We start from the raw sequence: 123,869 nt of genomic DNA on the forward strand, positions 1-123,869 counted from the left end.
GCTGGCTGCTCATTGGCTGCAGCATCTTTTTTCTAAGTTCTAAAAAAATACCATAGACGGCAAGGCACAAATTTAGATATTCATTTATCTAATTAATCTATAGCCTATGCACAAAGACAATATGATCTTTTTGTCCCCTTTTTGTTTTAAAGCTTGATGAAGAGAGAGAGCGCAAGTTGTTGCAGCTGTGAGGAGGACAGTGAAGAACGCGTACAGGAGTGATTGACAGTTCGCGGCACTGTGTACAAAAAATACTCCGCTACACAATTATTTCGTTATTTTAATGTTGCTGTTTCTTGTGGCAGACTAAATGAAGAGTAATGTTTCTTGTGGCAGACTGAAGAGTAATCCGGCAGAGTTTTATACTGAAACTTTCCGTCTAAAAGTCCTTCCTTGGTCTTATCCATATTTCTTTGCACGTTGAACACACATAGGCCACAACTGGAAATAAAAAAAAACTGCAACCGCGTTAATTGCGTTATTTTTTTTTAACGCGTTAAATATTTCAAATTAATCGAATGCGTTAACGCGCTAATTTTGACAGCACTAATATATATATATATATATATATATATATATATATATATATATATATATATATATATATATATATATATATCTCAAGTGATTATTAGATTTAAACAGAACCCTTTCAAAAGAAAATAATAATGAAGATTATGCCAAACCACTCAATAAGAATTACTTCCCTTTAAAGAAGCTTTCCCCCCTTCATTATAAAACTAGGATTGTGGTTATCATAAAAGTGATGTATTATATTTTGTATGTATTTTTTATTGTATTTTTACATAATAGATTAGGAGTTGAGTGGGAAATGAAAGCATTTCAAGCCACAACTGAATAGAAATATTAGACAAATATCAGATATTTACTAATGTGTCAATATGGGCTATTGATTTAAATGCATGCAACCAAATCTTATTAAAGCACAATGTACAGTTTGTGTGCTCTCAGCAGAGGGCAGTACTGCTTAATAATCTGCATTGAGACCAGGTCTGCCTTACACAGAGCAAACACCACGACAGACACATCCATCTGTCATCAGTTACTGACCCACATGTCCAGTGTGGTTCTGGACCCCTTTGACTTTCAGTGTATGAAAAATAATCATAATCACATCATTTCCACAGAAGAAAGTCATACACATTTAAAATGAGATAACCAGACAGCAAATGTCTATCAAAAACATCTATTCTTTTATTGATTTGTTATTATTATCATTATTTTGATTTAGATTTGCACTGTGATTTAAAATAAAAAAAAATTGAAAAGAGTGAGCAGACATTTCAGCCCAGGCCCATAGCTTTCTTCAATGCTCTTCTTACAAACAGCAACTCATCTCTTTAATAGACACGTGATTACAAATCTCCAACTGAGATTAATCAAGAGAGACCATAGGAACTACAGTCCAATTTCAGAGTGTGAAATATTATGCAAAATATTACAGAAATACATAAAAAAAAAGAAAAAATGACAAAACTTTATTGAGTTAATGTTGACTAAATTTGAGTAAACAACAAATGTTATATGCAAAAGTGATTTCAGAGTTAAGTGAACAGTGTATTATATTTTTTAATATCTATTAATTTATATTTTTCTATGACCGTTCAAAGTCTCTTTGCATAACATTTAAGAAGATACTGAAATCAAGATGACTCGAGATGCAAATGAGTTCATCTGTCATGTTTTATGATTACTGAATGAAGTTAAAGCCATCGTTCAATATAGTGCTTGTCTTTGAAATGCACAACTTCAGTTTATTCAGTAAAGATCTAGTGATGCATTTTATGCACATTTTGATATCGCATAAAAATGTTGAATGGGAAGATAAAAACACTTTCTTAACATTTCTAAAATGTGTATTATAAATGTAGCTCACTTCAGATGGATAAATTTTATTATTCCATAAGTATAAACTGCACATGATAGAATACATTTCTAGATAAATTCATGTCACTAAATTCACTTAAAGAAAAATATATATATATAATTTAGCCAACAACGACAACAAATTTGATTTTGTTTTTCATGCACAGTTTTTCATGATAAATTAAAAAGATACATAATGACCAAAAAAGGTGTAGGCTGATCAGTTCTTGCCCTTTTTAAACACTTTTTGTACATTCTCTTTAGTTAATGCTTATTATTTATATTTTTTAAACAGCTGTTGGCAAAAACATCACGTTTGTCAGCACTCTACACCTCAAGTTTAGTAATGCATTTTAGTTAGTAAAAATATTACATTTAGCCAAACTATTTTATGTCAGTTTCCTAGAAGTCCTCTTGAATTATCATAAAACTCTGCATAATTTACAAATGATTTGCGATATTAAGAATATCGACAGATTCACACCATGAATGTAAACAAGGCTTTTCTCAGTGTGGACAAACATACACCTGTAAAATACACCAATGTTTAGGTCTGTTTTTTCAGAAAGGTATATATATATATATATATATATATATATATATATACATACACACACACACAATATGTATGTATAAAAATACAAGCATCTAGAGGACGTCAAGGTCAAGAAATCCATATTTAACCCCACAAATATCTCTTCACTATTGCTCTTCATACTTGCAACGGGAAAAAAAAAAACATGTTTCTTTTGTATGAATTTCCACACTATCTGAGAACAGTTTCAATTAAGATTAAAATAGATCCATGCCTTAAATAGTGGCTTGAATGTGTAAAACAGACTACTAGGCAACCATAGTTATTACTTAGGATATTAAAACTGATCAGGTAATTCAGTGATAGTGTTATCATTGCGCCGTCCTCTGCTGCAGCTGAACAAAACAGCCAAAATAGACCATAAAGTTGGCCAAAATATGCACTTACATCAAACGATTATGAAAACACAAGTAGCTTTAATAGTCAAAGCAATAGTGTTCTTCAAACACACACAGAGGGCTTAAATTAGAGAGTCATTTATGTCATCGTATCCACCGACACAATTACTTACTCGCTATAAAGTTAGGTCCTCTTGTAAACAAGAAAATTAAGAAGAGCTTAAAGACTGCTCCAGTGCCGTCAGAGACCCAGTGGAATAGAAGCGCTGCGGTGTGATTATTAAAATGAGAATCTAATGATTTGCCTCTGCCAAGGTCAGACGAGGCTTAATTAGGAAAAATGCAATCAGCGACACCGTGCCTTGTTCTAAATGCAGTTTGGGCCAGTGCCAGCTTCAGCTCGAGACACAGTCTTTAATAAAGGACGGTTGCCATCTTGTGCTGCTGGTTGAGATGAGGCCGTGATGGGACGCTCCTGGGGTGGAAGTGAACAGGAAGTTCAGCACGATACAAATCAAGAGAGGAAACATCATAAAACAATACACTAAACGCATCAACCTCTTCCTTGTTTTAAACCTCTATGACTGTCTATGGAACACAAAAGATGAAGAGTGAGGAGGAATCTTCACTGAAACATATATTACATGTTGGCTATCAAACTGCATATACAAAGCTACATTCCTGAAGCCTGTATCTTGATACACAAAGCTAGTTTCAGAGCAGCCAAACAAATCCAAAAATGTGTGGCATCTGCAGTGAACAGTCAATCGCACGAAACAGCGTCGGTTCACTTCACTTCTCACAAGAGAGTTGAAAAAGATCCTGAACTGAAACACACTCCCAAGGCAAGAGAGAACAGCGGCTGCCACCAAAGTCTTGAGAAGACTGAACAAAATAAGTTTGAGAAGCTGAACTAAAATATCAATCTGTATTTAATTTAGGGTTTGGGTTAGGGTTAGGGGGACAATGTGCAGATTTTGCGTGTAATGCATAATGCATAGTGTAATGCATTAAGTACATAATAGTCATACAGTCTACATAATCAATTAAAAATAAATATACTAGATGATTAGCAGCAAAATATGGGCAATTTCATCACTAAAATGTTTTCACAGTGAAGTGTTTTAATTTACTAACTCTGTGTCAGATATGTCATGGAAGCACATTAAGTTTGAGGAGTCGAAAAGGAGTCAAAAAGCCATCGCAGGACTTCACAACACACCATTGTACTAACTGAAATACTATTGCGTATGTGCTTTTTTGTCTTGTTTAGATTTGGAGTCATTATTCAGCTCGAGTCAGTTCAGCCTGTACATTTATTACAATTCCATTTAAGAAATATATTGTCATTTTAAGTAAAAACATATATGCAGCCAAACTGATAATATAACTGAAATTGAAGTCTTTTAAACCCCCCTTTTTAATTTAAGCTGCCTTGACAAGATCTCATTTTGAAAGCTGCCGTGTCTGTTTGCATACATAATCCACAACTGTATCATAAATAGCAATAGGAAAACTAATTGCCAAGGCATGGGCATCTCCAGTCCGTTCATCTCCATAATTCAGTCCATCGTTTGCTTGGCCTTGAAAGCGTAAGACTTTCTGACGTTTTCTAAAAGGTGTTGCTTTTTTATTGTGGAGAAAATGCTAGCAGTGTCACAGCATCACTCTGGAGCTAAGGCTGACTGCCTGAGTGGGGTTTTTTTTGTGCGTCTGACCCAGTTTCTGTGCTTGAGCTGCTGCCGCTGCTGCTGGGGGAGGTCCTTTCACATCCTGCTCATGCTGAACAGACCGAGCCATCCCCAGAGCAGGCCTACCTCTCCACCATACACATATCACCCCATTAGAAGGTGTCGTTTCAGAGATACAGCAGTTTAAGCAATATGCTAACAGTTTGTTGCTTGAGAGACAAGCCTCCGGTATGTATTATCGATGATGAGGCACAAAATCTGCATGGAACAGAATTGGTTACTGCATGAAATTAGATGCCGGTGCCATTTAAAATGCAATAAAATGTTGTAAACAACTGTTTAATATAGTGAAAGCACAATATAATATTTTAGTGTGTGTGTGTGTGTGTGAGCACTGAAGGATATATCCTGTGATTCAGTCCATATCTGTGTGATGTGTTGGGCTGCAGAGACATGGATTGAGACCACTGAGAAAATCCGGCATGGAATTGATGATATTAGAAGAGCAGGGTAGCAGATTGTTGATTTACTGTTGTAGAAATCTGCAAAATGCTACCTTTCTGAGTGTGTACAGATGTAGAAGGGCTGTCAGTGTTTGTGTAAGAGGTGTTGGTTTTGTATCCTGCATGTAACCCTATAATATCCTGTCCATATGGGTCAGCAATTGGGAGAAAGAATAGTAATGGCGTAAGATCAAAATAAAGCAATTAATGTCCATTTTCTTTTATCATAACACATTTTGGGAGTATTTTATTAAGTATAGTCATCACGTACTTTAACTCTGAAACGTACTTGTAGTTGTTCTACATCATAAGCCAAGAATGAAGTTCCTGCATGTATGTTCCTACAGCCCAGAATGCACTGGCAACCCCGAACTAATGAGTTCAATTCCTTAGGCAGTCGAATGCATAAATGCATACAAACATGCTGTTAAAACTCTGTGCAGCATTTACGTTTAAATTGTAATTATTACAACAGCACACTCTTAGAAAAAAGGTATAAAAGCTATCAATGGGGCAGTACCTTTTACCTTTTCAAAAGTTGCAAAAATTTACCATTTAGGTACTAATATACCTTTAAGTTATACATGCATCCTAAAGAGTTAATAAGGTAGAGCAACCTGTTAGAAAATCTATCACCCAGATGACATTTGTATATATATATTTTTTTGTGCATACTTTTTAAAATGTCATATTTTTTATATTTAATGTTTGCATTCATAATGTTTATGTATCCATATTTACAACATTAATTCCTTAACATTATTTCTGTATTTGTTAATGCATTAAAAACTAAATGCACCTCTTTGTGTAAAATAAACCAGGTCAGATGCAGCTTCACTAGATTGCAGGTCACTAGTTTAATCCATCAACTGTTCAAAATGAGATGAATAACAGATGTAAATACAGAAATCCCCAAATTCCGACACATCCGGTCCGGCTCTTCAAGCAGACTGAGCGCAGAGCAGAGATGCCTGATAATGCCATGCTGGAGCAAAGGGGCTCTGTAGGGGTCTCATGCACATTTCTACACGTTCACACTTGGCTCTGGGAATTGGAAGTTTGGTATTAAAACTAAACTTTTGAACATGTGAGAACAAATTAACGCTTCTGCTCCCCTCGAAACACCACCAGTTAAACGCATATTTTAGCTTTTTTTCTCTCTGTTTCAACGCCTCAGTAATTGTTTTCACAGCTCGTGCCCATGCAGCACACATCCATCCCCTGACAGGACAGCGGGGGCAAGGGCTCCATCCAAAATCTGATGGTGAGAATGAGGAGGAATCGCTGTGATGCGGGGCTGTGCAGGGGTACAGCGCTGCCTCGATGAATAATGTAGATGGGCATCAGCATGCGTCTGTAGTCTCCGCGAAACCACGGACGCTGACAATCAACGCACACAGCCTTTTCTGCTCATTTAACCGCGTCTTCGAGTATGGAGACGGGTCTGCTCGCGAATCATCAAGTGAAAAATGTTGTTAGCGGAGATCCCCCTCCTTCGCCTCATCATCGCACACCTCCACAGCAACAGTCGCAAGCATCACTCCATCAGCAGCACCAGCAGCGAGCCGTCTACCACCACCACAACAACAACATCAACCCGACGCCCGTGCGCGGGGACCCGGGGAATCGACAGCAGCATGGAGGGAAAGAAAACGCTCTGGAGACGCAGCTCGATCCGCGTTTGCTGAACACGAGCGACGAGGAGGATCGCTCGTCCAAAACCGGGGGGGATCGGATGGGCAGCAGGTACGAGCACTCACACTTTGGACCAACGAGCAACAACAACAACAACAACATCAGCGGCGGCGGCGGCGGCGGCGGCAGCGCGTCCCAAAGCGGGAACAGCTCCGTTTCTGAGTTTAATCATTATTACGGGAATGGAAGAGGAGGGCCTTGCTTTGATCAACATGGCGGACAACAAAGCCCTAGGACGGCTTTAATGCATCAAGCACAGGGCAGCATGGATCAAGTTCAAAACTCCCACGAAGGGTACCATAATAATCCGTACAACCACTATCCCAACTACCGGCCGGGGTACGGTGGCGCTGGATACGGAATGATGAGCCCGTCGCGGCAGGGGAACATGATGGGCCCAGGTACCAACTCGCCTACTGCCGCTGCTAGTCATGGAAAGGCTGCTATGGCCTCTACTACCCCTGCTCCCGGTGCCAATGTTGGGGGCTTCCAGAGGTTTTCTGGACAAAACCAACAGCACCCCTCTGGAGCTACACCCACCCTAAACCAGCTCCTGACCTCTCCGAGTCCGATGATGCGCGGGTATGGCAGCGGTTATCAGGACTACAGCACCCCGCAGCAGCAGCAACAGCAGACCGGTATGGGTCTGGGCAAAGACCTGGGCTCCCCGTACAGCCCCGCTGCAGGGCACGGCTGGGGAGCACAACAAAGAAACCACCCGGCCATGAGCCCCGGGAATAACGGGAACAGCAGAGCTCAGGTGAACGTTTAAACGTGTGTGTTAAGTTTCACATGCAGGTCTAGCTGTGGCCTGATGCTACTCGTAATACTAGCTAACAGCGTCCAGCTTTAATATATAACGTTATATTGAAAACAAATGATATATATGGATGGGCAGATAGCATGCTGAGTTTGTTTTCTTCTATCGTAGTTGAGGTTATTGCGGGGTTTGGTCTTGTGTGCGGATTGACAGGCAGAAGAACATGTCAAGTTCTGCCCAAGGTGACTGTGCTAACGGTGTTAGCATGAGAGTTAGCCTGCGCCCAGTGCGCTGAGACTTTCATTTCTGCTTTAAGATATGCCTGAGCTGATAGGTTGAGGTGCTCATATTCGTATAGCCCGTGTAATAATACAACATTATTACCAAGAAGCTATTGTCATGCTATTGAATAAATAATCGGCCGTCGTTTCGATAAAAGCGCTCGTTCGGTGGCAATCAAATTATGGAACATTCTAGCATTGCGCTGCTCCTAAATAAAATTAGCTGCTTGTAAAGTTCGTCCCCGAGATCAATTGAAACAAAGCGATTTTGCGCTTTAATTCTACTTCCTAAATAAAATGTCGGTTTCGTTTAGAGTGATCGGTCACCAGTGAGCACTGTCTGTCTGAAAGACGAGAGCTAGTCTGTTTCAGTAACGTTACCAGCGCTACTGATTAGCATTGCTAGCGCCATTGCGCCCGTCTGGCTTCATTGTGCAGTAATTAATGTTTTCACATTTACTAAGTATATCTTAAAATATTGTCCGTACTGGTTGTATTAAGCACAAAATAATAAAATATAAATAAATTGTAGGGTGAGATGGTGACGAAAGCTGGATCCCAAAACCTAGGAAGCTCACTAGGTTGAGAAATTGAGACTGTAATGACCCAAAATGCTGTCTAGGTAGGCTGTGCTTTAGGTTTTGCACTAAAACTGATTTCTAGGTTGGAAGCCCACTGGGTTTTAAGAATATAATACCAGAAAATAAATCCTCTCTTGCCTTGGCAGCTCTTGGTTGGTCAGTTTAAGACTATAATGTTGAAAAATATGGTCTAGATAGGCAACATACTTGGATTTAAAATACAATCTTGGATTTCATAGTTATAGTTTTTCAAGTATGATTTTAACGATAAATTGACTTTGCTGCTTAATATGTTTTTATGCAGGTCCAGGGGCGAAGCTGATGAATCTATTGGAATAGTTTAGCATATATTAATATTCATCCACCTAAATGCTGAAGGTTTTTTCTTTGTTAAACAATAAACGCTGATAACGTTACAATTTGGTGTAACATAATTTGACACAATTTGTTGTTTATAACCAGTATGTGCTCTGTTATCTATTTTGAGTTCTAAATCTGCATTTGTAGACAAAAACCAGTGGTAAAATATAACTTTTTTTCCCCCCTCATATAAGCTATAAGTATGAAGCAAAAGCTACCTGCTTTCAGTTTTCCAGTTCAGCATCTATGCAATCAGATGCTTTTTTTTTTGGTTCTGGCCCTTCTCTGTACAGATGAGCAGTTCTGACCTTTACACATGCAGATTAGCCATGCTTTCATAGTGGCACATGAAGAAGATTTGTGCTGGATTGCCCAGGGTGATCCCAAGGCCTGCCCACGGGCAACATGACTGGAAGAGATGCCAAGACACCTGATAGCCCCCACATCTTCCATTCAATCTTGACAAATATTGTACGATGCTTTGAGAGCATCTTGGATCTACCTTAGCAGATGAATGATTCATGAAGTCTGTTAATAATGTTAAAATACATTAGGCTGTCTGCCTACAATTAATTAGGAGAAAAAAAAGCTCAGTGTCCCAACCACATAAACTCAAGAAATACAGCCACATTCCTCCATGCTTACAACTGCACGCTTTTGGTTTTTATTAGATATTATTTAATTTTTTTGCTACTGATCTGAATTGTTAGATAATTTTTAAAGGAATTTGAATGAAATTGTTATAACCCCCTTATATCTGTGTTAAATTAATACAATATTATAACTATAATAATAATTATAAATATGTTGCTCCAGAAATTGTAAAAAAATGGAACCCCACATATTGACTAAACATTTAGAGATGCCTTCGCTGAAGAATTATTGTTGGAATAAAATTACAGACTGGTTTGAATTACGTCAATGAGTCTGTGGCAAATTTCAATTCTTTAGACACACATGAAGATGATGTTGACATTTATGCTCATTTGCATTTTTAGAGAAAGGGCATTAACTTGAGTTGTTAATGGCTTATCTTCAGCATGAAGCCCATTTCCCCAGGCCTCCGAGTGTGTGTTGTTCTGCCACTCTGGCTCCACGCAAAATGTGATTAATAAAAAATTCACCAAAATCACCTTTATGTTATTTTATTTTTATTTCATGTGTTCCCGTGTCTCAGTGGTATAGCATTGCATTAGCAGTGCAAAAGGTCGTGGGTTTAATTCCCAGAGAACACAATACTGGTTATTTTTTTTTTTTTTATCTTTAATGCACTGTAAGTCGCTTTGGATAAAAGTGTCTGCTAAATGCCCTAATGTAATGTAATGTAACTATTTCCAAAATCATATTTTGTCTATTTACTATCTTTGATTCATTTTACGTACGGCTACTTAATTTTTATTATTTACACTACCTTGTAAAGGTTTAAGGATGGTAGTATTTTTTATGTTTTTGAAAGAAGTATTTTATGCCCACTAGAGCTGCATTTATTTGATCAAAAATACAGTAACAACAGTAATACTGTGAAACACTATTTTGTGAATACAGTCACTCTGCTGCACAATATGCCCACAAAGTCATTTAGCTGTTACTATTTTCACAGCATAGCATGACCTCACGTACCTAATTGGTGATTTTAATGACGGACCTGACCATGGTGCATTAACGAGGAGTGTTAGGAATAAATTAGAGGTGGAAATGGCATCTGTATGATTATAAAACAGTGGACTCGTCATTGATGGCTTCAACTTCTCTGGAAACCTGGAAACTTCTAACAGTGTTCCACTACAGATTCTTCAGGGGTACCTTAATGGTGCACAAACTCTAAACTACAGCAACTCAGATTTGACAATATAGTTGTCTAGTCAGAGAAAGTGTGTGTGTGTGTGTGTGTGAGACTGCAGAGCACTCTGGCATGACTGCTGACGTTAAAATGTTCATTTATAGTGGCCTCCCAGGCTTTCTCAAATTGGTCACATTTTCTGTAAGTGCTGATTCAATTGGCCTGAATTTGGCAGTGACATGAGAAGATTAGCTTGGATGGTTCTCAGTCTTTCTGGCGAAGATGAGACACTTGAGAGAAAACCTGACCCCCCCTCCCCCCAATATCAGTCGATGGCACGTTGCCCTCAATCTCTCTATTTACTGAACCACTCGACCTTATGATTGCTATTTGTATTCCAGTCTGCTCAGGCCTAATAGTCATATAAATGTGTTCGCGCAGACTACCGTACGTTGGAAATCAGTGCTATTGCTGTTCTTTATTTTAATGAGCTGATACTCCTCTCTACAGGTGGCACCTATGGACCCTATGGCCATGAAGCGTTCTCAGATGTATGGGATGGGCAACAGTCCCTACTCTCAGGCAGGTGGGACTTATCCAGGACAGCCATACGGATCACCTGCTCCTCATCGATACCCAATGGGAATGCAGGGGCGTGGTCAAGTGGGCATGGGAGGGATGCAGTACCCTCAGCAACAGGTAGAACTAATGATTTTCGGTGTCTGTGTCACATGGAGCTTTGATTTCCATGTGAAAAGCTTTGCAGATACCATCATGGAAAAGTGATTTTTACATGCTTGCTAGGCTAGCTATCAGGAATGTGGCATATTTTTGGTTTTTGGCCAGGCACCACCCTCATAATGTCAATTGATTGACGCATTTCAGTCCGTAGAGCTCCATGCATTGGGAAATGTTGACGCAAATTATGTGAAAGAGTCTAATGCACAGTAAATTACTTCTAACCAGGGTGTGCCACAGATTTCACAGAGCTCAAAAACATCTACACTTATGATGTTTGGTTATAAAAGATCCCATGAATTTGCTCGATTTTTGCAATTTTTAGTCCTGTGTTGACAGATTTTCTATTGAAACAGGAAGTTGGGGGCGACATTATTTAACATCCCATTTGACTTCAGTTTACATCATAATCTTGAGACTATGATTTGTTATTCTAGTCGGAGGTAGTATTAGTAGGAGGGATGTTCTTATAGATGGCAACAGCTAGGTTAAGGGAGTATCAATTCCATATATTTTCTACAGAAGGGAACTTATAAACCTTTAAAGAAAGACATATGAGCTACAGGTGTTTAATTGATGGAATATGCTTTTGTTGAAGCCATCAATTTTCATTACTGCGACCCATTTTTTTGTAAACGTTTAACTGTTAATGTTAATTCCTGGTGAAAAACCCATCATTTTCAGAAATATCTTCACCAGTCAGAGATTCAGAGAACCAGAAAAAGCGAATCATGCCAAAATAACGGTTTAGGTCATGCCTTATAGCTCTTTAGCAAACACAAATCCCAATTAGAAATATTAAAGGGAAAATACTTTTGGATCAAGGGCTGTTAAAAAAAAGTGTACTCTATTCTATACAGCGTTTGATTGGACAAAAAAATTAGTTGTCAGCTTTCATAGTATGTTTTGATATCATGGGAGCTTTAAACAAATCTGAATTTGCTATCCGTTACCTAAAATTGTTATGCTCCAAGTTATACTCCATTTAACACATCTCAACATTAGGAATGTAACGATTCACTCAGCTCACGGTTCGATTCACAATTTTAATTTGATGATTTTAAATGTGTCCTTTTATTATTGCTTGGACGAAATGCTGAACATTTCTTCGTGAAATTGAAATATAACAATAATAATACGAATGTAGCATTTGCTTGTTATTGCTCTTTTGTTGGTTTTGATTGCTTCTATTGTCCTCATTTATAAGTTGCTTTGGACAAACACGTCTGCTAAGTAACACAATATAAATATAATATAATTGCAAATAACAAAACTAAACTGAAATTTAAAACAAGCCCCAAATCAAATGAATATGTAACAGAAATAAAACTAATCTCTTCATAAAAAATAAGGCTTTGTCTGGGGTCTTTCCATTTAAAATAAGAGGCAACCACTGTATTTTAATCATGATCCAAACAAAGATGCTGCATACATGCAAAACGAGCAGTTTTTCATCTCAATTAGGCTAGATCGAATAATAAATAAAAAAAACCCAGAATGTTTTGACTTCAGTTTTTGTGAAACTATACATAAAAAATATCTGCATGAAACAGAAACAGCAGACGAGCTAAATGAGACGCAGATTCACTCTCTGCCAGCAGGTGGCGCTTAAAGTGTTTACTTGGTTTCCGCTGTAATCAAAGCAGCACTGCACTTATGAACTTTAATATGCATTATACTAGGCAAGATGAAAATAAAAATACCATCTAAACTTTTCTAAAGTTCCCCTCAGACATATATTCATAAACTCCTTCCCCTAATTGAATCGCAATTTGTTTAGCATCTCAACTAATTTGAATATTTGCATATTTGAATCGATTTTCAACCGGCTTGCGGTTGATCCTTACATCCCTACTCCTCCACTTTTAAATCCATTTTGCAGAATTCCATGCATTTTCCTCACAATCGGCACAGAAGATGCTTGCGTGGACCTAGCTATGTTGCTCGTCTGATGGAAGTACGTACTTCTTACCATGCCAGAGTGTTTTTACCCACCCCAGCTGGCTGCCACATGGGGGACTATCCTGCTACGATATCTAGTTTTTAAGCACAGCTACATTAGACTATCAGAATTAGCGACACTGACTCATAGCTCTCAAACAGATATAGCAGCATGCTCTTCCTGCTGTTGAGTCCACAGGAAACTGAAGTGTCCCACAGGCCGGCGGTCTGAACAGTGACAGCCCGAGGGGAAACACAGAGTGTAGTGCAGAAGGAATGACTCTGTTGTGCCTGTCAGCGTGGAGCGACACTACTCCCAGTGCACCAGAGATGTTGACAGTCTAATGCGTCGCCTGTCTGTCAGAAGAGCGTGGCAGGCAGTCTGCTTGGGCTGGGCCGTCCTGTTCGGGGTACAGCCTGCCTATAACTTACACCATTATTGCATGATGTCCTAGAAGAAAACTACCTGTACATTTTCCTTCAGCCTTGAAACACAATTCAAACCAATACGTGATTCAAAAGAAAAAGGGTTATACTAGTCCAAAATCAATATGGAGAATCACTTTATATAAACACGGTATACTGAGTGTCGCTTCGTGGATGAATTGTGAAGGCTTTGGCTAGAAATGTACTTCACGTAATCTCAGGTGTGAAAGTTTGGATCTATAATGAGATGCCAAAAGAATTCATTTTTAAGATTGCAGTCTGATGCAAATGTACTGAGATAAAAAGGTTAGGAGCCTCAAAGTAAATCAAAGACAACGTATATTTATTGCGTTGTCTACTCTGGCTGCATTCATAAATGTATACCGCAACCAGCGTAGTCCGCTTCATGAACAAATGGCTCTTTAGAAGTGATTCTTTTAATAATTCGCTCGGAATGACTTGCAAAACAATTTGTGTGTGTGAGTTTGTGCCGTCATTTCAAAAGAATCCACACATCTGGAATTTTTGTAAGGACGCAGGGAGGATTTTCTACGCAGATTTCACAAGAAGTTGGTCACACATATTCTTGTTTATTTTATTGAAATGAAAACATGATCTACGTAGCTCGTTGTTAAAATGTCAGCAGTTTAAGTACTGCGCTAGCTGAGCAGCTGCCATTGAGAACAGAAAGACTTCTCCAGCTATTGTAGACCTCCTTGTTCTGACACATTTTGGAAAACAGCGACGCGTGAAATCGAGTCTGCGTGGCTGGAGGTGTTTGGGTTCACCAACTCAAGTGTGTTTTGGAGCTTAGAAACACAAACTGCTATTTCAGCTATCAGCCACTTTCTTTTCATTACCTCCAGATCCATTACACTGATCTTTGGTCAGCTACCCTGACACGAGTTCAGCAGGACAGCAGTCGTGTGCAGTTTCCTCCTGTGATTGCCCCTGGGTACGGACGTGACCTTTTTAGAACGAAAGATCAGAATCAGCAATCTCCTCCTGGCACGGGTGAATGTAGGAGAGGCACTAATCAAGAAAGACATCACCGAATGCGGCCAGCACATAATGAGATCATTACTGGAGAGAGTTTTGGGGTAATCTCTAACCTGAAGGGGTGTGCGCTGCATTTGTGCAGCTGTTAGATGTTACCGTTCTTGACCGAGAGGGACTATGTAATGACCTTAGACGACCAGAGGATTTCTTCCTTTTTTTTTTTACAAGCCTACCTGAAATTGGAGGTTTCATCTGGTCTGATACCAAGGGAATCCTGCTGTGTTATTTCTATTGATCTTCTGGCTACTTCTGTTTTGGTCACATAACATTTTTACACAAAAATAGAAAGAGACAAAGCTTGAAACCCAGAGGAAGATGAAGACACAATGTTAAATATAAAGAATAGTCTTATCGATTTCCAGGAAAATTCACCATTCTGCCATTGAAATCCAAAGAACTTAGTTCTGCGCTTTCCACTTATTGTCAGAGTGAATTAGCATTTTCAAGGTAAAAAAAAATATATATAATTTTTTTTTAGAACAATTAAAGCTTATATATAATATACTTTTTTATCATGATTCTTTGTCATTTTAGTTACTATTTTGCAAGTTGTCTGAGCAGCACAGCCAAACAAATTTCCCTATTTTAAAAACAAATCCTGAAAAGGTAACACAATATTAAATATAAAAGAATGGAAGACATTTAGGCCAAAGTGGGCGATGATATCTGATGATATCTTATCTTTTTAATAAAAAAATAAAATAAAAAAAAATGCAAATTACAATTCAAATAAAATACAAACAAAACAAACAGTAGCATACATGAAATTGAATGAACAAATATAAAAATGTAACACTATATACACCTTCAGTGTATAAGTAATACATTGATTCTAATTAAAGCAACTGTATTAAAGTTCTTCAGTCGAGAGCAGTGAGTGATTGTTCTCTGTCTTGTTGTTTTATTAACATTAAAGGGATAGTTTGCATATCCCTACATGTATCATTTATTAAGCTAAAATGTGAGTTTTAGCAATTTATAAAACTTTTTCAACTTTGTCAAAAACTGTAGTATTTGAACTGTAAAGTTGTTTTAAACATTACCCATTTTACAGTTTAGTTTGTTACCATAGTGTTCCTGTAGCTCAATTGGTAGAGCATTGTGTTAGCAAGCGCAAGGTTGAGGGTTCGAATCCCAGGGAACACGTTAGGAGAAAATTGTTAGCTTGAATGCAATGTGAGTTGCTTTGGATAAAAGTGACTGCTAAATGCATAAATTTCCATGGACAGTGTTGTTTAAAAGGAACGTTGCTACATGTAGTTCTATTCTGATATTTGAATTTCACAAAACTTTTTAAACTGCTGATCGCAAGAAGTTTTTAAAGACTTTTTTGTTTTGTTTTTTTGTGAGTCCAGAGTTTGCAGTTATATTGTATTAAACGTGTCTTAAACGTGCATTCAGTAGTTCTGTAATAGCTAGCGTTAGCATCGCTGCTAGTGCGGATACCACAATGTTGATAAACCCTGCACTGCCAGCTAGGGACAATCATTAATTTCCTTACAATAATAGGCCACTTGGGCACCGCTAGTCAGGATTTTCTCCATCATCAGATTTTTTTACCATTCACCATTTTCCTTTTTTTGTCTGGCTTCAGACCTTTTCTTCATCTTCAGCCATAAAGGTACAGATTCTTTTGTTGTTTCCACTGATGAAGGACAACAGTAAGTCTGTATGTCCATTATCTAATGTTCGCTCTTCACATAAACATACAACACTACACTATTAGTGCATCTACAGAGCTGACAGCCAATAAACAAGAAGGCCAAATGCATTGGGGGGCGACCAGCACCATACATAATCAAAACTAATTTTATAAACTGTTATGAGTACTGTATTTATCTCATGTGAGTGTACACCAAAATAACTTTTTATTTCTTACATCGTAAAGCTTTTTAAAATGAGCACAAAACTACTGAATGCACTTTTAAATGTGAATTTCTTTTCCACTAGCGGCATCAAACAAACTTGCCCCTTCATTTTACCTCTGCGCTTGCTCTTTGATGGCGTCAGGTGTGTTTAATGAGCGTGTGCGAGCTCGGGTGGATGCGGATCAGGTGCGTAGCTGGGGGCTGCAGGTCCTCACAGGTGTTTTGAAGTTTCTGTAAGAGGACAGGTCCTATCAAAACACATTTAGCAGAAGACATCAACCCCCTCGAGGCATTGCTGCTGACCATCTGACTGCCACTCGACTGCCACTCACCTGCCCCGCTGTCCACGTTTCTGACAAGCACAGTACAAGGCAGAGAAATGGATTGAATGTGCTGTTTGTGATTGGACACGATCTGTTTGTGGGAGTTTGGAGCAATTGTGCACTGTCCTGTTAAATCCCTTTTTGTTATATCTATCTATTACATAGGTGATGTAAATCTATATAATATGTGTGTGTGTGTGTATATATATACATATATATATATTAGTGCTGTCAAAATTAGCGCGTTAACGCATTCGATTAATTTGAAATATTTAACGCGTTAAAATAAAATAACGCAATTAACGCGGTTGCAGTTTTTTTTATTTCCAGTTGTGGCCTATGTATGTTCATCGTGCAAAGAAATATGGATAAGACCAAGGAAGGACTTTTAGACGGAAAGTTTCAGTATAAAACTCTGCCGGATTACTCTTCAGTCTGCCACAAGAAACATTATGACTGTATGACTGTAACAGTGCGTAAATCAGACCTTTCTGTAACGCTAACGTTAATAAGCTTAAACGAAAATAAAGAAATAATTGTGTAGCGGAGTATTTTTTGTACACAGTGCCGCGAACTGTCAATCACTCCTGTGCGCGTGCATCACTCGCAGCTGCAGCAACTTGCGCTCTCTCTCTTCATCAAGCTTTAAAACAAAAAGGGGACAAAAAGATCATATTGTCTTTGTGCATAGGCTATAGATTAATTAGATAAATGAATATCTAAATTTGTGCCTTGCCGTCTACGGTATTTTTTTAGAACTTAGAAAAAAGATGCGGCAGCCAATGAGCAGCCAGCGGGGGCTGCAGGACGACTCAACCTCCGCAGACAGTTTTTAATGTTTATCAGACAATAAATACTCAAGATTTTGCTTTAGTATAACTCACAAGGAGTTTCACACACCTTCTCCGGCCACGTTGAGTTGTTGACACTTAACAGTGGGAAAAGCGAAGAATGCGCTATTCACTTGTATAACTTAAGGGTGAATGGGTAATGTAGTTTCTGCTCTGGGTGGGATGAATTAGGAAGCTTGCATTGTGAAGGGCGCTCTGAAAATCGGCAGTGCAGGTAAAAGATTAAAACCTCTATTAAAACAGATGTCCAAATGAGCGTACCGGTACGCTACAAGCACGTTCTGGGCGCACGGAGAGGTGGCGGTACGCTCAAGAGCTATATTTGGAAGTGGCGGTACCGGTGCGTACTGGCCCACTTAAAGCACTGGCAATGACTATACTTTGGAATTTTTTTGCAGTCCACTTAGAATTCAACATGGAAATCATTTTTGTTTTTTATTGGCATTGATTGTTTTGAAATTCAAATGGTACTTACATGCCTGTGTTTTTATTTCTGTAATAAATATGGCTTTCAAGCCAACAGTTAATTTGGAGGATATTGATGGTTTATTGCAGGTATGTTGTTTACATGAGAAAATCTGTGTTACAAGTTAAACTAAAATTCCAATAAACAATCATATTTTGAATTTAAATAGTTTCTTTGTCTTGAGTTTACATTAATTATTTACATTTTACATTTACATATCCAAAAAGTTTCAGTCTTTTAATTGCGATTAATCGCGATTAATCGCGATTAATTTTAAAAAATTGTGCGATTAATTAGTTAATTTTTTTTAATCGATTGACAGCACTAATATATATATATATATATATATATATATATATATATATATATATATATATATATATATATAAATATGTATACTGTATATATTCCTGTGATGGCAGTGGAATTTTCAGCAGCTCCTGTCTTCAGTGTCACATGATCAGAAAACATTCTTATATGCTGATATTCTGATTTGGTGAGAACATTTTTTATTATTTAATTGTAAATTTTTTTTAAATAGTAATATTTAGAAATATTATTACAATACAAAAAAAAAACTGTAATATGTTGTGAATGATTGTGGTCCTTTTATTCAGGATTCTTTGAATAAAATAAAGAGCTTTTATTTTACTTTCATAACATAAATGTTCAAGGGTCGATCAATATGTGTTTTTCAAGGCCCATGCTGATACCGATTATTACAGATCACGTAGAGCGATAACCGATATTTTGAACTGACTTATGTCTGGTGTAAAAATGAAAATTAATGTCAAAATTAAGAATTACAAGGGCTCTGACAAAAAAAAAAAAAAAAAAAAACATTTTAAGTGCTTTTAAATTGTTTTATCAGATAATTGGTTTTGAAAATGACAGACACAGAGAACCATAAAAAAAATATTTTATAAAAAAAAAAAAAAAAAAAAAATCTTATCACAAACTGTTTGAATGCATCTCAGTTTCCACAAAAATATTATACTCAACTGTTTTCAGCATATTTCAACTTTATATATTAGAATAGAAAACACTTCATTTTTAAAATGCTTAAAAATGTATGTCTTATACATGCATAGCCTATATATATATATATACATATACATATATATATATTTTTTGACAACTGACAGTGAAGAGAGAGAGAGGGAGCAATAGGAAAAGAGAAAGGGGAACAGGATCGGGAAAGGACCTCAAGCCGGGACTCATACTCAGGTCACACGAGGCATTGCTGCCCACAAGGTTATGGTTTCGACTTAATTTCTAATGGAAAACTGATTGAGGAAATTATTTTTGCAGTGTAGATTAGGGTTTGTCCTTGCTTGACTTTTGTTTCCTCATTAAAGAAGCTCAGAGAACACAGATCTCAATACAATTCCCATCTGAGCCTCGTGAGTGTATGTGCACGTACCGTCGCTGACATACTTCTGCATGTATTAGAGAGATGAGCGGGAAAAACACACCATCATGGCTCCTGGATTTGTTTTCTGTTTGGTATGAATGACAAATGAGAATTACAGCGGATGAAGGGAGTGGGTAACGGGGGGCTCAGATGGGAGGACAGCGTGCCAATGGCAGCTGTTGCCTTGAAAAGCTCTTACATAAGAGCGTCACAATAACAGCTTGTCGTGAATCAAAGGAGGGGCAACAGTTGTGGATTACTAAAGAACTAACACACCCACGGGGACCCTCGGTGTTCAGATGTCTCCCATCATCCCTCACTGGATACGTTCACACAGCAGCAGAGTACAGTTGTCAGTCCAGTTTGGAGAGCTAAATAAGACTGTGTTCAGAAGGGACGCTCAGCACATTTCCACTGTTTTTGACCAGTTCAGACTGACTATAAAATAATGGATTATTAAATAAAATGCAATAATACCATTATTGTGAAATTAAAAAGTGTAACCTATTTAATTTAATGGTTAAATTTTAATTTATAGTATGACTGTAAAATAAGAATACTAGTATTCACATGTTAATTTCTTAATTTTCAAGCATTAAATTATCCAGCTTTAATTTTGGGATTTATAAACAAATAAATATATGCACTGCTGGTCTTAAAGGAGTGGTTGATTATGATTTCACTTTTTGAACATTAGTTAGTGTTTAATGTTGCTGTTAGAGCATAAACAGCATCTGCAAAGCTACAACTCTCAGAGTTCAATGTAAAGGGAGATACAACGAGCCTCTTCCTGGGTTTGTGACATCACTAGCCCTGATGTTTACATAAACCCCGCCCTTGTGTATAATCAACTTCCCGTAATGGTAAGGGGGTGTGACGTTTCCCAACAATGTGTACTAGGCAGTTAGTCAATCACAAACAAACTGAGCCTGCTAACCAATCAGAGCCCATTGCATATTTCTAAGGGAGGGGCTTCATAGAACTAGGAACTCAAGGAACTGGAAACTGTGAAAATAATGCTCTTTTTTTACAAAACGAAGCATGAACACATTTTACACTGCACCCCATAAACACTAGCTGCCTTTGTCATTTACATGTGTGCAGATGATATTGTTTTTCAGTGTCTCAAATAATGAGTATTTAGATGTTTGTTAATAGCATCTCCTAAACTTGTGTGTTGATTGATTTCTGTGAATCAGTTCAAACTGTTATAGTCACATCAGTTCCTGCATCATCCCCGGTGTGATCATGAAAGTCCTTCAGATGCTTTCATTTATTTTAAACTATGATTATACTATATTTGATTTTTTTTAAGTGTTAAACACTTTAATTTTAACTGTCGACAATGGCTTTCTTGTCAAAAGATGGTTCAAAGGGGAAAATTGTATTTTTTTAGACATTCAGCACTATATTGAATATCATCAAAAGGCACAAAATATTGTAGGATTTTGAATCTAGTGTCCAGTCCTACTGTCCACACAGGTGTAATGCAACCCGCTCCTGTCTTGTATGTAGTACAGGGTAATTTTGGTGTCGCACCTGTTGATACATATGGTTGTCAGTCCCAAACACCGCCTGTTCCAGCACTGGGAGAAGCTTTTATTCCTGACTGGAGACGTCACGCCCCAGACAGAGAAGTTTGAGATGGGATTAGCATTGTAAAGTAGTCAGTTAATGTTCCAGGGCAGATCACCATTTAAAATAATCGTCCTCCCTGCCATGACATGCCACGTGAAGCTTTTGAGAATGTCTGTCTGTGAGTGTGTGCTAAGTCTCATGTTTTTGTCTCAGCAGATGCCGGCTCAGTACGGGCCACAGGGAATGGGCAGCTACTGTCAACAGGGTCAGCCCCCATATTTCAGTCCTCCACAACAGCAGTCTGCGGCCCCCTCTCAACCCCCCTACATCCAGCAGCGCGCTCCAACACAACAGGTAAGCGTTTAGCTGCTAAATGAATACTAAAGGCAACAACAACAAAAAAAAACTTCCACTTTTTTTTATGAATACTAACATAAGGGCAGTACAACTCAGCTAAACTCTTACTACTATATATAAATATATATGTAAATACGTTTTTGTAATGTAAAATGAGGATGCCATTTTTCAGCATTGCGGCGAGAATGAGTTTTTAAAAGTAGTAATAAAAAAATGAAGCGCATTTAAAATTTCCTCAAGTCTGCAAAATACAGCAACTAGCTCCGCCCCTTTTACTATCGCACATGGTTGAAGATCTAGAGAAACACAGCTTTTCTCTGGTCTTTTTTTCTGTTGCATACGGCTTGTTCTTAAAAGGCCGCTGCACACACTCAAATAGTTTTGAGAAAGCAGTAATAAGAAACAGGCCTTGAGCAGATGTCTCAGGGGTGTGTGTGTAATATCAGTGAGGACAGCACTGCCATGCGCCTCATATTGCTATCATACTCTCTGTTTATTCCCTGGACCTTAAAGGCATTATTTTCATTTTGTCTTATATGACACTGAGGCTGATTGAGAAAAACGGTTTCATTTTCTTCCTCTGTGCCGTTGCTTCCAGTGTCTCTGACAGGAGTGATAGTGGGGAGGAGAAACACTGCAGCAAGTGGGAGATACAGTGGGTTCTAAATGTCTGAGAGAACACTGAGAAACTTTTAGAATTTTCATTTTAAAGAAAAAAAAAAGTTACTTAACTTGAAGAAATAAATATTATCCTATGCTAATCAAATGAGAAGATTTGTGACACTGATCATGTGAACTGAGGATGTTCATGCTGATCTCATTGAAGCATAAAGGGAAAAACCCAAATACTAAGACACGCATATTTTGAATTTAACATTTTACTCAAATTGTTACGCTGAAAACATAATTTGTAACGGGGAAATTTGTATTCAATTGGAAAAGCATGCAATACAGAAGCTTTTCACTAGTGGTCCCAGACTTTTGGACTCGTTATATTTTTTCAGGGCTTTTTCTTCAGGCAGAACTTTGAATTTGCAATTTGCATACTAATTTCACAAGCTGTTATCCACTGATGATGGGAAAGCGCATTCTTTTTAAGCTGTGGACACATTTACCATTGCTCATTGAATTTTTTCATGCAAAAGAAAGCGGAACTGGGCTTGACAAAATCCGATGAATGGTATATGAGAGTAGAGACCATATAATGAATTCTAAACATCCAAAGCTATTCTGCCAGCTAGCAAATGAACCAACTCTATAACTGCTTTCCAAACAGATATTTGATTGATCATTTTATAATATCAAAGTGTAATTTAATAAAAAAAAAAAAAAAACTGGCAAATTCAGGCAAATACAATTTCTGTCTTCCATCACAAAATGGACCCAAACCAAGCTAAATTAATTTTATTTAAATTCTAAATTCATTTAAATTAATTGAATTTAAAATCACTTTTAGTTGCATACATTTAAAAACAGTGGGAGAGCACTGTCACAGTCGTCTTAGGTAATAGGGGGCAGTACTAGGATGCTTCCATACTGGAGTTAATGCCAGGGATTTCTGCCAGTCCATTGATTTTATTGGGGTGTTGCAAGGGCATGCAGGAAAAACGCAAAGGTTTGCAGAAGTAGCGCTCCATCTTGCAGCCAGAAGTTGAGCAAACTTTTTGCTGCAGTGCACTTGTTGACATCTGGGGCCGGTTGCACCAGCTGTGCGTACAACTTAGTTTTATTTTGACATAAAGGCACATTAAGTTGGAACTTACACACTACTAAGTATTTGCACCATTAAACTGTACATATAAACTAAATATTTACAGAAGCCTCTGACCAGGAGTAATGGTTGGAATGAAATATTGACAGAGTTGCATTAAAAAGCTCTAGTTTAACCTGATTAACTTCAATACTTCAGACATATGTGACAACGTTGATATTTAGACTTGTTGGCAATTTAGGAGAATGATGAATATTGTGTTTTATTATGTGAATAATGCTTTGTTGGCGGTCCTTCAACACAAACCTGATCTAAACACCACACCTCTATGTGCATTGGTCGAGTTGTGAATGTCAAAAAAAAATAATTTATTCTGCCAGTTCATTCAAGCTATCAATTTTTACCTATCGTGTTCCCGGGGAATCGAACCCCCAACCTTGCGCTTGATAACGCAATGCTCTACCAGTTGAGCTACAGGAACACATGTCATGGTTGCAGAAATGTGATTCGACGGATTCCCACTTGAATTCAAATTGGCCCAGGTTTTCTAATGGTTAAACACTTTCCTCGTATGTGTAAACGGCCTTAACTCAAAAGGCATGCACAATTCAGAAAACCTTCCAGGCAAGTTTGCAGACATTTTTTCAACTGTGACACATCTGACGTATTACTTAGGATGTAGTATGTGAATCAGGACTTGGCATTCTGTTCTGCAAATGATGGTTCATCGCTGAAACGGCTGTTTAATGTTAGCTGCCAAACAAGCTCTCTTCATCATCCCAGAGTCACCATCCTCAGTCTGGTTTAATCAAAGCGCTGGCTTTCATTAGAGCTTCACAGAGTGGTCTCTTAGTGACCCCCAGCCTGATGTTCTCCTCCGCTTGGCTTATATCGTCAATTAGTACCATGTGCTGGCCATAGGTTTCCAGGCGAGATTTTGTTTCGCATGTGAGGTTAAGACAACATGAAAACAGTGTTCACAATTACTGCTGGACCAGTTTGGGATTTGAATTGATCGCTGTTAGCTGGAATATGATATTACGGAGTAACTTTATTGTTCTCTTCCCACATGACCTTGGTGGCAATCAGCATAAAAAGAGTCATTTCTGGGCGAGAGAAAGCCATTACGTTTTAATGAAAGTTAATGAAAATTACCTTTTTTTTTCTTTACAGTAACATACACTGATGAATCAGACGCAATAAGACCAGGGAGCAGGGACGTTTCTTAACAAAGTAAATACTGTCAATTTTGGTTTCATGTCGTCTTTAAAGAGACGATATGTCCCTCATGCGACGGCTAAGCATCGAAACTGCGCAGAGATGATGCAATTTCAGACAAGCCATTACAATACAGCATTAATCACACTGAAGGGATGTTTTTCATTTTATCTGGAGCTTTTATCTGTAGCTCAAAGAACGATCCGTTAATCATTGTGCTGAAACCGTGGAGCCACAAGGGACTCCAAAAACCATGAAGAGATGGATTTGATGTTTTATGAGTCTCCGATGCATTTGTCGTCTTAAAGCGACGTTTTCATCTAGACACACCATTTGTAAACACGTCTCGTTCAACACAGACCCTCGGCTTAGAGAAAACTTCAATTATATGAAAAAATAAACGCAATAAGGCAGTCGGAGCTACTCCATTGATGTTTTTTATGTTTTTATCTTGTAAGCCTATCAAACATCCGCAAACAGAAATAGAGAGAAAGAGAAACACAAAAGAGAAAACACTAATAAACATTATTTTTTACTCTTCATCTTCTTATTTTTAATTACGAATATTGTCATAACTGAAAGGATATTTTTAGAAAGAGCACACAAGAGTGATTATTTTCACATTATAACACAACCTTGAGTTAACATTTTATTTTATTTATATGTTATTTTATTATATGCAAGTGAACCCTTCTTTCTAGAAATAAAATCTGCATGAAATAAAATGTCACTCTATATTTTAACGTGATAAAGGTCTTTTTATGAGGTGCTTTACAAGCCAGAATAATTTTCACATACGTATATAATTAAATAAATGAATAAATAAGTATTATCATCGTGAAAAGGTTACATGTGTGTGAGAGCGCCAGAATGAATTATGGCTTGTACGATACCCCTTGTATCTTATTTTTAACAATTTATGCATACGTGTTTTATTTAGTTATGTCATTTATTTGTGTTTAATCAAAACTTAGTTGTTTTTGTTGTTGTGATGGCACTATAACGGCCTAGTGAAAGTGAATTTGGAGTATTTATGAGGAAAGGCATGTGTCACACAGGAGATATCACATAGTTTTCCTGTGACGCTGTGAATCTCGGAGGTCTCGCTGTCTGTTATCGCGGCGGAGCAGCTGTTACGGTTCTGAATCAGCACATGCCTGAGCGCTGATGTAATGGCCCGACTGTAAACAGCCGTCTGTGTGTGTGGCCTGGCCGTGACCCAGAGTCAACACACACACACACACACACACATATGGCTCCGTCTGGCTCGGGAATGCCCTCCCTCCCTTTTTTTCTTTTTTCCCACTGTTGAATGAGCGGGGAGTGAATTGGGGGCAGGGCGACCTTAGTTGGCACACTTTCAACCCCTTTTTTCCCTAGCCCACTTTCTTTTGTGAAGTGTATTTGCTGGGGAAGTCAAGTATCCACTATTACAGAAAAGATTCTGTAATTAATTTTCTTTTGGCTTCATACCCACAATGTTATTGGGATATCGGGGCCAGACTGCTGTAGACTTTAAAAAGGTCAAAACCTGCCTTTGTTTTTTTTATTTTGGACTGTTCTCAGAGGTCCACTTATAATGCTATCAAGATCAAAATACATCATGAATTCGAAGTAATGGTCTTGTTTTGACCCTCCTCGTCAGAATGCTAACTAACTCCTAACGCTAATCAATTAGAAAGACCTTTCAGCACGCCGACTGCTCCAAGCCTGCAGTTATCCATACTTGTAGATGGATGCTCCTGTGATTTAGGTTAAAAACGCATAAATATTCATTGCATATCAAACGATCTGAAATAACAGACAAAGCTGCAGTGACCACATAATAAATACTCACACTTGTGTGGTGCGACATTACTGTCAGATCCAGAATATTCCACACAGCTTTGTCTTTTAGTTTCTGTGGAGGCGGGGTTTAGCCACATTAATACATCATGGAGTGAGACATTCCACAAACTGACGTTTTTGGCAGATTGGCTTCAGTATAAGATGTTTTTAGACTAACGTGAAAGTTTTGAGTTCTGAAACGTACAGGATGGTTTTATAGTATGATCAATTGTCGCAAGATCAAGGGATTGTGATTTCTCAGTTCATGACTCCTTTAAAAGGGAACACAGATCTTAGAAGTGGCTGGAAAGTACCAACCTATCAGTAATGTCTACCATTTAAGAAATCATTTTACAGCGAAAGTGTTTTTGAATTTATGGTTTAAATACCTCTACCACTGACCAAAAGTTTAAAATAATTAAAAAGTTTTAAAATAAGTATTTTATTGCTGCCCACTAATGTGGCCAAGTAGCGTGACTTGGAATTTGTGCTATTGACAGATTATTACAATTTAAAATATTTGATATGTGAATATATTTTAAAATGTAATGTATTCCTGTGATAGCAAAGCTAAATTTCCAGCTCAGTGTCATACGGTCCTTCAGAAATCATTCTAATATGCTGCTCAAGAAACATTTCTTCTTATTATCAATATTAACAACAGTTTTGTACAAACGTGATACACTACCATTCAAAAGTACAATAAAAAAAAATACACTTTTATTCAACAAGAATGCAATAAATTGATCTAAATTAACAGTGAAACACAGTAAAGTACTTATCGGTGGAAGAAAAGTTCAAATAGACAGAGATGTCCGTGTAGCCTGAACTTTTTTAAATAAAAAACATCTAGTGGAAAACCCTCAGAAAACATTTATAATGTTACCAAAAAATGTCAGGTTCAAATAAATGCCATTCATTGAACTTTATATTAATCAAGAAAATAAAATGTAAAATCGTTTCCGCAATGCAGCATATTAAGTGAATAGTTTTTAACATTGATAATGTTTCTTAAGCAAGTCAGTTTACTAGAATAATTTCTGAAGGATCATGTGACACTGACAACTGGAGTAATGGCTGTTTGAAGTTAAAACATTTCTTAAAATAAAAATAGTTTTTTTTAAGTGTAATAATGTTTTTCAATATTACTGTTTTTACTATATATTTTCAAATTGCTTAATTTTATATCAGTGCACAGTCTGCGTTTCATTCATGAGACTTGCCTCAGCATTTCTGCGTGAACAGCCATTCTTCTTGTGTGAATCACAGTTTGTTGATGAAACTAAATTATGGGCTGGTGTCATCATGCTGTCTGCGACTGTCTAATTACCTTATTCTGTGTGGATCAAGGACTGCTAATGTACAGTACCATGACACAACTATCTGGGCAGTGTGAGCCCTTCAGTGGCTGCATGAATTTTTTCATTTTCTCATCAGTTTTTCTCTCTTTTCTCCAAAGGAGACTCTGCAGGAGGGATATGTCAGCAGGGGCCAGTCTGGAAAATCAAACCACGATGACATGGGTCTTACTCAGCAGGAGCGCCCGTCCAGCCTTCCGGTGAGACATTACAGTCCAAAATTGGTCTGAGATTTTAGAAACCGAATGGTAATCGATATGACAGTGTATTGGTCTTGGCGGAATAGATCTGCTAAGCTGCTGAATTACTGCTGCTGTTGGTTATTGAGGTTGTTGTCCTTTATTGCTGCTGCAAAGAAAGTACAGGAACTTGCTACTGCCACCACATACGCCGATACAGTGCTGTGATAATTTAAGCCATACTGCTGCTGCACAAGTAACATACATAATAATAACCCATAGCAGATCAATACAGGTGGCACTGGGGAAGAGGAGGGTTTTACAGGAACTCTAATCAGCCATTTAAATGTAAAGCAGCAAGCTCATTGGCTGCGAATGCAATATGGTGACATATAACAGTGATACATAATGGATATTTAATATAACAGTGATGTGGAGAGACATTGTTGAATAAAGTCGTTATTTTTGTTTTCATTGCATACAAAAAGTATTCTCGTCGCTTCATAACGTTTGATGTTAACAGATATATACATGTTGCACATTTCTTAAACCGTAATAGCCGTCACAAAATATGTTAGAAAGTGGAAACGGGTCGTTTTTGCACTTTTTGGGACCATTTCGTTCATCCGGTTAAAAAAGTTACGTTCAAGGCATGTGATGTAAACCCGAGTCATTTGAGTGCTCATTGGCTGTGTGGTTGAGCTCCCATTATTCATGAGCAATGTAACATTATACATGACAAAGGACTCGTCTAATCCAATAACTGCGCCGTGATTTTTATGAGCTATCCCAGTATTTATGTATTGGAAAACCGCAGTCGTGTCACTTGTTGTTGTGTTTAAGAAACATGTATCGTGTTTGTGCCTTTGTTTAGTGCAACAACACAAAAGTGTGGTTTTCGTTTCGGTGTCCTACAAAACACACGGAAAAAATGTTTGCAAGTAACATTTCTTACCGTACAGTTTTGTGTATTGGGGACTAGTGCAAAACCGGTTTTGCAGATCATCTTTTTTTGAAGAAAAATGCCGTGCCAGTTCCTGTCCTCTCTGTCGTCTGCACAAATAAGGTATGCACATCGTCGTCAAAATTATTCCGATATTATCGCTAATATTCGATATATCGCCCAGCCCTAATCGTGACACGTATCGCATCGCCTGTTTCTTGGCAATACGCAGCCCTAATGTCAAAACCCCTGCCTTACAGTGTGATGTTGTCTTTCTTCACTGATCCATCAAAATATTCCCAAGGATCAAATGATTTATGAGGATTTCCAGATTGCTGAAGGAATTCCAGTTACCATCCATTTCCTAAAACTAGTCTTTCAGCCCTGCTGCCCTCATAAAGCTCTAATGTTTCCAGTGAGCAGAGAGTCAGATGATGCTGCATGGGTATTTAAACAAGAGGAACTGCAGTCTCTGGTGCTGTCATGATGGGTTTCCCGCAGGGGTTTGACGACTGAGGTAATGTTGTTTAAAAGCCCCAGGCGGCTGCTGGTATCATGCCAGCAGACCTATTTTTAGATGTGTCTGACACAATGGCCCAGTGAACTCTCAGCCAAGGACAAAGAGAATAACAGCAGAATGAACGGCCAGTCTGCACTGTGTGTGCGGTTGGATAATTATCTCACAGTGTTTCTCACACGGTAAATTACTACACCAGATCAATGGAAGAAAAGGACAAAGAAACACAGATGTTCAAGTAGCCTGAACTACACAAATGAAAAAAAAAAAAAGAAAGAAAATCTAGTGGAAAAAGCTTCAGAAAACATGAGACCCAAGACCACAGAGAACATATTTTTCAGTTTAGGCTGTACTTGTATCCTTCACAACCTCAATTTACAAAAAAAAGTCCACTTCTGCTTTGTTTGACCTAACAATGGAAGATGGCAAACCGCTAAACAAATGTGTGTGTGTATATATATAAATTTGTCTATGAAGTCCTGGGTCTGGTGATGGTGTTACTGTGGCAATATAATGACTAACAGCCAGCCCATAAAAATGAACTGATGTTTCACTGAATCATTCCTACAATGAAATTGAAAATAGAAGCAGGATCAGTGTGATGGCAATAAGAAAAAAAATCACATGCATGTGTTTTGGAGAACCTTTTGGAGCTCCATGTGTCAGATGCTGGAGGAAATTTGCCCTTTGGTCTTCTACACCTGGTCGTGCTCCTAATTGTGGAATCCCCATGAAATCTGACGTGTTTTTAAGCACATTTGGCAATTTGTCTCTTTATTTATGTAAGCATAAAGTAATCCACCTTGCTGGCACCAAAAACAGTGCACGACATAATCCGTTGTCATGCTTCCTGACTGCATAAGGTCTTTGAAATTTTAGTAAACATTTTTAAAGGTATGATATTGTATGTTGATGTGGCCTTCAATGTGACTACATTTGCCTTTGGAGATCTGGAGCTTTTAACCTCTCTTATAAAGTACCATTTGAAATGGGGAAACAGCCTTGAAAATGTGTGCCATATCCAGAAATGTAAAAACATCTCACATGTCATAGTACGGTGTAGTTTGTGCAGCATGCACATTAAAGAGCCCATCAAATTAAACAACGCATTTTTTTTTTTTTTTTTTGTGATATGAACTGGTTGAGTGAAAGATTCAATGACTCACTTAAATATCAATATTGCATGCACTAACAACTAACTTGAGGCTGAAAGCCTGCCTCGAATACTGCAAACACAGACAGGTGGAGCAATACAGACAGTGAAAAGTCTGTTGTACTAAATGACGTTTTTATTAACAAGATTCGGGAGGAGCGAGTAAGATACTTAGCCTAATCGACACATGTTGACCATAATCAAGTAATCAATCCCATAGTATAAATATCGCTGATTTACCTCTATCCATTGACGGTTTATCAGCATCCATCCTCCACCCCATCTTCTCAATTTGAGTTCACTTTATGAATAGAAGGGGAAGGGAGGGCTACTCTAGGTTCGGGCCATTCCCGAGCTCGGAGCCCTTCCCTGGACAGCACGCCAAATACGCATACCATACCTCAGCTAATTATATGTAAGCGTGAACTAGTGAAATATGAGAACTCATAAGAACAGCTCAAATCGAGAAACAGAACTAACTGTTAAACGATGCAGGAGATCGTGCAGAACTTATACAGTCTTCTGTCAATCTTTACCCTTCCACTCATTGTGCAACGTCACACGAGTCGTGAATGGCTGTGAGAGTCGTGTCTTTGATGATATTAATTGTGATGGCTCTATCGCATTGCGGCACTGCTGCTGGGGTAAACATGTCCAGATACTCCTGAACCATTTGTACATGATGTAGCTGCGGTTTCCTCCTTTGTTTTCTATTTTCATGCATTTGTGGTTTATATATCATATAACTTTGAGAGCAGAGGGCCGGTGGGCTGCATTTGCTCTGTCACCCTATGACTTTCAATATGGTTTACAAATCTAATATGTATCTGATATCTGCTAGGCGGTCCTACATCTTAACAAGTGTGTGGAAATATGCATTAAACCTTGAAGTGTAAATGCAGCAATTAACTTCCTCCAGGAAAGATAACCCAGTCTCGCTGTCTGAATGTGTTTGTCCTTCAAAGTGTTAACGGCCCTCCAGTCTGAAGACCCTGCAAAAGATCCTCCTGATGGTGAACTTTGTTGATTTGTATTGTTTTCTTCTCAGTGGGGTTTTGGATTTATGGCAACTTCTCAGTCTTCTTCACACTTTCGGTCACCAAAGGTGTCTTTTTAACGGTTTACTTCACATCCTGTCCTGTCAGATTGATTTATGTTGTTACTATGTTATGATTAGATAATGGCATTAATGAGAAATTGAACAGGTGTTCCTACTAATCCTTTAGGTGAGTGTATATTCATAATTTATAATATAATTCAAAATTATTTATAATTTGCTAATGTTAAATTTGTCATTTATAGCATTATACTAATGCAAGTTTTTTTTCAGTCTTTGTTTTGGGTAATAAGACTAGATTTCATGATGGATTTTACAGACAAATACACCATACATACACGTAATTTTATTGTCATTTAAGATGTTATTGCGGCATTATTCTTCTGCGAAGTTGCTTTGAAACTGCCCATTGTGAAAGGAATGTAAATGTGAATAATTAGACTGGAATGGTACTTAAAACAACCAGTTGCTTTTGATCTTCACTTCTTCGGATAAAACCATCTGCTAAATTAAAAAAAGGTCAAGTAATTATGCAAACAATGCATAAAATAAGTTACCTAGCCTATGAAAATTGTTGTTATATGAATATTGGTTAAAAAAGGATTACCAGCCTGTTTTTATTTGAAAGGATTGGAAACACTGATATAGCCTCACTGTTAGCATGATGACGTGTGTCACATCTGTAAGAGCTCATCACAGCTGGCTTATCTTTTGTGTTGGAGAGGGGGGGGGGTTATAGGAACAACCTCAGTGCTGTTTTTCTGCGTATCAAAGCTTCTGTCACCTGCGGTTTGCTCAATGCTCACCTCTGTGAAGGGTAAAACGCTGTTTCTTTGGCAGCCTTTGTGTTGCTGTAATCGTAAATGGCTTTGTCTCACACACTCACACATACATTTTATTCATGTCTCCCCCCGTGTCATCTTTCTGAACAAATATTGCTTTGGTGTTCTGCTTTATTTTTTTAACCCTCTTCTACGTGCCTTGGGTATTATGGGCTGGCAGGGAATCTCTGTACAGTTTATCCCTTTTTTACCTGACGCTTTCAGAGTTTCTCTCCGCTTGCGTTCAGATCTTCAGTGCACTGCAGTTGGGGAAAACATTAAGAGGTGAAATGCGTATGAGCGAGAGCGAGATTGATGGCCTGCGTTTCTCTCGTGGTGGGTTTTGCGCACTCTGCCTCGAGCCGTGGGCTTTTTCATCATCTTCCATTAAAGAGAATTTGAAATGCGCTTCCTGGCCTCTATTTATTTAATCAAGCACTTCCTTTAAAAGACGAATCAAATAAACATGTGCTGGACCTTGCAGACGTAATTAGACTCCTTTTGGTCTCTCCTAGTCAACTCTTCCTTCTTTTTTGCCTTTTCTGTTGGAGGAGTTGGGTTTAGAAAAAGCTCTCAAGGATGATAGATGATGCTCTTCTCTATCTTATAGAATCGAGGGATCACAGCTTTGCTCCTGTGTTCATCATGACAGCTGGTGTACTGAAGGTCACGGACCAGTCGGGTGGCTTTTGACTTTTGAATCGAAAATCTGTTAGATTAAAGGCTAAGTTCACTCACAAACCTCTACACACACCTCGTAATATAATCGCCATTGGCTAGGAAATGTTTTAGTTTACTATTACTATTTTACATACACTATTTTACCCTAAACCTAGGACTGGTGTTTTGTTGGTCATTCAGGTTTCTGGGGGAAAAGGTTAGTAATAAATAATAGTAATTATTCTTAAAAGATAGTAGTACTACTAATTCTGCTACTATACTAACAATATACATTGCATTAGCATTGATGAGCTGCTGGGCTCATGAATATTAATCACGTTGTCAGCACCCGCTCTAACTGATTTGCTGAAATGGATGATAATAGATATGCTCCAGCCAATGAGATTACTCTTTGCGCATTAGTGTCTTAGCGCATATCTATGCTAAACTTGCAATTAGCCTCTCTCACACACACTGGCGTTGCAGAGAGTGAAGATTTAGTCACATATGTGAGGGATTTACTTGCAATGTAGAGGGTTGACCAGGTGCATTACTGATGTTAACTCCGTAACGTTTGCCCCTTTGGTCCAGATCTTTTTCTATGATGCTAAGGTCACATGTGCAGACGTAATTAGAGTATTGTGAATGGATGACCTTAGCACGTGTGTAGTTTTGTTTTCAATATTTGGTTCACTTGCAAAAAAGAAGTGTGAAAGCAAACCGCGCCAAACAAAAAAAAAAAATCTACATTGTATTTGGTCCGGACCAAAGCAAGTGAACTAGCAGACTTTCCTATTTTTATTTTTATTTGTACTGATACCATTGGACATCTAAATTAACAAAAATGATTATAGCTTACAATATATTGTTATTGCAAAATAAAATGACTACTCTTTACTTTCACCTTCGATTATTACAACGAATGTTGTAAAATATAAATGAGTACTACATTTAGTACTACATTACTATAATATTAAAGCTTAAAATTGACAGATTTTTAAGCTATAGCATAATACTGTTCAAACTACACGATGACGTTTTTAAAATAATAATGTTACAATTGCATAATAATATTTTTACTTCAATTCGTTTTTTATATATAAAAAATTAAATGGTGGCTCTCATAATTTTTTTTTAATGGATTTATTCAAATATAAATTAAACGTAAGAACTAGGGATGTCAAATTTCGATTATTTCCATGATCGATCGTCGTTTAAATTAACGATCAATTAATCGATTAATCGTTAACCATAATACTGCAAAATGCGTCTATTGCAGGCACGCAGTCAGCGGTATGACAGGATGTGCAAAAGCCACACACAAAACGCTTTCTCACTTGAATTAAAGAGGTTTTAGTCTGAATAAAATGCTAGTAGCAGGATTATAAAATGAATAGATGCGATTATGATCATTTGATAAAATGAAGAGAGCGCGCCATACTTTTGAGGTCATTTTACTTTGTTGACAGTTTCCAATCCCGCACGGAGAACGCTGAACGCACCTCTTTAAATGGTTTTGTGGTGCTCGTTGTTGTATTTTAAAGCACAATTGCAATGTTTTCAACTGACATTATTGTATTTAAAATAAAATTATCCGAAATGTGGAGCGCGTGTGACTGCGCTGCACATTAAGTGAACTACATCGGCGCTGCTGCACCAAAACACAGTTACTCACATTAATTTGATCCTGCTGGATTCTGTCCTAGAAAATGCAGATTTTTAAAAATCCAGCATACAGCGCATTAGATCGTGACAGTGCATGCGTGCAGACGAGGATGAGCGAGCGCGGCTTTGGCTAGATTTATTTGGAGGTTATTGCTCATGTCTCATTCGGCACAAATCGAAATGTTTCCATATTCGCAATGTATTTGAATGTTAAACTATTATTTATAATGTAAACTAGGCTTGTACTTAACACGCATTCGCATATAGACGGAAAAGATGATCCTCTTCATATGAGCAAAAACGTCCTTGGCATAACAGCAGAGTGGACCGGTATACTACGGTCTATTTAAACTGACCAGTGTAACCTTTTAAATGTTTATTTGACTATTTTATTTTGATAATGAACAGACTGCGATGTAAGTTTGAATCGCTAGAATATACGTGTGCAGCAGGCTCCAGCGCGATCGAAACAGCTGAGACATTAAAAAAATATATATTTTCTGCAAAAGTGTTTACTTTCATTTGTGCACACTCACAATACAAACAGAAGATTTGTGCTCTTGTAAAATAAAGCAAACAAACAGAATGCGTTGTCATCCTTTTTTTTTTTTTTTGTGAACTTATGGAGCGCCCACACTTCTGTTTTAAATCCGTTAATCTTAATTATTTAAGTCGGATATATTTCGCATAGCCTATTTAAAAAAAAAAAAAAAACAAACAAACAAACAAAAAAAAAAAACATGAAAACAAATTGTTATTTTTATGTTGGGCCTATTACTTAGTAGGCTATAAATTTTCCTTAAAGCATCCCATTTTGTCCCAGGGCTTAGAACCTGTGCCCTAGTCAGGTCCATGCAGAAACTTGTGAACGATGCTCGGCGTCACCGGTTAGTGACAGCAGTGAATGCTCCAGGAATGTGTCGGTCACAGCGCCTATTAATCGCTGTTTTGAATCCAGCAATTATTTATTTAGAAATTATAAGATCTGATTATGACAAGTGTGGTATAAAAGCTTTGTTTATTAGAGGAATAATAGGTTAACTGGAAAATGTTACATCGCGACCATGCTTTTGGACCCCATAGTCTTCATTTACGCGGCTTTGTTCTGGTTTGCCGGTTGGTCACGAATTTGCACAAATTCAGTATATTTAGGCATTGTTTCTTTTCCTAAATCTTCATAGTCTAACCCTCTAATTTCCCAGGTTTATTTTATTATCTTTCGCTTTTAATAACTGTTTTCGCATCTCTTACTGTGGTAAACATGGGAAGGGAAATTAAAGATTTCATGAATTAAGAATTCGTTCGATTTATTAATTTGTTCCCTTATTTCACTTAAATCATGGGTTATTTAGGGAACAAAATTAATGAAACATGGACAATTGCCACATTAATAATTCGTAGGAATGAATTAACAAGTTGTAGGAATGAATAGACTATACCTGTCCTGTCACTGTGTCCCGCAGCCCTGTAAAGCGCACGATATAAAACAGTTATCTGATGAAATGATTAGTAACTACGTTTCTATTGCATTTAATGTTGAAGAACTTTTATGTTGTTTCTATTTTAATGTACTTTAAAGTTTAAATCACATTAAAAGCTTAATTTGTACATTGTGAATGAATGATGATGCTTTTATATATCGTCACCGTCACTCACAGCCGCTCGCACATGTTGAGTGCGCATGAGCCGCACGCAGCCCAACATTGAATCGGTTAACCGACCATCGATAGCCTTAATCGATTGCATCTCTTATCGACAATTAATCGATCATCGATTAATCGTTGACATCCCTAGTAAGAACAATAAAAATTATAATGAATATGTTATATGGTGCATATATTTAGCAAAATACCCCTCTCTACAGTTTATTTTTCTATATAACTAATGAGTTTATGGTCACCGAATATGTTTGTTTCTGAGATAAATGTGACATTACATTTACAAAACTTTATATTGACATATTTGCACGACTGAAACACTGATTGAGGGATTAAATGGTAAAGGATTCAGATTATAAAGTTATATTCTTTCTTTTGACTTACCTTTGGTTGTTTAGTCATGATTATTTTGTCCTGAAACTGGTTTTAATGTGGAGGAGATGATCAGTTCATGTGCGCCTCGCGCTGCAGCGTCTGTTGAACTGAGCGCTACAGCAATCTATCACTCCACATTAAACAGCGCCAAAATGGCATTTATTATTTGAATACTGCAATACAATGGACATAAATTAAAACCAGAGACTTTGTTTCATATTAAAAGCACCAAAGCACAATGCTTATTGCAATTTATTGGATGGGAAGTGTCTTTCATTGTTCCGTCCATTAACTCAAAAAAGGCTACACTTATTGATTTAAGAATTGAGATCGTTCCATAAAAATAATAATCTATTAATATTGAGATATTGAATATTTTCTCATCCTATAAAATGCTTACGGGCTTCTTTTTATTTCTACCACAGAAATACTGTATTTTGTCTCAAGTAATGGCTCCAGTGGACGTTTTGCGTAGTAAACTCACCTCCTTAACATTTAAGTATCCGCATAGTCCTTTTTACGGCTGGTGCTAACATCTGTCTTGGATGGCTTGATCACAAGAGGTCAGGGTCAGCAATGAAATAATGTGACTCCTATGTGTTTATGGAGTACTTAATTGGTGTGCAAGTCTAGAAAATTAACACCTTAGAATGTATGTCAGCCAATCAGAATCACAGATTATAGACAAGTCCCAGAAAGCAAAAAAGATTCCAGGTTGGAAGACCTAATTCTTGGCCTCAATCCACCTTTTCTCCTCATTCCTTTGAATCTAAGCACAATAAACAGAAACAGCGTACACTCTGTGTGTGTTTTCATCTCTCTTTTCGTTTATTCGTGAGCTTTTTTAAGACTAGAGATGTGCCTCCTTGAATTGCAACCAGTCTAGCCAACTAATGTTTATATGAGAGTCGGAGTGGAGACCTTAGAGCGGTTAATGAGAAAAAGCTGGGAAGACAGATGAGAGCTCAGCACAGCTTTCTGAAGCTGAATATTCAGAACCATAAATAAGAGGGAGGCAGAGCACGACTGAATCTGGGTTGGAAGAAAAAAAAGGAAAAGGTTTGTTCTAAAACCTGGTGAGCTGTCTTCTATGGCAGCATCCAATCTAAGCTCATAGGTGACAGTTATGGTACATTTTACTTGGACAGGAACTTGTGTCATTCAGATTGTGTTTGTCACACGAATGGCACGGTATAAGATGGGTTAAGTCTTCTAAACTCACCAGCTGACGTGTCTGAAAAAAAAAAAGATTGTTTTGTAATCTATAATCAAAATCTGATCATTTGCTTCCACTCTTGAATGGCATTCCTTTTCTGATGATGTCAGTTTGATGGTTTGGACAGAATATGCTTAACCACACCCCTGCGACCTCTAGTTTTCTGCGAGTGAGGGATGAGACGAGGAGCTTAAATATAACCCCCCCCCCCTCTTTTCAGTATGCAGTTTCGGTTGGTAATATGTCACCATAGGGGTGAGTGCTATATCGGTATGAAAGTGATAAATGGTTTTATGTTGTTCCACCATATGGATTTTTCTATACCGTGGATACTGTTATATATTCATGAATTCAAATTGTGTATTTATATAGTTTTGTTCAGTTTGGTACGCTTTGCAAATCTTAACGCAAATTACGATAAAGAGTCAAGGCTGAACATTTTTGTCCTCTGTGTGCAACACCTTACTACACAGGCATTAGTAATCAAACACTTAAGAGCATCCTAACAGACCAAATGAATAGAGCACAAATCGCCTACTCCCGTAGTTCCCAAACTGGGGGGCGCTAGTGTAGGCTGAGGTATAGTGTAGAGTTAGCATATTATTTTGCAAAATAAACCTCAGCAGGGTGATAAAGACTACACTGCGTAATTTTCCCGCTTTTCATGCAGCCACTTGCTTGATAAGTAAATAATTGAACACAAAATATTCATCTTGATAGAACCCAGCGATGTTCTCTGCTGTGGATGCGGTGCAACGTGACATGACAAATCCATGACGGTAAACCGATGACCCGTTCTATTTCTGACGGACTGCAGCGCCCTGACACGAAAAACAATTTTAAATATTCATAACTAAGAGAATCATGAAAAAATAGTTTACTCAAAAATATTAAGCAGCACAAATGTTTACAACATTGATGACATCAGGTCTTATCGCAATATAATATCGATATAGCCTGGACAGTTTAAAATATTGTGATATGAATTTTAATTCATATCACCCATCCCTACGTCACCATATTGAAATAAAGTCGGTAGTAACTTCAGGTTCACGTTTTTTTTTTCCAACAGGGTTTGATTAAGCATATTGCTAAGCTAAAAAAACACATTATGTATGATAAACCTTTTTCGCGCTTTGTCTGCCATCCTGGACAGTTTGTTGTTTCAAACTGAGCTTGACGCAGTACATTCTTTGATTGCGTTCTTCACAAAGGATACACGTGAAGCTGTCTTTGATTTTTTCCAAAAGGACTATCCACTTTTTGGAACAGACTTTGTATTAGGGGCCTGACTGATGCCTTAAAATTCTGCCTACGTAGGCAGCTAGGCTTTGGGGATTCACAAAGGCTTCTGCTGTATCACTGATCTCTGCTTGGTTTGATCATTTCCACTCAAAAAAGCAGCTCTCTTTCTATCCCCTCTTGCTTTACCCCCTCTCATTTTAGTCTTGCTGTCTACCCTTCATTCGTTTTTGCCTGTCCTCTTGTCATAGACTGCCTGTAAGGGGAGGATTGTGTCTTTCCCGCAATAACACAGCTGCAGTGAGACAGACTCGGCCGACTCACTCTCACCGCCGTTCTGCAGCGCTCTAATTTACGGAGAGCTTGAAAGAATCGTTGTTTATCCCCGAGCCCTGCAGGCTGATCTGTATCCTGTCAATGCGGCCCTCTCCCCCACCATTTCGACGTTCCTCTCGTTCGCTCCACTCCGTCTTCCCGTGCTCCTTTGATTCCACTCCCTCTCTCCGTGCTCCACAACTTGTTCTCCATAATTAGAACGAGCACGTAGGGGATGGAAACTGAGGGAGGGGAGAGAGGCGCCAGGGCCGTGCTGATGAGGCAGACGAGAGAGCGCTCTGATTGGTTGAGGCGTTGGCAGGGGATGTAAGGGGGGATGGGAATCTGCGACGCCATTGGCTGAAGTTGGTCTTCGGGGAGGAAGTGAAGGATAGATCGAGGCCTAACTCGGCTGTGTGTGTGCGTCTCGTGCTCGTTTTCTCTCTGAAGCCTCTACAGGGATCCAGGCTGCTCTCATCAACAGCTCATCAAATCAAGCACAGCCTTGCCGTTGTCTACTGTGTCTCACTCGCTCCATGGACGCATACATTAGTCACTGCTTGCCAAACACCAAGTCCTTTTATGTTGTCGTCGAAATCTTTTATCAGTCCTTTCATTTTCATTCGTTAGAGAAGTGCAAAACAAGGTAGTTACGAAATCAACTAGTCAGTGGATTGTTTGAACCGATTCGTCCTAAGTAATTCTCACCCCATGATATAAGGCTGGGTTCAACCCTAATTGCACACGTTTATTAGCAAGCTTTGCGTTTAAGGCTAGCTAGGTGGAGAGGAATAGAATGCAGAATTTGAACACGTCTGGTGTCAAATAAACAACATGAGATGTGTGTCAATTGCCAAATATGAACATGTATGGCTGTAGCGCTCTCGCACTACCACTTAAATATCAAGCTTAAAATGTAAGACAAAAACTAGTAAGCTTTACTAATAGACTATTCGTTGACCAATCCCTATGTTTCCACATAAATGACGAGCTGTCCTATTACAGCTTGTCAATAAGGACAGATAATCTGAAAGCTGTTTCGTGCCTTCAGGTGCTCTCATTGCCCATATTAAATTGCTAATTGGTTCAGTGGATCCAATTCTTTTTTTAATTTGGGATTCAAACAGTCTTGTTTTGTTAATTGATGATAAGGGAATTGTGGTCCGCCGTTGATGGATGACTCTCTGTCAAAGAAAACCCTACTGAAGCTAAAATGCCAGTGGAAACATGCTCCAGCTGTGACCTTCTGCAGACTGTCTGGGGAGATATAAAACCAACGGGCCATCGTTCCTCGTACGGTCGCTTGAACCCCAAACTCTCAAGTCAAGACCTTGACTAGGAAGTCGTTCAGCCAGCTTTACTCTCCGGACCTCTTGACTTTTGACAGGAAATTAAAGATGAATGTCTGCTTTTAACAAAGATCGGATTTGAGGATCACAAGAGGGGACGCTCTTGAATGTTAGTGTGCTGCACACAGAAGCCCCCTTTCGTTGCAGTATTGAGTCTCAAAGCAGCCGAGCTGGAGTGCGTCATGCAGTTGAGGTGAAGTGTGCTCGCCTCCATCTCGGTTTTCTTTCATCCGCTTATGTCTGTGTTGCTCCGGGGCAGAATAAAATGTAGCCTCTCAGGAATATGCATGTGCTTCAGATGACTATGATATAGTACTGTCGCTAAAATTCGCGAATCCCAAAATTGGTTTGCGTTTGCCCCTTCTCCCCTGAGCCCGATGAGTAGGGTCTCCCATAGAGCAGTGGTTCCCAAACCTGTTCCTGAAGCGCCCCCAACAGTGTGCATGTTGTATGGTTTTTTAATCAGACGATTCTTATTCAGGTCATCAGCTCGTTAGTAGAAATTCCAAGACCTGAAATGGGTGTGTCAGCTAAAGGAGAAACTGTAAATGTGCATTGAGGGTTTCAGGGACAGAGTTAGGAAACACTGCCTTCTAGCTCCTTAGTGTGTAACCATGTACGGATGTAACCATGTACGTATAAAACAATTGAAACAAAATGTAAAACATTCTAACTGATGTTTTATTGTATTTTTCATTCCGTATTAAAGCAGCAATTATACTTTCCATTCCACTCAGGCTCGAGAAGACCATCTGAATGTTGCAATATTCATCATCTGTCCAACTGTTTTTTGTGTGTGCATTTGTGAATGATTTGAGCGCTCAAAAACATCCACTATCGTCCATATGTCCTTATGATCTTTACAGTATACATTGAATGGCTTGTGTGCTCAACCATTTGAGAGGTACATTGAAAAATAAGTATACTCTGCCTAGTAGAGCTCTTGAGTCTTTGGAAAACAAACCTAGAAAAATGGTCGTAATGTGGCTTCAAGACAAAACATATTTGGAAGACAGATGGTACTTCCACCTTTGATTTGGGTGAAGAATGGAACATGTGCACCCCAGGATGTAGTTCATCAGCAGTGTCTTCCATCACTAGACTCCCGGCAATTGTTACCAGACAGCAGATGACGCCTGCAGCTGGCATGATGCCACCTCTGACTGTCGAGGGTGGGATTGATTAACAATTTTTTTTTTTTTTTTTAGGATGGAAATGCAGTTACCCTAAAAAAAAAACAACAACAAAAATTGGCGTATTCCAACTCAGCAGTATAGATAGATACCTTATAGTGTTGTTATTAGCTTTCACACTCACCATCCATCCAAAAAACATTATGACCATAAGCACATGAAAACATGCATGAATTAACTCATCAACAGTGTATTGCTCATCATCTTACATTGTCAGTTGCATTCATTAGTTTTGTGTGTCCTCAATCTGGCAACCCGCATGAGTGTTGAGTCTGAGGAGGTGGTGGCTAGAGAAACAACTCTCTCCAACATTTTACAGTATCCATTTCAGTTGAAAAAAATAAGAATGACATTCAGCCAAGTATGGTGACCCATACTCAGAATTTGTGCTCTGCATTTAACCCATCCAAAGTGCACACACACACACAGAGCAGTGAAGACACACACACACTGGTAACACACACCCGGAGCAGTGGGCAGACATTTTTGCTGCGGCGCCCGGGGAGCAGTTTGGAGTGCTCAAGGGCACCTAAGTCGTGGTATTGAAGGTGGAGAGAGAACTGTACATGCACTCCCCCCACCCACAATTCCTGCCGGCCCGAGACTCGAACTCACAACCTTTCGATTGGGAGTCCAACCCTCTAACCATTAGGCCACGACTTCCCCTTAAACTGCACCCTAAAATGTGTGGATGGGCCTAATGGAAGTCTTCATTCATTTTAAATCTATATGGCTGATTTTCATAAACACTGGTGTCTAAACAACTAGTACAGATAGTCTTGACAGCCTGTTTTTGTGCCCTTCCCAGCAGGGCTGCTCAAACAAGTGCAATTGCAATTCCATTTTGTGCCACTAGTAGACGAAAAATAAAATTGCAATAAAATTCTGTTTAAAGCCCATTTCCTTAAGCACAGATCTCAGTGTGCAGGTTGAAGCCCTGCGTGTGAGAGTGGAGCTCTCAGATGTTCTGGGTGAGAAATGATGGCTGGGATGACTTTGACAGGCCACCTGCTGAGCGAGTCTGATCAGCCATAGACGTCTCCTATCACTGCTGTCAACTGAAGCACTGACATCAGCCACAACAGAAAGCCACTGTCACACTTCAGTGTTTAATGGGCTGTGAATGGGAGCTGCACACAGTGACGTGGGTGTATATGTGATGGAAGCAATTTTACATGCTCTGTCAGACAGCTCTTTGATTTTACCACTGACAAGATGAGATATGATGAGGTGACGGGAGACCTGACATCCTCTCTCACACAACTCTCGTACAGACACACAGAGCTTTTCTCATTATCACGCAGTGCGGATAAAGTCATCTTTTGTTGTCCGTCCTTTTTTGTTGTTTCATTTTTATCTGTGTGTCTTAGAAGAGAGGCAGCTTAATTCATTTCTCCCTCTAAAAACACACACGGATGCACACAAGCTTGCTGTAATGATCTGTCTCTTTCTCTACTGTTTTATGGATGTTTTCCATAGGGATGTGTCGCGATGACTAGTCATCCAACAACCAAATAGCTTAGCGAGTTTGACTAGTTTTTTTCTATATATAGTTTTTATGATTTTAGCAGTTGGGTTTTAATTAGCGTGCCACCAGCATGATCATGCTGTGTTTTAGATGTGAGACAATTTGCACAGTTAAACCCTCTTGGGAAAATTTGCATTTTTAAATTGCAAAGCCCCTTTCAAGATTTCAGAAATCTATGGCTATTGAATCCTGTCTTTTGTTTCTTGAGAATCCCACCATGATTTGGCCATTTTCAATTAAAAAGTAGTTCAACCGTATTATATATATATATATAAAACGTGTGTAATCTGGTCATCTGAGCCCAAATCCAGCATAATTACTCAGGGCTTCTTGAAGTCATTTAGGCAATTGGTCTATTTCTTTGTTGATAGATTATGTCGTATTGCATATCCCTATTATGTCATAAAGTAGATCTGGTCCAGAATGTTAATGGAGTCATGCAGTGTTTAGCCAGTGCTATTGTTATTGTGTCATTAAACATGTCAAATGTTTGATTATGCTGCAATGATTTGTTTAAAGAGGGTTTTTAAAGTAAACAGCAAATTAAGTTCAACAGTGACCGCACGCTTTTCCAAGGCCTCGGTTCTTGGAGTATTTTTCTCATTCATTTTCTCCAGAAGGATTTCAAAACAATCAATAAAGCATTCTAAGACTTGAACCCAACCAACCAGCTCCAATATTAATCACACCATTACAAAATTGCATTTGAAACAAAGGAAGACAGAGTGCACTTATGAGAGAATAAATGAAGTGCTTCTACCATAAGGCATAACTAATGATTTTCACTTTGCATGCTTTTTCGTTTCATCCAAAATCATGTCTTCCAGTATTGGTTACTTTATATCCATGACTGCAGACAATAAACCTGTTCCAGTGCTCGAAAATGACAAGCAATGCTACCGTTAGCTTATTATGAAGTCATCCCCAAGATCAATTGTATGGGCTGAAAGAACGGTTAATGGATACTATTTTCAGGGCTGATTATAAGTTCTACAAAATAGTTGGTTACACTTTATTTTAAAGTCCAGTTCTCACCATTAGCAAACCATTAACTATAACTAGGGCTGTGCAAAAAATCAAATGCGATTTTCATGCACATCTCATCAGTAAAGACGCTCCTGTAATTAGAAGTATATCTCCAGCACGTGCGTTCAGATCATGGTTGCCGGGTTTTCACAGCAAATCCTGCCCAGTTGCTTCTCAAAACTAGTCCAAAACTAGCCCAATGGCGTTTCCAGGAGGTTCCCCCTGCTTTCCAAAATTGAAGTTTTATGGCATGGTTTCCTTGGTAAAGTTCGCATTTTAGTGGCTAAATATCACGTTATTTGTATTGGGGTCGCTTCGACCCGCGGACATGAAAAACACCAAGGACTTGGCAACATTGGTGGGCATTTACTACACAGAGCCGTAATTCACTGACAATCTACACAAAATCGATGTTAAAATCGCAGGCGATTCATTGTCGATTTTGAAAACGATTTTGTGTTAGTTGTCGGTAGACTACAGCTCTTTGTAGTAACTGCCGCTCCACCTGAACCAGTGTTGCCAAGTCTGCGGTTGTTTTTCATGTCCACGGTTTGAAGCAACCCCAATACCAATAACGTGATATTTAGCCCATAAAATGCAAATTTTACAAACACAACCATGCCAAAAAACAAAACGCATATTTTAACCCCGGGAAGCATTTTTTTTAGAATCTGGGAACCTCCTGGAATCGCGATTAGTTTTGGACTAGTTTTGAGAAGCAACAAGGAAGGATCTGTTTTGAAAACCTGGCAACCCTGATTTGAACACACGTGCTGGAAATAATACTTCTAAATAAGGAGCATTTTTACTGATGAGATGTGCATGAAAATCGCATTCGATTTTTTGTTAGAAGTCCCGGTTGTTATAGAAACTGTCAGCGCTCTGAGATGTGCGCTCAGGACTGCACATGCGCAGCCTTAAAAATAAGCTTTTTATAATGCTATCTGAGCAAAAGTAACAACATTTATGACACAGTTGTTGTGAGATTTCTTTGGTGATTTCAAATGTGAAATTTAATCGTAAGCTAATTTGATGTTTCCCCATTCGAAGAGATGGGACTTGAACTTCCATGCCTGAGAGACGTTTCAAAGATGGCTGCCGAGTGACAGGACATGTCTTAAAAGGACTTTAATAATAGCCATGCTAATAAGTTACTAGGTAATAGTGAGAATTGGTCTCTAAACTAAAGTGTTACCAAATAGTTTTCTGTAGCTTTTATTTTGACTATAATATTTTTTTTAATTGTTACATATAAATTGTAAAATTAGAATTTGTTTCCTTGTTAGCTTTTGTTTTTTTGGGGGGCTAACTGTTCAGCCTATAGGCTAGTATAGTGTTAGCCAATTAGCAATTAGTACTAGCTTAGCATAAACTTAAGATATATAATTTAATGTTTTTATTCAGAATCCTACAATTCCTGTTTACGTGGTTCAAATATATGCTGTTCTTTTGGACTTTCTATTCTTCAAAGAATGTTTGACAGTTTGCAAAAATATTTAAGCAGCACAACTGTTTTCAGTACTGTTAATAATAATAATTATGATAATAAGACATGTTACTAGAACACAAAATCAGCATATTAGAATGATTCCTGAAGGATCTTGTGACATTGAAGTCTGGAGTAACAATGCTAACAACTCACAAGATTGAATTATATATATTCTTCAGAAAAATCCTCCAGCTCCTGCACATTCTTTGGTTTTCCAGCATCTTATAACAATTACAAAAGGTGAAAACATTTACTGATGGTCAAGAAGGAAACACGATGCATTAAGAGCTGGAGGGTGTAAACTTTTTTTTAATTGGATGATCAGGGTAAATTGTCCTTTTTTTTCCTCATTTTTATAAATTCAGTTATTATTTTGTCTTGTGGTAAACATCCATTACGTGAAATGGCTTATTCAAGACAGTACTATATAAAAAAATAACATGCAATACTCATGATCCCTCTTATTTTGTGAAAATTATGAACATTTTAAATATATATAGATAGATAGATAGATTGGTTGGTTGGTTGGTGAGCAGGTTGTTCAGAGATGTAAAAAACGTGAAAGGTTTTTGAAAGGTCTGTCTTGAAAGGTTTAAACTTTATCAGTAAAAATCAATTTCATTATGGAGATTTTGAATGACATTTGTATTACCCGAATCCCGCTGTTTTGCTCTGTTGGTGTGATCACACCCACTGTGGTTAAAGTCTTTGCCATTCACGCTTAGTTATGCGTCACTTAGTCGTTCTATTTTCCAAGCACAGAGTAACTACAGAGTTCATCTACCAGCTCACCAGGTGTGTGAAATATAGACCTTTATACACCATCAGAAGTAGAGCCTATCTGTGTCACACTGATTTTTAGTATGAAGACTTATTGTTGCCTTCCCCTGTCAGAAAGATACATATTTTTTCCTCCATCTCTCTTGCGGTTGCTTAATCCACCTCCACTCCCGGCTCCAGCACGCTCTCTGTGTCTGGGGAACGCTCTCGTCAAACCCAATATGTCAGCCTCTTTTCAGATTGTCAAGCATCACAACAGGGGAAGAGAATTCCTCCGTCAGCGCATTATGTGTGTGTGTGTGTGTGTGTGTGTGTTGTGTGCTCGTATTGCCTTGCAGCCCCTCTCCCTCGCTGATGTGCAACTATCTATTGTCTGTTCTTATGACTGGCTGGAGCACAAAAGCCCTAAAGTGCCCTAGCATCCATTTTTTGGATTTCTTCTTCTGGGGTTTCAGCATCATCAGAACACAAACATCATGATTTCTGTGGCTCTTTTTTTTCTTCCCTTATAAATCTTCCCCTTAATTGACACTGTGCCCTGCATAAAAGGTGTTACCAACCAATCATTTTCATGTTTCAGTCCACTATATGATCTGACAAGCTTTTGTTATGTCTAGATAAGTCTATAGAAGACCTGTGTGTTTGGATATTTTGATTCAGAAATTCCAGGTATTATCCTAATTATTTCTAAAATATGTAATATGGTATTTTTAAATGCAATTTCAAATTATTATAATTTATTTTTGGGACAGAGCCTTTAAATCCAGGTTTTGAATTCTCCAGGCTTCAGATGGCCAATTATCCTCTCATAATTCCTCCATGTTTTAATTGGCTCATGCGGGGGCTGTCGTGTGAAATGATGAAGGATGAGCTCTGGGTGGGCTGCATTACTCAATCTCACCAATCAGAAGAGAGAGACGCTGCATACAGTTTTTGTTCTCCGTCTTCTCTCCTCTGCTGAGATTTGGAGGGTGAGAGATGGAAAGAGAGGAACTTTGAATGGCCAATGAGCCTGAATAATTGCGTTCATCAATTAAAGAAGCCAGAGACTTAACGAATATAACTAATTATGGACATAAATCAAGCAAGCTCCAGCCTTGACTAATTTGTACAAGGTTGAAGTGGTTTGACTTCTACCACTAGGAGTTTTGCGAGAAAAGCTTGCGGATATGAATACATCATATCTCCAAAATTAAAACAACAGAAGATACTTATCCTACAATTTGAGATCACCCAGAAAATCTGGCATCATTTACTTGTCTTTCAAAACCCAAATTACTCCCTTTTTTCTTCTGTTTAAAGTTGTGCCAGCTCTTTTCCCACAAAGCTTAATAGATAAAAAATGCATAAAATAAAAGGGGTCACTACTCACTATGACTTCTGAAGCCATTTGTTAGCATTTGTTAGAGGGAAAGACAGAAGTTCAAGTCATTTTTCAAAAAACAAATCTCATTGACGCCAACTTACAATCAAATATGGCACATCAAAGCCACACCAGGTTTAACATCAGTGATGTCAGTGTCTTCTTTAGTGGTTTATAACCAGTCATGATGTTCATATTCAGATTTGAGAGTTGTGACAACTACTATTTTGGTCCATATTGATTGACATTAGTGATTTTTCATTGCCTATTCCGGATTTTATAAGCAAATTGGCTGATTCCGATGCCAGTAAGAAGATTTTTTTTTTTCTTTAAGCAAATTAGTTTGTTGTTTATTTGCTCTGTAACAGGCAAACTGGCCTTAAACAAAAAATATATGTAGCCATCAGGCACGGCTCCTCTGTAAGGGCAAAATATACACCCAAAACATAGAACTCTATGTAAACAAAAAATTAGTAATCAACTGTAAATGTGTTCAGCATTCTGCAACAAATATTTTTTTTCAGATTCTTTTGACAATTTTAAGTCATAAAGTGCACAGGATGTATTAAAATTAATCACAAGCAACAGCGCCCCAAAAATTTTACAATGTAAACCTATGGTGAACATCGGAACTGCAGCACGCTCTAATTGAGAGCCATTAGGACAGTTTTGAGACCGCTTATATTCACGTTACAGACCAATAAGATATCAGTCAGCATCAGCTATATGTGTCTGTATCAGGTCAGTAAGTAGCTGACATGTCTGTTTCCAATGTGGAGTAGTGTTTTAAATGAGTCAAAGTGTTAATCCTGTAGTTTAAATGTGCTTACGTAAAAAGCCTTAATGTAGTTCTGTTGTGTTTGTTTTATTTTTGTTTTAAGATGAGACATGATATTCGTTTAGTCTCTTAAATTAGTTTCTTACTTTGTACTTCTTTAATAGGCCTTATATGGCGATTAGTAAAAAAAATACTTTTGGGCTTTGTATTTTGATAGGATAGTAAGTTGACGGGAAGCAAACACAATCAAGGAAGGTCCACGGGCTGGGAGTCAAAGTTAGGATAACTGAAGCGCAACGGCACTACATGTCAATGTGCTGCCCACAAGGCTATCAGTGCCAACAGATAAGAAGAAAAGAAAATGCCATTGAAAATTTTCTGAAGACAGACAGTTCCATTCAGTGATTCATTCACTTAACCCTCTACCCCCAGTTCAGTATTTACATTTTGCTTCTCACTTGTATTTTACTCTACAGGTGAGTTGTTTTGATTCGTATCTTTACAGAAAACGTATGCTATTATAATGATCAACAAGATTAGTATTATGGGGCATACACGCCAAACGCGGGGCATCGTATCTCTAGACCCGTGAGATCACGCGTCTGATCCATAGTCTGAACGTGTCTTTGCATTGACTTTGTATGTAATCTACTTGCGCAAATCGTTGAACTCGCGTTTGCTATGTATGCCCAATCATTGTGTTAGAAGACAACAAATCCCATCATTCCATGCCCTTCCTAGCGTCATCAAACCACGCAATTGTTATTGTCTTGGTAGTGCGCCCTCTAGTGGCAGGTCCTAAATAAATAAACACAGAAAACTTTGAAAACACATTAGATATAATTTTAACAAAATAAATACAAAATGAAATAAATAAAATAAAACAGAATGCTTTAAAAAAAATCTCACAAATTTCACATTCACAATAGCTTGCTAACAGGCTATTGCAAAAAAGAAAATACATTATATATATATATATATATATATATATATATATATATATATATATATATATATATAATCTCGTAGAGTCTAGTCATTGAGTACTCAACAAACAGATGAACTTGATCACTGCGCCTTATTGCTTTGCTTACTCTATATGACTTATTATGAAGGAAAGCAAAGGTAAACCCTTCCGCTCCCGTGAGATTTACGTTGGGTCCCGCGGGTCCCGTGGGTCCCGTGGGAGCCCAAACCCAATGCAGCCCTCTAGTATGTACTAGTGATGATCTGTTGTTGAAGCTCAACAGCCCCTGGTCATGATGAACATCTCCTGGTGGTGGATGAGAAGTTTTGACATTTAAGTGAACTATCGTTTTAAAAGTATTGAAATTAAGTGCGATTGAAGATGTTGGCTCTGTCCCCATACCATTAACTTCTTATGAAATGTGAATTGTGACCATCGCCTTTTTTGAGTCATCTGGAAAAAGAATCCATGATAACATTAACAAGCTGTCTAGCGTAACTGGAAAAACAGAGGCTTTCCAGTGGAGAAAGTTACTGCTGGAAGTAGTTGACCCACAATCTTCACGACACTCCGTCATCGAGACCGATATGTGGTATTGCATAAAGCTGAGCATATGTTCCTCTTCATCCTCAACTAGGTCATCACCATTAAGCCTGCAATGTGAAATTCATCTCTTCTGAAGACCATCTGAGTTTCCATCACAATCCTCCATTGCGCTCGAGCTGGAACCACTGGCTCATGTGTTGTGGAATGTAAAACCTCATTGGAAAGTTTTTTCCATAGTTTTTCAGCATCACTTGGCTCGATGTACTACACGGCAAAGGAAATCCGTTTTATTTTTTCCTTATTTGGCATAGTGCTTATTATTAGTTACAGTAAATTTGGGGTACTTCTGATGGCTTGTATTCTCAGTGTTGTATTTGAGACCATGAGGAATGACAGTAAGCGATCATTGAGATTCGACACCCAGCAGCTCATCGAAAGCTTGCCAAACTACCACTCTACCACTCTAGATCCTTTTGCTGCAATCCAGTCCAGGAGTTGTTATCACCTCAGCAATCGGAAACTAATTTCAGTTGCACGGTTGATTACGATTATTTGCAGACATGAACTCAAGAGCCGTTGGCCTAACTTTGTTTTTGGCTGCATCCAAGATCAACAGTCGGGAAAAAAACTTAGACAGGCCCTCTAAGTGGTTTATTTAAAGGATTTAGATTCACACTGGTTGTAATTTTAGAAAGGATACAATTTAGTATTAGTGCACTATGTTCAGACTGACTGGCTTGCTGCTTCAAAACTTTTGTCATTTTGACATTTGTTTGCTTTCTCCCAAATTACACATTGCATCAAGTCCATTAACACGATTCACTTTATATCACCTAGAGTACTTCCAAAATACATTTTAATAAACAGCCTGCTGTGGTTTCTGGAATCTTGATATGATAATGGTACAATCATCAACTGCCGTTTCTTGTGTTTTGTGAACATCAGGATCTATCTGGCTCTATAGATGACCTCCCCACAGGAACAGAGGCGGGTCTCAGTTCGGCCGTCAGTGCTTCGGGTTCCACCAGTAGCCAGGGCGAGCAGAGTAACCCGGCCCAGTCACCCTTCTCACCCCACGCCTCGCCCCGAGTCCCCAGCATGCGCAGCGGGCCCTCGCCCTCACCTGTCGGATCACCTGTGGGCTCCAGCCAATCACGTTCTGGGCCCATATCACCTGCCAGTGGGCCAGGTAAAAGATTCTGTGTGAGATATCATTTCTTTTTTCATAAATAATTCAGGGGGAAATGAAATATGTATCTGCTGTTTCATGCTCTGTTTTAATTTATTTTAATAATTTGAAATACTATTTGTGATATAATGTTTGAATTGTATTGCCAATATGCTAGAAATACGCATCCTAATAAGCAACTAGTTAATACTGAGAACTGGTTACTGAAGTGTTACTGATTATTCTGAAATAGAAAATAGAATTTCCAGTAATATTAAAAATCAATTTTTATTCAAATGAATGAAAATTAATTTCCACGTGTCCACATAGAAGCATTTTTTTTTTCATTTGTATGACCAAGTAATTTTATAATTTATTAATCAAAATAAATGATTAATTATTATTTGTCATATTTTTTTTTATTTCTGCATTTTCTGCCTATGCCCACTGTGCGTGTTTGGGTTTGGTGACATTTCTTTGGTTAAATCTGCTGAAAATGAGCTGCTGGAATCGCTTTAGAAACAGACTGAATTTCTCTCCAACTAGACACATATTCTTGATCCTCTGTTGTGGATATTTTGGGAAAAAAATATTATTGTTGTGCTAACTCTGACGTACCCATTAGCTACAGCCTTCACATGTGTGTCATTTAATCGTGCCACCGTGGAGCAGTCGGAGGGCGAGACAGCAGTGGGTCAGCGGCAGGATTCAAGAAGACTTTAAAAAAAGTCACTCCATCATTAAAATAGTTTTGAAAGTCTGTTAGCAGTTTGGAGTCACTTTGACACAATTACTGTCCTGCTGTGTGCTCCATTGTTAGCCGGGCTTCTGTGATAGGCGGGCTGCAGAGGGCTTGGTGGAGCTGAAACTGCTGTTTTTTTCCTTTCCGTTTCGGAATGTCACTAACAAGGTCCACAGGAGAGCGTTTACCCTGCTGCACACAAAACTGCCTCATCCCTACTGGGAGCACCGGTGGCCATTAGCTGCATACAGTGACATGTGATCTGTGTGCCATTACTAGAGAACCAATGACAGCGCTTTTACAAAATATACACGTTCTGTACATACGAGCACACAAAGTTGCTCCAGGGAGAGAAACGATGAGCCTTAAACACCTCCCATGGGACGTGTGGTTAGATATTCTGCCCTCTAGACTCATTTATCTGATATTTATCATGAAAAGGAGCTCTCATATGAGACCATTAACTGCGTTTGTAGTTTTGTGCATGTGCACTGCAAACATATATTTTTCCTTATCAGTATTTTTGTCTTGCTTCCCAGTAAAATATCTAAACGTCTTTAAAACAAGATAAAGATGTTAAGAATATTTTTCAGAGAATATGAGTTGTGTTTAATTTTTTTTTTGACATGCAGTAATTTTCAATATTTAGATATTTTACTGGTAAACAAAAATACTGTGGGTTTGTGCACACATGTTGTTTTTTTCCCCCACACAGGTGCACAGATGGCCCCTCAGACCCCAGGGAACGTTCCAGACGTCGGCACCCATTCCACTCACAGTCAGTCGCCCATGTCTCAGGAGAGAGGTGAGCCATCAGGAAACAGAGAGTTTTAGTGAACACCCGACAGCTGTATTTTTCATCTGTCCCATGTAATGTGCATCAGCTTGTGTTCGTTTTCTAGCAGATGAATCGGTTCAGATGAATTAACTCAATTATATGACATGTACGATGTATGTTATGGATGTTTCTTCCTGCATGGATGATCCACTTAACAGTGTAATGCTGCAAAACCGTTTTCCATGAGTAAACAAAAACTTTTTAAACATTTGGCAGTTGTCTGTTATTTGACACACTGAATGTGTGCATTAAATGTTAGGGACCCACTTTATATTAAGTGGCCTTAACTACTATATACTTACATTTTAATTAATAATTTAGTACAATGTACTTATTGTGTACATACATGTTTTTACATTGTACTTATATTTATAAAAAAACTACATGCAATTACATCTGTATTTAATTTCTGTGATTACATTTATAATTACACTGTTGACCCATACTTTACACCTAAACCCACCCTTAAACTTACCCATACCTCCAACCCTCTCCCTAACCTTACCCCATCCCACCTCAATAGCAGCAAGTGTTTTGCAATACAATATGAACACGATAAGTACATTGTACTTATTTTCATGTAAGTACATAGTAGTTAAGACCACCTAATATAAAGTGGGACCAATGTTAGATTACAGCAATGATAACAAATAAAGATTTTAGCCTCCGGGTCCATAAAGAGCTGGCAGAGTTTCAGGTGGGCAGTAGTCCTTCACAATCCATTGCAAACTTATTTTCACGTCTGGCTTCAGTTTTGTGCAGAAAGCCCTCTTGTAATAACCCAGTTCTCTTTCAACATTTTTACTTGCTCATTATTCTGATTCACTTGGAAATATAACAAATAACAGAAATAAAATGGGTTATGAATACGCCGAAGATTTTTTGTTATTTTGTTATGTAGCTAGTGTAATGACTTGTAAGTAAAATTGCAAAAGATATTTCTTAGTTGTTTTAATAAAAATAAAATGTTTTCTGATTTTTAATGTTTGATATGTGAATCCTCCATTTCTTTTCCCTACATTTTTCCTTTTCTGACTAAATTAAGTAAATTAACATCAGCTGAGAAATTTCAGTGGTCAAACAAGTTTTGTGACAAAACATGTTATTTATTAAACATTCATAAAAAATGACTAATGCCTAATTCTCTTTAAAGTGACAGATGATTTAACCAGTGATTTTAACCATTACCTTCTGTTATTGGTAATGTCTTTTTTCTGTTTTACTTCTTAGGATTTGCACCTAACATGCAGCGCAATGCCCCTGGTCCCCAGTTTGGAGGCCAGCAGTCAGGACCTTCAATGTCTCCACACTCCTGTCCCACTGGCCCTATGCACCATAGTGTGGGCTCCTATCAGCTGGGCCCTTCTTATGGGCCCCAGAGTGGCCAGTATGGTCCTTCAGGTAACATGGAAGGATTTCCTTTTTTTATGCTCCAAATAGTTATAACAAAACACTGCAGAATTATAGACCCCTCACTCACTCTTGTTTTGTTCCAAACCATTCACCCTGCGGATGATAACTATAACGATAGCAATAAAGTTTTTTAAATCATTCTAATTCTATGAGATGTTGACGCAACTATAATAACACAGAGGAGCGATATTGTTGTAATCAGTTCCAACTGAAGAATGATTAAAAACAGCCAATGAGAATCCACCCAACTTTAAAAAGCTTGAGCGTTTAAAGCGACAGACAACTGAACTGCACGCACACTTATAATAAACAGAAAGTTATAGTCTGTTGATGTGGATGCTAATATTGTTGTAGTTTAATGATAATTATATAGTTATATTTAGCTCTTGGTGTGAATGGGCCTTTTCTGCTGTGAAACACAAAAAGACACTTTCTGCTCTTTAGTGACGAGGGGCTGTCATGCTCATAAAAAGCACAAAAAAGCACCGTTAAAGTAGTGGTCCATACGTCTTGAAGGTGTTAAACAATTCAGGGATTTGTTTACACTATATTGCAGGTCTTCTGAAGTCATACGATAGCTTTTGGTAAGAAACAGACAAAATATTTGCCTTGTGCTATACCTCTCAACTCATTTTTGTCATCACTTTAACATTCACGCATGGTGTGTTGCGACTGATTAAACATGCAAAAACCATTTCACGTAAGTAAAGTACATTTTTACAGAGTTTATATTTTTTGGTGAAGTAACACTTAGTGTCTGTTGCTGTTTCAGCTGTGTGCATCTGTGAAAGAGACCCCATTAACAGGGCTCAGCAGCAATTCATCATGAATGTTATGGCGTGCTGGTGTAATAAATGAATAGCTGCAAAGCGCGCCTTTCTAATGTCATGGCCTCCACTCTGCCTGATTGATAGTCCCTGTTGTCCTGTACTTTCATTCAGATGACTGACAGCTGGCTCAAGACAACAGGGGTGCAGTATGACACTGACTGAGCTACATTCTTTACTCAGATTGATAGGATCCATGAAGAGATGCCACAGTCAATTCATAGTTTGGAACAACATAAAATGTAGCATTTTTTGTTTCCTGAAGTCTACTTACAAAACAAACATTCATAATTAAGTTTTTTTTTTTTTTTTTTACAATTTTCCACTCTCACTGACTCATGCACTTGTCTCATAAATCTTGCTTTACATAGATTCATCTTGGTAACAGGTAACAGGGTTCACAATGCATTCGTCAGTACAGTGGTGCTGGATGCAAGTAGAGTTTCGGCACTGGGACTGCACATTAAGCCCAAAGTTAGGCTCAGCTTAAGACGTCACACCCACAGACCGTTGGCTGAACTTCTGATGCGCATGGCACACAAAATTGGAAACACTTCAGGAGTTTTGACGTCGTCATCGGATTGGTTGAATTATACAGGATTTCCAGATGACACATCTTTAACTTTCCTCCTGGAAACAAAGATGCCGTGATGCCAAACCCCCACATGGAAGAAGAAATGCGTTGTGTTTACAACTGTGATGATAAGTGCTTATCATGATCAAATAAACGCTGGATTTTCAAAAGTATGTGAAATATGTAAAGTTTGTGCATAGACTATTTTAAATACAACCAAGAGTTTTACACATCGGTCTGTTACTGTGGGGACATTTCCACCCCCCTAAACATGACACGGCACAAAACGAATCTTGATTGGTTGCTTTATATGTCAGTAATATGGCCTCTTGGGCAGGCATTGGCCATTCAAAGTGACCAATGTTCCCAGACCTTCTGCCGTCAGTCTGAAAGTCTGGCTGCGCGAGACTAGCTCAAAGTATACTTCACCCATTTGTCTTCCACAACGGTCCACACTGTCTGCACTGTCTGTCATTTCCGTCATCAGGTGTGTCCGCGGGTGCGGTGCGACATCAATATTGAGACAGAAAGAATCCACTACTACACATGTGTTGAACTCGTTTGTCTACGCTCATCCACAGTTGAGTATACGTTGACATGTAGACAATGTAAAAATGTCTCACTAGCTAACCCAAAACAACTATTTTGATCAGAAGGAGAGTTGTCTCAACTGCCGACTGTTTTTGATGAAATCTCACCCTCTTCTGCTGGAGGTCCGTCACATATGGCAGAGGTATGAAAGTTTTTAAGTTTTAAGCAGGACAATGGCTTGTTGCTTCTTCAGAAGCTCATTGGTCACTGCCACGGTCAAATGATCGTACCACCAAATGAACGTTCATTTTGAACGAGACGGAAGTCGATTTCAAGTCAGTAAGGCCATTAACGCAGCAGGGAGTTGAGTCATTGCGGCTGTTAAGGCTCCCCTGCTGAGATCTGATTCTCCATCAGCTATGTAAATGAGGATTATGATTGAAAATCTGCTGAAAAATCAGCTGGCATAAACATTGACCGTCGTGCAGTGCATTCAGAAAGTATTTATTTTACATTTCTTTCCACATCAATCTACAACTCCAAACCCCAAATGATGACAAAGAAATGCCTTTTTGTGATAACTTTGCAAAATTATTACAAAGAAAAAACTGAGAATATCACATTGCATACACAGTTCTTATTTGAAGTACTTTTTGGTTATGAGGCGACAAGCTTTGCCCACCTGGATATGGTTTTCTGTCATTCTTCACTGAAGATCCTCTCAAGCTCTTTCAGTTTGGATGGAGACTATCGATGAACAGCCTTTTTTCAGGTTGCTTGAGAGATGTTCGATTTGGTTAAAGTCTTGCTCTTGCTGGGCCTTCCTAAGCCTTCTAGTTTCGTCTGTGTGGTTAGTGTCAGTGTCCTGTTAGAAGGTGAACCTTCGACCCATCTGTGGTCATCAGGTCCACACAGGATCTCTGGAGCTTGGTCACCAAGACCCTTCTCCCCTTTGGTTGGATAACCAGCTCTAGGAAGAGTTCCAAAATTCTTCCATTTAACAATTATGGGAGTCAGTGCACGAGAATTCAAGCCAACTCAAGCCGGCACAGACAGAAGGCTGTTCTAATGTTACGATTTCTTACATGAGTATTCAAATGCACAAATATTTTCATAACAACGTGAGCCACTTAAAAGTAAGAATATTCAAAATGGTAAATAAACGCTTACATTTCGTATATCTGCGTATATTTAATATATCTTTGTCTCCTTTTGAAAAATATACCTGCTAATATAGGCAGTTAATGCTCAGAACGCAACATGCTAGTTTGCAGTTGGCTGTAGTCTGTGCGTTGTGTTCAAGCGCAGCTTTTTTTGGTTTAGACGCAGTTTACGTGAGTCTGCTTTTGTCATCACTAGTTCTTTGAAGTCGGGTGGGTGTGTACAAGCCTATAGAGATATATATATATATTAGTGCTGTCAATCGATTAAAAAAAATTAACTAATTAATCGCACAATTTTTTAAAATTAATCGCGATTAATCGCAATTAAAAGACTGAAACTTTTTGGATATGTAAATGTAAAATGTAAATAATTAATGTAAACTCAAGACAAAGAAACTATTTAAATTCAAAATATGATTGTTTATTGGAATTTTTGTTTAACTTGTAACACAGATTTTCTCATGTAAACAACATACCTGCAATAAACCATCAATATCCTCCAAATTAACTGTTGGCTTGAAAGCCATATTTATTACAGAAATAAAAACACAGGCATGTAAGTACCATTTGAATTTCAAAACAATCAATGCCAATAATAGACAAAAATGATTTCCATGTTGAATTCTAAGTGGACTGCAAAAAAATTCCAAAGTATAGTCATTGCCAGTGCTTTAAGTGGGCCAGTACGCACCGGTACCGCCACTTCCAAATATAGCTCTTGAGCGTACCGCCACCTCTCCGTGCGCCCAGAACGTGCTTGTAGCGTACCGGTACGCTCATTTGGACATCTGTTTTAATAGAGGTTTTAATCTTTCACCTGCACTGCCGATTTTCAGAGCGCCCTTCACAATGCAAGCTTCCTAATTCATCCCACCCAGAGCAGAAACTACATTACCCATTCACCCTTAAGTTATACAAGTGAATAGCGCATGTGTCGCTTTTCCCACTGTTAAGTGTCAACAACTCAACGTGGCCGGAGAAGGTGTGTGAAACTCGTTGTGAGTTATACTAAAGCAAAATCTTAAGTATTTATTGTCTGATAAACATTAAAAACTGTCTGCGGAGGTTGAGTCGTCCTGCAGCCCCCGCCGGCTGCTCATTGGCTGCAGCATCTTTTTTCTAAGTTCTAAAAAAATACCGTAGACGGCAAGGCACAAATTTAGATATTCATTTATCTAATTAATCTATAGCCTATGCACAAAAACAATATGATCTTTTTGTCCCCTTTTTGTTTTAAAGCTTGATGAAGAGAGAGAGCGCAAGTTGCTGCAGCTGAGGAGGACAGTGATGCACGCGTACAGGAGTGATTGACAGTTCGCGGCACTGTGTACAAAAAATACTCCGCTACACAATTATTTCGTTTATTTTCGTTTAAGCTTATTAACGTTAGCGTTACAGAAAGGTCTGATTTACGCACTGTTACAGTCATTGTTTTTTTTTGTTTTTTAAACAATGACATTTGAGTTCATGATTTTAATGTTGCTGTTTCTTGTGGCAGACTAAATGAAGAGTAATGTTTCTTGTGGCAGACTGAAGAGTAATCCGGCAGAGTTTTGTACTGAAACTTTCCGTTTAAAAGTCCTTCCTTGGTCTTATCCATATTTCTTTGCACGTTGAACACACATAGGCCACAACTGGAAATAAAAAAAACTGCAACCGCGTTAATTGCGTTATTTTTTTTTAACGCGTTAAATATTTCAAATTAATCGAATGCGTTAACGCGCTAATTTTGACAGCACTAATATATATATATATATATATATATATATATATATATATATATATATATATATATATATATATATATATACAGTCTTGTTCAAAATAATAGCAGTACAATGTGACTAACCAGAATAATCAAGGTTTTTAGTATATTTTTTATTGCTACGTGGCAAACAAGTTACCAGTAGGTTCAGTAGATTGTCAGAAAACAAACAAGACCCAGCATTCATGATATGCACGCTCTTAAGGCTGTGCAATTGGGCAATTAGTTGAAATGGGTGTGTTCAAAAAAATAGCAGTGTCTACCTTTGACTGTACAAACTCAAAACTATTTTGTACAAACATTTTTTTTTCTGGGATTTAGCAATCCTGTGAATCACTAAACTAATATTTAGTTGTATGACCACAGTTTTTTAAAACTGCTTGACATCTGTGTGGCATGGAGTCAACCAACTTGTGGCACCTCTCAGCTGTTATTCCACTCCATGATTCTTTAACAACATTCCACAATTCATTCACATTTCTTGGTTTTGCTTCAGAAACAGCATTTTTGATATCACCCCACAAGTTCTCAATTGGATTAAGGTCTGGAGATTGGGCTGGCCACTCCATAACATTAATTTTGTTGGTTTGGAACCAAGACTTTGCCCGTTTACTAGTGTGTTTTGGGTCATTGTCTTGTTGAAACAACCATTTCAAGGGCATGTCCTCTTCAGCATAGGGAAACATGACCTCTTCAAGTATTTTAACATATGCAAACTGATCCATGATCCCTGGTATGCGATAAATAGGCCCAACACCATAGTAGGAGAAACATGCCCATATCATGATGCTTGCACCTCCATGCTTCACTGTCTTCACTGTGTACTGTGGCTTGAATTCAGAGTTTGGGGGTCGTCTCACAAACTGCCTGTGGCCCTTGGACCCAAAAAGAACAATTTTACTCTCATCAGTCCACAAAATGTTCCTCCATTTCTCTTTAGGCCAGTTGATGTGTTCTTTGGCAAATTGTAACCTCTTCTGCACATGCCTTTTTTTTAACAGAGGGACTTTGCGGGGGATTCTTGAAAATAGATTAGCTTCACACAGACGTCTTCTAACTGTCACAGTACTTACAGGTAACTCCAGACTGTCTTTGATCATCCTGGAGGTGATCATTGGCTGAGCCTTTGCCATTCTGGTTATTCTTCTATCCATTTTGATGGTTGTCTTCCGTTTTCTTCCACGTCTCTCTGGTTTTGCTCTCCATTTTAAGGCATTGGAGATCATTTTAGCTGAACAGCCTATCATTTTTTGCACCTCTTTATAGGTTTTCCCCTCTCTAATCAACTTTTTAATCAAAGTACGCTGTTCTTCTGAACAATGTCTTGAACGACCCATTTTCCTCAGCTTTCAAATGCATGTTCAACAAGTGTTGGCTTCATCCTTAAATAGGGGCCACCTGATTCACACCTGTTTCTTCACAAAATTGATGACCTCAGTGATTGAATGCCACACTGCTATTTTTTTGAACACACCCCTTTCAACTAATTCAACTAATTGCCCAATTGCACAGCCTTAAGAGCGTGCATATCATGAATGCTGGGTCTCATTTGTTTTCTGAGAATCTACTGAACCTACTGGTAACTTGTTTGCCACGTAGCAATAAAAAAATATACGAAAAACCTTGATTATTCTGGTTAGTCACATTGTACTGCTATTATTTTGAACAAGACTGTATATATATATATATTGAATATTTCTTCAGGTGAAATCCAAAAGTGCAAAAACATCTCAACGATAATCCAGAGATATAGTATGTACTTAACCGAAAATTTTCTTAGCAAATGATCTGAATACTTTTGTCAGTGTGATATTTCAGTTTGATCTTTTTTATGAAATTTGCAAAGTTACTACAAATCCATTTATGTTAGCATAAGAATTTAAGGTTTAAGATGCATTTAACGTGTATTTGATCCGCAGAGTTTCAAACGAGCAAGGAAAATTCCCTTTTCCATGATATATTCCCTTTAAACAGACTCGAAGAATAGGCTAGATGTTGATATGAATTGAGTTGAAGGCAGGGAAAGTGGGAAACCTTCGAGTCCTGTTGTGTCAGAACAAGCTTTGACATTTTGTGTAGCTGAATTACAGAAACATGGGGGTCACTGAAACAAGGTGAGATACACATCTTTATAACTCACAGCAGGCATCACATTGTGTTCCCATGTCCCAACCCCTCTATGCATCGCTCACAGCGCCGGCTGCATCCTTCACATTCATGGCACCTTTCCCTATTTTTCACCTGAGGGAATGTCGGGATTAACAGGGCTGGAGGAAAAGTCACCACAGAGTGTCTGACAGCAGTATGGCATTTCTGTGTAATTGGCATTGCTCCAGGTCCATGTCTACATTCTTGCAGGCTGGAGTGCCTGTCCTCCCCACCGTGAAGGAGCTTGTTAAGGGTCTCGATTCAGTGTAACTACAGAACGGGGGCAAAAAAGCCAGCATCCTCCAACCTGCTTCATGTGATTTTGGAATACATTTTTAGTCCTTTTTTTACACTGGGAAAGAGGAAAACATGCCAAGACTCTCTGATTTCCACGGGGAACTCTTGAAAACCCGAATGAGCCAGAGAGTTCAACGTTTCGACAGCTTGAGGAGTGGAAATCCCAGTTCTAATTGTGACTGAAATGCTGCTTGGCAAAGTCTTCTTGCCAAGGAGCGATCTGGGCACGCTTAAATTTATGCCCATTATGCACATCAGCATATTAGACTGAACTTCACGTGGTGAACATGATGTCTCGTCCCCTGAGAAGCTTGACGAGAGAAACTTGGCGTCCAGTGGGTGTCAGGCTGAATGTCCTCAGACGGTTCCTCTTGAAACATGTCATGAGGAGACATACTTCATTAACAGTGAACTCTCTGATGGCTTGCTGGGGCTTTGTCCCACTAGTTTTGAAGAATGTCAATTTGGCGGAAATGTGTCCAGACTTCACTGCCTTCCAGTGCTCACCAACAAAGATCTGATCATTTGACTGTCTGAGAAGGAACGGTGAAAGAATAGAATGATGTACTGTATGCAGAATTTAGACTTGCCTTCAAAAGTAAACAATAGATCGAAATGGACCCTATTTATGCAACCTCATGTTGTTTCAAACGTGCATTATGTTCTTCTGTGGAATACAAAATTAGATAATTTTATGTGTAGCCATTATATTGTGACTTGCTTTATGAAGCTCCCAAGAGTGTCAACGTAAAACTCCATACGGCTCACTGATCATTTTCAAGCATTCAAGCATTTCAAGCATATTTAAGCAATTTTGACAGTAAAATTGTGACTGCCACCCATGTTCTCATTTTGCACCATCCAGTGCATTAAAAAACACAATCCAATACAATCATGGCCATTCATTAATGGATTCAAACTCTAAGGCCCCATCCACACGGAGAGGCGTTTACCTGTTTGTGCATAAATTTTGCATCGTATAGACTTTTCAGATATTTTTTTAAACTGGGTCCCAGAGTGGATAAATCTGCGAATCCGTAAATTTTCTGAAATGATGACGTCATCAGCCCATGTCTCGCCCCCTACATCACGCAACAGAAACAAAAACATGAACAAACACTGACAATTGTCTTTTTATTAAATAACATTAACACAGATTAATAAATGTATTGTTCCATGTTTGTGTGTATACCACGTGCAAGGTTTAAGTGCAAAAGATCGGATAGGGAAAGCTCTGGCTTTGTGTGGACATAGCTTAAATTGGCCAAAATCAAGATTTGGAAATTGAGAAACATTGCAACATAGATGACATTGTAAATGTGATTGTGATTTTACCTAGAGAAAAGCAAATATGATGGAATGGAGCCAAGTGCAGGGGTCTTGAGATATGTTTTGTTAGCAAGTTCAACTATTTGAACTCTTAAAGGTGTCATGCATTTTTGTATTTTGTAATGTTGCACTGTATTAGGGCTTTTACATTAGTCTCTTTTATTTTTAGGTAACTACCCACGCCCTCCTAACTATGGCGGAGCACCAGGTGCCAACTACAGTGGCCCTGGCCCAGGCATGGGGAACAGTCTTGGCATGAATGCCAGCAGTCCAATGCACGGGCAGGGTCCAGGGCAACCCTGTGGCTCTATGACCACGGCTCGAGGACCAGGGCATGCAGTTGGTGGCCGGCCGTACACAGCAGGCTCCAGCAGTGTGGCTCCAACATCTCCCAACATGCCTCAGTCTGCTGGCCCAGGAATGGGTCCACCTCCTCCCAACGTCAGTCGCAAGCCCCATGAGAGTGGCCCTACATCTGCCCAGCAGAACCCAGTCCCCTCTGGACAGCCCAGGTAAATCAGAGCCCTCCTGCTAAACTAGAACAAGATGGCATGTTTGGTCTAGGTTGCGTAAATAGTTAAAGGGATAGTTCAACCAAAAATTTACATTCTGTCATTATTTAATTGCCCTTAAGTTGTTCTACACTAATATGGTTTTCTTTCTCCTGTGAAACACAAATGAAGGTGTTTTGGTGACCAATGACCATTTTTTTGTGTGGACTATCCTAAAAAATTCAACTCGAGTCAATTAATTCCATTTGGGGAAATCTGGTCAGTAATGAAAAACAAACAAAAAAACTCTCTGTTTAAGTTGCACCAAATAAAGTTTTTTAAACCTGGACAAATACAATCAATATAATTTGGGGTTCCCCATTTAGATTGTTACAGCCAATACTGATTTCTTGTCACTTAATACCGATTCAGGTTCTGTTTTAGTTTTTATCAGGAGCTTTTTTTTTTTATAACCAATTATGTGAGCTCACGGTCACAGTTAATTGAATTAAAGGAATGCCAGCTGTTGTCTTGATCCTGTAGTTTGTTTTTTGACAAAAACACTGTAGCTTGGTTAAACTAATGAACAGATAAGCAAACAGAAATGATTCATTATTTATTCAAAAACAAATGTTTTAATAAAAACAAGCAAGCAATGGATAATCAAACGTAATATGTCAGTTTTGCGTTTGTATTCATTATTATTTATTTTTGATGGCATTCTCCTCCTTTTGATTGGAGGTTGGTAGTATTGATTCCTCTTTTTTGGTTTTTCTGGAGTTTCAATGAGGGGAACATGTTCTCATGTGAGGCAAGAGTGGAGAGAGAACAGCAAATGAGTATGGACTGATTTTGTATCACTAGTTCACCCCAAAATGGAAATAATGCAATTATTTGAAGTTGTTCCAAACCCGCATGAGTTGCTTTCTTCTGTTGAACATAAAAGAAGATATTTTGAAGAATGTGGGAAACCAAACAGTTGCTGGTCCCCACTGATTTCCATAGGATAGGAAAGAAAATAGACTATGGAGGTTAATGGTGATTCATACAAGAAATAATCTCTTACAGGTTTGAATTTTTTTTTGTTACACATTATTAATAAGTTGAAATGTTCACCATACCTTGCTGAAGCATCATGATTCAGAATGGTCCCCCTTTGTAACCTTTATGCATATTCAATACATCATTTTGCCTATGCCTCAGTTGTTGACTACTATTTAACAGTCTATTTGGCAATATGTCACCAAATACTGCGAAAGGCGGCGTTTTGGACAGGGCCAAAAATGGAATTACTCAGTACACCTTAGAGTTGTCATTTCTGTTGAAAGTGAACAGGCACCAAGGAGACTCTAATGCTCTTCCCCCTGCTCCAGGCCTCCCTTTGGCAGGTCCCCTGTATACCCTGGCCTGTCTGGGCCTGGGGGACGGCCAGCCTCCTTCCCTATCCCTCACCCCCATCACCCTCACTACAGTTCTGGGCAAGGCCAGGGGCAGCCTCACGCTGAGCTGTATGGGTAGGTTCAAGATGGTTCACCCCTGGCTGGATGGCTTTAGTCTGCTTGAGCCTGCTCGCATCCGCTAGAAACGACACAAGCCAAGCGCTCTGCATTCACCTCTCCTTTCTCCTCCACCATGGCTGTGTTGTACTCTGAGCATTTAAGAAAATCAATCCTAGTTTTTACACAGATAGGGGAAGCATCCTCTGGAGAGAACGGTCAGTAGGTTGGAGAACTGAAGCAGCAGCTTGTGTAGCTAAGACTTAAAGTGAAAGAGGAAGACTGCAAGTTTAAAGCAATAGTTAATCATAAAATAGAAGTTCACAGTTCATGGCTTTACAAACCTGTATGCTGTTTTTCTTCTTCTTCTATGGATAACAAAAGGGGAATTTTTGAAGAATTTTTACACAGCACTTTTCCATTAAAATAAACCCTGTCCCATTCCAAAATGGACAAAAAAAATAAAAGTACCATATGACTTGTGGACAAATTTCCATGTCAAAGCATTTTTAACCATGCATCTAAACTGAACAGCTGGCCTCTGTTGATCTGAAATCTAGAATTGGCACATTTACAATGTCAGAAGTTTGACATCTGCCAAAACGGCATTGGTTCTCACGTATGTAGAGAAAAAGAGAAAAGGATTTGAGAGCTGTTGCAGAAGGGAATATTTTCATTGAATAATGACTTACATTTTAGTCTGTTTTCACATGAAGTAATCGGATGAAAACGTCATAAGACGTAGATAGCAGAAAAGAGCTGCCTGAAGATGTTTAAAACAATTAGCTTGCATCTTCCATGAAAAATATATTAGCATATGAGTTTGGAGCAACATGGACTGATTTTTGTGTGTGCTTGTCCTTTAAGATATGATCAAACTGATTTTGAAACAGCAGCTCTCGTGTTTGACAGTGTGCAAAAACGTTAGTTTTTAGCTAGTTAGAGTTCATGTGTGATCCGCAGATAACCGTCAGAGAAAATGTCATATGTAAGTGAAACATGGCGTATAGAAAACACAGGAATTACTTCTTTTTCCTTTGTGTATTAATCGTGAATGTCTTAACCCCTATCTGCTGTCCTTGCATATTTGTTGCTTGCCAGCTGGAAGAAAATAAAGAAGAGAATGCGTGTACTAACAACTTACCAATGTACTCTTCACAAATAAAGCAGGCTCTTCAGCTTGGTTTGTGTCCTGATGTTTGTGTGCTGTTGTCTATAGGCCAGGAGGGTATCAGGGAGGGTCCCACATACTCGGGATGGGTCCTGGAGGCCCCTACAACCATCCACCGAGCAACAGCTCAGCCAGAATGACCCCTCAAGGACCGTCCTACAACACAATGCCCACAGGTGTGTGTTTAGCATATTCATGAATTCATTCATGGATGAAGAAATTGAAGATGTGTAATCATTTTAGAGCTCAATAGATTAGTGTCAGTAAGAATTTTTTAATGTTCTTGTTTCTTGATTCAGCTTTATTTGATAAAAAATATAGTAAGAACATTGATATTGTCAAAAATGATCACAATTTCAAATAACTATTTTAATATATTTTAGTGGTCGTCTGATATATATCGCCAAGGCCGATATTCTGCATTTTTGTAAATATCGGCATCTGCCGATATCTTTTTCTGCTTAGCCGATGTGTTTGAGGTGAGACTTTTATTTTGACGGCACTAAAAGCGGCAGCACTTGAGCGCACACAATGCTCACACCCTCTCTCTTGTTCGTCGTTAACAGTTCTTTCTAATACGGATAGAAGTCGGATTAGAACGGTTAAACAAAGGAATTAATGTATACAGAAAGTATTATAACGATTGCTTTTATATTAGGCCTATTAGTAATAGAAAGGCAAACATTATAATACTTTCTCATTTGCCATCAGAATTAAGCAAATACACATTTATATAATTTAAACAAATCTTTGATTGACTAATAGACATTTAATTTCACAAACCTTGCAAACTTAGTCGAATCCAGCTGTGAATTTTTATCCAGCATGTTCGTGTGTTCTCTGTGTGACGGTCCGCCCGTGTGAATTGAATGCTTTAAACTTTAAACTCGTGATTTCAAATTATGCTGCATTTTATGCATTTGCTCACTGTCTTATTCATGCCATTTTCACTGTGTGCTGTACGTAAAATGAGGGTTATGCTGGCTTTATTTGAAAAATATTATTCCCAGTGCACACAAACTTCCCAGAATACTGAGTGCCCCCTATTGATTAGTGTTTACTTCCTTTTTATTATATTTTTATTAAATATTCATTTATTTGAGAAAAATACCGTCATCTAAAGTATGTTTATTTTATACATTTATTTTTTAGTCCATTGTCAAAAGATTTCAGATTTCTTACATATTAATAATAATAATAATTTTTAAAAAAATCATATCGGCTATCGGCCTCCCTGCTTTCCAAGATATCGGCATTGGCTGTCAAAAAACACATATCGGTCGACCACTAATATATTTTAAACAGTAATATATTCCTGTAAAAGCAAAGCTAAATGTTTCTGCATATACCAATTTGCTGCTCAAAAAACATTTTTATTATTATCAATGTTGTGCTAGCTGCAATTTTGTGGAAAACAAATACATAATTTTTTTCAGGATTCTTTGGTGGTTAGAAAAATAAAATAAAACCGTTTCTTTGAAATATAAATATGATAAAGCATTATAAATGTCTTTGTCACTTTTTGTCAGTTTTATGCATTCTTGCTGAGTAACTTGATAACTATTAATCTCTTAAATAAAAAAAAAAACATACTCTAAAAGTTGAGCTGTAGTGTACATCAGTAATTCTGTTTCACAAAGTACTTTATTTTTAGACATTATTTGAAGCTGGGAATTAGCATTGCACCAAGTTAAGACGTGCTGTTACAGAATAGATGCACACATACAGTATACTTTTGTTTGGAGGGTGTTGATCAGATGTTGTGCAGATCTCTGGATGTTGCCGTCTCAGTGTCTGAATCTCCTGTAGGGCCCATGACAGGCTCAGGCGACAGCATGATGCCCACCGATCCCAAACTGAGAGCTGAGCACAAGGAGGAGGGCAGCACACCCACCACAGAGCCTCCTAAGCCAAAGGTACGAACAGAGCCTCACTGAACATGTTCAGAAGATGCTAACAGAGAACTCTCCTAAACCTTCTCTGTTGAGGACTACACGTGACCACTGGCCTTTGTTTTATCAATTACTTATAAAGGTGAATCACACTTTATAAGTTAATAACAACTCAGTAAAGGTGAAAAGATCTGCTTTGGTCTGACACTGTGCCCTAACAAGGAGTGGTGTGATTAAATGTAGTCTAGTTATTAGAGTATAACCATAATAATACGGATTACCAAAAATCCACCAAATTTAGATCTCCAATTTGCAAGCACATACATGTTTGGTGGAGAACTTGCAGAAAATGAAAACCATTGACTTTTTTTTCTAAATTGACATAGAATCAGATTGTGACCCAATTTCCGATTTCATGATCATTTTGTGAAGAATCTTAATCAAATTGTTGTGAGAGGAAAGATTTACACCCTACTGCTTGCAGTTCTTCTGTTTGATCATTTCGTTATTTATACTCCCCAAACTGAGTGCTGAAAGTACTCGAATAGTGTTCCATTTCAATGTGTTATTCAGTAAACAAAGGAATATAATTCTCTCATGTGTCCCAGTGAGAACTCTTGTAAGCTCTGGAAGACCTTATTTCACAATTTTCTTCTGTATAACTCGTTCTCTCCAAGCCATTGCCCTTACTTTCATCAGAACTTCATTGTGTCATTAAGTTCAGCTTTCATTTGATTGGTTGAAATATGGCGCACCAGCAGAGCGTTCTCTCTGAACTCATCTATCCATTCTCGCTTCTGGATGTCATTTTTTTAGGGTTTTTTATTTCAGCTGTAATTCATCGTGATGTTTTGGTTTGCCCCCTTACTGATTAGAGGGAAGTAGTTCTGTCACCTTAAATAATTCTTAAAGAATTCCCTCTCTTCTCATCCTGGTTCACAATAATCTCTATACTTTTTTTTTTTTTTACCTCATGGCATCATTCTGGAGCAGAGCAGATTTGTAATAAAGCATGTAGAATACATCAGAACAAACAGAAGTGCCTTCAAACATTGATCTTTACATCCTGTCCAGCAAGCTTCATATTTTTCCTATTTCTTCTGAATTTATTGTGTGTGTGTGCTCTCCTGTAACAAGTATAACAAGTCCTGACATTACTTTCCAGTAATTCCAGTACTTTTAGTAAAAAACATGAGCTTGGTTCTGCAAGAGAATTTCGGTAACACTTTATAATAACTGCATGCTATTAATCATTAGTTAAGCATTAGGAAACAGATAATTCATCATTTATAAAGCATTAATAGACATTTATAAGCAGCTTATAAATACAGATATAAATGCTTTATACCTGATTTAAAAGCATTTCTATAATGTATTTAATTATTGTTTTTTCATACTTTATTAATGATCAATTTATCATTTCTAAATTAAGTATAGCATTATTTACAAACCAGTTATTAAGGAGTTGTCAATGGTTCATAAGATCACTTAGAAATTGTAAGTAAATGATTAATAAACTATTTAAATGTGCATTCATACATCTTTTTATTCAGACATATAGTAATAGTTACTTATAGTGTTAATAAATGGTTTATTAACATGTATTTCTACTGTAATTCAGGGTTAATTCAGGTAGTTATAAAACATATGTAGTTGTTAGTTAACTATTTTTGTGAGCTCATCTAAAGTGAGGACTATTTATGCCTTGTAAAGCTTTTACAAATGAGATTTAAAGGCTGTTAATATTTCTATGTTCTGTATCACTGTGTGGTGTTTGTTTCCGTTTTTTGTTTAGAAGATAACTGAGCCTTTAAATATCCTTTATAAATGCTTTACAAGGCATAACTAGTCCTCACTTTAGATGAGCTTACATAAATAGTTAACTGACCACTACTAAATGCTTTATAACTACCTGAATTTACTACATTTCTTGTGATCTTATGAATCACAGGCAACTCCTAAATAACTGGTTTGTAAATAATGCTATACTTCATTGAGAAATGATAAATTGATCATGAATAATGTATGAAAATACAATTATTAAACACATTATAGATATGCTTTTAAAATCAAGAATAAAGCATTTATATCTGTATTTATAAACTGCTTATTACTGTCTATTAATGCTTTATAAATTATGAATTATCTGTTTACTAATGCTTAATTAATGATTAATAGTGTGCAGTTATTATAAAGTGTTACCAGAATTTCTTCTGCATCATTTCGGTGGACAAGGAGTGAAAGTGATCTGAAATCTGGCCCTCCATTAAAGGTGTGTGTGGGTTTCCCTATGTTTTCTCCATCACAGGACAACTACGGCTCTCAGTGTGTGTCCCAGCCTCCCACCCCGTCCCCTCTGTCCCCCAGCCCAGCTAGTCTGTCCTCTTATCAGGGGGACGACAGCGATAGCATTAGCAGCCCTGCCTGGCCAAAGAACCCCAGCAGCCCCGTAAGTGCCTCACGCACCTTTGCCATCTTCTCTTTATTTCCCTGCTTTATTTCTTCTTCTGTGGTTATTTAGGTCTCCTGTTTGATGGTGTAGACCTCAGATAGGATGTAATGAGACTTTCTCACTGTGAGTCTCAAGTGGCCACCAGAAGATTTGTTCTCCTCTCCCCAGTTTCTTTTCAGCAATATCTAGTGTCAGGGAAGCTATTTTAAAACTGCTCTTTGTAAGAACTTCAAGTACAGTGCAGCTAGTATTTTTAGTTCAAAGATAAAAGCTTTCTCTAGTGTATAGCCACTGTAAATCATTGCAATCATCTGCTTGTTTACTTGCACTCATACGCATCGACCAATAGCATACAGCATTCATGCAGTGTTCAAGCAAACATTGCAATGCATCAATACTAATGCCTGTTTAAAGAAAGTGTATCAGTTTCAGCGCATCACACTCTGCAGAGTGACTTTACTTGCTCGGTAGTGGGACATGTTGAGCAATGTGAATAACATAACACTCTTAGGACAAAGGATGATGTGCTCACTGTATGTGTGCGGGGTGTGTCGGTGGCCATTACTCTCTTCTGTACCCATCCGCTCTAGAAGCCCAGCTCGGGGAACATGACAAACGAGAAGATCACACGGCTGTACGACTTGGGCTGTGAGCCGGAGAGGAGGGCATGGGTGGATCGCTACATCGCCTTCATGGAGGAGAGGGGCACGCCTGTCCTAAACCTGCCTTCAGTGGGCAAGAAGCCGCTGGATCTGTGCCGCCTCTACCTCTGTGTCCGAGAAATCGGAGGCTTGGCTATGGTGAGTGAAGTCCGGAAAGGCTCTTTTGGGTTCTGTGAGAGTATTGCTGTGCAGTTTTGAAGGAGTAGAGATTTGAAATGCATGTTAAAGAACATCACATCTTCCTCAACCATCAATCACAGACATCAAAGAACCAGAGCGGGGGGATTCACCGAGAATGCATTGCACCTGCCGATTGTTTTTTTCCACGTGCTCTCTGCATCGTTTTAGCACCCTTTCGTTTACCACCAGCATTCTGTGGGTGGTAATAGCGCAATGCTAATTATGTCTGGCTAACATCGATGATGTTTGTGAATCCTGCGCGTTCTATAACGAGCCTCATTTACATAGGAAAGAGCTATGTTTAAGCAAAAAACAATTACGGGGAATTTATTTTAAGATGCAAATAGCGCCTAGTTGAGTCAAACTGCTGGTGGCACATGAATCACAGGGTTAGATGGTGGAACTGCTTATGAGTCGATTGCATCTCGAATGGTTTTGATTGAAAATCTCTCCTTGAACAGGTAAATAAGAACAAGAAGTGGAGAGAGCTGTCCACCCACCTGAATGTGGGGACATCCAGCAGCTCTGCCAGTTCCCTCAAGAAGCAGTACATCCAATACCTGTTCGCCTATGAGTGCAAGGTGGAGCGCGGAGAGGAGCCCCCACCCGATGTGTTCGCTGTAGCAGAGAGCAAGAAGCAGCCGCAGCAGGCCAAGATCCAGCCACCCTCACCTGGTGAACAACTTTACAGTATTGCTATGGAGCGAAAGAAATAACTGCTAAGGCCTGTTCACACCAAGGATGGTAACAATAAAGAGAACAACAAAGATATAGTTCTAAAAATCATTCTCAATATTAAAGAAAAGAGTCCAGACTATATCGTTGGAATCACTTTCAGAGCAAGTTTTTTTCCTGCTGATGAACGATACAAACATCAACACACAATCAGAATCAATCCTGCTGTAACGAGCTCGCTATATATATAGTTAGCTATAGTTTTCGTTCTTGGTGTGAACAGGCCTTTAGACTTTGGAAAGGAGGAGTATATCCATTAAATCGCCATTAACTAGGCTTCATGGATTCATGATTTACAGTAATTTTAAAGTAGCCAATTGGTGTTTTTAGACAGGACACAGAGCAGCGCTACAAGCCCCTTAAAAGTTTTAGTAGGTTAATTGCTTTAATAAAAATCTTTCTATATATCTGGCAAAGTTTGATAAAATAAACACAGAGCACCAAAAATGTATTAATGAATAACATGGAATTAGGTCACAGGTTTATAGAGTATTTTACAAATGGATCATAATCAAAAACTATTTATAATGAACAGTTTATTCTTCTAGCGCCCCGAAATCAACTTTATTTTATCTTTATTCTTGAACTTTGACAAACCTTTTTAACGTTATATATCAAATTGCATGGCTTTTGAGGATAATTGTTCGATTATTACTGTTACGGAGAACGAAACAAGGAAAACAGTCCCATAGACTTGAGCTGTTTTCTAGAGAACAGAAGTTCCCCCAGTCATAGAAAATGTGAACGCATCAGGAAATTTGACATTTTGAGTGGCTTGAAAGTAAGGTAAATAATTCAGAAGTTGTGGAAATTTGGAAGTTCTTGGTATTTTCAGAGCTAAAATGGTCATTTAGGTAATAATCGTGTTGAACTTGCATAGCCGGGCAGTATTTGTTCACAAATCGAATGCCACTATGGCATGCAAGCCTATTATAATCAAACAAAACTTTCTATGAAATGTAATAGTGATGTTCTAGAGTATAACGTTTTCATGCAATTCTTTTATTTAATCGCATCACTCGCATGTGGCTCTGGTTCGCGTTAGCTATAAATATCTGACGGGTGATTGAGTCGAGCCGAGACGGACGGGGGAAGGGGTGAGAAAGAGAGCTTTCAAGTTGCTGGCTTAAGGATTCCCGTCCCCCCTCTTCCTAAGGGTGATGACTGATGATGTCACGGGGAAAGGGAGAGAGAGCTGTCAAACAGCAGGGGAGGAAATCCCTCCGAGAAGATTAATGGGGGGGAAGTGTGGGATGAAAACAAAAGTGACCTCAGCCTGACCCCTCGCTCAATGCAGACCAGTGAGCCAGCACTTTTTTCCCCCCTTCTCTCCCTCTCCATCTCTCTCTCTCTCTACCGCCCTCTCCGACTCTCAGAATATGCGTAAGGTCATTTGCGGTCACACAGACTGGAAGTGTTACGGCACAGCACCGCGTATTGTTTACTTTCAGTGCTGAAAGACGATTTTGTGGCTGGAAGCAGATCAAGGCCATGTAAAGCAGACACTCTTTCATTCCCTCGTTTTTTAATTCAGCCCCGATTCTTTTTGTTCTCCACGCTGAAATCTTTTGAAGTACCTTTCACTGCTCTGAGCTGCGGAGGAAAATGCAAATTGGTTTCATTACTTTGCATCAACTGAGCCGTAGAAATTTCAGACGTTATTAGGATGGTGTCCTTTTATGCCATTGCATTTCTATGGAAATTAATAACTAGTTATTGGATTATGGAAATGCAATCTGGGGATTGTATGATTTTGGTTTCTTTCCCCTTGAGCTTGGAAGAAGTGATTAGGACATTGTCATCTGCTCGTAGATTTATAAAATACCATTTAACGGAATCCGAATATTATTTCTTTTTTTAAAAAAGGGGGTATTTTAAAATATCACAAAAGCTGTTTTATATGTTTTAATGAGGCTTTTATATTATTTAAATTGAGGCAATATGCAGTTCATTGTTTCACTGTGACAGGAATCAGTTTTGATTCAGGAATTGCAAAGCAGTTAAGAAATATTTCAATTTTATTATTCAATAAATTAAATTATTGCATTGCAAATTTAAGAAAGCATTGAAATGCTAAATGTTTTTTTTTTACTCACATTTTTATGCATATAACAATTCCTTCATATAATGTACTTTGTTTCTGCTCTGTCCAACAGCAAACTCAGGCTCTCTTCAAGGGCCGCAGACTCCTCAATCTACAGGCAGCAGCACTATGACAGAGATGCCAGGGGACCTAAAGCCGCCAACACCAGCTACCACACCCCACGGACAAGTGACCCCTCAGCCAACTGGCAGGTGGGCTAAATTGGTGCATTATATTTGAAAGTCTATTATTCATGTATGTGTGTCTATGTATTGATTTGTTGTCCTTGTTTTATACCACGTCTTTAGAAACAGTGGTATTAGTGTTCAAGATCCGTTCTCTGAAAGCAGTGACCCAGCCTTTCAAAAGCGCGGCCCCATGCATGCAGGAGGCAGTGGAGATGCCTCCTCTAGAATGCAGTTTGACACCAGTAAGGATCCCTATGGAGCTGCTAGGAAAGGTGTGTTGCGATTACAATTACCGCTTATGGGGCTGGTTTCACATTTCATCCGTCTGCTCACTGCTGCCTCCATGTGTCTTCCTTTTTTAAGAGATGCATATTCATTATTTTATTGGGCACTGCTGCCATCTACTGTTAAAACCAGCATGAAATAATGGCCTAGTTTACTTTTTAGTCTTAAAAATACTAATACATTATGTATTAGTGTATTACTTTCAGTCCATTTTCTTTTACCTTTTTTTTATAACAATATTAACACATCTACAAACTGGGATACTCCATTCTGAACCTCTTTTCACAATCTAAAAAATACCCAGTGGATAAAAGTTATGACCTACATTTTAATCTCATCTTCAAAGAATATTCTGTCACTGCAAATATATTATGGGTTGTGATTACTTTTTTTTATGGTTATCACATTTTTTTCTTGCAGTTTAAAGTGTTAACTTGTTTTCAGGTGGCTCTGAGCCCTTTATGCCAGGGCAGATGCCAGGCAGCGGCATGCAGGAGATGTATCCACGTGGACCGCCCTCAGGCATGGGTATGGGCCCACGACCCCAGTACTCCTACAACCATGGTTTTGAGAGGAGGTAAGCCAGAATATCTTAAAGTCGGTTTATTCACTGGATAAAAGCAGTGCAGAAATGAAAATCAGTATGTCAACCATTATTTTATGTTTATGTTCACAGGCAAGAGCATGTCATGGGTCCAGAGGGGGGAATTGGCCCCCCTGGAAATCAGAACAACATGGTGCTTACCAACAGCGATCCCAGCATGTTCTCAGGCAGTAGATACGCCTCTCATCAGAGGTAAGAAATGACTGCTGTTGACTATGAGAAAGTATTTAGTGTGTAGAGCTATAGTATAATATCTTCTGTTTTGCTGTAGACATGGACATGACGGTTATGGGCAGCAGTACCCTCACAGTATGCCATATGGTGCACATGGGATGTATGCCCAACAGCAGGTCAGACATCAAATGTGATCAAATCTCTTCCCCCTTTGTGTTTGTGATGACATTCCACCATTCCATTGTGGTAAATATTTGTGATTACTGCACTATTTTAACGTTATTTACTTTTGCAGGGTTATAAGCGGCCTGGGGAAGGGATGTACGGCCCTCCTGCCAAGCGCCATGAGAGTGAAGCCTATGGTATGCAGTACGGTGGCCAGCAGCCTGACATGTATAGCCAATATGGTTACCCAGAGCGTAGGCCCATGCAAAGCCCGTTCCCCTATCCATATGGACGTGATCGCATGCAGCCAGTTGGGCAGGGACCTCCTCAGCACAGCATGATGAGTGGTGGACCACCCCCATCCTCCAACTCCAGCGGTGGGCCTCAGGGGAACATGTGGCACACCAGACATGACATGAGTTACCATTATCCCGGCCGGCAGGGCCATGGGGTGCCCTACCCCTCCATGAGCCGTGGAGATGATCCAGAACTCAGGGCCAGCCAGGAGAGTCAGTGGCCTGGTCAACGTCAATCCCCGTACCCCCCACCACACTCTACGTCCTCCAGCTCCATGCCCCCCATGGCAAGCCGGCAACCACCTTCTTCCTATCAATCTCCTCCAGCGATGCCAAACCATATCTCTCGAGTCCCAAGCCCTGCACCGTTCCCTCGGTCTGTGGGTGGCGCTATGTCACCCAATAAGGCTCATATGATGGCGTCTATGAAGCAGATGCAAAAGCCAGGTGGCCCAAGCTCTCAAAGTGGTGGTCTTCCTGGGCAAGGCTTCCCAGCAATCCATCGGGAGGTCACTTACCCATTAGACTCCGTGGAGGGAACGCAGCCTCAGCTTAAACCCCGCCGAAGGTTAACATCCAAAGAAATTGGTAAGAAGTTCTCTTCCAGTGATAAACAACTTCTAAATGATATGGTTAAGACAAGTTTTTAAACCAAGCTCTTGAATCTTAAGGCACACCAGAGGCTTGGCGTGTAATGATGTCCCTGAAGTCGGGTTTGCTTGCTGAGAGCACATGGGCCCTAGACACAATAAACATCTTGCTATATGATGACAACACAGTGTCTTCCTTTGGCCTATCTCAGGTAAGTGTGTACCAGGCACAAATGGGTTGTAAAGCTTGGGTTCACAGGGCAGGAAATGATTGCAAATGTCTGACATGCTTTTGAAATTTTGTGGTCGTATTCTTATAGCAGTTTCTGAGAAATGATTGGTGTATATACTTTGATAATGAATGTATTGGGTTTTGTGTCTTTTCCTTGTCTAGATGCCCGGTTTCTTGGAGCTCATTGTTGAATATTTCAGAAGGTGCTTAATCGAGATCTTCGGGATCCTTGAGGAATATGAAGTCGGAACAGAGGGTCAGAAAACTCTTCTTGGTCCATGTTCGGAACCCACAGAAAAAGAGAAACCTTGCAATCAAGACCTAAAAAGCCAATCCAATACAGAACAGGTGGAGAGATTAGATGTGGAGCCTGAGAAACCTCAGCCCAGCAGCTCGGCAGCGGTACTTAATATGGAGAAAATGGAAGACTCTGCAGAAGGTAAGGCAGACGAAAAAAACACTGGGAAAGAACCATGTCCTCCAGTGGAGCCGAGACCCAAGCAAGCCAGTAAGTATGACAGACTCCCAGTGAAAGTTGAGGAGAGAGAGGCTGTGGCTGACTGTGTGGAGGATCGATCAGAACTGCTAGGCCTGGTGGGGGAGTTCACCAGCGGGCTTCTGCATTGGAAAGCAGGCGGAGGGGACTCTACTATCCACATCCAGACCCATTTCGAGAGACGTAGGGAAGAAGAACAGAAGCCTTCAGAGAATCAGGAAGGTGTACAGGCTCCTGGAAAAGAAACAGTTGAAGAGGAGAATGGGAAGGAAGAGGAACTGAAAAGAGAAATTCCAGGGCCCTCAGAGGTAAACTTGCCAGCCACTGTGGATGACATGCTAAGTTCTCGTCCAGGGTCCCTATCAGAGGGTGAAACCCAGACATTCTCCTTCCGCAACAGAGAGAAACAGAGCGGCATTACTTTGCTGGAAGATGAGCCCCGATGCTGGGATGAAGCACCTCTTTCGGTCGCCGAGGGCTGGCAGGATGAGTTGGCCAAGCGCTGTATCTGTGTGTCCAATATCATTCGTGGACTCTCTTTTGTCCCGGGCAATGACAGCGAATTGGCTCGGCACCCAGGCTTGGTGCTCATTCTTGGGAAACTTGTGCTTCTGCACCATGAGCACCCTAAAAGAAAAAGGATGCCACCTACCTACCAGCGAGAGGAAGAGCGAGGACTGGCTTGCAGCAAGGACGAATGGTGGTGGGACTGCCTTGGTGCCTTGCGTGAGAACACCTTGGTCACTCTTGCCAACATTTCAGGACAGCTAGACCTGTCCATCTATCCGGAAAGTATCTGCCTTCCAATTCTGGACGGGCTTCTCCACTGGATGGTGTGCCCTTCGGCTGAGGCCCAGGACCCCTTTTGCACGGCAAATGGCTTCTCCTCGCTCACGCCACAGAGGCTGGTGCTGGAGTGTCTGTGTAAACTGAGCATCCAAGACTCTAACGTTGACCTTCTGCTGGCCACGCCTCCTTTTAGCAGACAGGATTGCCTCTTCGCCACATTAGTGCGGCATGTTGGTGAACGAAAGAGTCAGGTGTGCCGCGAGATGGCCGTAGCCGTTCTCTCCAATCTTGCACAGGGTGACCCAACCGCTGCCCGAGCCATTGCCCTGCAGAAGGGCAGCGTGGGAGCCTTGATAAATTTCCTAGAGGATAGTGTTGCCATGGCACAGTATCAGCAGAGCCCTCACAGTCTCTTGCACATGGGACACTCCACCCATCCCGAGCCGCCTAGCATCAACATGATGTGCCGGGCCGCCAAAGCCCTGCTGGCCATGGCCCAAGTGGAGGAGAACAGGCCTGAGTTTGTGCTCTACGAGAGCAGGCTTCTTGATATCTCGCTGTCCTCCGTGCTGAACTCTGGCGTGGCGGCCATCTTGTGTGAGGTACTGTTTAAACTCGGCCGCTCGTGACAGCAACAAAAGAGCGGGAGCCTAGAGTGCCATCATGGGAACGTACAGAACGGCTGAGCTGAGCCACAGAGATCACACAGAACTTGTCGGTGTTATATTTTTATTTAAGGAACAGAACACAAACAAAAATCGTTTTTACATACAAATGAATATATAGAGAATATATATAGCTCCTCTGCCCCATTTCCCAGTTTTCATTTTGGATTTTTAAATGATTTTAATACAGATATTTAATACTTGGTCTTTGTTTTTGTTTTCTATTCTTTTTGTATTTCTTTCGTTTCGTTTCACGTGTACCTTCTTTCATTTGTTTTAACCAAAGTTGGCATCCGATACCGTTAGTTTTTAGAGTATTTTGCTCTCAGAATGTTCTTAGTTGATTTGATGCATTCGTTTTCCTGTGGGACTTTGTTTATTCGGGGAATGCAGATTTATTTAAATTGTGAGACATGTTGTAGATAGAATTTCTCTTGCAATGTGTTGCGATAAAAGAACAAAAACCAAAAAAAAGAAGAAAAAAAAAAGATTTTAAGACATACATGTATACAGCTCTGAAAAAAAGCATTGTGCAATAGATTTAGCTTGCTCAGAGGGGAGATGATGAAATGTGAATGATGTTCTGATCTGACCACCAGTGTTGCACTGTTTCACCACACCAGTATCCGAGGGTCAAGCGAGTGTTGGTTCTAAACTGACTTGCTTCCATATTAGTGCAGTCACAGAGGGTCCTCTCTCTGACGGCGAACTCAAGTGCTTCGGTTACCCCTTTTCTCTATTCTATATCCACGGGTCGATTTGTATATAGGAACTGTACATTAAATGGGCCCCTTTTCACTTTTTTTCCCCCCTCCAGGAAATGTGGTATTATACAAAGTGAGTAGTTTATGCTACATGCTATTGACATTTTGCAAATGAATATAAAGTCATTGTTTTCAGGCGAGGAGAGTCTTGAAACATGTAATGGGCTGTTCACACAGGACGGGTTCTTGCATTTGATCTTTGCTATTTTCATTTAACTGTTGGTCGTATGTGCACATGCCCAACAGACATCTTTGGTCGTTGTGATGCACCTTGCTGTTTCTGGTGTCTTTCAAGACGCCGTTGAAGTTGAAATGCATATTTTGAAACACTGCACAGCAGAAAAATTGTCGGTTTTACAACAATGGACCATTCAGATGAATTTGGGTGCTAAAAAAGCATCTTCAGTGGAGCATGTATATTAGCAACTGTAAACGGGAACGCATAAATGCACCTTTTCCGTTGCGTCCAGCTGTTTTTAGTGCAATAATTTGTCCTGTGTGAATGCCCCCCAAAGACCTTCCTATATGTGTGACAGAGATAGCAGTGGCTCCCTCTAATGGCCTTAGATTTTGGAAATTACAGGCTAACTGATGGAATAAATGTAATTCAATGTGAAAGTTACCCCAAAATGACAAAATATGTACTCTTTATGTAAGCTCTTTTTGCTCCATATGATTTGATGACATTGTTTATTCAGTATAAAGTCTTTATACATGTTCCACATGTTAAAAGTAAATGTACATGAAATTTGGTTGAGCACTGTGAACGTTGTTTTTCAGTGTTGTGTTCATTTTTTCCATGTCAAAGTGCCCAGAAAAAAAAAACCTAACCATGTATATCCTCAAAACTGTAATATTTAAAAAGCAAAAAACTGAGTTCCCCGGTCGTTCTGTAGCTTATCTTCTGTCCCTGCAGTCTTCTGTTTTTTTTTTTTTAGTTAACTGCTTTTCAGAGATGGCTTTAAAACAACTTGCGCAGAGCATTACAAGATGCTTTTATTAGACCTTGTCATCACATGATGCCACTTTTGTGACACAGTGGCTGCTTTAGTTTGATATTTAATGTATAAACACCACCAGCCAAAGGGCAGTAATATTATTTGCTAGGCCCACACAAATGTGCCACAATAATACAGTACATACAAACATAAAATTTCCACACTTGTGACTCAAGTTCAAGAGTCCAAGTCCTGTGGCACAAGAAATGGAGACAAAGAGCCACATTGAATTGTCCAGGCCTTCATCGAGGCATCTTCCAGACCTCAAACTTGATACTGGATCTAAAATGGGCTGATTGAACCGACTGGTTGCCTCACACCTGACCAGGCTGACCATCTGATTAATAATACTTCCAAGCAGTCAGTTTAGGCTGTGCCTTCTTGACAATAGACTGTAATTGTTTCTCATTTTGACTTAAAGATGGAATTCCAATCAAATGGAGCAGAATCCTCTTCATTTTTGGGCACGGCGGGGAAAATGGACTGCATTTTCTGACGAAATTCCTTCAGCTGCAATAAAGAAATGATTTATAAGTAGGTGAAAGTGGGCACATGGCATCTAATAGCATCACTTTAAGCAGGCACGCACGCTGTGGACGTCTAGAGCCTTCCAAACGGTGAAGCTCAGGAGACCAACTCCACACCAGGCGTAAAGGGAACCCCATCCCAACGCTCGCAACGCCAATGACGCACCGCTTTCTGGCACCGCAGCAGTTCCTATCACACCCTGAGCACATCAAGAGAGAGAAACGGTCATTTACTGCAAACATTGTGCTAAAATATTTGATTCAGTGTGCTTAGACTTATATAAGATACAAATGTATAACTAAATACTACTCTGGGTCGAGTGAGACACCGTTCAGAACCCATTTTACTTCTGTAGTCTGATCCACTGTACAGTGAAACAGGAAAACATAAGGAAGGACCTTGATTTGATCTTTCAGGCTTTAATTAGATCAAGGAAATTGAGAATTAATTGATTCATAACAACATCCGAACAGGAAGTCATTATAAAAGGAAGAACACGGCTTTGTTTTGGAAAAAGATTCCGTAAACATTTTGTTTTTCTGGTCCCACTTTATATTAGGTGGCCTTAACTACTATGAACTTACATAAAAAAATAAGTACAATGTACTTATTGTGTTCATATTGTATTGTAAAACTCTTTTGCTGCTACTGAGGTGGGATAGGGGTAAGGTTAGGGAGAGGGTTGGAGGTATGGGTAAGTTTAGGGGTGGGTTAAGGTGTAAAGTATGGGTCAACAGTGTAATTATAAATGTAATTACAGAAAATAAATACAGATATAATTACATGTAGTTTTTTTTAAATATAAGTACAATGTAAAAACATGTATGTACACAATAAGTACATTGTACTAAATTATTAATTAAAATGTAAGCACATAGTAATATAAAGTGGGTCTGATTTTCTTTCTTTGCAGTAACACACCGATTATATTTTCACAACCAAAGCAGCATTCACAAGTGTGTTAAAAAGTAAATGGGGTCAATTTTGATTTAATCTTGATTTAAAGGACTGAGCTTCATTGAACGCCATTTGTTCTCAGATTTCAATCATAATATTATTCCTCCAAAATATTCATTCAGTCATTGCTCATAGGGGAAAAAATACAGTTGCGTTGGTGTACAAGTGTCATATACAGGTATGCATTAAATTATTCAGAAATGATGTAAAATACAGGTTTACAAATACAAATACAAAAATTAAGCTTTACAACAAATAATTTAAATGCAACTGTATTCAGAACAGATAAAAAAACAAAAACATTATTAATAAATACCAGATAAAAACAAATTTAAAGAGAATCAAACTACTAAAAGTTTTTTTTTAAGTAATGTATTTATGAATTGCACAAAATAAGATCAGAAACATAGTTTAATAAGAAAGTAAACAGGGACCGTTTCGATTTCATGTTGACTTTAGCCACTAAGTAGTTTGTGTACAAGTCTCAAACAGATGCAGCCACCGCTAATGACATTAACTGGTTTGATCTGATTTATCTAATGCTCTACGTATTAGATTTGCTGTTATTAGAGCTTACACCATAGCAGCCATCGAGGAACATGCTCTAGAAACCGTAATAATGAAAACATGACCACCAAAGATACTGATATAATCATTTAAATTAATTATTTATACATTGTGTATTGCAATTATATAGGAGGCCTATATAGTGAATTTGCAAAAGCTTATGGGAGCTTTCTATCTGCCTGGCAAAGTCTGCAAGTCTGATCACTTAGGGAAAGAAAACTATAAAGTAATCTTCAACAAGCCACACATTTTGAGGTATCATCCATGTGCATTTTGGGACTGAAGTTGATACTGTGCCGAAGCGATTGTGCCCTGAGAGAACATAACAAGCCTAGTCAAGTGATTTGTCATTAAAGGAACTGGGCGAGACATATGATCTGCCGCGTCACTGACCTCAAATTGGATTTAGCCACTTAAAAAGCATTTCTGGCAAGACGCGTGTTTACTGATGTGGCCTAAAAATATCAGAACAAAAGAGGCCACTGTTCATCTCTGAGTTTATGATCAAAATAAGTTCGGTGTCAGCATTTAGGTGTCTACCTCTGTGAAGTGAGCAGACATGAGCCAGCCATGCTCTACTGATTCAATCAATACCAGAACAGAAAACAGCTTCCAAGATCAAGAAAGAGATTCATTTCTCTAAGAGGACGATGACTATCCTGCAATATGAACTGAGACCAGATAAACATCTCATATTTTGCTCACATTCTGAAATAAGATTCTTATTATAGCAGATAATAATAATTCAAATGTTTTATTGAATGCCACTTCATAATGACAGTTTCACTTTTAATTGATACTTTTAGAACAATGTCAAGTTGACCATTACTGTTAATAATAATCAGAATTTTTATTCTAATTAATTGCGAGTCAATGTCGAGATATATTTAACTGTTGACTTGAACATTCTAGTTGATAATAATAATAATAATAATAATAATGATTATAGGATTTTTTTTACTCCACCTAACTGTGACGGTCACTTTTTTTTTAGAATACTGTTAAGTGTAATATTTTTTGTTGATAAAAATAAAAAAATTCTTTATTGTTCTTAATTAAGATAGTTTATGATATGGTTCATTAGTTTACGACATTAGAAAAGATGGCCTAAGCATGAACGATTCAGCATTTATTAATCTTAGTTAATTTCAACATTTAGTAATGCATTATTAAAATCAAAAGTTATGCTATATAACATTAAAGCACTGTGAATTAATATGAGCGACTGTAATTTCATTAAAAAATGTTAATAAATACTGTTATAACTGTAGTTCATTGTTTATCAAGGTAGTTAATAAATTAACTACATTAACTAAAATCTTGATACCTTATTAAACCAGTCGGGACTCTTCTTCTTGGCCATGGCAAGGGTGGAACCGAACCCTGCGATCATACCCGCTGTGGCCACAGAAGTGAGGAAAACACCACCTGAATAAAAGGACAATAAACAACACACCGAGGTCAACATTTTAAAGAAACGTTCAAAGTATGAACATGCTGTCGATGACGTTACAACACTGTCTGCTTCAGTCTGGACATTAATATATCACTGACAAACGTTTAAAGCCACTGGATTAACAACAGAATGAATTATGTACTACAATTGAAGAGTTTGGTTCCAAAAGTGCATTACATAACATCCACACACAACGGCCTCTGAACTTGGTCAATACTAATCTTATATCCAGGCAATGGATTAAACATACATTCATCAGTCACCGCTCCCAAAATGAATTCAACAGGTCATCTTGTTAACGCTATAAATTAATTACAGCAATAAAATAAAACTGAATCATGAACAAGAACATGAACAACATCACATTAGAATATCTAAAATGACATTTCGCTTACATTCAACTTCCAAAAGTGCATTCATCTCTGCCATGTTACATTCATTTAGTTGACTAGTGCCATGTGCTGTATTAACAAAAACATAAATGGCTTTAATAAAAGCACTGACAAGCTACGCAATATCGCATTCATAATGGAATGAGATTCATCTAATGTGCACGATTACAGTTATGTATTAAATGCATCTGAATTATTTACATATGAAAGCAGGTGATGTAGATTTACTCGTACTATTAATCAGAACTGGCTTTACTGATGAGATGCACATGCGATTTATCATGCAGCTCTTATCTGTTGATCATAAAGTACAAAGTAGATGAGGAACACTAGGATGCCTGCTGTATTCAAAGTGCAGGCATTAACGTCTAGAATAGGGGGAATGGTGCGCTGTGATTGGTTGTTACTCGTTGGTTGAGCAGATATATCGCGTAAAAAAAAAAAAAAAGAGGAGACTGAGTTTGTCACGGTTTGGAAAATAAAGGGAGAAAACATGATCTAATAACTCTGCGAATATCACATTTTACATCAAATTAAAAATGGACTTTTCAATACCGACCAGATACAATACTCATTTTGGTGGAAACTCGATTTAAATGATGCTTTTTAAAAATAATAATAGAATATGTTGACATGCTTTAATGTTCAAAAAACACATTATTTGTCAAATACTGTACATTATTGTAGGTCCTCTATGCCCCGCCTCTCTCAAACGTGTCTTTTTCTACAAAAGTCCCTCCTTCTGACAAGCGCAGCCTACTCTGATTGGCCAGCTGACCCAGCGCATTGTGATTGGCCGAACACTGCAAGCACTCGTCGGAAATGTAACGCCTCTTTCCATAATTGCAAGCTTCATCTTTCAAAATAAATGAAGAGACAGTTAACAATGTCCTTAGTTTTACCATCAGTTCAAGCACGAAAGAGGAACAGAGTGATGAAGCTCGTATGTGTTTCAGTACACAAGCCACGGACGGATAACACAGCTGACTCCTGACTTACTGAAGCCACGCCTTCTTTCTTTGCGTGAACATTTGGGCGGCATTACACAAATATTTCCACATAGTGATGTAGAGATGTGGGGGTGTGTTTGAACAAGCCATTTTAGGGGGGTGTGGCAGAGTCTTTACTGTCTTCATTGCAATATTAAGTGAAATGCTTCGAAGCATCATTAATTAACACTGACTGCAGCACTTTTTTTTTTTTGGCAGAGCGTGCAGGTGTGGAGCCAGACTCATGCAGACCACATGAAGTAACAGCATCACAAACACATAGAGCCCAAACAGAGAGGAGAAACACTGTTTTTTAGTGATAATGTACTGTATAAAGATGCTTGAGGATGTTAATCGATATCGGTATGTGATTGATTATTTATTTTAAGAAAACCAAAATTAATTGCTGAATGATTAACTTCCTGCAAAGACAGAAAAAATAAAAAGAGCTCAGCGAGGCCCACTCCCATGAAGCATTGGGATTTATAGAATTCATTGTATCACTAAAGAGAAATGAATGGGGAAAAAACAAGACATCTGTTAAATCTGGTGGTAAATGTATTTGATACTAATAACATCAACAAATTAACTAAACAGTTGAGCAAAAAAAAAACAAGCACTGACATTTTACCTAAAATTTAACTCATGCCATAATATAACATTTTAATAACTTATTTATGAAATAAAAGCTGATAATGCACTTTTGTAGAATGAAGCGAATGTGGACTTTATTGTGAATGTCATACGCCATATGACGTTTAATATTTAGATCCATGTTTCTGCTTTAAAGTGAGATTAATAAGGTCAGTTAATCTAAGGAGTGATGTCGACGAATAATTCATAAAAGTCGTACAGATTCATACCCATGAACGCATATTCTATCGAAATACATCAAACCTTTAATCAGGTTAGATTTGTCCTCGGTGTCGCTCGCGCTCGCCTGCTCCACTGACATCTTGAGCGGGTCCGACTCACACAGACGTCCGCCGGAAACACCGGCAGGCGGAACCTTTCATATCACAGAAAGAAATAGTGGATTTGATGGACAGCGTTTCACTGGGAAACGATAAGTCGTTATAAACGCGCATAATTGCCAACTTGTCTCTATAACTGAGACTCGATTACAAAAATAAAATCCCCATTAAATTCAAATAATGTTAGAGTAAAAAGTTGTGCGGATGGTACAGTTCAGTTTCTATGTGTACTGTGTTTTTCGTCATGATAAAACGTCTTTAAACTCATAATAATGCGAAATGATATGGAACTAGGCATGTGTCGGTAAGTAAGAGGAGGACTGAGATTCCGTCGATCAGTCCGGCTGTGTTTTAAAGCGGAGTGAACACTATCTAGACAGCATCCAGGATATCATCATCATCACAGATTGAGAGTTTTGAATGTTCATGTTGTTAGATATTATTGTTATTTGTATATGTTACGTATTTTGTTAGATAGTTAATATGTGTTTTTATTGATGCTATAACATAAGCACAGAAAAGTGCTTATTGTTGTCTATTTAGTCGACTTATTTACCTATTTAGTCGAGAATGTTTTGAAATGCATGTCTCCAAAAAAGGGTGTCTTTTGAGATGCTGGAACATTCTGGGTTCTGATGCACAGGAAGCCCAAAACCTTGCCTAGATTTGTAGCTCACGTGGTTTTGAGGCACATACCCGAAATGCTTTCTATATAGATGACTAGGCTTTAAGAGAGCTGTGCAGGCGGCTCAGTTTGTTCTGTTTTGAGCACACCCATCAATGCTGTCTACATAGGGAGCTCGCTGTGGTTTGAGACGGAGCCGCTGTTGAGAGGGTCATCGTGTGCTGTGAGCTCATGCAGTTCACTCTGTGATCTACTCCATCCACATCCTGCACACAGCGATCCTCTCCTTCATCATCATCTTCATCGGTATAGATGATCACACATCTCCTCTCTCTCTGTTCGCTCGTGTAATACTCTGCGTGCGGCGTCAGAGCTACATTTTCAGCCGCCGATCGTGCTGTAAAGACCCTCTAGTGAACGGGTTTACGAGGACGTCGGAAGGACGTTTTTAACGTTATATTCCAGATGTTTGGAGTGGGTTTGGTTTCAACGCAGCGCTTCTGAACCGCGTTAACGGAGTTGCACGCTTTAAGACGCCCATGATGTCCACATGCGACTGTGTCCTGGTGTGTAGAGGATACATCTGCAATCGAGGAGTTATCCAAACAAACATGTAAACCAAACAGCGGATCTCATTCCTTTCCCCTCGTTTCGCACGCAACTATTAGCATTTTCAATGCAATTTGAAGATTTCAGTAAAACATGGAGATAAGAAAATGGCTCCTTGGCTACAGTTCCTCGCTTTTCTTTGACTGGGTTGTTGTAAAGCTTCTTCATCAGACCAGAGATGTTTCTCCAAGATCCAGCAACGTCTCGTGTGTTCCTTGAGGACATTTGAATTCTGATTCCCTTGGGTTGCTTTAAAGTTGTCTTTTCTTGCTGGCTGGTAGATGACAGGCAACATGCATCTCGGGGTCGAGGAGCCCATCCGAGAGTGCCAGTACAATCAGATCTGCACACACAACTCCTCAACCATGGACACGCCACACACCAAAAAGAAGAAGATCAAAAGGAAATGGCAGGTTTTTCCAGGCCGAAATAAGTTTTACTGCAACGGACGGATCATGATGGCAAAGCAGACCGGGGTCTTCTATCTCACAGTGGTTCTCATTTTGGTGACCAGCGGCCTCTTCTTTGCCTTTGAGTAAGTAGCCTACATTGACCTATTGGAGAACTAAGTATCTCCTCTGTACCCCAGACATACCAAAACCTTTTTCAGGTTTGTTTTTAATGTACACTCGCAAAAAGAAACGGTTCATTGGCATCAGAGGTTCCATAAAGAACCTTAAACATCCTTGGAGCATGGATTCCATTGGACAAAGGGTTCTAAGAAAGAGTTCTTTTATGAGGGTTCCATAAGAAAATACCAATTCTTTAAAGGACCTCAAGAGTAATTGGTTAATACCATGATATGTGAATACAGGAATCATTCAATACCAATATTACAAATTGATAGCATCACCGTAAACTACAGTTCTGTTTTGTGTTTGAGTTTGACGCGATTACTAATGAAAAGGTCCAGAAAAGTGTAGTCCCACATTCATAAAAGTACATGCAAGTTTGATCTCGGAGACTAGCTTTGACAGGTCCGTGTTGGTCCCTCGTCTTGTATGTTCCCCATTACTCTTGATCACGTTCTGTGCTGTATTTATACCTGGATTTAAGCAGCAGCTGAATGTGGTCTTTGATCCTGAAGCGCCAGTGCAGTGATTTAAACCCTCTCACTAACACCGAAGGACTTCGCCAAGAGCTAAATCTGCTGAAATTGAATGACTTGAGTCCACGTAACAGCCGTGAGGAACCCCTTGTGTTTGTAGGTCAGGTGAAGTTTAACTAACTCAATGTCTGAAGCTGCTGACGTATATCATTTGGATTCCTGACATTTCCGAAGATCTCCACACAAGAGAGTATTTTTGGGGGGGGGGGGGGGGTGGGTCACAGTTAAAAACACATATCAGGTGGTACACCGCCGAAATGCTCTGGACTACTCGAAGCATGTTTGGCTGTATGTTAAAGAATCTCTCCGTGTGATCCCGAGGATGTTTCCCAGTGTCCCATCCCCCATCACCGAGCCCCATACATTCCACACCACAACTTCCAAAACACAGACGTGGTGCGGCCCTGTTTCCATGGCGACGGTTTCCCTTTCCCGATCTCGGTGTGCTTTTGGAACAGCCCGTGTCTCCTGGAAACAGCACGAGGACCCGGCCCACAGTTGCGTGTTCTTGGCTGTAGGGTTAGTCTTGTCACGCTGTTGGAAGTGATTATAAAGTCATTACAGAGGTTTCGTGATCCATTAAACACAAACAGAAACACATTAGCCGTGCTGCTGAAAGGCAGTCGGTTTGTTGCGTAGTTCAGACCAGAATGTTTTCTCATACATCATTTGAAGCAAACAGTAACGGTTAGATCGAACGCATTCAGCTTGTGGATCAACGGCAGGAATAAAAACAGAAGGTGGAGTTTGCAGATACTTGCATCATGTCTCTTTCTGGCATCTTTGCATCATAAAATGATCATGTTTACCAGCTTAGCATGGTCACTAATTGGAAAATGTTATATATAACTAGAAAGCAATTTTATCTAGTAGCCTACTATGAAACCAAGCATGAACTACAGTTATTTTTATTTTTTGAAAGGATATTAATACTTTTATACAGCAACGATGCATTCAATTAATCAAAAGTGAGAGTTTTTAAGACATTTATAATGTTAGAACATTTTATCGTTCAAATAAATGCTGTTCTTTTAGCTTTCTATTCATCAAAGAATCCTTAAAAAAAGTGTCATGGGTTCCACAAAATATTAAGCAGCTTTTAACCTTAATAATCTTGGACATCAAATCAGTATCAGAATGATTTCTGAAGGATCCTGTGAAATTAAAGACTGTAGTAATGATGCTGGAAATGTAGCTCTGATCCCAGGAATGCATTACATTTTCAAATATAAAAGGGTTATTTTATATTACAATAATATGTCACAGTATTACTCCTTTGACTGAATTTTTAGCAAATAAATTAGTAAGCATAAAATACTTCTTTTCAGAAACATAAAAAAAGTCCTAACTTTTGAACAATATCTGCATAATATTTCAGTCTTATGGTTTTACTTCTGAAATAATGTCTTTTTTTTTTCTTTATCCCCTGCAGTGAAATGGTTTGTTCCATTGTAAATAGTAATTGACGTTGTAATCAATTTCACAAATACTGTCTGTTAAAAAACATATATATATATATATATATATATATATAAGAGAGAGAGAGCGCAAACAATAGAATGACAAACAATGGGTATAGAAAAGGATCACCCTCTTTAAAAGAATCAGATTTTGCAGCCTGAAGATGGACACAGATTTAGTTTTATCCAGCTGTATTTACTCTGTGCAACATGATTCTTGTCTATACTGACTAGATGAATCAGTTTTGAGTTTCTTGACAGCTCCACATTCAGCAGCACTGTTTCTGTAATCTTTAGATGTTTGTCCTTGTCTGTCAGGATGTAGTGACCCTGTAACCTCTCAGTCCGCCCTAACAACCTCAAAACTGTTCCTTGGAGACCACTTCACAAGGAGTCTAATGAGCTGACAGTGACCTTAGAAGCAGTGGTAAACACACTATAGCTTTCTTATAAAGTCCCTCGGGGGATTGCTATTTTAACATGTTGTAGACGATAGCATCTGACCATTCTGGCTAATTCAGTCGCTCTGCCTAGTTGTGCTTAGCCAATTTAGCAGCCATCAGATTGCAGTGCAGCCCATTTTTAAATGTTTATGTCTTGGAGTCTGAATGCCATTAGATATTATGGCAGGCAGATTTTGGGCCTTTTGTACCACAGACCATTTGCTCAAGCTTCAAACAGATGGTGATACATTTCATTAACCTCTAAGTGTACATTAAAGCCTACAAAAAAAACAAAAAAAACCATTAGATTTAGATCATATAGCTCATGATAATATCGCTCATGAGCCTTTGGGTAAAAGTGTCTGCCAAATGCATAAATTTAAATGGGCTGCATGAGTCACAATTGTTGATTATTCCCTTGAAATTGTAATTGCAATTATTAATTACCATTATTACAATTTACATGGAATAATGTTTTGAGACGCTATATAACATAGTTTGAAGCAACTTCATGCCATATAATTCTATGAAAATAAACAAGCTGAAAACACTCTTCCTGAAAAACATGTATTGCTTCTGAATAGCATCAAGTCTCAAATGTCTACATTGGTTTGGTTTCCTCTTTAAATAAAAAAAGTAAAAATATGCATGGTATTTTAATGTTATACTAAAACTAAAACAATGGAAAAAGCCCTTAAGATAACTTGTAGAAAAAAATACACACACATGCACAGAAACTTGGGGACCATATACAGGCTAGGGGAACTCATATTAATGTTAAAAATGTTTTTTTATTTTTATTTTTTTTGTGTAATTGCGCCTTTGACTGATTATGTAATTGTGGCATCCGTAATTGTAATCATGATTAGAAATTTGATTAATTGTGCACCCCTAATGTATTTTCTGTTGTTTATTATATAACAGATGGGTTGTTGTTACTTGTTACATGTACTTACTATAGAAATAATAGTAAATTATGCATTACGAGTAACTAACCTTAAACTTAACCCTATAGCAATTACACATGGTTAATGAATGACATTATCTTGAATATGGGGGGTATTTTTATTCATTTTTGTGGCATTTTGCCCCACCCAATTTCTGACCCTGTTACCCACTACTTTTTTTTGTAATTACTTAACCAGCAGATGTTCTTGTCCACAACATCTCACACAACTATTAAAATAATTGTACAGAGGACACATTTCTAGCTGAAGCATGCATTTGCTTAATAGAATAAGATTTTAAATAGTGCTAAACTGATTATAAAATGAATCAGCCCATATTTGGCCATTTTTTAGATTATCAGTATCGGCTTATAACGGTGTTTGCATTGGATTTCGTTTGGATCAGATCCAGAATCGACTAACAGCCTTATAAATTCATAATTCATAATTTATGCTTCAATTTTCTTTGTGAATTTTCAGAAAATTTTCTGTAAGACAAGATTACATTTGAGCAAATATGAGTCTCAGCTGTTTTAAAAAACTGCATAAGTGTATCACAACTTTAAGTATTTATTACATTGTAATAACAACACAGTTATAATCTTATTACATACCAGATTGACTGTAAATGCTTTTGCTTTTCACTAAAGCCAAAAGACGGGAGCATTAATAAGCAGTCTTGACATGGTTTTTCATGGTCATGTCATCATGTTTGCCGTGGTTCCTTCATGTATTTCCTGCTGGTGGTTTTTACTAGCAGCACATCATGACCTTCACAGCCAGTTTTTCCACTTCCTCTCTTCCAGCTGCCCGTTCCTGGCATCAAACCTGACCCCTGCCATTCCGGCCATCGGAGGAGTGCTGTTCATCTTTGTGATGGGAATGCTGCTCCGGGCGAGCTTCAGCGACCCGGGCGTCCTGCCCAGAGCCACACCAGAGGAAGCGGCCGACATCGAGAGGCAGATAGGTGGGAGGAAATGCCAAGATGATCGCACTTCCTGTCTGTCTTTCCACGTTCTGTTCTTTCACATTGAGCTGAGTTTTCCGGCTCCAGCTGCAGGTCTGTGCGGGTCACCACAGAGAACTAAAGGAGACGGAGAACATTTGGTCTCTCTTCTCATTTGACATGAATAATGCACGATCTCTCTCAGGTTTGCTGTCAGACCAGAGTAATATAAAATCTGCTGAAATATTCATCCCTAGCAAAGATTCACAGTCTCTCCGAGTATTTGTTCATGTTATTCAGTCTGATAGTTTAATCATCAGTCACGAGATAACGGATGTTCATAGGATGGTTTGGGTATTATTAAAGGGCCAGTATGACCGCACTGGAAGATTTAACAGCAATTTCTTACTACATAGTGAATTTAACGGTGAAATCACTGCAGGCCAAGCCATTTTATGTCATAACACAACAAATTAGTGGACATTTTCCACAGAGCGCAGGCTGATTTAATTCGCTTGCGTATGAATTTGCTGGTTATAATTGAATAGGGTCACTGCTGTAATGAGTTGCCGGTCTGTCATTGAGACAGAATTTAGTGGACTCCAGTGGTGAGAAATTGAAATGAGCCATGGAAGTGCACTTTAGCTCAGGTTTGTCAGTTTGGGATTTGGAGTTATGTGTCCCTTCTGTTCGTATGAATAATACAGTAACAAGTAAACACTCCTGTGCGGCTCGGCGGTGCTGTGTGCTGCTTAGAAGATGCATAGCATGGTGAGGGTCACATAGGATGTGAGCTCATTAAAGCAATAGTTTACTCAAAATGTAAAATTCTGTCATAATTTACACTCACCCTTAAAACCCATGTGACTTTTTTCTGCGGAACACAAGAGGGACGTTTTGAAGAATGTCTGGGAAGCTCCAGAACGATAATAAAAGCACCATAATCTTAGTCTTTCTGCCTGATCGAAGAAGTCTCTCCAGACTGGAGTGATGCTCAACTGGTGTTTCTAGTCAAATTAGGAAATGGTTTTAAAGGGCACATGGCACCATAGTTTAATTTACAGATTTGCTGGTGCGCAAAACAAGAACTTCATTGCTGTTACTGTGGATTACCAATCATGGAGACCAATTCTAATTGGCTGATTTGTGTAATATGTAAAAAAAAAAAAAAAAAAAAAATTCATAATATTTGTTTTTGTAATTTTTCCAGGTTCAGTATCTGTGCCGATTGTCACAGATAATAAATGTGATCTGTGCTTCTTTTCATAAAAACAGTAATTTACAGTAATGCATCTATAATGAATGTCTATAGGCAAAATGACCAATGGATAAACTTTAAAATACTTGCTGCTTTGAAAGTACAGCCACAGAACATCATGTACACAGGCTCTCGTAAGCAGTACACATTTTTACATTAACCCTAACTCATTTATCAATATTAATGGTGAGTTTTAGCGTTCCTGTAGCTCAAGTGGTAGAGCATTGAGTTAGCAAGCGCAAGGTTAGGGGTTCGAATCCCAGGGAACACATGTTAGGAGAAATTTTTTAGCCTGAATGCAATGTAAGTTGCTTTGGATAAAAGCGTCTGCTACATGCATAAATATTATTTAACGGAAGCTCAGTATTCTTCCATTATAATTGCTTTAATATAAATGTCACTTTGTTTTTACAAACTGAAGGATTTTTTTTTTTGTAGTAAACAACATCGTACTGACATACAAGTGGAAGAGATTTCCTCTTTTTTTATTTTCTGCAATCGGTCTGTTCTGGTTTCACAGATACAGCCAACGGTCCGAGCGGCCCAGGCTACAGACCACCCCCCCGAACCAGAGAGGTGCTCATTAATGGTCAAACAGTCAAGCTAAAATACTGTTTCACCTGCAAGATCTTCAGACCGCCGCGGGCCTCACACTGCAGCCTGTGTGACAACTGCGTGGGTAAGCATCTGTGTATACTGTATGTGTCTGCAAATATCTTTATATAATAGCCAGCATCATGCAAAGAAGAGCTAACACATGATTTTCCTGGCTGTGCGTGTGTCCTCAGAGAGATTTGATCATCACTGCCCGTGGGTGGGCAACTGCGTGGGGAGGAGGAACTATCGCTTCTTCTACCTGTTCATCCTCTCACTCTCCCTCCTCACCATCTTCATCTTCGCCTTCGTCATCACGCACGTAATACTGAGTAAGAGCGCTGACCGCCTACTTTCTTACATAACTTCCCCTTTCAGTCCCGAAACACATGACCGATCTTATCGCACCTTGTCTTATTTAACGGTGTTCAGCAAAACAACTCGAAACCAGGGCTTGCTAGTTCGGGGGTTTTCAGGATTGGAATAGAAATAGAGTTGTACAGTTCCTTTCTGATGCAATTCCTGAGGTCAAGTCCAATTTATTTGTATAGGTCTTTTCATGCACTTCGTTTCAAAGCAACTAAATCATGATTTTAGTGTTCATAATATCTTAATATCTTCATGCATTATAGTCACATGTAGATGATTTGGTAACACTTTAGAATAGGGAACACTTAACTATGACTTTTCACTCAAATTTCTAATTTGCTGCTTATTAATAGTTAGTAAGGTGGTTGTTAAGATACAGTATTCCTAAAAATGAATAAAAACAGTGAAATGCAACTCAAAATATGATGCAAAGCTGCAATAATTACATGTTAAATAACACTTTAAGTCTGTTTTATTAACCAATGTCTTTACTGTTGAACTTTGAGGAATCCAGTTGAACCAAACTAACCAGCAAAAATGATTTTAGATAAACATAACTTATTGCTGAAGAGAGTACATCTTCTATTCTTCATGCAATCTCAAATATGAGCTGCCTGTCTCTACTGTACAGACATGAATTTCCATCAGCCCGAAGTAATGCAAGTAACTTTCCCCAACACTGTTTCTTACCTCCAATCGTTTCTCTTATGAAACTTTCTGGTGAGTATTTGCTCCGAAATGCCCCCATCACTGTAATGTATGGGTTAGATCCCTCATCGATCAGCTCCTCCTCTGGGCTGATGACTGGCAGGAGGAAACCACGAGGCCGCTGACGAAGCAGTTTCCTCCCTGGGCAAAGGGATAGAGAGGCTGTACTGCACTGAACTGATCAATCAGGCCCTGAGGCCAGGGGCGCTCTGGGGTCGTGTAGTGACAAATGGCTCCTGTAAGATGTTTATTGGGCAGCGCACACTCAGTGCGGCTTTATTTACCCACGAACCTCTCCTCAGATGCCCTCTGGAATCCATTAGCATTAAACACAGTGGCTGACTTTTGAAGCAGTCCAGAAGGTGAATGTATTGAGAGTGTCAGGACAGTCGCTTAGGGTTTGGTGCATCATGGGACAGTGATGGTGTCACATTGTAATATCACGGTGCATGCTGAAAAATTGTCATGTGCTTTATACAGTTTATTTCATACAGTAGATTATTTCCATAATACATTTTAAAAAAAAGGAGATTTGGTATGCTTGTACGTTTTCTTTATTAAAGATAGCTGCTAATGTGGCATCTTGGTATTCCCTAAAACTGTAGTATTTTCTAGGAACTCGATGATCTGTAAGACAGTAGCTGGTTAATTTCTTATTCCAGGGACTCTTTGCTCAATATGCTGCCTGTGTTTCATGTCCCTGTGACCGCTTTCCTTTGTTACATAACCAGTTCTTTTCCTGCAGGATCCAACAGGACTGGCTTTCTCAGTGCTCTCAAAGACAGCCCTGCTAGATATCCTTTCACTAAAGTGTGTGTGGGAAGAGGCGGCGCAATAGGAGTCTATTTCTGGTTTTCACACCTCGGGAACACAAATGCAGAAAAGCAGCCCACACTTACTTTCTGTACATCTTCATTGCTATGCGTCTGTACCCCTCTCTTTTCAATTCAAAGAAATACGTTGTTAAATACGGTCTGTGGCAAGCCTTTGCATTTCTGAGTTTGGCTTGAGAAGGAAATCAGTGAGGAAAAGATCTTCTGTCTGACTGCACTAATATACAGAAGAGTGATTTGTATTAGCAAAGGGACGTCTCGTTGTCTTGTTCATTAGTGAGACCTGCATCCTTCTCACGGTCAATTATTAGCTTGTCATGCATCATTTATTGCTTCATGATAGACTTAATCACATAACTAAACAAGTCAATACATGCTAGTGCCAGCAAAAGCCAGCTTTGCCGGGTACAAACTGCTAATTGTTTTTAGTAATTTAGAATATATCTTAATACCCTTTAAACAAGCCTACTTTAATTGTGAGGCAGTATTACATAACATTAACATATTCAATATAATTCAGAAAATATATTTATACAAATATACACTTTTTTTCTTGTTTTAAGCATAAACATGAAATTGTATTCTTTAAGAATATATATTTTGCTAATCAATTCAATATTCATTTATTTTTTAAAACAAGTGCTGTTGTGTCATATAAAGCAATACTGTTCAAAAGTTTGTGGTCAATAAGTTGTTTTTTCTTGTTGTTGTTAAAATGAAGTTGATCAAAACTCACAGTAATTATATATATTATATAAGTTATATAATTTAATGCTACAAAATATTTCTGTTTTTAAATTAATGGAGGTTCTTTTGATCTTTATATTCATCAAAAATTCTGAAAAATAAAAAACGACCATCTGATCACAGTTGCCACAAAAATTAAGAGACACTGTCAGGATTGGACAGTCTTTGTTGTATTTTGCTCCCCATGTGCTCCCTGTGACCAAGTTTCTCCCTCATGTGCCCTTATTTGGTCGTTCCTGTTCTTTGTCCCTTAATTATTCCTGTTCCTGTCCTCTTTGTCATTCTTTTCACCTTTCTTCCTCCAATTGCCTTGTTAATACATGTATTTAGTTCCAGTCTGTGCGTTCCTTCTTTGTCGGGTCTACCAGTTGTGTACGTGTGTCTTCCTTCCCTTCTAAGTGTGGATTTACCCTGTGTGTTGGATTTTTATAAAAGACAGTTTAGTTTATCCACGGCTCCTTCGTTCCTTCCGGCAGCATAACGTGACAGAAGACCTGACTGAGAAAGTTCATTCGGCTTCTTTTCCCCTCCGTTTGTTTTCCATTTTCTATTCAGTGTTTTTTGTTTCCTTCCCCATGGATTCCCACACTGCAAAGTTCACCTCCCTTGCCCGCAAAGACCTTGCCGTATTGGAGTATGTGGTTGCGTTCAGCCAGCTCACCATTTTAAATGCGTTCTACAACACTGCGCTGAACTCAATATCTTGGATCGGGGCAAATTACTATCATTCCGTCGACCTCCCAGACACCTCTTGTCTGAGCTGGAGGGAAGCCATTATCTGTGTTCTGTAGAGCATCTATCTCTGATCCAGAGCACAGCCAGAACTAGAGCCCAGTCGACCATCTCCCCGCTGCACAGAGCGCAAGCTCGAGCCCACCGCTGACAGAGAGCCAGAGCCTGACGGGCCTTTGCCAAGGAGTATGATAGAGCTGAGGATCGCCAGGGAGCCAGAGCCTCTCAGACGGGGGAAAGCCGCGGACAGTGAGAGCACAGAGAGGAGCTCTGCCCCCTGCACTGTGGGTGAGGATGAGCAAACTACGGATCTGGGACTGTGCAACTCCAAAGAAGAGAGGGCTTCCACATTCAGCCCAGAGAGGGCTCCTGGTCCCTCTCCTGCCTCCTTCACCGCTGTCATCTGGCAGCCCCTCTGCTCTCCTTTAGTCCACCATCAATATGGTGCAAGCTCCGCAGGTCTGCCTTCCTCCATTGTCACAGTTGCTGCAGAATCCCCGGTCTCCGCCTCCAGCATTTGGGACCAAGACTCCGCCTTGGCTCCTAGCTCACTCCTCGACGCCATTGGCCCATCAGTCCACTGGCTCCACTCCTCCATGTCGCCCTGGCTCATCGGCTATCCGTCTCTGCCTGGGCTCCTCCAAAGAAGCCTGTTCTGTAGAGCATCTATCTCTGATCCAGAGCACAGCCAGAACTAGAGCCCAGTCGACCATCTCCCCGCTGCACAGAGCGCAAGCTCGAGCCCATGCTCCAGCATTCATCAGATCCACCCTGGACTCTATCACCTCCCGGGTGTCTGTCCTCTTCCTGAGCCTCCTCTTAGTTCCCACTCATCACTCCCTCTGTTGGTTCTATGGTGCCTTCCGGGAGGGGGGTGAAATGTCAGGATTGGACTGTCTTTGCGTTTTGCTCCCAATGTGCTCCCCGCGACCCAGTTTCTCCCTCATGTGCCCTTATTTGGTCGTTCCTGTTCCGTCCTCATTGTCTCTTAATTGGTCGTTCTGTTCACCTTTCTTCCTCCAATTGCCTTGTTAATACATGTATTTAGCACCAGTCTGTGCGTTCCTCCTTTTTCGGGTCTACCAGTTGTGTATGTGTGTCTTCCTTCCCTTCTAAGTGTGGATTTACCCTGTGTGTTGGATTTAATAAATGCGTTTCATTTATACACTGGTCCTTCATTGAAGAAATGTTTCTTAAGCACCAAATGACCATTGAAATGACTTTTGAAGACTGGAGAAATGATGCTGAAAATTCAGTTTTGCCATCATAGAAAAAACATTTAAACAATGTTTTAATTTGTAGTAATTCACAATATAACTGATCAAATAAATCCAGCATTGTTGAGCATAAGATACTTCTTTAAAATAAATAAATTTACAATTTTTACTGTATTATTAATTACCGTACTGTGAGCATAAGAGACTTCTTTCAAAAACGTTAATCGTATTGACCGCAAGCTTTTGAACGGCAGTGTAAATTAAGCTCTTCATAGATGCACCTTATTGAAAAAAATCAGTACTGTTTATTTTTGCTTGTAGAAAACTTAATGGGATTTTGTCTATAAAAGGTTTTGTGTGCATTTGCTATTGAACATGGCAGCAGTGATTCATCAAATGACAAAGAAAAGAGCTCCACCGGGCACATATCCAGAAGTGCGGTGTAGTCAAGCACCCTTTCAGCATTTTAAAGATGTGATTCAGGTGTCTGTATTGCAGCGGTGGAATGACGCTGTACAGACCCAGTATTTCTAGTGTGCCTGATCCATTTGCTGAAGCTGCCAGTCAGCTTTTATAATAAGTGGATGAAGTAATTCATGTATAGATTTCTATTTGCCTTGACGGTTGTACTGTTCTGGAAGTGGTGGTGTGCTTTTTCTCCATCTGGTCCATCGTGGGACTGTCAGGCTTCCATACCTACCTGATCAGCTCCAATCAGACCACCAATGAAGACGTGAGTACCTCTCTTTCACTTGTAATGCTTTATCTCAATATTCATGAACTAATCAGGATGCTGCTGTGATAATAGTCAGTGTTTTATAACAACACACCCAGGACTGTATGTTACGTTAATCATCATGATCCTACAGACAGGGTCCAGAATTAACACCCTTCAATCTGCAGGTCACTTATCTTTGGCGCAGTGTAAGTGATGCAAGCAGTTCACATCGCATGCTTTCAGAGAACATGAGAAGAACATGTTTCTTTATTTAGGTGTGGAGTTGTGTAGAATGGATGGTTTTAGATCTAACTTTATTTAAAGGACCAATTCTCATTATTAACTACAGTGGGGATCGAAAGTTTTGGCACCCCTTGCAGAATCTGTGAAAATATGAGTAATTTTCAAAAAATAAGAGAGATCATACTAAATGCATGTTATTTTTTATTTAGTACTGTCCTGAGTAAGATATTATAAATAAAATATTTTAACATTTATTCCACAAGACAAAAAAAAAATGCTGAAATTATTAAAATAACCCCACTCAAAAGTTTGGGAACCCTTGGTTCTTAGTACTGTGTTCTGTTACCTGATGATCCTCGGCTGTCTTTATGTTTTGTGATGGTTGTGCATGAGTCCCTTGTTTGTTCTGAACAGTTAAACTGAGCAGCGTTCTTCAGAAAAATCTTTAAGGTCCTGCAGATTGTTCAGTTTTCCAGCATCTTTGCATATTTGAACCCTTTCCAGCAGTGACTTTATGATTTTGAGATGCACCTTATCACACTGAGGACATTTGAGGGACTCAAACACAACTATTTAAAAAGATTCAAACATTCACTGATGCTCCAGAAGGAAACAAGATGCATTAAGAGCTGGGGGGTGAAAACTTTTGGAATTTGAAGATCAAGGTAAATTGTACTTAATTTGTGTACCGGGAAACATACAAGTATCTTCTGTTGCTTACGAAGGGCAGAACTAAATGGAAAACAATTATATTTCAACAAAATAAGACAAATTTGGCCATCTTCATTGGGTTCAAAAGTTTTCACTAGTTGAACTAGCAAAAGTTGGACTAAATGTTAATATCTTTTATGCACAATATCTTACTCAGGACAGTACTAAATAAAATATAACATGCATTTAGTATGATCTCTCTTATTTTTTGAAAATTACTCATATTTTCACAGATTCTGCAAGGGGTGCCCAAACTTTCGAGCCCCACTGTATATATTTTGCTTCAATAAACTTCTAATTTGCTGCTCATTAATAGTCAGTAAGGTAGTTGTTAAGTTTAGGTATATGGGGTAGGATTAAGGGATCTAGAATAAGGCATTAATATGTGCTTTGTAATTTTTAGTAAACCGCCAATATGCTAGTATAATGCAACTAGTTAACAGTGACAATTGGTCCCTAAACTAAAGTGTTATAAACTACAGAACTACATCTTGCACACTACTGTACAAAAGTGTGGGGTTGCTAAAATTTATTGAAGTATGTTTACCAAGGCTGCATTTATTGTTCTCAGTTTAAAATGGTCGTTCTATTGGAAATTGTCAGGATAATTAGTTTTGAAGTATTATTAATTCACAAGAACAGCATTTATTTGAAATACAATTTAGCCACTTTTGACCAATATAGTACTTTGTGTGAGATATGTTTATCATAGATATGCAAGCAATAAACAGATTTGTGAACAAAAATATATGTTCACGCCCATTAAGAAAAGAAAGACCATCACCCGACTGCAGGTTAAATTTGGACCCTGCATCCAAATGTTCCTACATTTTTTACATTTGTGAACCAAGATCAAAAGAGACACTTGGAAAGTCAGAAAGTCTCCAATAAAGAAGCGTTACAGGAACACAGTTAATGAGCACTTCAAAAGATCAATGTGTTTGGAGGTATTTCTCATCATAACGCCTAACAGGAAGAGAAATATGATCAAGCTAAAACTCTTTTCCATCTTCACCCTGGTTCATCGCTGGGTTTATTAAGGTGGCCTGTCGTCTCTGAGCATCTGATGTTGGCAGCTTGTCCCTCTCAGCTACTGTAGCTCTTAACGGTCACCTCACTGTTTCAGATCAAGGGTTCATGGTCATCCAAACGAGGCAAAGGCAACTACAACCCTTACAGCTACGGAAACCTGATCACCAACTGCTGCGCTGCACTGTGTGGACCGCTGCCACCCAGGTGAACGCAGAAACTACTGCTCGTTTTATTATACTGTATATACTGTAGATTGCTGACTACCTTAAAAAAAAGACACTTTTTTTTAAAAAGAGTGTTATATTTCTGTTACCTAATTACGTAGCATGTGTGATGCCCAAATAAAATCTTGGAAATAAATAACACCGCACAAGTAATTTATTTTAGGATGGGCAATATGTCACATTTTATATTAAATATATTAAGTTCATAAATGGTCACACCTTTATCAAGTGTTGTGATGTCTAAATTAATTTTATTTAATTTTAGGTTTAGGCTTAGATTTAAAATGTAATAATATTTATATAATTTTAACATCGGCCAAATATTAGTTATCGACTGTGGCATGAAAGTAATCATTGGCTAATCAGACAGAAATGTATGTTTTTAGTGGGAATATATTTTCAATGGAGAGAAATCTCTTAGGTTTCATAGAAAGATGAATTAAAATCTTACGGGATTATGATCGACATGAGGGTGAGTAAATAATGAAAGTTTTTAATTTTTTTGGTGAACTGTGCCTTTCTTGTCTCTAGCAGAAATATATAATATGTTAAACTTTATTACTTAAATTAAGCAAATCACTTCTGCTATTGTTGGTTCTAGTGAGTTATTATATGCATCGAGAAAAGTATTCTTAAGCTACAGCTAAAATTCCTTTAACAAAGCTCTGTCCTTTACGTCATTCATATCTCTGTCAGAGAACGTAATAGCAGTCCGCAGAAAAAGTCTATTTCAAATAAGATATTGATCAGCATTCTCAGAAAATCATTATCCAGGCACGTTATCGGCCAAGGGATCCATGCTGATCTCGTGAAAAGATTGGTGACCTCAGCAGGTTTCTCACTCATTCGTTTAAATATACGAGGCAAAAACCAATTAGCATTCTCACTCCGGGATTATCTCCGATAACAGAGGAATGTTCCTGAATTGCTTCAGATGGTGCGTGAGGAGGATGGCTGACGTCAAAACCTGCTTACACACCCACACAAGAGCTCTGCGCACCATTAATGAGTTTCTCATGGAGCCGGGAACACAAAACAGAAGTGGGCACAGCATCACTGGCTGCCATCTGCTCTTTGTGTGGGCATGTTGAGTTGGAGGAGGACTCACACACACACACACATGCTCAGATCCTCTTCTCTCCTCCTCCCTCACCCACGTTCCCTGACTCACAGTCAGAATCTATTATCCACTTCCTTTCTCTTTGCAGCTTGATTGACAGAAGAGGTTTTGTCCAACCAGACACCCCGCAGCCTGTGGCCCAGACAAACGGCACCGGTGCCTGTCCCTCCAATCAAGTCCAGAGTCACATGGTAAGACGCCCGACCTCTGACCTCTGTATGACTGTGTGTCCGGTCTGTTATGCCATTTATGTTCAAACCACTTCGAGGTTTCAGCAAAGCTGTGAACAGTGATTTGATACATATAGTGGAGTCCAGAAAACAGTGAAAATCTGGAGTTCAAAGTTTTGCACACAATTCCTAGACTGAGTGCGGTTGTTGACAAACAGTACATATTCATTTTTCAACTAATTAAAAAAGTACACTATCATTCAAATGTTTGGGGGTCGGTAAGATTTTTTGCAGTAAGTTTCCATTAGTTAATGCTAGTTAATGTATTAACTAAAATGAACAATGACAATGCTTGTAAACTCATGTTAGTTCAAAATGCATAGTAACAACTTTTTTTTTTAATAATGCATTAGTAAATGTTGAAATTAACTTTAACTAAGATTAATAAATTAATAAAGTATTGTTCATTCTTAGTTGATGTTAACTAATGTAGTTAACTTATGTTAACTAATGAACCTTATTTTAAAGTCTTACCGATTTTTGTTTGTTTGTTTGTTTGTTTTTGAAAGTCTCTTATTCTTCCCAATATGGAAGCCCATTTCCGCCACTTAATAAAAAATAATATAAGGTAATTGCGACTTTTTATCACACAATTCTGACTTTTTTATCACAATTGCGAGTTATAAAGAAAAAAGAAAAAAATTAAGAATTGTGACTGTTATATCTTTCGATTCTGACTTTATAACTTGCAACTGCGTGTGTATATTACACAATTTAGAGGGAAAAAAAGTCAGAATTTGTGAGATAAAAAGTCACAATTACTTTGTTTAATTTATTATTTAGTGACAGAAACAGGGTTCCATACCCCAAGGCTGCATTTATTTGAGCAAAAATACATTAAAGCTGTAATATTTTGATTTTTAGAAATTTTTCTATTTTAATATATTTTGAAATCTAATTTAAAACTTTACAAATTTTCAGCAGCCATTACTCCAGAAACCTATTCCAGTTTCAAATTATCCTTCAGAAATTATTCTGTTATGCTAATTTAATGCTTAAGATTATTTCTTCTTATTAATGTTGAAAACAGTTGTGCTGGTTATTTAGTTATTTTTTTTTAATTTTTATTTTGTTTATATAGTGTTTATATTATTTGATGTTTGTATTTCTTTATTTATTTTTTGTGTAAACTGTGAACCCAGGATTCTTTGGCACACCGAAAGTTCAAATGATCAGCATTTATTTGCATTATCATTTTTTTGCTTTTGATCAATTTAATGCATCCTTGCTGAAAAAAAAAAAATTAATAAAAATAAATAAAAAATTACTGCCCCCCACATTTTGAATGGTTTGAATTTGAATTTCTAATGGTTTTCGAACACTTTTTTCTAATTTCTAACGTTTTCAGCGCAAACATTTTCACTCAAATTGTCATGACATGTTGGCAAAATGCACTAATTGATGTAGATGACCTGTGTTTCTGGCACAGACGTGATCAGTGGTGTAATTCTCTCATCCGTCAGACATACATCGACGATGAGGACTGTGTGAACCCATCAGCTCTCATGAGTCTGGATTCAGTTTCATCAGCTAAAGCCAAACACATCAGCCGCTGATTCTGATGCCAATTATTCAATCCCTTAAGGGATCCAGATGCTTTTAAGAGACGATTGCATTATGTAAGCTATTAATTAGGTTTCAAAATGAATTTTTATAGTGTAAATCTTTGAGACAAGTAATATTTCTATGAATCAGATTAGATGGGTGAATCTAACACTAAAGAGCCCAGGTCACATTTCACCTTAAACAAATGAACAAATACATACATAAAGAATATCAAGAATAAAAATGATGTCTGTTTTATGGACCTGTGTTTGTTTGTGTTTCATAGTTTCATAAGAATTAATTGATATAATTATATTAATTTGTAATTTTATATTAATAAAAGTTATACATTTACTCAGCAAATATGTGTTGTTCTTAAATTACAATATATATTTTTTCCCTTCATCTTAATAGTCCAAAAAAAGGCTTTTTCCATTAAGAAAATGATCTTTTTGTATTTCTTCTTATTTCTATTTATTTTTTATTTAGAAGTGAAATATGTCCTCAACACGTTCTTCCCAGGTTTGGTGATATTCACCCGGATATGATTAACTTCTAACTCCTTTCTCTGTCTTTCCTTACTTTCTCTAAACTTTTTAATCTTCTAATAATAATCGTTTTGTCCTTCTAACCACCAGAGACTGGTCTTATCTGACCCAGGGCTCCAAAACAACAAATAAACGACACATTTGTGACAAAATTTCCAAATCTAGCTGCCATTTGTATATAGATGTCCATTCAAACAGTATGATATTTTTGCACAAAGACATCCGTCAGTTGGTAGAAGTTATTTAAATAACTCAGACATCACCATGAACAAAACCACACCAGCAACGTATGCTGGTGACCACATCAGTCACATCAGTCATTAGCAGTTTGGAGCCCTGTGACGTGTTTTTCTATAAACATTTTATTCTTTGTTTGGTCTGACTTCCTCTCGGCTTTCCCTTTTCTCTCTGTCCTTCATCTTTCCTCCCAGTGTGCTCAAGACCAGTGCATTCAGAGCACCAAATTCGTTTTGCAGGCTGCCACCAACCCGCTGCTCCACAGTCAGCCCATCATTCTGGGCGGAGGCGCACCCCTTCAGGCCAAGACCTCTCTGGGTGGGCCGTGCTCCACTCTGGGCCCCTCCCAGGCCTCGCTGCCCTCTTCTATCCCAGGCCTCAGCTGTGGAGGAGAGCTGATGGCCCTGCGAGACTCTGAGATCCACTGTCACCATCACCTACACCATCAACATTTCATCAGTCCGGAGGAGACGCCCTCACCGCCGACAGCCCTGCCCTGTGCTACCCACCTGGGTCACCATGTTCACCCGGCGCAGCTCTTTAACCCCGCCAGCCAAGACTCGCTCCATGAAGACTCTGTGCGGGGTTTGGTGAAGCTGAGTTCAGTGTGAGCTGTTTCTAATGCCGTCCTGCTGAACTGGACCACAAGCCATTCGGTACTTTACACACATATAACAGCCTCTGCTGGACGTTTCTAATATGTAATGGAGGCATCCACCCCAAACAATTTCCTAAGTGAGTACAAAGTGAGGACCAAAGCTAGTCTTTGAGCTCTATTATTACTCAGCCAAGCTATTTTTTTTATGGAAGCTTATTTCCACCACTGAATAAAATTACAAAAATGTTAACTGCATTTTTTTTTTCCTCACTATTCGGAATTTTTTTCATATGACACTGTGACATTATATCTCACAAACTGTACTTTTTATTTTTTTGAATTGCAAATTTATATTTCAAATTGGATCTTACAATTCTTACTTTTTTTTCTCAGCATGTGCATTTGGTCAGGTTAGGTTTTTAAAATGCGAGAAAAAAAATCAAATGCAAGATGTAAACTCAGAATTTTGAGGAAAGAAAAATCTTACTTGTGAGATACAAGCTCGCAACTGCAAGTTTACTATTCACAATTCTAGAAAAAGAGTCATAATTGTGAGATATAAACATGCAATTCTAAAAAAGTCATAATCGTGAGATATAATCTTGCAATTCTAATAGACAATAGAATTGTGAGATTGTAATCTCGCAATTCTAATAAAGACAATTGTAAGATTGTAATCTCGCAATTCTAAAAAAAGTAAAATTGTTAGATTGTAATCTCGCAATTCTAATAAAGACAGAATTGTTAGATTGTAATCTCGCAATTCTAATAAAGACATACTTGTTAGATTGTAATCTCGCAATTCTAATAAAGACAATTGTTAGATTGTAATCTCGCAATTCTAAAAAAAGTAAAATTGTTAGATTGTAATCTCGCAATTCTAATAAAGACATACTTGTTAGATTGTAATCTCGCAATTCTAATAAAGACATACTTGTTAGATTGTAATCTCGCAATTCTAATAAAGACATACTTGTTAGATTGTAATCTCGCAATTCTAATAAAGACAATTGTTAGATTGTAATCTCGCAATTCTAAAAAAAGTAAAATTGTTAGATTGTAATCTCGCAATTCTAATAAAGACATACTTGTTAGATTGTAATCTCGCAATTCTAATAAAGAAAATTGTTAGATTGTAATCTCGCAATTCTAAAAAAAGTTAAATTGTGATATTGTAATCTCGCAATTCTAAAAAAGACAGAATTGTTAGATTGTAATCTCGCAATTAAAAAAAAAGTAAAATTGTGAGATTGTAATCTCGCAATTCTAAAAAAATCAGAATTGTTAGATTGTAATCTCGCAATTCTAATAAAGTCGGAATCATGAGATATGAACTCACAATTGTGAAAAAAGTTGTCACAAGTGCTATGATAAAAAGTCACAATTACCTAATATTTATTTGTATTCCGTTGCAGAGATAAGCTTCCAGAGTTTTTCAAAAGCAGTCTCTCTCAAAGCAGCTCTACAGAGCGCTACAGTGGCCACACTGTTTTTTCCTTCAAGTATTCTTCCCATTTATTTCTCTATAATGATTTCATAAAGTTCTCCAATAAAGAAATCAATGCCTTAAACTTAACCAACCAGCTATGATATGAATCATTACGAACTCGGATTTGAAGAAAACATATTTGAAATCTGGTTACAAACGTTTTCTGAGGACATGAACTGCTCATCCCATGAAGCATTGTGAATAATGTAACCAAATGAGAAATTAAGGTTAAATATAAAACAATATATTTGAACTATATTACAAAGTCTTGTGACTGTCATTCACAGTGCTGCATTGCAGTAGTCGATAGTTGCTGAGCTCTTTTGCAGTGATTTTTGTTTCCATAGTAACAGTCCTCTGACTGGTTTCTTTCTAGTAAAGATTATGGAGTAGGAGAATTCGGCTATTAAAAAGATCTTAATAAAAGACCTTGAAATCATAGACGCATGGCTTTTAAATGGCACATACCGCCTCTTCAAGTTCAAAAGCCTCTTAAAAGGTTTGTGTGCTGTTGGGGTTAAACTCAATCAATCTATGGAGAAAATAAATGGGATTTTTGCTATTGGAAGCTGACTGTTCTGATTTTTTTGAGTTTGGACAGTGTTCCCGTGTGGTCCTCAAGTATTTCCTGAGCTGGCGAGATGACAGAGAATCACTTCAGTGTTCGTCTGTTTGTACAGCCTGTGATTCACAAACTCATCTGTCCCCAAGTCTGACATGTTTGGTCATATGGTGATAAGAGATGGACAACTTTAATGCGACGTCACTGCCTTTATCTCTCTCTGGGGTTATGTCGACAATATTAGTGGTATTATCTATGATAATTATGCCTTGGTTCTATATTTGGTTACATATTGCATCAAATTTAAACCAGGTGCCAACACATTATGGTCATGTGATTATGTGCCAAAAAACGGTTTACTGGTTTTCAGCTACAAAAGTGGAATATTGTGGATGTTAATAAATTCACAACTTTTTTTAAATAAAAAAAGAACCCTTTGTGATTGCCTTTATTTACATGCCTCATTAAAATTCATAAATGTTTTGGTTATTCTAATTCAGGCAACTGATAGAAATGAATGGTTTCTGAGGCCCAATGTCAATGTAATGTATGAATGGTAATAACTCACAAAACACAACCGTAACTGCTAAACATTGTTTTTATAATATTGCTAATCTTTAATGCATTGATCAACAGATATCAGAAGAAAACAAAAATAATATACATTAATAAAAATCACAAATTACCAGATGATTCTTAAAACTGGTAGTAGCAAAAAGCAATGGTTGGCTGTTGGAATGTTGCATAGTTCTGCTAGAAACTATTAATAAAAAAGCGCTTATCTTTAGATCTAGAACCTAAGGGTGAAGATTATTGGTTTAATATTCATATAGGGTCATCATGTCATGTCAAATTAATTAGTGAAGGCCTTGCATTAGCAAATCATCTGCTTCTCTGATGTAAAAATGTACACCTCCTGCAGAAAGGGAATTGAAATGTTTTAAGAAACAACTTCAGTGATTAAACTTATGAGTGAAATGGTTTGTATGTTTATCATATATAACCCTGTTTCTGGCCTAACAGTGTGAAATTTAAAGCTACAATCTGTAATTTTCCAAATGCCTGGAATTAGCTTGAAATGATTCTGAAAACAAATTAGATCCTGCTAGACAGTGTATTTTTCCCCCATGCATCTGTTATGTCCAGGGTCCTCAACCTTTTTTTTTTGACCCATGTTTAGTTTTTGTGGAGTCGTCTCCACCTCCTTCAGGCTCAACTTGAGATCATCTCCAGATCTCCTCAACTACTGTTCAGCAAATGGGGTTCATTAATCATGGGCAGTTAACAACTTCCTGCCTGTGCAGTGGAACTCAAAACACACGTCACACTTACTTTAAATCACACCTTATCAAAATTATAATTAGAGCTGAAATTCAACACTTGAACAAGCAAACAAAACAAAGAAAAAAAGTTCAAATGTGCTATTTGTTTGACAATGTGGTTGAGGAGTACAATGTTCAGCCAGATTGGACCTGTCAGTGACAATGCCATAAAAACGCAAACACACCAGGCCTAGCATTTGAGTCCAAATTCAAATTATCACTTGAATAAGTTAGTTAAAATGGTTTGGATTTGCTTCAGTCGCAGGAGTCTGAGGTTGATTAAATATACTTGATCTGAGAAAATACGGGGATGGTCTTCAGGCTGGAGCTGCTCACCAAATCTTAACATCCAAAATCTCTAGATCTCCCACAATCTCGATCACATCCACACAACTGAGATCCTGCACACGATGCTTGTAGCTCAGCTGGTGGAGCCCGTTTACTGCCACTTTATAATCCTGAGCTTCACACAGGATGATCATCTGCCGTGGAAAAGCGTAAGGTCAGTGGTCACAGAGCAGATACCACTCAAAAAACACAGAAAAAAAAAAATAAAAAAATTTCAGTAACATGCCTTTAATGGAAATCAATGGGGACCAGAAACCAAAAGTAAATACAGTTAATTTAGATTTCAGCAAATGTTCTCATTTAGTGACAAACAAAGACTGTTACCTCAAAGTATTGACCGGGTGAGAAGGGAAAGCTGGGCAGGGAAGTCTCCTCAACCCCCCAACAACCAGACAGGAAAGAGTTTCGAATGAAGGAACCAGTTTTGAAACGAGGGTTTAAGTGTAAAGCAATGTCCTCCGAGTTACTGATGCGCAGGTTTACAGCGAAACTGTGGGGATAACTGAAGAAAATGAAGACATCAGTACATAACTGAACGAGAAATCGGTTAATAATGACAAAAAGCATGTATTATATATCTAGAATATTCCAGTGTTATTCCTGCTGGTGGTTTTCTTCTCTTACCTCTCTGGGGAACCAGTGATGTGCCCCTTCACCATAACAGAATCTCCTGGACTCAATCCTTTCACAAGTTTGCTCTTAAATGGAAGACTCTAGAGAGAAAAAAGAAACTCAACTGACAATGGTTTCAAATTCAGCACAGCCACCACAATAATTCCCAGCTTTTACTCTCACGCTATTTCTATGCAGCCACTTAAGGCTGGAATACATGATAGAATTTTTTAACATCTGATAAGATCAAAACCTGGGCACAACTTTCGAGACATCAGTGAAGTGTGGGCTAAAATTTTATATTTTCAGTTTAAGGGTTTGTTAAAAGTTCAAAAGGGAAAGTTTACCCAAAAATGAAAATTTGATGTTTATCTTTTTACTCCCAGGGCATCCAAGATGAAGGAGACTTGTTTTTTCTTCAGTAGAACACAAAAACAATTTTTAACACAAACTATTGCAGTCTGTCAGTCATATAAAATGACGGATGGAAATCACGGCTTTGTGAGTAAAAAAAAAAAAAAAAAAATTATATATATATATTTATTTATTACCTCTAATTTTCACTGCAATGTCTGAACTGTCTGTCCTGAGTGCATTCACGTCGTCTTCTTCAGCCTGCACTGGATGCTTCTTCTTCTATTTGCTTTACGGCAGATCGCAGTGCATTCATTTACCGCCACCAAATGGACCACTGACACTCTAATTGAGATTGTAGATAGAGTGTCAATGGTCCACTTGAGAGATTGCTGTACTTGTAGGATGCACCGATAAGTCTGCGATCTGCCATAAAGCAAGAAGAAGAAGACGCATCACATATCTGCTGTTGAGAATTCGCTCAGGACAGTTCTAACAGTTTGGACATTGCTGTGAAAATCAGAGGTAAAAAAAAAACTATAAATACTGTTTAGTTTCTTGCACAGACTGATCGTTTCGTGTCTTTACAAATCAATGTATCGTCACGAGCCGTGTATGTGTATGGTTTTATGACTCAATGAAGCCATGATTCCCATTCACTTCCATTATATGACTGACAGACTGCAACAGTTTGAGTTAAAAATCTTGATGAGATGACATGCATTTAATAAAGTTTGAAAAATGGGATTGCAAATATAAAAAAAAAAAAAAAAAACTATAACTTGCAAATTCACACACATTATATCTTTAATTTGGCCAGGATTGCAGGGTTCCTGTCTTGATATCTAAGAAGGCTTAGAGAAAATATTAAATAAGTTCAACGTTATTATAGATTGAAAGGGTTTTATAATTAAATACTTATGAAAGGTGGTGTACAATTTCAACCACGGTCTATACCTTCACGTTTCTAATCAGTAAGGTGCTTGCTGTAAAGGTCTGATTTAAGGGTTAAAATGGCCAAATAATGCCAATGTCCTGGTTTCAGTCCAGACTGTGAGGCACCCACTTCAACTTGATTTCATTTATTCTGAAATTGAATTTAAAGTATTATCTGCAGTTAAAAATACTGCAGGCACATTAAAACTGGTGTCGCATGTGAAAAAACGCACGTGTTTGCCCTTTATGGAAATGTTCAGCCTTACATGTACTCACCGTGTCACCCGACTCCGACAAGACTGACTATTGGATGAAAGAGGAGGGAATGTTTTAATTAATCAGCTTCAGCTAAACTATCTATTTTAATGCAATACAAAGATACAGTTCAATAATTCAATAATCAATTAAATAATAATTATATATATATATATATATATATATATATATATATATATATATATATATATATATATATATATATATATATATATATATACACATACACACACATACACACACATACACACACATACACACACACACACTTAATTTTGAATGGTACTGTAATTTTCATACATTCACAGAGACAGAGAGTTATAGACAAATAGACTACTGCTCAAAAAATAAATAAATGAGAATACTGTTGTACCTTTCCATTTATAAAAGACTCCAGAAAAAAGTATTTATATATATATATATATATATATATATATATATATATATATATATATATATATATATATATATATATATATATATATATATATATACACACACATTACACAAATCTCACTGTCCCCAAACCTTTGACCAATAGTGTGCATATTCTGTAAATAGAAAACAGTAACATCAGCATAGTCACTTACATAAGGCTGTGTTCTTTTGCTTGCAACTGCATGTGAGGGTGTTATGGAGCTCTAAAAAATATCAAATCAACATTTTGTTTTGTTTTTAGTTTGTATCACAAAATGCAATCCCAATCAGATCATAACAAACAGTAAATATCTCTGATATACTGTACCTGTCCTATATTGAAAGTATTTGTGCACGCAAATTCAAAATAGTTCTTAAAATGTTTTAAGCATTGAATGTTTTAATAGAGACGCATGTTACCTTGCTTATTGAACTGGGAATGAACCCAATAGCTTGAATCTGAACCTTCCCTGATATGGCCAGCGTGTCCACCTTCCTGAGCTCTAACCTGTGCCTGTACTCCAGCAGGTGAGAGCCATTTACTGCCACCTGGAGGACGCAACACAAAGCACATCCTCATTTAAACAATACCTATTTGTAGTCACTGGCATTTGAAGTGTGTAATTTTTGCTATATCTGCATCACAACACAGATCTGTAATAGTAATAATTACGATTTCCAAACACACACACACACAAAAAAGAATGTAAATGCAATATCTGCTTTTGCTTGCATGGACTGCAGCAGGGTCTCTACAGATAAACAAGTTCAAATTAATACTTTTTTAGGACATTTGAGGCAAGGCATGTTGCCTATTGTTTTCATCTACAAAGTTTACACTTTGGGGGCAGCTTGCTTACTGCACGTTAAGGAGAAAGTATTCTAACATCCAAAAATGACACAAATCTTCACCTCAAGATTATAAAACCAGTTAAAATAAAGTCACTAATGTTGAATAAGAGAAGAAGTTGACATCATATGACACCAGAGATGCCGAACTGACAGAACTCTAGTTGTTTCTAACCTTGAACACATCTCTCTGCACCAGGATGACGATCTCGAAGGCAGCGCCGTGTCTGAAGGGCATCAGGTAGTGGATTTCCTCTTTTCCCCAGCTCTCCTTCTGCAGTGTGTTACAGACGATGTAGGGAGAGCGCTTGAAGCGAGGGTTAAAATGAAAAGCCACGTCTGCCCGAGGCTTCATGCTGCTCCCGCAGGTCAGATCAACCTGGAATCTACAACACATTTTACTGTATATATATATTATATTATATTGTTTCTTACCACCTTGGAATTTTTTACCGTGCCTTCGTTATTTATTTCGGCAAATTTTAAAATAACTTGAACGCATAGATTGTATTGTTTGTGACATGACTGATCTAAACAAAGAATGGAATAAACAATCAAATTTTTTTTTTTGTATGTTTGAAAAAATAAATCAGCTCAGTATGAAAAGAGGTTTCCTTGAGCATTTCAGTGATTCTTTCTTATACCCACTTTAGATAAATATTAACTGTCTATATTTAAGATACATAAAATGTAAGCAATGATTCATGCAAAGAAGACATTAGTTACAGTTTATGTACAGCTGAAATATAACCGGAATGATTTCTCCTAACGTTACATCCCATGATCACGCCCATGCTCTCTTCTTTAAACCAACAGAGCTGCCTTGAGCTAAATAAGGACACTTTTGTATTTTAAAGTAAAAGTGAACTGTCTGTGAACTCTTCTGGAGTTTCTATAACCAGCGTCCCTGTTTACCTCCGTAAATCTGCTTTGACTCAATCAGCACTGAATAAAGCTCTGTGACTTGACCTCATGTTACTGTACTGCCTCCTGTTGTGTCTAGGCACTGTCTAGGGACCTCTGTCTAGGGACCGCAGTGACATTTAACACGAATCCTTCCAACACGAGGCCGCTCACCTGTCACAATCCCCGGGTACACTGCCCTGGATGAGCACCATCTCTCCGGGCTCCAGTCCGCCCAGGATGGTACCAGCATAAGGTATCGTCTAGAGGCAGAAATTGAAATAATTAGACACACTGACTCAGTCTGACCTAACGTTACCTTATAAGTCTACAAGATGAAACCATACACGCTTTCATCACTGCAAAACAGGCAAAGCATTAACAGATAAACAAACTAGAAGCATCGAAACATAAGCAAAAACAAAAAGTCTAAGTAAGGTAAATCTTACTGGATTCATTATTGTTTGTTTCGGGTTTGCAACAGACATATTGGCGATGCTGTTCAGAAAGCCTCTTTATATGCTGTTACTGCGAGTTAATCACCATCCAAGGAAGAAAATAATAACGCTTTCTGTACTTTCACTTCCTCTTGTGAGAATGACGCACTCAGTATCCAATGAATGCGCTACATGAGCGCGACGCGTTCAGTGGCCAATCAGTTTTTATATGAGCGCGACGCGTTTGAGAGTGACGCGTTTATTGACCTATCAATTGCGATATGAGCACGATGCGTTCAGTCCGGGCAAAGTTTCATTTCTCTGTGGGCGGGCTCAACGTGAGACAAGGGCCACTCAGAGTGCAATATATTTAACGTTACTGACCAATCACGGCGCTGTTTGTATAGTGACGTTCTGTGACGTTTTTCATTCGAAGGGGCCCGGGGGGCACTAAATTCTTTACCAGGAATGAGAGAAATAATGTGAATAATACTAATACGAATTAAATAATTTCTTTGTTCTTAAAATAAATATTTTCACTTTTTACCCCCTGCATGAATGTATAAAGAACAATGATAAGAGAGGATGCGTTTCTCTTGACCTTAAATCGGAGCACATGACAAGAAAGTATATGCAAATACAAAATATCCTCATGACTAACTTCATCAGCAGTTCATACACACTCCAATCCAAACATGCGAACGCACAATCTGCTGTTCATAATCTTCTGCATTCTCTTATATTATAGATGATCGGATAGGATTAGGCAGAGAAATTTGATGGAATATATGGATTATGTTTTACTATTACTATTAATTTTACTATCGTGCATGCTCTCAAGAGTTGTGTCGGTGGTTGTGGATGACTGCATGTTGATGTTGTTCACAGGCCACGTCAAGACCTTGTGATCTAAGAAGAACCATATCGGAGTCAGATATTGGATTTCTTGTTCAAGGTATTCTCATGCGGTTAAGATGTGTGCCACTTACTGATGGACAAGTGCAGTATGGAGTACCCCAAGGCTCAGTACTAGAGCCGTTACTCTTCACGGTTTACATGTTACCCTTGGGAGATCTCATCAGGAAACATGGTGTTAGCTTTCACTGTTATGCTGATGATACTCAGCTCTATATTCTTTTGCGGCCTGGCGAAGCATACCAATTACAAAAACTATCGACTTTTATAAGTGTTAATTATAGGACCTATAAACTCTGCATGTAATAACCTAGAACGCTGTCTAAGACTTGATGGCTGCTCTGTCAATTCTTCATCATCAGTTAGGAACCTATGTGTGCTATTTGATGCCAATCTTTCCTTAGAAAGTCACGTTTCTAGCATTTGTAAAACTGCATTTTTCCATCTCAAAAATATATCTAAATTACGGCCTATGCTCTCAATGTCAAATGCAGAAATGTTAATTCATGCATTTATGAACTCAAGGTTAGATTATTGTAATGCTTTATTGGGTGGTTGTTCTGCACGCTTAGTAAACAAACTACAGCTAGTCCAAAATGCAGCAGCAAGAGTTCTTACTAGAACCAGGAAGTATGACCACATTAGCCTGCTCCTGTCATCGCTGCACTGGCTCCCTATCAAACATCGTATAGATTTTAAAATATTGCTTATTACTTGTAAAGCCCTGAATGGTTTAGCACCTCAGTATTTGAATGAGCTCCTTTTACATTATAATCCTTTACATCCTCTACATTCTCAAAACTCAGGCAATTTGATAATACCTAGAATATCAAAATCAACTGTGGGCGGCAGGTCCTTTTCCTATTTGGCGCCTAAACTCTGGAATAACCTACCTAACATTGTTCGGGAAGCAGACACACTCTTGCAGTTAAAATCAAGATTAAAGACCCATTTCTTTAACCTGGCTTACACATAACACACTAATGTGCTTCTAATATCCAAATCCGTTAATGGATTTTGAGGCTGCATTTATTAGGTAAACCGGAACCGGGAACACTTTCATAACACCATATGTGCTTGCTACATCATTAGAAGAATGGCATCTACGCTAATATTAGTCTGTTCCTCTCTTATTCCGCAAGAATAGCCACCAGATTCCGTCTGTATCCAGATCAGAGGGTCACTGCAGTCACCCGGATCCAGTACGTATCCAGACCAGATGGTGGATAAGCACCTAGAAAGGACCTCTACTGCCCTGAAAGACAGCGGAGACCAGGACAACTAGAGCCCAGATACAGATCCCCTGTAAAGACCTTGTCTCAGAGGAGCACCAGGACAAGACCACAGGAAACAGATGATTCTTCTGCACAATCTGACTTTGCTGCAACCTGGAATTGAACTACTGGTTTCGTCTGGTCAGAGGAGAACTGGCCCCCCAACTGAGCCTGGTTTCTCCAAAGGTTTTTTCTCCATTCTGTCACCGATGGAGTTTCGGTTCCTTGCCGCCGTCGCCTCTGGCTTGCTTAGTTGCTTACTTCATCTACAGCGATATCGTTGACTTGATTGCAAATAAATGCACAGACACTATTTAACTGAACAGAGATGATATCACTGAATTCAATGATGAACTGCCTTTAACTTGCATTATTGACACACTGTTTTCTTAATTAATGTTGTTCAGTTGCTTTGACGCAATAATTTTTGTTTAAAGCGCTATATAAATAAAGGTAACTTGACTTGACAAGCACTGAATAACTGGGTGTGTTGTTATGTTGCCGGTTTGGTTTTATTTAGCCCAACTTTGGAGCTTCATTGCACATTTAGAAGTAGAAATAGGAGGCGATGCTCAAACCACACAGGTAATATAAAGTGCCTATGTTTGTCTGTCTTAATATTCTCTGTCTGTCTTGTCCACATCTATTCATTTAATTAATAATACATAAAAATGCAATTCATACATGGCATCAATACACTAAGTTACCCCTTCTATGATGAGCATGTTTTTGAATTAAAGGGATTGTTCGCCCAAAAATCTAAATGATGTCATTAATAACTTACCCTAATGTCGTTCCAAACCCGTAAAACCTCCGTTCATCTTCGGAACACAGTTTAAAATATTTTAGATTTAGTCCGAGAGCTGTCAGTTCCTCTACTGAAACTGTGTGTACGGTATACTGTCCATGTCCAGAAAGTTAAGAAAAACATCATCAAAGTAGTCCATGTGACATCAGAGGGTCCGTTAGAATTTTTTGAAGCATTGAAAATACATTTTGGTCCAAAAATAACAAAAACTACGACTTTATTCAGCATGGTCTTCTCTTCCGGGTCTGTTGTCAGTGCGTTCACTGAATAAATACATATAAACAATAAAGTCATAGTTTTTGCTATTTTTGGACCAAAATTTATTTTCGATGCTTCAAAAAAAAAAAATTCTAACTGACCCTCTGATGTTGTCACAGCCACACCTTCTACACTCCCGGAATCGGACACTTACGCCACACCCACTCGTCCCCAATCACCCGAATTCTGAACTCCTGTGCATCATCACCAGAACCACATATAAAGCCATCAGTCACCATCACTCATCGTCTGGTCTTGCACCGATCTCCTCACTTGCCTGAACGCCATTATTAAACCTACCTGAACTCTTGAACCCTCTTCATCCTCGTCAGTCTTCCTGTCCCCATCGTCTTCATCTGAGCACCATCTGGATCACCGTTCACCATAAGGGAAGTTGTGTTGTCACCGTTCTATCCACGTGTCAAGATTCACCTGTGTCTGAAACCTCTGATTCACATTAAACTACCTAATCACTGAATCCTCTGTGTCCTCTGTGTCTAACAGAAGACCAGACCGCATGCAGAGCTCTTCGGACACGGGCGAGGACCGCACCGCGGATCCCTTCACGCAACTGGTTCACGCTGTACGGTCCTCACTGATGCAACAAACTCCTCCTTCTTCACCGGCTGTCAACAACTCAAGCACCGCTACAACTCCGGTCACTTCTTCAGTTGCCCCTGCGAGTCCCATGGCCAAACCAGCGACATACAGCGGCACGGCGGAGGATTGCAGCGGGTTCCTGCTACAGTGTTCCCTCTATATGGAATCCAACTCTCATTTATTCACCTCCGAACGCAGTCGAGTAGCCTTCATCATCAACCTACTCTCAGGTAAGGCCCTCCAATGGGCTGAATCTCTCTGGGACTCGAACTCACCTGCCCTTGGATCCGTCACCAACTTCTGTTCCCAGTTAAAATCCGTCTTTGGCCATCAAACTTCTGCATTGTCTGTCCATGACCAATTATTTACCATTCACCAACAGAGAGATGAATCTGTGAGTGATTATGCCATACGCTTCCGTACTCTCGCTTACATAAGCGGCTGGAATGAAACTGCCTTAATTACAGCATATTGCCACGGATTGAATGACAAGATACAAAGTTTGATAGTTGTGTACGAAGACTCACTAGGACTAGAGAATCTCATTCAGAAATCCATTCGAGTTGCCCAGAGACTCACTGCCTGTCATCCGCTCACTCCCGCTGTACTTCCTCCGCCCGCTATACCATCTGTCGCTCCTCCAGCACCTGAACCCATGCAAGTGGACTCTCACCATCTGTCCGCATCGGAACGTCAGCGGAGGATCAACGCCGGGCTATGTCTCTATTGTGGGGGAGATGGACACCTCTTACCATCCTGTCCCGTTCGACCTCCACGCCCAGCGGTGAGTACCATCCATATACCTCCTCAAACTGCTCATCTAACTAAGACCTGGGTTAATCTAAGACACCTTTGCTCTTCTGTTTCAGTACAAGCCCTCATCGACTCCGGTTCGGCGGGGAACTTCATCAACCGGCAAACCTTAACTCGTCTCAACGCCAAACATCACCGAAGCCCGGTCGAACTCAAAGTTACCACCATACAGGGAAAGCCGCTGGGCAAGGGTCGTGTCCACTATTTCTCCCCCACAATCATCCTCCGCATGGGACTCCTGCACGAAGAAGACATCACGTTCATGGTGCTGGAGGAATCCACCGCAGACATCATCCTGGGGCGCCCCTGGCTTAACCTCCACCAACCTCACATCCATTGGCCCACTGGCGAGATCCTGAAATGGGGAATGTCCTGCCATCATACCTGCATCACTCCTCCAGCTAAAATCCCCAAGGTCAGTCCTCCCTTAAGGAAGTCTTCCCTACCGGTCCAGTCCACATCAGTGGAGAGCCCCGACACGAAGATGGATCATATCATCCCTCCTGAATATCGGGCGTTCCAGGATGTGTTCAGTAAGCGGTTGGCAACGAAGCTACCACCTCATAGGCCATGGGACTGCGCCATTGACCTCCTGCCTGGAGCAACCCTTCCTAAAGGACGAATCTATCCCCTGTCCATCCCGGAGCAGAAGGCCATGGAGGAGTATATACAGGAAGCCCTCGCTCAGGAGTTCATCCGACCATCTACTTCCCCTGCCGCTTCCAGCTTCTTCTTCGTGGCCAAGAAGGACGGAGGCTTGAGGCAGTGCATCGATTATCGCCACATCAATTCACAAACCGTCAAATTCAGTTATCCTCTTCCCCTGGTCCCAGCAGTGTTGGAACAACTACGCGGAGCCAGGATCTTCACGAAACTGGACTTGAGGAGCGCCTACAACCTAATCCGCATCCGGAAGGGGGACGAATGGAAGACCGCTTTCATCACTCCTTCCTGGCACTATGAATACCGGGTCATGCCGTATGGGTTATCCAACAGTCCATCCGTCTTCCAAAACTACATGAATGAAGTCTTCAGAGATTACCTTAACAAGTTCGTCATTGTCTACATCGACGACATCCTCATCTACTCCACATCCAAGCAAGAACATATCCATCATGTCACCCTCGTACTCCGAAAACTCCGGGAACACCACCTTTACCTCAAATCCGAAAAATGTGAGTTCCATACGCCCTCAGTCCAGTTCCTAGGTTACATCATCGACCCATGTGGCGTGAAGATGGACCAGGGGAAGGTGGACGCCATCACACACTGGCCTCAACCCGGCTCCATAAAAGAACTTCAACGCTTGGCTTTGCCAACTTTTATCGAAGATTCATCAAGGACTACAGTTTACTCAGCTCCCCTCTAACTTCTCTCCTCCGGAACCGGCCCAAGTCTCTGTCCTGGAACCCCGAGGCCACTGAAGCTTTCCACCTGCTCAAACAAGCCTTCAAGACCGCTCCAATCCTCGTCCACCCTGATCCCGGCCACCAGTTCATCGTGGAAGTGGACGCCTCATCCACCGGGGTCGGAGCATTCCTCTCCCAGCGGCAGGGGAATCCACCACGACTCCATCCATGTGCCTTCTTCTCGAAGAAGCTATCCCCGGCGGAGCAAAATTATGACATCGGTAACCGTGAACTACTGGCCATTAAGCTGGCTCTGGAAGAATGGCATAACTGGCTGGAGGGAGCCCAGTTCCCTTTAGAGGTGGTACCTGGAATACCTCCGTGAAGCCAAAAGACTGAATCATCGCCAAGCTAGATGGGCCTTGTTCTTCACGAGATTCAACTTCAAGGTCACCTATCGCCCTGGCTCCCAGAACAATAGAGCCAACGCCCTCTCCCGTCTTCATCAAGCAGATCCCGAACCCGAATCTCCAGAACCAATCCTCCCTCCAGCCATGATAGTTAGTCCTATCCAGTGGAGTATTGATCATCTGATTGCACAGGAAAACCTTCAACACCCTGCTCCGCCGGGAGGTCCAGAAGGGAAACTCTTCGTCCCCCCTCAACATCGGATTACCCACCTGGACTTAGCTCACACCTCTCCGGGCTCTGGACATCCAGGCAGGAGGCGGACCCTCTCGCTCCTACAACAGCGTTACTGGTGGCAATCGATGGCTCTGGATACGGTCCACTACCTCAAAGGATGCTCCGTCTGCGCCATAGCAGACACCCCTAGAAGACTCCCGGAAGGTAAACTGGTGCCTCTGCCCATTCCTGAACGTCCATGGACCCATATCGGCATTGATTTCATGACTGACCTCCCTCTCTCTCAAAGCTACACCTGTGTACTGGTAGTGGTCGACAGGTTTTCAAAATCATGTAAACTCATCCCTCTCAAAGGACTCCCCACTGCGTTCGAAGCAGCAGAGGCACTATTCCACAACGTCTTCCATCACTTTGGCATCCCAGAAGATATCGTCTCCGACAGAGGGCCCCAATTCATCTCTAGAGTCTGGTCAGCTGTCTTCTGTCTTCTAGGGGTGTCCGTCAGTCTCTCCTCAGGGTACCATCCTCAGACCAACGGCCAGACGGAGCGTAAGATTCAGGAGCTGGGGAGGTTCCTGAGGATTTACTGCCACCGTAACCAGGACTGTTGGAGCCAGTACCTACCCTGGGCCGAATACGCTCAGAACTCCCTCCAGCAATCTACCACCGGGCTCACCGCCTTCCAATGTGTCCTTGGATACCAACCTCCGCTCTTCCCATGGTCAGGTGAGCCCTCGCAGGTCCCAGCGGTAGATCACTGGTTCCGACAGAGCGAGAGGGTCTGGGACTCGGCTCACGTGCATCTCCAGAGGGCAGTGCGGAGGCATAAGGAGCAAGCGGACGCTCGTCGAGGACCCACGACGCAATACCAACCTGGACAACAAGTCTGGCTCTCGACGAGGGACATCCGCCTCCGACTGCCCTGCCGTAAGCTGAGTCCCCGATACATCGGACCATTCACTATTGAACGGCAACTGAACGAAGTGACCTATAGACTCCAACTCCCTGCACAGTACCGTATCTCACCTTCATTCCATGTCTCACTCCTCAAACCCTTCACTGAACCTTTGTCTCCTCCATCCACAGAACCTGGTGATGATGCCGTACCTCCTCCTCCGGCCATCGAAGACGACAACGACATCTTCTGGGTGAGAGCTATCCTCGACTCTCGACGACGGGGTCCTCAACTGGAGTACCTTGTGGACTGGGAAAACTACGGCCCGGAGGAGCGTTGCTGGGTTAATCGTAAAGACATCCTGGACCCCAGCCTTCTCACGGACTTTCATCAAGACCATCCAGACCGCCCTGCTCCCCGTGGCCGAGGTAGACCCCGTCGTCGCACAAGATCCCAGCCGTCAGGAGCCGCCCGTGGAGGAGGGGGTACTGTCACAGCCACACCTTCTACACTCCCGGAATCGGACACTTACGCCACACCCACTCGTCCCCAATCACCCGAATTCTGAACTCCTGTGCATCATCACCAGAACCACATATAAAGCCATCAGTCACCATCACTCATCGTCTGGTCTTGCACCGATCTCCTCACTTGCCTGAACGCCATTATTAAACCTACCTGAACTCTTGAACCCTCTTCATCCTCGTCAGTCTTCCTGTCCCCATCGTCTTCATCTGAGCACCATCTGGATCACCGTTCACCATAAGGGAAGTTGTGTTGTCAACGTTCTATCCACGTGTCAAGATTCACCTGTGTCTGAAACCTCTGATTCACATTAAACTACCTAATCACTGAATCCTCTGTGTCCTCGTCTGTGTCTGACAGATGTCACATGGACTACTTTGATGATTTTTTTCTTACCTTTCTGGACATGGACAGTATACCGTACACACAGTTTGAATGGAGGGACTGAGAGCTCTCTAAAATGTAAAATATCTTAGGGTGTACTCACACTAGGCTCGGTTGGCATGAACCGTGCCCGAATACGATTGTCCCCCCTCCCCCTCTGGCCTGCACTCACACATAGGGTTTCAGCATTCTTGCCGGAGCACGCTAATGTCATTATGGTGCGACGGTTTCGGGATAAACAGGAAGAGCGGCTCTCTCTGAACACAGTGGAGTCCATCACTCTGTTTTCTTTGTGGATAATTTTGTGTCATTTGGTCCACAGCCCTCTCACAGCCTGTTGTTAAACAGATGTGTCGCCTTAGTGGCGCGGAAATTTTCACGTAATCGTGCTGCTCGTATGAGGATGTTTGCAAGGTACCAGCTGAAGTGCAGCAAGGACTTTGCAGTTTTTAGTTGTTAGTTTTTATGCGTTTTGCACCTCTGCCGTAGACCAAAGCGACCCTTTCCCTGCCATGTTGGTTTTGGAGCGTCGCAAAACCGTGACGCAACGCATCTTTTCCGTGCTTCAGCACGGTTAGCGCTCTCACTGCATGCGAACCGCACC

At 39.1% G+C, this 123,869-nt stretch overlaps 4 protein-coding genes across 11 annotated transcripts; 2 read left to right on the top strand and 2 right to left on the bottom strand.

The window, feature by feature from the left end:
• The first annotated feature begins 5,806 nt into the window (after positions 1–5,806).
• Positions 5,807–79,341, top strand: LOC113063417 (AT-rich interactive domain-containing protein 1B-like). 4 transcript variants are annotated; one of them, XM_026233789.1, is made up of 22 exons: positions 5,807–7,469; positions 10,982–11,170; positions 21,352–21,489; positions 27,708–27,806; positions 51,372–51,615; positions 53,052–53,141; positions 54,405–54,575; positions 63,391–63,733; positions 65,086–65,226; positions 66,428–66,555; positions 68,189–68,295; positions 70,580–70,720; positions 71,314–71,523; positions 72,027–72,240; positions 74,457–74,595; positions 74,692–74,843; positions 75,301–75,433; positions 75,533–75,652; positions 75,732–75,810; positions 75,930–76,683; positions 76,767–76,897; positions 77,080–78,831. In XM_026233789.1, the coding sequence occupies exons 1-22, from the start codon at positions 6,447–6,449 to the stop codon at positions 78,829–78,831; spliced, it is 6,498 nt and encodes a 2,165-aa protein (XP_026089574.1). In that variant the 5' UTR covers positions 5,807–6,446. The 4 variants fall into 4 exon arrangements, with proteins under 4 accessions (XP_026089574.1, XP_026089576.1, XP_026089573.1 ...); XM_026233788.1 differs by having other exon boundaries at positions 6,447–7,469; positions 21,349–21,489; positions 77,080–79,341; XM_026233791.1 differs by lacking the exon at positions 65,086–65,226 and having other exon boundaries at positions 5,809–7,469.
• Positions 79,342–80,289: 948 nt separating this feature from the next.
• tmem242 (transmembrane protein 242) lies at positions 80,290–86,568 on the bottom strand. Its single transcript, XM_026233800.1, has 4 exons — positions 86,416–86,568; positions 84,009–84,109; positions 81,219–81,356; positions 80,290–81,139 (listed from the first exon to the last, which is right to left on the bottom strand). The coding sequence occupies exons 1-4, from the start codon at positions 86,471–86,473 to the stop codon at positions 81,035–81,037; spliced, it is 402 nt and encodes a 133-aa protein (XP_026089585.1). The 5' UTR covers positions 86,474–86,568; the 3' UTR covers positions 80,290–81,034.
• Positions 86,569–87,147: 579 nt separating this feature from the next.
• Positions 87,148–106,908, top strand: LOC113063419 (probable palmitoyltransferase ZDHHC14). Of its 4 annotated transcripts, none has more exons than XM_026233792.1 (9): positions 87,148–88,261; positions 92,491–92,651; positions 94,409–94,567; positions 94,677–94,814; positions 96,305–96,353; positions 99,719–99,821; positions 101,887–101,996; positions 103,225–103,327; positions 105,891–106,908. In XM_026233792.1, exons 1-9 carry the CDS (start codon positions 88,008–88,010, stop codon positions 106,305–106,307), a joined length of 1,494 nt encoding a protein of 497 aa, XP_026089577.1. In that variant the 5' UTR covers positions 87,148–88,007; the 3' UTR covers positions 106,308–106,908. The 4 variants fall into 4 exon arrangements, with proteins under 4 accessions (XP_026089577.1, XP_026089578.1, XP_026089581.1 ...); XM_026233793.1 differs by having other exon boundaries at positions 87,151–88,261; positions 105,936–106,908; XM_026233796.1 differs by lacking the exon at positions 105,891–106,908 and adding an exon at positions 104,830–105,883 and having other exon boundaries at positions 87,154–88,261.
• A 2,017-nt stretch (positions 106,909–108,925) lies between these two features.
• LOC113063420 (galectin-8-like) lies at positions 108,926–114,970 on the bottom strand. Of its 2 annotated transcripts, XM_026233798.1 has the most exons (9): positions 114,812–114,970; positions 114,537–114,625; positions 113,635–113,845; positions 113,031–113,159; positions 112,784–112,834; positions 112,194–112,220; positions 110,640–110,728; positions 110,340–110,517; positions 108,926–110,149 (listed from the first exon to the last, which is right to left on the bottom strand). In XM_026233798.1, exons 1-9 carry the CDS (start codon positions 114,848–114,850, stop codon positions 110,000–110,002), a joined length of 963 nt encoding a protein of 320 aa, XP_026089583.1. In that variant the 5' UTR covers positions 114,851–114,970; the 3' UTR covers positions 108,926–109,999. The 2 variants fall into 2 exon arrangements, with proteins under 2 accessions (XP_026089583.1, XP_026089584.1); XM_026233799.1 differs by lacking the exon at positions 112,194–112,220.
• Between the last annotated feature and the right edge of the window lie 8,899 nt (positions 114,971–123,869).

This window comes from Carassius auratus, chromosome 45, assembly GCF_003368295.1.
Source record: "Carassius auratus strain Wakin chromosome 45, ASM336829v1, whole genome shotgun sequence".
Lineage (NCBI taxonomy): Eukaryota > Metazoa > Chordata > Actinopteri > Cypriniformes > Cyprinidae > Carassius > Carassius auratus.

What these genes read in the sequence shown, in the direction of transcription:
- tmem242 (XM_026233800.1), bottom strand. Translation starts at nt 86,473, where the DNA reads ATGTCAGTGGAGCAGGCGAGCGCGAGCGACACCGAGGACAAATCTAAC. An exon ending in CAAATCTAACCTGATTAAAG is followed by an intron (nt 84,110 to 86,415) that starts GTTTGATGTATT and finishes CCTTTTATTCAG; the next exon opens with GTGGTGTTTTCCTCACTTCT. An exon ending in AGGCTCTAGACGTCCACAGC is followed by an intron (nt 81,140 to 81,218) that starts GTGCGTGCCTGC and finishes TCTTTATTGCAG; the next exon opens with CTGAAGGAATTTCGTCAGAA.
- LOC113063417 (XM_026233788.1), top strand. Translation starts at nt 6,447, where the DNA reads ATGGAGACGGGTCTGCTCGCGAATCATCAAGTGAAAAATGTTGTTAGC. An exon ending in GCCCATGTCTCAGGAGAGAG is followed by an intron (nt 53,142 to 54,404) that starts GTGAGCCATCAG and finishes TTTACTTCTTAG; the next exon opens with GATTTGCACCTAACATGCAG. An exon ending in CAGAGCCTCCTAAGCCAAAG is followed by an intron (nt 68,296 to 70,579) that starts GTACGAACAGAG and finishes TCTCCATCACAG; the next exon opens with GACAACTACGGCTCTCAGTG.
- LOC113063419 (XM_026233792.1), top strand. Translation starts at nt 88,008, where the DNA reads ATGACAGGCAACATGCATCTCGGGGTCGAGGAGCCCATCCGAGAGTGC. An exon ending in GGCCTCTTCTTTGCCTTTGA is followed by an intron (nt 88,262 to 92,490) that starts GTAAGTAGCCTA and finishes CCTCTCTTCCAG; the next exon opens with CTGCCCGTTCCTGGCATCAA. An exon ending in CCTGTGTGACAACTGCGTGG is followed by an intron (nt 94,568 to 94,676) that starts GTAAGCATCTGT and finishes GTGTGTCCTCAG; the next exon opens with AGAGATTTGATCATCACTGC.
- LOC113063420 (XM_026233798.1), bottom strand. Translation starts at nt 114,850, where the DNA reads ATGTCTGTTGCAAACCCGAAACAAACAATAATGAATCCA. An exon ending in AACAAACAATAATGAATCCA is followed by an intron (nt 114,626 to 114,811) that starts GTAAGATTTACC and finishes TTCTGCCTCTAG; the next exon opens with ACGATACCTTATGCTGGTAC. An exon ending in CACCCGGTCAATACTTTGAG is followed by an intron (nt 110,150 to 110,339) that starts GTAACAGTCTTT and finishes TTTCCACGGCAG; the next exon opens with ATGATCATCCTGTGTGAAGC.